Raw genomic sequence first — 144,179 nt, forward strand, 5'->3', positions numbered from 1 at the left:
AACAAAATAGACATGCTCACAGATACTGTATAGTAAAGCTAGAGAATCTGCAAAATTTTGTAGGCTTACAAGAGATAATGCTCAGCTTTCTGCAGTTCGTGGAAGAATTTGACATGGACCCTGCGGACCCTTGGTTTCACAGTTAAAGTGGGGGCTGGGGGGGTTCTTATTTACTTCAAGTGACTTAAGCAGATGACAATTGTGTCACAGTACTATTTTTTCACAAATTTAATTTACTGAACAGTTGCAGTAGTGATCCTGTTTTGGCAAACAGGATATCCCATAATACAATCTAATTGACCCAGCCACTCAAAAATATAAATAGGTCTCAGTTCCATGATAATATCGCACTATAGATGAATCCAGGGATTTAGGGGCTTTGCCAGATTAAAAGGGAAAAACAAGTACTTATTTTCCCTAACTTTTCTATCAACTGACAGCCAAAGGGTAGGATTATAGTCTTTATATTGTCACAGAGAGGGGTATAGCCCCCCCCCCAAAAAAAACAGCCCATTTTGTGGTGGATACTATGCTACAGTAAAAGTGTGGTTGAGTAGCGATGTTTTTCTAATAAAGATGTAATTACGCTGAATTTTTCCCACGTATGCTTTCTGCAATGATGCAAAATACGTACTGTAAACTATTTACAGTACGACTGAGTTACAGTGTGGTTCTTTGTGGTTTCTATTAGGCTTCCCCCCCTAAATGTGCTTAGCATCTTTGTCATGTGTTTTACTACACATGTACAATAAGACTCGTTGTATCCATGCATCCACAGTCTTGCCATGCCATATACTGGGGTAAGACCAGTGAAGAGGGTTCCAGAGTAAAAAGTTGCTGATAAATTGGTGTGACTGGCTTCGCAGAGAAAGAAGAGTCTTTTGGAGGCTTCGGTAAGTGTGAATGTAGCCTGATACTGTACAAACATTAAAAGTGCATTTGAATGTGCAAAGGGATCTTCTTCAACATTTGCCCCCCGCACCCCACTCAAAGCCAGCACTGGATGGTTTGGCAATGGCTAGTTTTAGGTCAACAGAGGAGATGATTAGTAGGGTCAGTTTCTCCCTTTGAAAGTACCTTTTCAATGTTACTACAAATCCTGCTCACACATACTGTAGATATTCCCACATTGCAATATTCAGTGTTTTGGTATTTCATATGACTTGGCAGAAGTGAACCTTGCATTTGTGGGTGCCAGAGCAGGAATGTGTTTGTCAGAGTCTTGGCAGATTTTTCAAGGCATGTCTTGCCAAAATATCCACTGGGAAATGTGGTTTTAACGCCCCCTCTCATACCTTCTCTTGTTTCCTTTCATTTTCTTCTATCACAATTACATTGCTTACGTGTCTCATTGCCTTGCTCTCCCTTCTTTGGGAAATGCTCACAGTTTCTTGCCTTTTGTTCACATAAAACCAGTCTCTGCTTTAGTTTTACTGCATATTCACTATGCCTATACATAAACATCCTTACATTTTCATTTACAGCAAGACACAGTGATTATGTAATCCTGGCCAAACACAATGAATGCTGATACAGAAACCTGATAGCATAGGGGTCAGACGAGATACAGAAGCTACTTGGTATTCCAACATCTCCAAACCATGACACACGGGAGAGAGAGCTCTTGGAAAATATGCAAATGACGACATACCTCATATTTCATGACCTTCTGAAATTCATCAGCTATTGCAATGATGAACAGATTGCGATGTGTCAGACAAGGGATAACATACTTTAAATGCACATATTTTGCATTCTTGTCCATGTGAATGGAATATACGGAACATCTACACACGGAATATGTGCACTGAAAAGCCATAAACCACTCAAGCCTACACAATATAGTTTTACCACAAAACGGCATATTCACTAAAGTTAATCAGAGTCACATCCCCTTGCAAGGTCTGTCTTGAGGAAATAACCGCCTCCGCACTGAGTCAAGAGTCTGTTGCTCTGTCGATGATAACTTTCCTCTTTCTCAACTTTTGGTCTCATGCTGCCTTTTCTCCTGCTTTTTGGCAGCGACCTCTTAAATGGGATGTCACTGAGAATGGTCTGTGCATGAGTATGGCCGTGAGCAGTGAGCACTCACTATGTGGCTGCACATGAGTATCGCGTGAACCAGTGTTCAGCATTGTTGATGAGGTAGGTGCCTATCCCAGCTGACCTTGAGTGAGAGTTGGATAAACTCTGAACTGGTCATTTAACAATTAAGGGCAAATAGCAACTAGCTTTTCACAATTTGAAGATGAGAAAGCAGGATGATACACAAACAAATGCAACTAAATGAAAATAAAATTATTGTCACTGTCTAAATGTTGCAGTTCGGTATATATTAAAATTACAGCAAATTTGACTGACTGTTATTTTTTTTCCAAGTCTCAAATTTCTCTTTTCTTGTGATGTTTCACTTGACTCTCTGTTCTTTACTTTTTTTTCTTCTTCTAAGTTTCACATTTCTCTTTTCCTGTGACGTTTCACTTACCACATCCTGGCTGTGGCTTCAAACGGTATACTGGCAAATGCAGGTTTTTCTTCCCTTCAAACAAGCAAAGAAACACACACACACATATACTGTGTATACAGTACTCTTGGCAGAGCATATTATTGTCCTCTCATCGCACCAGCCAAATACACGAGACAATCAATAATTACAAGTGGTCATGGTAGGTTACTGTCCAATCTGTGGGAAGCCTGTCTATTTTGGTGAGTTTATGACCTCTGTTTCTATGGCAGGCATGTGTCCTCTGACATTTTCTCTTCAAGTCTGTTTAGTCTTTTGGCTCACAGAAACAAAACAAGCTGAAGCAGTATTGTACTCTATCAACAAGTGAAAAAATACATTCGTTCTTATCATTGATGGTTTGTTATGGAAAAGTAGAATTTAACAATAAGATTTTAAATCTGCTAAACTTTATGTTCTGCTGCAACCTGTCTTTTATTATTGGCCTACACCAGAGGTGTCCAAACTTTTTGCAAAGGGGTCCAGATTTGGCGTGGTAAAAATGTGGGGGGGCCGACCTTGGCTGACGTTCTTTACGTAGAACAATATATTTAAGCAAATTTTAGCAAGCCATTCCTTGTGTCACATTTGCTTTATTATTTTTTAAAATTAATAATTTCAACAATCTTGCAACTAGCCTTTGTGGCGTTCTCCTTCGACTCTCGGGCTTTTGTGAATACTGCTGCTGTAAAATTAAACTACCTTCAAGTTGCTTCAATTTCTCACTACGTATCTTCCCTGTAATCTCGTTGTACATGTCAGTGTGTCTTGTTTGGTAATATCGCCTCAAATTGAACTCTTTAAAAACAGTGACTGTCTCTTTGCAAATGAGGCAGGCACAGTTGTTGCGCATTTTAGTGAAGAAATAATCCAATTTCCACCTATCCTTGAAGCGTTGGCCGTTGCAGTCAACTTTTTTGTTGTTGATTGTCGCCATTTTAGAAAATTGGGAGTAAAGAGTCACACGGGGTAATGTTGCTTAGAGTGCTGCTGCCTTTTAGTGGGTAAATGAGGAGCAGCATTTAGTGTGTAAGCTACTTCATATGCTGGTAGCAGTACTGCTGACCAATTTATTAAGTCTATGTGCGGGCCAGACGTTATTGATTTTATGACAGAGGCTGGGGGCCGGATGAAATTTGAGCAAGGGCCGCATTTAGCCCCCGGGCCGGACTTTGGACATGTCTGGCCTACACTATGAAGAACGACAAAACGACAAATTAATAGTTTGAAATACACACATTATCTTAAAGCTTCGGTATTTCTTTTAGATGCACTGAAAAGGTTTAAACAGTCTAATTTGTACCATACACATATTCCCTGTCCTTACCATCTCTATATAGAAAAGAGAATTTTTTTAATCCCTTTTATTTATTTTTTATTCTGTTCTTATAAGCATGCAGTATCACATATCAATGATGACAATATATTCCTTTTATTAATTTTTAAAATTCTGTTCTTATAAGCATGCACTATCACATATCCACAACAGGATGTAAATTTATCAAGGTTTTAGCTTAATTTTCTGCATCATATTGCTCCCACTTCATAAAGATAATTTACTGGATTAGGTCACAATTCAAATCCGTACGAATACAAGGATCTGCCTCCTCTTTTTGTCAATCTAAACATGCAGCAAAAAGTTTTAAATTGTCTGACAAAATTGTCATTTGCAATGATAAAAGTGTAATCACACGCACACACATTGGAAACCAAAATTAAAATGCGAGAGTACAGGTTAAAAGAAACCCTGCATCTTGAGTGCGTAAATTACGTTATTGTTTTCTTATGATACAGTACACATCCCACACTTCCTCCTCTCTCAGAGCATAATTTTGATCGTCTGTTGTGTGGTCAGGTGAGAAGAAGAGGTCTTTAGGAAGAGATTATCATCCACTGTGTCTGAAATGTGAAAAATGTAAAAGGCAGCTCACAGCTGGACAACATGCTGAGGTAACCATGTTAGGAATTTATGTTGCATCCCCCCAAAATTCAATAAAGGCAGACAATGAACTAAAAACATTGATTATTGTTTTTCAGTATGATGAGAAACCATATTGTTCATACTGCTACATGAGGATGTTTGGTCCAAGAGGTAGTTTCTAACAACTCACACTCAAACATAAACATAGAATGGACCTATCGCAAAGTCCCAAACTCTTGGAAAACTGACAACTCAAGGCTCTGTCAAATTCTCTTGGAAAACTGACAACTCAAGGCTCTGTCAAATTCTCTTATAGTGTCTGAGTGAATGGACGATTTATGGATGACGACGGGAGTTCAAATTTCTGAATTCGCACTACCACAGCTGGCAATAAAGTAGTCTTTCAGGGTACCTGGTGTCAGAATTACAGGTACCCAACGCATAGCGTTAAACCATTGGGTTTTTACAATTTAAAGTTATAAAAAGAAGTTTTAAGTCATGACCACTCAGTATATTCCTACGCAAGTCTATGGCTGGTGTTAGACTTTTCTGATATGGGAGCGTGGTTTTGCGATGGATCCATTCAGCATTAAATTACTGTACCAAATGCCCCAACACCCCTCCCAACTCCATGTGATTCTATCTCTACAGGTAACAGGTGAGGGGCAGAAACCGTGTGAAACCAGTTGGCCTAACCAGAAGAGAAAATAAGAAGAGTATCAATATATTATTATATTTTTAAGTTTAAAAAAATGTGTGTGATTTATTAATTCAGCACTATGAATCTGTGTTTAAAACGGATTAAAAACAAATCCAGAGGGTTTCATTGTTTATTTAACATAGCAACAACTACCTTAAAATAGAAGTGCATTAATGGAAATGAGTTGAACTGTGGGTTAATTGAGTATTGCTTTCATCAGGTAAGCATAGGTATTGAAAATGAGGGTGAAAATGATGGAGAACAGTGGTAACTGCAAGAGTCTCTCGCAAGAGACTCTATCTATCTATCTATCTATCTATCTATCTATCTATCTATCTATCTATCTATCTATCTATCTATCTATCTATCTATCTATCTATCTATCTATCTATCTATCTATCTATCTATCTATCTATCTATCTATCTATCTATCTATCTATCTATCTATCTATCTATCTATCTATCTATCTATCTATCTATCTATAGATATATATACATATATCTATAGATATATAGATACATATATATAATACTCCTTGATTTTTTTTTCCAGAAAATACAGCATTTTTCACAGAAATTAATGCAATTACAAATATTTTCAGTATGAATGTGTTTATTTCTTGGATGTCTACTGGAAAACACAAAAAAGCTGAAGAGAAAAGCCAAAATGTACACAATTTTACACATAATGCAAAACATTTTTGGCACCCTCAACTCAATGTTTGGTGGCGCATTCTTTAGAACAGTAGTCTCCATACCGGTCCTCAAAGGCCCGCTGTGGGTCGTGGATTTTGTTCCTGCCAATCAAGCACTGAAAGTCAAACCAATGAGGTTTCTACTAAAACAAGCAGCACCTGACTGCAATCAAATGACTGCACTTGTAAAACACCAAATCGGTTAAAAAGTGTTGTCATATGCCTGGTTGGAATGAAATCCTGCACCCACAGCGGGCCTTTGAGGACCAGATTGGAGACCACGGCTTCAAAAGAAATATCAGAAAGCAATCGCTTCCTATAGCCATCAACAAGTTTTGTGCACCTCTCAGATGGAATTTTGGACCAGTGTTCTTTTGCGAACTGTTCCAGGTCTCTGTCTCCATAGTGTTCAATCTGATTCAGATCCGGACTCATCGATGGCCACCTCAGAATTCTGAGTGCCTTGACAGTGAGGAAGGAGTCATGAAATATGGAGGCTATCCAAACGTTTGAGCCGGTCATGGGTGTTCCAACAGGACAGTGACCCAAAACATACCTCAAATAGCACTATGAAATGGATGGAGACCTGTGCTCAGTGCCAGAAAAAGAATGAGGCCTACAGAGAAAAGAACACAGTGCCTATAGTCAAACATGGTGGAGGTCCAATGATGTTTTGGTGTTGTTTTGCTGCCTCTGACACTGGGTGCCTTGACAGTGTGCAAGGAGTCATGAAATATGGAGACTATCAAAATGTTTTGGGCTGGAATGTAGGGTGTAGTGTCTGAAAACTGGGTTTGCGTCAGAGGTTATGGGTGTTCCAACAGGACAATCACTCAAAACATACCTCAAATAGTACCAAGAAATAGTTCGAGCCAAAGCGCTGGAGAATTCTGAGGTGGCCAACGATGAGTCTGGATCTAAGTCATATTGAAAACAATGGAGAGATCTCAAAATTGCTGTTGCAAGAAGGCACCCTTCAAATCTTAGAGACCTGGAACAGTTCGCAAAACAAGAGTGGTCCAAAATTCCATCTGAGAGGTGCACAAAACTTGTTTATGGTTGTAGAAAGCGAGTGCTTTCTGTTATTTCTTCTAAAGGATGTGCAACTAAATATTGAGTTGAGGGTGCCAACATTTTGTCCATCCCACTTTTTTGGTAAAACATTTTTTTTTTGTAAAATTGTGTACATTTTGGCTTTTCTCTTCAATGTTTTTTGTGTTTTCCCAATGCACATCCCAGAAATAAACACATTCATACTGAGAACATTTGTAATTGCATTACTTTCTGTGAGAAATGCTGTATTTTCTGGAAAAAATCCAGGGTGCCAATAATTTTGTCCATGACTGTAAATACAAACAGCTTATTGTATCTAAGGATAAGCCTCTACTGAACAAAGTGAGTGTGGAATGGAAGTTGACAGACATCAGAATGCTTTTGAATATGACCATCTTCATCTAATCTCCCAAAATCACTCTTCCTTCCTTTACACTCTTCCTTCCTTTACTCAATCCAAATCACTCATTTTTGTCTGCTCAACTCCCTCCTCTCCTCTCACTGTGTCTCCGTCACCCCATAACCCTACCTTTACAGATCACACGACTGATGTGAAACCAGCTGGTTGACTGCTCATTTGCATGTGTTTCAAATACATAGCTACATTGTAAGATGGTGATGAAGGGCTAGAAAATAGAGCCATAGGCAAGTAAGTGTAGTTAGTATAGGTTCCTGATTGTGGCCCAAATACAGTTAGATTTGAAAGGCAGGAATAGACCCTTTGAATGTGAAGTGGCAGCAACTGTGGCAGAGAAAGTAAAAAAGGGTAATGAAAAATAGTCTATTGTTGAAATGTCATGTGGCTACTTATATGCCAGTAAAATGATGATTTCATATCCAAGTAGTGAAATACAGTTGTGGTCAAAAGTTTACATACACTTGTGAAGAACATAATGTCATGGCTCTCTGGAGTTTCCAGTTATTTCTACAACTCTGATTTTTCTCTGATAGAGTGATTGGAACAGATACTTCTTTGTCACAAAAAACATTCATGAAGTTTGGTTCTTTTATGACTTTATTATGGGTGAACAGAAAAAAGTGATCAAATCTGCTGGGTCAAAAATACACATACAGCAGCGCTAATATTTGGTAACATGTCCCACAAGCTTCTGGCAAGCTTCTGGTCGAATCTTTGACCACTCTTCTTGACAGAATTGGTACACTTCAGTTAAATTTGATGGCTTTCTGAGATGGACTTGTTTCTTTAGCATTGTCCACGTTTTCTATGGGGTTTAAGTCAGGACTTTGGGAAGGCCATTCGAAAACCTTAATTCTAGCCTGATTTAGCCATTCCATTACCACTTTTGACGTGTGTTTGGGGTCATTGTCCTGTTGGAACACCCAACTGCGCCCAGACCCAATCTTCGGGCTGATGACGTTAGTTTATCTTGAAAAATTTGAAGGTAATCCTCCTTTTTCATTATCCCATTTACTCTCTGTAAAGCACCAGTTCCATTGGCAGGAAAACAGCCCCACAGCATAATACTACCACCACCGTGCTTGACGGTAGGCATGGTACTTGTGGTTAAAGGCCTCACCTTTTCTCCTCCAAACATATTGCTGGGCATTGTGGCCAAACAGCTCGATTTTTGTTTCGTCTGACTACAGAACTTTCCTCCAGAAGGTCTTATCTTTGTCCATGTGATCAGCAGCAAACTTCAGTCGAGCCTTAAGGTGCCGCTTTTGGAGCAAAGGCTTCCTTCTTGCACGGCAGCCTCTCAGTCCATGGAGATGCAAAACACACTTGACTGTGGACACTGACACCTGTGTTCCAGCAGCTTCTAATTCTTGGCAGATCTGCTTTTTGGTGATTCTCGGTTGAATCTTCACCCTCCTGACCAATTTTCTCTCAGCAGCAGGTGATAGCTTGCGTTTTCTTCCTGATCGTGGCAGTGACAAAACAGTGCCATGCACTTTATACTTACAAACAATTGTTTGCACTGTTGCTCTTGGGACCTGCAGCTGCTTTGAAATGGCTCCAAGTGACTTTCCTGACTTGTTCAAGTCAATGATTCGCTTTTTCAGATCCACGTATGTATATTTTTGACCCAGCAGATTTGATCACTTTTTCTGTTAACCCATAATAAAGTCATAAAAGAACCAAACTTCATGAATATTTTTTTGTGACAAAGAAGTATCTGTTCCAATCACTCTATCGGAGAAAAATCAGAGATGTAGAAATAACTGGAAACTCAAGAGAGCCATGACATTATGTTCTTCACAAGTGTATGTAAACTTTTGACCACAACTGTATGTGGAATGCATGAGAAAACGTTTTTCCCCTGTCTTTATGTATGTTTCAGTATTGACATGACATCTAGTGGTGACCTGGAGATAAACAAAAACATTATTTGAATTGATGAATATTGAATTCATATTAAGAGCGCATAACTTAAATCATAGGATATTGGTATTGACGAACAGCTTTCTTTTCTTTCTTCTCTCGCTGGCCATTTCTCTCCCTTTGTTTTCGTTCCCACAAATATCATCAGACATCTAGAATCTATATCTGCATTCATGTATGTATGTATACATACACATACATACATATGTCAACATCACTACAGCAACATTTCTACGAGAGCTATTTTAACAAATTGTAGTAATGAGATTTAATCATACGATTTGTTTCCCGAGCACATGAAGGCAACTATGTCAAACGCTCTGGTACGCATGCGCAGTGAGTGAATCAGGAAGTTCAGCAGTTGGCGACTCAGTCAAGTACAGTAGGCAAAAATATTGAACTGTCATGGAATAAGGTATTTGGCGTCTCTCTGCCGCTGTATTTACAATATTTTATTGAGGATGGATTCTTGACAACTACAAAAACTGTACGGCAACATTCTATTGGGGTAAAAAAAAAAAATCAAAGATAAGACCCGACAATGATGATGCCAGAATGCGACCCGACAGAGACATTCGAACGCGCGTTGGACTCAGAGACAACTGCGGTTTCTCCACTGGAGTCAAATTTCTCCACTGTACATCGTCCGAGTGTGTTATTTGAAAAGAACACCGCGAGCTTGGGATTCCAGGCTAACCCGGGCGTTGCCGTTCGAATTTCGGACTCGTGTGAAAGCGTCTTGACCGAGCTTGAGGTGGACGGCTCCGGCGAAGACGCGTTGCTGTTGCCTTGCTTTGTTGGAAGCTCGTCCCCGTCGAGAAGTTCCCGAGACAAGAACAGACGGAACAGACACAGCTCATCGTCGGATAAAGACACGTTAGCCTCACCGGGTAAGCAGTAAATGTGATTATAACAAGTGTTGTTGGATATTGACGTAAATGGGGCAGGTTTGTATAACCGTGTTCTCATAAATTCGGTGTCCAAGCCGACAAGAGTTTTGGACATAGCCTGTTTTTCTATACTCATTATTAGTGATCAAAAACTTGAAAACAGTTGCAGAAATACTATAAGATCGCACTAAAATGACTTAAGTGTTGAATTATCATTGAAACACCAAAACCACAAGAAAGGTACTCCGTTAACATCGGTTAAATGTTTATTCGATTATATATTCTATACCATTGAGATCTATTTTAGGTTGAGGTTCTATGTGCTACTAATCCCTTTGTCCTAATTTGTAAGACAATTGAGTGAACTAGTAATGGTTGAACAGTTAGTTAGTTAGTTAGTTAGTTGAAGAGTAAAACACTAGTAACGTTGTTTCCATCACTGCCTTCTACAACTGTATGGCACTTCTGCGCAAAAGTATAAAAGTGCAGTAAGTAAGTCTTAGTGAAATTGAATTGTCATTCAGTACAATATCATCATTTCTTTCTTGGTACTAGTGACATGAAGTTATCAACCAATGAAGTTTTGACCTTACTAGTAACATTGTTTTCATCCATTCATCCATCTAGGCATGTGCCGATTACAGGTTTCAAGGTATACCATTGTATGAAAACATCATGGTTTTAAAACCACAAACATTTTCTGTCATACCGTCCCTGAGGTATTAGCTATATTTTTAATGTTCCAAATGCAGGGAGAAATCCCTCCCTTGCAGTTGCAAGGCTCAACCCTCCTGCACCAGTTGTTGCTCAGTGTCAGTGAGTCAGCTGTGCTACACAATGGCGGAGGAGGTGAAACTCCTGAACTATTTCCGCCATCGAAGAAAACAAAATCGCTGTTATGGGAATACTTTGGCTACGGAAAAGTTACAGACGGCCGTTTCTTAGAGGAGGCGGGCCAACCGACATGTAATACATGTTTGCGGAGGGTGGCAGCCGAGGAGGCAATACCTCCATTATGCGTTCGCATTTATACATGATTAAAGGTTAGGTTTCCCACCATCTACGAGAGTTAACGCCAGCGTCTTTAGTGTGTCTAGCGGTGGTAAAACATGTGTTTTTTCTCTCTGGAAACTGTCTGTGTTGAGAAAGACAGTATAATGTAAACATGATGCGAGTCATACACACGTTCTTTCTATGGAATGTAATTATTTTTGTTCTGATGGTAATAATGTTGAGTTGTGGGCTGTGGGTTTAGTCTCCCCTAAAGGACTGCTTTTATTCTAATTTTATCTAGAATGTTTTGTTATTTTTATGGAATTTATTTTTACCTTAACTTTATACTTGTGTTTCAGTGTGCTAATATGTTGTGAAAAATAAAACTCCTGTTCAGTGGAAAAATGTTATTCACTATTTTAATCCAGATATCTCAAAGTAACACATTTTACAGCTCTAAGTGCAATACCGTGATATTTTGTCTTAAGGTTTTCATGCCGTCAGAATCCCAGGAAAAATGTTGCAAAAAGACATTCTTCTATTGTACTGAATTGTCTTATGAGTAGGAACAAAGATTGTAAACTTGGACATGGACCTTTTTCTGATATCACATAAATGCGTAAGTGGTTTTCCATGGGGGTGAAATTGTTCAGCAGATTCAGTCAGATTAACAGCAAAGTGGAGCACTGTTTGCTTGTCTCCTTTGCTCTGACCTGTGGTTCTATGAAGTGTTAGCAACGCAAAATAGAGCCAAAATAGATTTTTTGACTCAAGGAATTAAAAATGTTTTAACTTTCTGTGTTGAGTTTGCATGTTATCCCCTGCAAGCATAGGTTTTCTCCAGGTGCTCCAGTTTCACCCCCACATCCCAAAAACATGCATGGTAGGCTGATCGAATACCTAAATTGTCCCTAGGTATGAGTGTGTGTGCGTATGGTTGTTCGTCTCCTTGTGCCCTGCAATTGGCTGGCAACCGATTCAGGGTGTACCCTGCCTACTGCCCATAGTTAGCTGGGATTGGCTCCAGCACCCCCGTTACCCTTGTGTGGATAAGTGGCTCGGAAAATGAATGAATGAATGAATGCCTGGAAATGTGTATCGTTAAAAAAAAATGCTATTAGGTTTTTGTCTAAAGCAGTTGAACCGGTGTTCCAAAAGCAGGAAATGTATAGATATCTTCTTAGCTTCATGTTGTCACAAGTCCTACATTTAAAACCTGACAACACACTAAGAGTAAAATTGCGCACTGCTTACGTGTTTGCCAGAGTACAATGTGTACTCAGGCCTGTCTGCTCACATGCTCTGACGCAACGTTCATGTTACTTCTTTACTTCAATACTTTATAGCTGTTCATCTTGAGAGAAGACCACGTGTTTTTTTTGTCTGTATTGATTCCTGTTCAGATTTATAGTGCAGCACCAATTCTGAGGAGGCCACTTACCTAATATTTCATGTGACACAGTATACACTGTTCTATTTCTCTTTTATTGTTCTGTGTCTCAGTGTGCTAAGATGTTATTCAAGCACAGTCTATTAGGGCTATAAATCTAGGCCATTGGTGAATGTGCTTATCTACTAGAGCTAGGTATTAACTCTCTTGTCTTTTGTACAGCTTTGTTCAAGACTATGTTTGATATAATCCTCAATTCATGTTTAATTTGTATTCACCTTTCACTCTTTATACTTTTTTTCTTCACCTGTACCCTTCCCTTCAAAGGTAATAGGATACTGTGCCAAATGTCTTTATTTTTAACGATGGATACGATGGATTTTGGTACAATATCAGTGATTGGTGATGCTGATTCGAAAGTTTTACCAGATTTTGGGATGCAGAAATATTTAATCAAATAATCAAAACATTGTTGTGATTATACAGTATATACATAGGTAAGAAATATGTTGCAGTGTCATCATACAGACGAACAAAGTACTGTATGACACTGATATTAAAGTGAATACAAATTATATTTCCATTTATTCTTTTAGGTATCAACAATGGGGACTTCAACCATTTCCCCGATGATCCTGAGTTTGCAGATATTATTCAAAGGGCAGAACAGGCTATTGAGGGTGGCGCCTTTCCAGAGAGGATTTCCCAGGGCTCCAGTGGGAGTTACTTTGTCAAAGACCCAAAAGGGGTAAGAAATTATTGCATATGTTTTTGGGCTAATTAATGTTGAAAAACATTGTTGCATCTATAAGCGATAGTGCTGCTGCATTTCCATTTTAATGTACTTAACAGCACACAACATAATGTATGTATAGTATACCACTCTTGCTTGCAGTATCTGTGGAGCTTAGTAGTCATGCAAGTTCATTCTGACCTTTTTATGCAGCAAACTGAGATTCAATTGCTTGTGGTATTCATTTGTCTTTCGTAACGTATCAATTAGAAGTCAACTTTAATCATTCTGGCTTCAACAGAAAGTCATCGGTGTTTTCAAACCAAAGTCAGAGGAACCCTACGGTCATCTAAATCCCAAATGGACCAAATATTTTCACAAGGTATTCATGTTGCAGGATGTTTTGTCTTCCTATATAATCACTTTAAGAATATGGGCTCAAAGTGCATCACAAAGTTTGTATGTCTTTGTTTAGCTTTGCTGTCCGTGTTGTTTTGGGCGAGGTTGCTTGTTGCCAAATCAGGGTTACCTCTCAGAAGCTGCTGCTTCGCTAGTGGATAGCAAACTGGGCCTTGGTGTGGTGCCAAAAACAAAGGTTATTCTCAATCATCGATCAATTTTTTTTCTGTTGGCTGCAGAAAGTGTACTGAATGCTTTGCTTCTTCTATCAGGTGGTGTATTTGGCCAGTGAGACCTTTCATTACAGTGCCATAGACAGAGCCAAATCCAGAGGGAAGAAGTACGCTTTAGAGAAAGTACCCAAGGTGGGACGACGCTTTCACAGAGTGGGCTTGCCACCAAAGGTAACACCATGTCCTCATTTTATTGCATTTTTTGTCGCCTAAGCTTTCTAAACTTTGATTTACTGTAAATAAAGGTTACAGGACTTCATACTGTACATCTGTGCACATGAACAAATGTTTGAGTACAGTCCTTCACCACGACCAAATTATTATCCATGCTAAAGTCAAAAGAAAAGTTGTCTTTTTGCATGCGTGACATTGATCTCATGGAGGCTAAAAATAGCAGAGGAAAAAACTTTAAACAAAATTGTAATTGTTTTTTTAAATTATCTGCAATAAAAGCTTTAAATTAATTTATCAAATCAATTCCTCATGCATTATAAAACCTCAGGAAGAAACTTTCTATATTGAAAAGGGTGGTGACCATTGATTTTAACCCCCTCATTGTTGTTAATACTCAAAGTTTAAATTACAGACTCAAAAAATGTCAGTTTTCTTTTGTACATATAACTTTTGGATGCATCTTTTTATATTATGTAACATTTGGTGTGGAAACAATGCTATCAGGAAGTAAATCAATGTCATTAAGTGACATTTTTTCCATTTGATGTCATAATTGCACATCGTTATGCAAATGCCAAAGGATGATGAGGTAATGCTTAATGTTTTTGCATGTTTGGCTAGGTGGGCTCATTTCAGCTGTTCGTAGAGGGTTATCGCGAGGCAGACTATTGGCTGAGGCACTTTGAGGCAGAACCTCTGCCAGAGAACATCAGAAAGCAGCTACAGTCACAGTTTGAGCGGCTGGTCATACTGGATTATGTAATCCGAAACACAGGTGTTTAGAGTTTTCCATTCTCACGCACTCTCTCTCACGCACTCTTGCTTTCACACTCTTGTTTTATGTGTTGTTTGTGTCTTTGTGTGGAGGCTTTCTGAACTCTAAACTGATGTAGCGATAATCGATGTCAACTTTTATTTATTTTTTTAATTTTAAAATTTCTCTCTGTCATTGGCGTTGTTATTCTATGCTTTTTATATACTGCATATACAGTGGGGCAAATAAGTATTTAGTCAACCATTAATTGTGCAAGTTCTCCTACTTGAAAATATTAGAGAGGCCTGTAATTGTCAACATGGGTAAACATCAACCATGAGAGACAGAATGTGAAAAAAACCCTGAAAAATCACCCTGTTTTATTTTTTAAAGAATTTATTTGAAAATCATGGTGGAAAATAAGTATTTGGTCCATACCAAAAGTTCATCTCAATACTTTGTTATGTACCCTTTGTTGGCAATAACGGAGGCCAAATGTTTTCTGTAACTCTTCACAAGCTTTTCACACACTGTTGCTGTTGCTATTTTGGCCCATTCCTCCATGCAGATCTCCTCTAGAGCAGTGATGTTTTGGGGCTGTCGTTGGGCAACACGGACTTTCAACTCCCTCCACAGATTTTCTATGGGGTTGAGATCTGGAGACTGGCTAGGCCACTCCAGGACCTTGAAATGCTTCTTACGAAGCCACTCCTTTGTTGCCCTGGCTGTGTGTTTGGGATCATTGTCATGCTGATAGACCCACCCACATCTCATCTTCAATGCCCTTGATGATGGAAGGAGATTTTAACTCAAAATTTCTCGATACATGGCCCCATTCATTCTTTCCTTTACACAGATCAGTCGTCCTGGTCCCTTTGCAGAAAAACAGCCCCAAAGCATGATGTTTACACCCCCATGCTTAACAGTGGGTATGGTGTTCTTCGGATGCAATTCAGTATTCTTTCAACTCCAAACACGAGAACCTGCGTTTCTACCAAAAAGTTCTATTTTGGTTTTATCTGACCATAACACATTCTCCCAGTCCTCTTCTGGATCATCCAAATGCTCTCTAGCGAACTGCAGACGGGCCTGGACGTGTACATTCTTCAGCAGTCAACACGTCTGGCAGTGCAGCATTTGAGTCCCTGGCCGTGCATTGTGTTACTGATAGTAGCCTTTCTTACTGTAGTACCAGCTCTCTGTGGGTCATTCACTAGGTCCTCCTTGTTATCATTTTGACGCCACGGAGTGAGATCTTGCATGGAGCCCCAGATCGAGGGAGAACTTCAGTAGTCTTGTTTGTCTTACATTTTCTAATAATTGCTCCCACAGTGGATATCTTTACACCAAGCGTTTTACCTATTGCAGATTAAGTCTTCCCAGCCTGGTGCAAGTCTACAATTTTGTCTCTCGTGTCCTTCGACAGCTCTTTGGTCTTTGCGAGAGTGGAGTTTGGAGTGTGACTGGCTGAGGTTGTGGACAGGTGTCTTTTATACAGATAATGAGTTAAAACAGGTGCCATTAAAACAGGTAACGAGTGGAGCCTCGTTAGACCTCGTTAGAAGAAGTTAGGCTTCTTTGACAGCCAGAAATCTTGCTTGTTTGTAGGTGACCAAATACTTATTTTCCACCATGATTTTCAAATAAATTCTTTAAAAATCAAACAATGTGATTCTCTGTTTTTTTTCTCCCCACATTCTGTCTCTAATGGTTGAGGGTTACCCATGTTGACAATCACAGGCCTCTCCAATCTTTTCAAGTAGGAGAACTTGCGCAATTGATGGTTGACTAAATACTTATTTGCCCCACTGTATTACTTAAGTTGGTACATCTGGACTAAAACACTCCTTGCCCCCTTTGTTAGATCGAGGAAACGACAACTGGCTGATCAAGTATGAGAAGCCAGGAGAGTGCGACGGACCAAAGGTGAGTTTAATGATAAAACATAATGCTGTTTTTATCTTGTTCATGCTCGGAATTTTGATGGAATTACAATAGACTGTTTCTATAAACCCCTTCGCAATATCCATTTAGTTTGATTTTTAGTTCGACTTTTTTTCCTACCATGAGCAAACTATTCTTTCTCTGCTCGCTGATGAGAAATATTATAATTCTTTGTGCAGCCAACTACAAAATAATGAAGAAGAAAAAATATCAATTTGACTTAGAAGCGGGATAGACTCTTGACAGGTCACTTGCCAATTGCAGGACATCTATAGAGAAACAACTATTCACATTCTGTCATATCTGCTGATTATTTAGAATTTCCTATTTACATTACTTACATGTTACAGGAATGTGGGGGAAATTTTACATGATGATTGCACTTAATGATCATAATTTAACATAGTGACTTGTACTGTATGCCTGAAATGTCTATCACTTTTTCAAATGACACTAATACAGTCAAAGACTTGGATTACACAAGAGCCTGTGGATACCAGTACCATCTGTCTACCTGTCATCAATCATTATTATCCGCCTATCGATTAACAAGCACAGGGCTGTCGTCTGTCTGACCATTTAATCAGACCTTTGGACAGAGATCAATAAGTGATGGTGGCATCAGTCATTAATCAGTAGTCTCCCCCCTTTTCCAGGATACAGAGTGGCCAGAAAACATTTCCAAGCCTTGCATCAAGATTGCAGCCATTGACAATGGCCTGGCCTTTCCCTTCAAACACCCTGATGAATGGAGAGCTTGTAAGTTGAGGCCTTTTAATGTAGTTGTTGATGATGAATTTTCTGTCATTCATCCTCCACGATTAAATTATTATGTGAAGTTGAAGAAAGATCAACAGTAATTGCATTACAACTTGGTTTTGAATTTAACTTTTGATATCTGTGCAATAATTGTTTTAAAAAAAAATATCCAGCGAGGCGCCACTGTCATGGGTTCAATCCCGTCCTGCGGCCTTCCTCCTGCTTACGGTGGTTTACTCCGGTTTCCTCCCACATCCCCAATACTTGCATGTTGGGCATGTTGAATGCTCCAAAATTGTCCCAATGAACAGTGAAGATAGTAATTCAATACCCTGCTATTTTGCAAGTTCTCCCACTTGGAAATCATGGAGGGGTCTGGAATTTTCATTGTAGGTGCATGTCCACTAGGGATGCAATGATAACGTAAGTCACGGTTCGGTACGATTTTCGATACAAGGGACACGGTTTTCGATTCGATTCAATAGATTTAATGCTCTGAAACAAAAAATACAAGTGTTTTTTTGTTTTAATGTGCTAACAAGCAAAAATAACAATGCCATCATATAAACATGCATTATAGTGCATAGTATTTATGTGCTTACTTCTTACTGATCTGAGAACAATCTTTACTTTTTGTAAAGTGAGGCGGGGCACACTGTTGATTGCTATTACTCTCTTAGCAGGAATGTTTACCACATGAGAAAAACATCCTTTTTGTGGTCCGAGTCCATCTGTGTGACGTACTGAATTAACAGTATTTACAATATTATCTATAGTCACTGGTATGGATTGATTTGGCTTGCTTAACTTCCATTCAGTCATGGCGGTTTTTAATTCATCCATGTAGTATATGGACTACGCGTCCCATGATCACTCTGGGCTCACACAGCCAATGGCATGGGACTTGGGGGGAGCTAACGTAGCACATCTAGGTTGCTATTTGATGATATCTAGTGTGTGCGCGCGAGTGTTGTCGGGCATTAAAAAAAGTTAACAAACGCCACAGAAGTCACGTCTGCTCATTACTGCACAACACCAGCATTTGACAATAGACTTTCATAAACAGGACGGGTTTGAAGTACAGTGCTCTTCATTTGCCACTCATTGTTCATAATGTAACCGTGAGTTACCTCTCTGTGACCCACAGTCTTAACCTGTCTGTTGTCTAAGCGAGGTTATCCGTAGCAGTCAAGTCGGCAACATTATATAGGCGGACTTTCTTGTCCTTATCCGTAAAGGCAGTCTTTGACAAATAAGTACGAGTAAGGATAGCATGTCGGCTCATCCAAAATGCTGCCAATCAACGGATCTGTATGAAATTGAAGTGGCAAGCCGCCTTCTTAGATTTCTGTCATACGGGCAATGATCCACGTGCGCCACAGCTCCGACCGTTCATGCAGTGTGGGAGGAGTAGGAGGGCGGCTGCTAGCGGCAGAGTTTGTTTTATCCAGGCAAAGCTTGCCGGACATTTTTAGCAAGAGAGACGACAAAAATAAATTCGGAAAATACATTTTGGGAACTTTCGGTTTTGATCGAATGCTTTTTCGTATTGAATCGAAGAGGGAAGGTATCGATCGGTTCAGTATAAAACCGAGTATTGTTGCATCCTTAATGTCCACTGTGGGAGGTATAATCTAAAAAGAAAAATCCAGAAATCAAAGTGTATGATTTTTTTTTCACTGATTTATTTGTGTGATACAGCTGCAAATAAGTATTTGAACACCTGAGAAAAGGGATGTTGATATTTGGTACAGTAGCCTTTGTTTGAAATTACAGAGGTCAAACGTTTCCTGTAGTTTTTCACCAGGTTTGCACACACTGCAGGAGGGATCTTGGCCCACTCCTCCACACAGATCTTCTTTAGATCAGTGAAGTTTCTGGGATGTCACTGAGAAACACAGAGTTTAAGCTCCCTCCACAGGTTTTCTATTGGGTTTAGGTCTGAAGACTGGCTAGGCCATGCTAGAACCTTGAGATGCTTCCTATGGAGCCCCTCCTTGGTTTTCTTGGCTGTATGCTTCGGGTCATTGTCATGTTGGAAAACCCAGCCACAACCCATCTTCAATGCTCTGACTGAAGGAAGGAGGTTGTTTGCCAACATTTCACAATACAGGGCTCCAGTCATCCTCTCTTTTATACCGTGCACATGTCTTGTCCCTTGTGTAGAAAAACACCCTCAAAGCTTGATGCTACCACCCCCATACTTAACAGTAGGGATGGTGTTCTTGGGATGGTACTGATCATTCTTCTTTCTTCAAACACGGTTAGTGGAATTATAATTTATGGCCAAAAGGTTCTACTTTACTCTCATCTGACCACATAACTTGCTCCCATGACTCCTCTGCATCATCCAAATGGTCATAGGCAAACTTTGGACGGGCCTTGATATGTGCTGGTTTGAGCAGGGGAACCTTCCGTGCCTTGTATGATTTCAAACCATGACGTCTTAGTGTCTTAGGATCATTGGGACCCCGCGTGGTGATATCTTACATGGGGCTCCACTCCGATTGAAATTGACCATTATGTGTGGCTTCTTCAATTTTCTAATGATTGCTCCAACATTGGACTTTTTGTCACCAAGCTGCTTGGCAATTGCTCTGTAGCCCTTTCCAGCCTTGTGGAGGTATACAAGTTAGTCTCTGGTGTCTTTGGACAGCTCTTTGGTCTTGGCCATGTTACAAGTTGGAGTCCTACCGATTGTATGGGGTGGACAGGTGTCTTAATGCAGCTGTCGAACTCAAACAATTGCATCTGAATCAGGATAATACATGGAGTTGAGGTAGACTTTTAGTAGGCGGACTAACAGGTCTTTCAGTGTCAGAATTCTAGATGATATACAGGCGTTCAAATACTTATTTGCAGCTGTATCACATACATAAGTTGTTAAAGAATAATGCCTTGTGATTTCTGGACTTTTCTTTTTAGATCATCTCTCTCACAGTGGACATGCACCTACGATGAAAATTTCAGACTCCTCCATGATTTCTAAGTGGGGAAAACTTGCAAAATAGCAGGGTGTTCAATTACTTATTTTCTTCACCGTATGAGAGTGAGCTCCAATGCTTGTTTGTCTCATTCGGTCCTGACAACCAGTTCAGGGTATACCCTGCTGCCTGCCCATACTTAGCTGAGATAGGCCCGAGCACCCTCTTTACGATAAGCGATACAGAGGAGGGCTGGATGGATAGAATATGACTAGATTATTTATGACTGCGGCTGTTTCTTCAGACCCCTTTCACTGGGCGTGGCTGCCCCAGGCTAAGGTTGCTTTCTCCCAGGAGACCAGAGAGCTGGTGCTGGCCCGTCTCTCGGACATGAACTTTGTGCAGGACCTTAGTGAGGACCTCTATGAGATGTTCATGGTATGGAGCAGTAGTTATGATAATAATTCTTTTTAATAATCAAATTTAACAGAAAGAAATACTTTACTATTGTTTGTTTATGTTAATGTAAGGTAGTAGCTAAAGTCTTGATCTCTTCATTATCAGAGAGACAAAGGCTTTGACAAGACCATGTTTGAGAAACAGATGTCGGTGATGAGGGGGCAGGTGAGTTTCCTGTTGTCTCTCTTTTTGTTTAGAGTTCTGTTGTTTTTATTAAAAAATGTACTGCATCCAACTTGGGACGTGTTGTCTATTGATGTCAATTTTTGCTGAATGTAATTGATGTGAATATTTTTGTGACAGGTGTTGAATCTCACCCAGGCTCTTAAGGATGGCAAGAGCCCGCTACAACTAGTGCAGATGCCCCGTGTGGTGGTGGAGCGCAGCCGGTCAGGTGGCCAGGGCCGCGTTGTCACTCTGGGCAATGCCTTCACCCAGACCTTCCACTGCAAGCGACCCTTTTTCTCCTCTTGGTAGAGAAGGAACAGCAACTGCTGGTGGTATTTTTCTGAAGGCAAGAAGTGGGAAAGGACTAAACCTTCTTATAAACTGTTGGTATATATTCTAACAAAGTGAGGGAATATTTTGAAGTAAGAGAAGTGAGATGGTGAATGTTTTTCCCTTATAGTTTGTTCCTAGCTTTAGTGATGGCAATGTATGATCAAAATATGACAGCTGGAAAGTATGAATTTCAAATGTTTCATCGAGAATTTAAGGCTTAATAGGATAATCAGTGTGAACAGGCTTTGCTTTTTGTTTTGACACAAAGTGTCAACACAGTTACATACTATTCTGCCAGTGGATTGAGATGACTATAACGATGAGATGCAACACCTCTGTGGTTTACCAGTGTTTTACATTCTGATTCCTATTCCTTAAAAAGTGCATTCTAGAAGATAGTCCAAAAATATTCACTCTGCCTTGTAGCATACATACAGAAATGTTAGTGGATATCATTTTCCCCCACTAAAGTTGATGAATCCAGCGTTCTTTGCTAAGTGTTGAACAAACACAAAGCCAAAGTCTTCAACCATTACAGTAATACTGCCAAACTGTTTGTAGATGGACTGTTGAAAACCCCCAAGAAAAAAATATATTCTTGTTCAAACTTGAATTTGTACCTCGACGGAGGAAGCGAAGGACTTGGAATAACCATTATGCTTGAATGTAATGTTTACTATTTATACTATTGTCCCTATACATTTCACTGGGGGCGAATACTGTCAGATCAATCTTACACTGAATGTATCTGTTCTTTGGCGTGTATTTACATCACGGCATGGAGAATGGCACCCTGATAATCCCGTGTTGTAATTTATTTAACTAGAAAAGTCAGTGCCATGAATTTTGTCTTATGCATCTTGACATTTTTATTACATGATTGTATGGGCAGAGTTGTATATTTAACACAATAACATTTGGGAGCATTTAATCTGTGTTTTGTGGGATTTTGTGTCTGTTTTTATGTTTTGCTCATTTTGGCCGTAACGAAAGACATGAAGTCTTCTTCACTATCTTACAAGGGAAATTCAATTTTTAATTATATTTATTGATAAAGGAAAATATTAAGTTGTCTCTGATGACCCAGCTTTATTTTCTCATCAGCTACTCGATATACACTGAACGAAAATATAAATACAACAGTTTCATTCATGGTCCAATTTTTCGTGAGATGAAATCAAAGATGTAACACATTGCTTTCATACACATTAGGCCATTTTTCTCAAATATTGTTCACAAATCAATGTACATCTGATTTAATAAGCATTTGTCCTTTGTAAAAGATGATCCATACCATCTCAGAGTTGTGGCATACACGGTTATACATTACCGGTTCAATGCAACACATCTTCACTTCGAGTTGATCAAGTTGTTGATTTGGAATGTTAGTCTCCTCTACAATAGCTGTCAAGTTGCTGGATATTGGAAGAAAGTGAAGTACTTTGCCGGAATACGCTGATCCAGCAAAACCCAAATATGCTCAGTGTGTGATGTGTCCAGTGAGTACTATATCCATGTGAAAACTGGGATGTTTTCACCTTCCCAAATTTTTGTACAGATCCTTCCAGTATGGAGCTGTGCATTATCATGATCATAGATGAATTGCAGCAATGTGTTTCCCATAACATATGCCTGCCTAGACCATAACCCCACTGCCACCATGGGCTACTCGATCCACAATGCTGATATCAGCGAACCACTCACCCACCCCTTGGTACACGCGTTCTGAGCATTTTCAGCACATTGGCTTGCAAACGATTTAAAATGACATCAAAGGTTATGAAAAATAATGTAACGTGGTCTAATGGATTACTTTAGTACTCCAATTAATAATTAAGATTAGGGAGAAAATGGTGACCCCCTCATCAGCAACTAATGATTTCACTTGGTCAATCCATTTTTCCAGGACATTGGTTATGCAGTTCCAATAATAGGCAGGATTGTCCAAAGATTTTACATTTAATGTTCACACCCCCACAATGGTAACATTGAACTTACAAGTGCAAAAGAACTATGACCGCCCAGCACGCACCCTAAACATCTCAACTCAGAGAGATGATAAACACACCCGAAGTGCGTGCATGCCCTCAACTGACTAACTAGGAATATAAAGGCAACAATAAGTCACTAATTAATAAATCTAATTAATCAGCTCTGAGGGAGGAAAAGGTTGCAGAGGAGGAAAAAAGGTTTCAGAGGATCAATACATATACATCCCTACTATTTAACTTACAAATTTCATTCTGATGACACAAATAAAGGAGGATAGGCATTTTAGTCAGTGTTCTCACCGAGAAGACATGCAAGATGAAGCGAGTCAGACATTAAGCCATTTTAAAAATATTAATAATTAATAATAATAGGGTGACTCAACCCAACACATAACTCTTGTAACAATGAATTAATGTCCATTTATCAGCATCGGTTGCTGCATTATTGTTTACACACTGCAAAAACACCTCCTTAAAAGTAGTTAAATTCCATTGTTTTCTGTGTAAAACTACTAGAAGTGAAATTATCTGCCAGTGTGTCAAGTAAATTCTAACTTAAATTTGAAAAAAAAAAAAAAAAGCTGAAAATAAAGGAAGCAGACTCATTTTAAGCAAAAAATATATGTAGTTAATGTTTAAAAAAGCTTGTTTGTCAGAAATGTTCCTAACTCAAGAATACATATTGTGCAAAACATTATTTGAAAGCATTTTTATTTAGGTTAAAAATTACCAAAATTCATATATATATATATATATATATATATATATATATATATATATATATATATATATATATATATATATATATATATATATATATATATAGCCTAATAACAACTAACAGTAATATTTAAAGTAAGTGGAATAATCTGATGCATAAATTTGTTAATTATAGAAAGTGTTTAAGACTAGTCGTTAACACTCAAAACAAGATGGAGAAAATTATTTGACTTGACTCAAGAAAAAAAATCTGATAAAGGCGTAACAAATTTGCAGTGCAGGACAGGCCCCCTCATAACGCCCCTGGTGCAAACACTAGAATCTTTTTTTACTGGCTAACCCCAAGGCGTGGTCTCCGTCGGCGTCGCAATACACTCCCTTCAACAACGCCCATAGTTGAAGGTTCCCAATTTTTTGCAGGAATGATTTCGAGTCTGCACTTTTTTGGGGGGGTAGGGATAAAGAACTTGAAATATTTGTTTATGTATTTTTTATGTATTTTTTTTTTATTACTGTACAGTCTCACAGTATCTTCAACATTACCATGCAGCTGCTTTTATTTACAGCAGCCTTTTTCTATGCTCTCAATATTACCGGAGCCATGGACCGTGACAGCTACCCGTTTCGGTGCGACCCGAGCTCCTGCCCGAGCCCCAGATGTGCTACTGGATACGTCCTGGACAAATGCAACTGCTGCACGGTATGTGCATCTGGAGTGGGCGAGGGCGACACCTGCAGCTACGATCCACCTATACCTTGTAAGGGCGACATGATCTGCGCGCTGCCAGGCTCCAAAGGGACCTGTCGCTGTAAAGCGGCACATTTTGTTTGTGGAAGTGATGGGAAACGTATAGGAATGTTTGCAATATGAGAGCAGCCAACAACAAGATGAAGGGGAAACCTGCAATCCAACAAGTGCATAAAGGACCGTGTGGTCCTTTTAGTACAGGTACAATAGTAAGACTTTTGACCATACTGCTTGAATTTTATCTACTGTTGCTTTAGTTAGTCCATGTAAATACAAGCTGCCTTAACCCATCTAACTGGTAAGACATTCAGCCCATTTTAATAATAAAAAGGGTGCGCTATATATTAGGCCAACATTCATTATTCCGCAAATAGCAATCATGATTATTTATCATGTGATTGGAAAAATAGTATTTTTACTATGATACTTACCCAGCAGACTGACGTTGAAAAGATGTTGAATCAACATTCCGCTGCTATGTTATATCGCTGAATCAATGTTGGCACCTGTTAATTAGGGGTGTGACAAAATATCGAAATGGTGATAAATCGTGATACTTTGTATCCCAAAAGGTTATCGATATGCTCCTGTCAAGAATCGAGATATCGTTTTTAAAAGGTGTCAGTTAAAAAAAAAAAATCTGCCACTGACGGTGCTCGACGCCCAATCTATTTAGACTGGGAACGTTTGTTCATTCAAAACCAGAGAATTCACAGTCATTCGGTCCGATTTTCGGGGCATTTACAGGTCACTTGCTTTTCATTTTAGGGCATTTACAGGTCATTTCCTGTTGAGTTCGAGTCACTGCCTATTCATTTGGATGATTTCCAGGTCACGTCCTGTTCTGTAATGCAAAATAAACATCAAGTGACCCATAAAATATCCCAAAATCAACAGGAAGTAACTGAAAATCAACAGGTAAATGACCTTAAATGGCCCAAAACTACTCATTGCCTGGCATTAGCTGCCACTGACGGCCATAGACATTCAATCCGTTTGAAGTGGGAGGGATGGCAGCGAATGAACGTTCATTTGCTGCCATCCTCCCAGTTCAAATGGATTGGACATCTACTAGTGATAAACTCATTCCAATTCACAGCAGAAGCTTGTTTTTCTGTTAGTTTTTTGTAGAATATCCTAGAATGATTTCCTGACCAATGTATCAAAAATGGTTGTATCGCTATATCGTCAGATCATCGTTATCGTGAGCTTTGTATCGCAAATCGTATCATATCATGAGGTACCAAGAGGTTCCCACTCCTACTCTTAATATTGTTCGACTTAGAATTCCTTACAACATCCGTACATTATTTCGATTATTATTATTAGTGCTGGAACAACGCTGAATTAATGTTACAGTATTTAAAGACAAACATATTTAAACACATATTTAAACACAAAAATAAGAAACAGTTGAGCTGACTAATAAAACTTGTCTAGATTTCAAATTATTTTAAAATAAATAACGACAACGGAAAACTTCATTAAAGTTCAGTTAATTTATTTAAAACGTATATGTTGTGCTCCCACTTCAGTCTGACAAACTTCTGTGTGAGCCTTGCCACCAACGGGGGTCTGCGGCATATCAATCATTGAAGCCTGCATAGGAAAGAAGCTAACTGAAACTGGAAGTTCCATTGTGCAAGCATTTTTATTTTGGGGAAAGAATGATGGATAAAATTTGTATCAGACCATTTGTATATGCATTTAATGATTACATTTTGACCAATTTATGTCAATATAAGTCCCAGAAGCCCTCATTGCTGATGTTGTAGCACAAATAGCACCAGCTGTTGTCCATATCGAGTTGTTCCTAAGGTGTGTGCATACACTGTACATTGTAAGTATCTATTAACATTACTTATTTCAATCACAAATATTTTATACATTACATGGGTAGGGAACATATAGTGAGACTACAATTCACAATCACTGAAAGGGACCTAAACCCCGGCTACCTCCTAGGAAATTAGTAATAAGAATTATTACGCCATTAGTGGCTAATCAGAAAATTGTGTAATTAAAATACCAGTAATTGTGTCATCTTTGTTAACTTTACTCAAATGTTTTAAGCAGCATTTTGAAGTTCTTTTATTGTCATTAAAATGGGTGTATATGTAGTTTGTATAAGCTACTGTATTTGCGTCACACAAATGTTAAATCATTCCAAATCATATGAATTTAGTGCCATATTGGAATTGAGATTTTGCACAACTGGTAGAAAGAACTAACTCAACAAACCTTCCCAACACCATTCTATCTTCTATGACAATGATTTGTAACCACTGTGTCGGGGCACATTCATTTAGTTTAAAATTATAAATATTTACCCAAAAAAGGGCTTTCACAAATGGGGTTTCTACCTTCAAAACTCTCAAAGTGCTTTGACACTATTTTCTCATTTACCGACTGATGACACAGTCTGAGGGGCCACGTGGGGTTGAGTATCTTAAAATAAAAATGTACAGGTATCTAGTATGTTCAGCTGTCGACTATGTCAGCTTGTCGAGGGCAGAATATAAAATTAACTTGTTTATTGTTTACCAGGATTCTTATTAGTATTCAACTTAGAGAAAACCACTCTTCCTGTGCTCCAAATCAGAAATGTATAGTAAGTTCAACCCACCATTTCAACATTGACCAATAAATTAATTCTGGACTACTCACTGATTGTGAGCACTCCTCTCATTTGCTTGATGGCTGTGTATTTATATTTGAAATTCAATGTCAGAATTTGAATCTGAGTCTGCGTAAGAATGGCTGTTTGCGCCCCTTTCATCTCTTCATTCTTTCTCCAGACATTCTCTATTTGGTCACCACATTCAAATTTCCAGTGGCTCTGGTTTCATTGTAACCCCATCCGGCCTGATTATAACCAACGCTCATGTAATAACCACCAGTACCATGGTGATAGGTCGGCTCCATTTGCATGTTCAGCTCCATGATGGTGGCGTGTATGAGGCTGTGGTCAAAGAAGTTGACAGGAAGGCTGACATTGCCACCATTAAGGTCAAAACTCAGGTAAAAAGAAAAAAAAAACAAGCATACATAACAAATGTACTATGTTCTGCAAGAGTTTTGCGAGACCTTCAGAAAGCTAACAGTAAAATCTTCAGAAACGTCCGAACTGTGCTGCTGATGTGTGCATTCTCACACTTATCCTTCACATACTTCGTTGCTAGACGTGTCTATCACAAAATCTTTGCCATTCATCGTCCGTCATTATTTCGCTTTGCCTTTCAATATTTGCCCAAAGTGTGGCTTTATGTGTGTGCAGAAGAAGCTCCCGGTACTGCCTCTGGGCCGTTCAACTGATCTAAGACCAGGCGAGTTTGTGGTGGCCATTGGTAGCCCCTTTGCCCTGCAGAACACAGTCACCACTGGCATCGTCAGCACAGCACAGCGGGGTGGCAAGGAGCTTGGCATTCATGACTCTGATATGGACTATATCCAGACTGATGCTATCATTAATGTTAGTTTGCTCACATGTGCTAACACTCACTCATACAGTCATGTGAACATTTTTTGCTTGCACACAAGCCTGAATAATCACTGTCATTATTTCTCCCTTTTATCAATTTATGTGACAAGTATGGGAATTCTGGAGGGCCCCTTGTTAATTTGGTGAGTATTATATGAACGATTTGACAAATCAGCAAACACTAATTATTCTTATAACATATAAGTAAAAAAACAACCATCATCTACAAGATATTATACTATGTATTTGTACATTGTAGTATTTTTACAGATTTTTTTGTGTATGAGGGCCATACTCATCTAGTCCTGCAGTGATCGATGATTAAAACAATCAATCAATGGCAAGGCTAGGCAAATTTATCTGCTTTGCACTATTCAAGGTTTAAGAGCTTTACATCACGTAAAAATCCAAAAACACAGAAAAAAAGATACATAAAAAACACATTACATCATCAAGACAGGTAAAACAAAAACAAGTAACACATGAAATAGAAATAAAACCCAGAAATTGAATGAAAAACAAGTCATATAACTTGAAACTTGAAGTATTTGGGCAGAATATGCTGTGGTAAACAGTAGTGTATTTAGCTCTGATTTAAAGGAGCTAACAGTTTGACCACACTTCAGAGCTTTAGGTAGTATAGGAACTGCATGCTGCTTCACCCTGCTTGGTTCTTGTTCTTGGAACACACAGCAGACTGGTCCCAGATGACCTTAGGGGTCTAGATCCTTCGTAGGGGTCAAACAAATCAAACATGTATTTTGGTCCAAAGCCCTTTAGCAGCAGTATTTTATAGTCTATCCTGACTCACAAGTACCCACTGTAAAGATTTCATGAAAAATGGTCCAGTTACCTTGCACTAGTATTTGTAAGCACTCTGGCAGCAGCATTCTGCATTAGTTGCAGCTTCCTGATGGATTTTCCGTTAGACCTGTTAATACATCATTACAATAGTCCAATCTATGAAAAAATGAATGCATGGATAAGTTTTACCATGTTTTGTTTGGACAAAAGCCCCTTAATTCTGGTTGGTCCAATCTTAGGTAGTAATAGGCAGATTTAATGAATGAATCAATGTTTGATCAACCATTGTTCAAAGCTGAAATTAAAAAAAAAAAAAAAAAAAAAACCCTCAGAGATTTGCAGTACTGTGAAGTAAATTTATAATCAGCCAATCACATGGCAGAAACTCAGGATATTTAGTTATGTAGACATGGTCAAGATGGTCTGCTGGTGTTTAAACTGATCATCAGAATGGGGTAGAAAAGCAATTTAAGTGACTTTGAATGTAGCATGGTTGTTGGTTCCAGACAGGCTGGTCTGAGTATTTCAGAAACTGTTGATCAACTGGGATTCTCACGCACACCCATCAATATTTTCAAGTGTCATTATTTTGGACACGATTTCCTTTGCATGTGATCATACTATACAAAGTTTGCATTTGTTTCAGGATGGCAAGGTGATAGGCATCAACACTTTGAAAGTGACAGCAGGCATCTCTTTTGCCATACCCTCGGACCGAATACGACGTTTTTTTGCAGAGTCACTGACTAAATTTTCAAATGAATTAGAGCCCAATGCTGAAGAGCGTGAAGGTAAAAAAACCCCAACAACCTAAAGTTATCCAAGAGAAGTTTGATTATTTAGTAATGAAGAAGTCAATACATTGATTAGTTTCATCTCCTTTGTGACAGATATTACTTCTCTCAATGAGTTAACAGAGATTGCTGTGTCAGAAGCAGGTGAGATCCACCAGCCTTAAATTCTGTGTGTGAGTGTGTCTAGGTCTGGTGCATTTACTAATCATTGTATTGTGTTCTCAAAGGGGTCCTTTGAAAATTGAGATGTTTCTTGGGCATTAAGTGAGAAGATACCCATATGCCAATGCCATACTGGACTATTTGCTGTTTTGTTTTGTTTGTTTCTTTTTATTCTTTACCTTTCTTGGCAGGCTAACCTTGAAATAAAAATGTATGTAATGTGAATTTCTACCAATGGACTTTGCAACATTATCCGTAGAGTATGCTTGTTTGTCTCAGTCTAGCAACAACATGGAAATATTGTATGCCAGATTTTTCTGACGACAGCAGATGTATTTTGGTGGTGTTCGCACACACATGCAGAAACCAAAGCAAAGCTGCACACAGACACAGAGTGGAATAAAACCTGCTGAATAAGAACATGATTACAAATGTAGCTTAAACTAATTTGGCCCCTCCCATTGTTTTGATGCTGTTGATGGCCCGAGGGACCACCCTGGATCCCTGGGGGATGACGATGGTCCCTTTACTGGGTTGCCACCCTCCCCCATTTGGCTGGGGAAGAGCCATGGCCCTGGAGCGGCATCTCCACTCGTCTGTGGGACTATCACATGTCAGATGGGATGCCAACATACATTCACAAGAGATTCACACAAATACTGGGTTCTAGACCACATGGCTGATTTGTGTACACTCCACCCCTGCCAATAACTTATCTCTCAGATACCCCCCCTTTACCTTTATTATCAGGCCCCCCACATGGTGTCAACCGGAAATACAAATAGCTAACGATAGCACCAACATATTCATAGTTAGTGTAGCCGTTTCAGGAATTTCTTGCTCTTGTTTGTGCTTCTTCTGTATCTCTCTACTTCTGTTCTTCTTTCCCCCCATAACCCCTTCCTGCTCGCTGCTTTCTCCTAAAAAACGAGGTACGTTGAATGATCACAGTGAAAGTATGTCATACTCCTATTTGATACATTAACTTTTCAGACCAATCGGACACTCAGATCTCCATTCTCCGAGTCAAACAGCTGAATAGGACAGGTTAAAAAAAAAAAAAAAAAAAAACAAACAAAAAAAAAAACAAAGATGTTTGTGTTAGCATGTTTTTAGTATAATGGAAATATTCACAAGATGGGTAAATGCCTGAGCATAGACAGGGTTGCCCTTCAAGTGACAAAGCATTATGTTGTTGAGCACATTGATTGATTGACTGATTGATTGATTGATTCATTCATTCATCCTCTGCATTCCCACGAGGGTTGTGGGGGTGCTGGAGCCTACCCAACACACCCTGAATTGGCTTCAAGCCAGTCACAGATGTTAATGAGCTACACATTAAAATATTTTTGCCATTTAACGTCATAGACGATTTTTTAATTCCTCACAAGACAAAATATTCAAGAGTTTATACTGTATCTATTGTTGTGGGCAGACTAGTTCAGGGTAGTGTATGTGGGACTAAAGTCCATCAAATTCGCCTCTCGACTCAGAACCATGAATAGGTCGCCCCCTCGTGACCAAATTGAGAACTGTGAAGTCTCAAATTCAGTTTAAATTCTGTACAGTACAATTTATCATTCCCAGACTAGCCAATAGATGGCATATTGGCCCTGCGAATCGCCTTTAAACGTGGACATAACCTAGGAGGTCAAAATAGAGCCCCCCGCCCCCCCCTTTTTCCCCCCCTTCATAGCCCTGCTTCCAGGAAAGGATCCCATTCACTAGAATTGTGTCTTCATAAATCTGTACAATTCCTGAAAGGAAAGAGTTCTTAATCCATTATAATCCGAATATTTGATCCTCATCAAATTTCGTACATTTTCAGACAAACATGAAACTCATGCGACTCCTTTTTGTCAATGGTAAATAGGCTACCTTCAGTGCACTTGAAACAGGGCTCTTAAGGTTTTAAACCTGCTTAAGAATTGTATTACAGCCTGCACCATTACGGGCCTGCAAAAGTCCATTCACCTTGGCTATGAGTCAAATAATTATTCTTATTTACACCTTAAATGGACTTCTTCTTTGTCTCTTTTTACCAACTATTTTAAAAACAATTATTTGAATTTGGGGTTTTCATTCTCCAACAGAAACTTTGAATTTACCTATCAATCAATGTTTGTATTCTTTTCTTGACCACAAGGCTCTTGAAGACATTAATTCTTTCCACCAGTATTACATCACTATTACTGTAATTCTCATCTGAAAAGGCCTGTGTAGTTGGTAAAAAAAAAAAAAAAGAACAAAAATGGACATGGACAGCCGTGGCTAATAATTAAGGGTGTAGTTTACTGTACAAGGGGTTTATTGTAAAAATACTATTGAGCCCTTGAAACTTACGTCAATAGTAGTACATACTATTTTCGCTTTGAAACCTTAAAAGTTAAAGCTAAAAGTCTTTAATCACATCTTATGTTTTTTCCCTTTCAAATTCATTGTGGTGTGCCATGGGGACTTGTTACTGCATTAAAGTCACTGTCCATATACTGAAGCTCATAACTGCAGTTTCCATCCCACACATGACTGACACCAATTCTTAGGCTCTCATTCAAAGGGATGTATTTAAAGGCAAGCGAAAATGAATGAAAATGCTTTATTATTTCCATAACAACCTTCAACTCTGCTCAAGCCCTCCTGTGTGGAGTTTATAAAGTGTGTTCTCCCCATACTTGCATTTTCTCCAGCTTCCTCCCACATTCCAGAAATATGCATGCGAGGTTAATTGAAGACGGTTAACTGTGCATATGGTGTTAATGTGATTGCTGAGCAGTCCAAGGTATATCATGCTTCTCACCTAAACTCCGTTCATGGATCCACCTCTTGATGTTAGGTCAACTTGTATAGAAATTAGGGTTGTTCCGATCATGTTTTTCTGCTCCCGATCCGATCATTTTAGTTTGAGTATCTGCCGATCCCGATATTTCCCGATCCGATTGCTTTTTTTTTTGCTCCCGATTCAATTCCAATCATTCTCGATAATTTTTCCCGATCATATACATTTGGCTATGCATTAAGAAAAAAATGAATAAAACTCGGACGAATATATACATTCAACATAGAGTACATAAGTACTGTATTTGTTTATTATGACAATAAATCCTCAAGATGGCATTTACATTATTAACATTCTTTCTGTGAGAGGGATCCACGGATAGAAAGACTTGTAATTCTTAAAGGATAATGTGACTTTGTATATCGTGACTAAATATTGCCATCTAGTGTATTTGTTGAGCTTTCAGTAAATTATACTGTAGCCATTTAACTGTTGTTCCAAAATGCATGATGGGAAGTGCACCCATGACTGTGCGTAGTGGCACCAATTGATATATCTCCTCTGCGTTGGGAAGTAACATAGGGTGTTAAGAAAAAGATCAATTACTACCTTTCTTCCCCACATTGCTTCTCACGATATTTCTAATCGTAGGGAGAGGGATTGTAAGGCTTCAGCCAATTAAAAAAATGCTCCAAAGGCTGCCAAATTTCACTCTACTCATTTTACGCTGCCTTTTTAGCTCTATATATAGATAAAACGGCGCCATTACAGATTGAACGCGACAATGTGTGAGTGGGTCAGGCAGCGCATGCGTTAAATATTTTAACTTGATAAATTATAAAAAAAAAAAATTATTACCGCCGTTAATGGGATAAATTTGATAACCCTACCTTAAGCCTAAACTAAAGACTCTGGATGAGTGTAACATATTATGTCTGTCACGTTAAATACAATTAGAAAACGATTTAATAAAAAATATATATATACAGTGGGGAGAACAAGTATTTGATACACTGCCAATGGGAAAACCCAGTGGCAGTGTATCAAATACTTGTTCTGCCCACTGTATATTAAAAAAAGGCATGTCTGATATTTTTTTGCCGATTCTGATACTTTGAAAATGACGTGATCGGACCCCATCCCGATCGGGACATCTCTAATAGAAATTGAATGGGTGGTTTGGTTTCTTATTGAGTGCAGTGTAACATAACAATTTCTATAATAATATAAAATTCTATGCATTAAATATATTGCAGAGCCCCCCAATCTGCCTGCATTACCTTAACCTCTGCTAGGATTCTATAGGTAGAAGACACATGGCAATCTGCAGTAACCGTAACAGTGTGGAAGCATTTTATTCTGGGGGACAATAATGAGATGAACCATCTGGTGGTGTCTACAGACTAAACGATCTGACCAGACTGAATTGAAACAGTTATGCTGCAGTACAGTACTGGCCATAACTACTTCCATCTGCCTGAGTGGGTAAGTCATGCACACACACACATGTGCACACTGAACACACTATTGCTTATAGCTCAGAGTGTAACGCAGACAAAGCTACCATCTCTTTAAAGTGTGGTTCCGTGACTCAATTAGTGTTGTAAAAGACTAAATGAGTCCATATGTTGAGTTTTCTCTAATCTGTTCATTCACTCCATACTTCTGGAAGCACGACTGATGTATTTAATGCACATTCACTGTCAAACTGTATTTCAGGATGTTACATGTGAAGTTCCATGTCAAGTGACGCTGATGCAGCATAATTAAATGCTTTTTTTTTCGGACAGTGTTAGTTTGAGGTTAAAGTGTAAAGATAATGGATTGAAAGAAAAACTGAACAGATTTTGCGGTTGGCTGATTGGTATTTTAATTTTCTTTATGATCTACTGGACTAATAAATTGAATTTCTGACTTTTTAACAGCACACCCACTCACTTTCGACAGCGACTTTTCTCATTCGAATCTCGAAGATAGAACCTATCCCACATTTGCCTGAGAAATGTGGTAAAGAAGTGGAGTACTGAAAACCAGCCATTCACACTCACAACTCAAACCTCAGAACTGTGAGACAGAACAGTAGCCCCCTGTGTACCCCTGTCAAAAGAATAACAAAAATATAACAAAAATTCTCAGTGTTGTGCACCGAAATTACAGAAGTATTTGATGTCAAAGTATTCATTTTGCTTTTAGCTAAACCTTTTACAGATAGACAAGTTAATGCTATACTTTGGGTTTCAACAAATTCCTCAAAGCTGGATGGCCTCAGAATGACATGCTCGCACAAACATGCACACAGAGGAAAGTGAGTCCAGAAATCATTTTGTCAGAGCTCCAGAGATGACTAAATCCTTCTAGGCCTTTCTCGGTTTCTCAACTCCTTTTTTATGCCAGAGTGCTGACTCATGCTTGCTATTTGTCTATCTCTTTATCTCCCCCTACTGCTATGCCTCTCTTCCAATCAGGTCTCCCCTTAACTCCTACTTCTAGCATTTTGTAATATTTTAAATAATTCACTGAGAGTTTCATCATGTGATCTCTACGTGGGCTGTGTGCATGCATTTGCATAAACCATATGGTTGTTAAGTGTTGGTCAAGTTAATTAAATGTGTGTGGGGGTGGTGCAATGTTACACGTCTCTGCTGCCTGGTGACTATTGCCTGTATAGTGAAGTTGGTGTTTAAAAAAAAAAAACACAATAATTCATCGGTTTGACTCCAAAATGATTAATTTCGTCTTCTCTGCTCATTTTAAAAATCAATTCAAAAATAAATCTTTTAAAATAGTTTGTACATTTGTACATTTTTGTTTTTTTTCATAGTAACATACCTTCTTGGATGACCTGCCAGAACTAAAGACAAGAAACAGATGACAAGGGAACATATTTAGCAAACAAACTCGCCAAAAAATGTGTTTATCTTAACTCAAGTAGGGCTGTCAAATGCTGGAGAAACAAAACACACTGAACTGAACTCCAGTCTTTGTGATTAAAGTGCATGTGACACGAAAAAGCATATTTATTTCATAATACACGCGGTAATTTATGCTCCTGAATGATATGGACCGCTTGGAATTGTGTGAAGCGATCGCTATATTTATTTAATTTTTTTAATCCCGCGCCATGAAAATGAGTGACTTCCGGCTTCGGTCTTGCATTGAGGAGGAGGGCGTTGTGACGTGTACGGGTGAAGGCGTCCTCTTCACTAAACAGCCGTACTGTTGTGTATGAGGACTAAGGATTCAGCTGATTTTGCGGATTAATAGGTTTATTTTTCACATCACGCCAGCCAAACGGCTGCAGAAAAATCTTGCTTTATGAGGGAGAGGCGTGTGCGCCTTTTTGGAGTTTCAAAAGGTTCCCATTCACCATGGATATAGGCCAAAACAAGCCCTACTACTGTGGGACCATTGGACTTACGAGGAAGTGAGTAAACATCTTGTTTTGTCAAAACAAAACAAGATGTCAACTACGAATACAGCGATTACAAAATAAACACTACAAACTTTCTTTAAATAAAGGATTACTTACGTTTGATCATTGATAGGCAAATAAAAAGCTCTCCTCATGCACATTAGCTGCACGTTAGCTGCACAACAACTGCAGCCGCCCTCCTCTGGGGAACGAATCGTAAATTGCTCTCCGCCGGGTGGTTTGCCGATCCGTGAAGACAATCGACAACCCAGTCGTCATGTCAAATAATCCGGGCTTGTTATGTGTGATTTTCTGCTTCGAAGACTTTCAAACATCACTCGGTTCGGGTTAGCATGTCGGCTAGCTGTCACGCCTCTTGGTTTTTTTACATTCTCTGAAGCCGGGGAAGGGAAATGACATATGTCCGATTTAGGTGTCATAAATATCGTTCGGGAGGTGTGACAGTAAAGGTGAAGTCGACAGTTCTGACCATTATGGAGTAATTTTGCCATGTCGACCTGAATAAGTGCATTTTTATTATTTCATATTCCATTTAGCACAAGACTGTTATTTGTCATGACCATGCAATTTATTTAGCAATTGGGGAATATACAGTGCCTTGCAAAAGTATTCGGCCCCCTTGAACCTTCCAACCTTTCGCCACATTTCAGGCTTCAAACATAAAGATATAAAATTTTAATTTTTTGTCAAGAATCAACAACAAGTGGGACACAATTGTGAAGTGGAACAAAATTTATTGGATAATTTAAACTTTTTTAACAAATAAAAAACTGAAAAGTGGGGCGTGCAATATTATTCGGCCCCCTTGCGTTAATACTTTGTAGCGCCACCTTTTGCTCCAATTACAGCTGCAAGTCGCTTGGGGTATGTTTCTATCAGTTTTGCACATCGAGAGACTGATATTCTTGCCCATTCTTCCTTGCAAAACAGCTCGAGCTCTGTGAGGTTGGATGGAGAGTGTTTGTGAACAGCAGTCTTCAGCTCTTTCCACAGATTCTCGATTGGATTCAGGTCTGGACTTTGACTTGGCCATTCTAACACCTGGATACGTTTATTTTTTAACTATTCCATTGTAGATTTGGCTTTATGTTTTGGATCATTGTCCTGTTGGAAGATAAATCTCCGTTCCAGTCTCAGGTCTTGTGCAGATACCAACAGGTTTTCTTCCAGAATGTTCCTGTATTTGGCTGCATCCATCTTCCCGTCAATTTTAATCATCTTCCCTGTCCCTGCTGAAGAAAAGCAGGCCCAAACAATGATGCTGCCACCACCATGTTTGACAGTGGGGATGGTGTGTTCAGGGTGATGAGCTGTGTTGCTTTTACGGCAAACATATCGTTTTGCATTGTGGCCAAAAAGTTCAATTTTGGTTTCATCTGACCAGAGCACCTTCTTCCACATGTTTGGTGTGTCTCCCAGATGGCTTGTGGCAAACTTTAAACGAGACTTTTTATGGATATCTTTGAGAAATGGCTTTCTTCTTGCCACTCTTCCATAAAGGCCAGATTTGTGCAGTGTACGACTGATTGTTGTCCTATGGACAGACTCTCCCACCTCAGCTGTAGATCTCTGCAGTTCATCCAGAGTGATCATGGGCCTCTTGGCTGCATCTGTGATCAGTTTTCTCCTTGTTTGAGAAGAAAGTTTGGAAGGACGGCCGGGTCTTGGTAGATTTGCAGTGGTCTGATGCTCCTTCCATTTCAATATGATGGCTTGCACAGTGCTCCTTGAGATGTTTAAAGCTTGGGAAATCTTTTTGTATCCAAATCCGGCTTTAAACTTCTCCACAACAGTATCTCGGACCTGCCTGGTGTGTTCCTTGATTTTCATAATGCTCTCTGCACTTTAAACAGAACCCTGAGACTATCACAGAGCAGGTGCATTTATACGGAGACTTGATTACACACAGGTGGATTCTATTTATCATCATCGGTCATTTAGGACAACATTGGATCATTCAGAGATCCTCACTGAGCTTCTGGAGTGAGTTTGCTGCACTGAAAGTAAAGGGGCCGAATAATATTGCACGCCCCACTTTTCAGTTTTTTATTTGTTAAAAAAGTTTAAATTATCCAATAAATGTTGTTCCACTTCACGATTGTGTCCCACTTGTTGTTGATTCTTGACAAAAAAATTTCATATCTTTATGTTTGAAGCCTGAAATGTGGCGAAAGGTTGCAAGATTCAAGGGTGCCGAATACTTTTGCAAGGCACTGTACTTGGATAAAAAGAATATCCTGTAAAAATATTGAAGTAAAGAGACAGAAACAATGACATTTTGCAGCTCTCTTCGTCGCGTTTTCCTCGTTGTGAATAGTTCCCCCTCGACGGGCTGACTGGTCCTTCTCAAGCCATTTATTTAGCTATTGGGGAAAAACACTTGGATAAAAAGAATATCCTGTAAAAATATTGGATTAGAGAGACTGAAACAATGACATTTTGCGGCTCTCTTCATCGCGTTTTCCTCGTTCTGAATAATTCCCCCTCAATGGGCTGAATAGTAAAACCGATGAGCCCAGTCACCCGCTGACGTCATCCTCCTGTTGGGGACGCTAGAGCCCTATAATGGTAGGCGTGGCTAACCGGCAGATTAAAAGACTAATTTCTCGTCATCTGCGCTTTGCTAAATTGTTGTATAAAGTCGAATCGTCTCAAAATATGATTCTAATTCACATAATAATGCTATTCAAGACTTTTTTTTCTCCTGTCGTATGCTCTTTAAGCCATGTTGTAGAATGTTTTGATGTTTATTGTATTGCGTTGACAAGTTTATTTAAGACATTTGTTGTTTGATTGGTAAGATAAATAGTTTGTAATCAGCCAACCACCCAACAGTACATCTGACAATTACATTTCTTTGGTGCTTATATTCATTAAGGTCATAGGATTGCCTATCCCAGCTGACTTTGGGTGAGAGTTACACCCCGGATTGGTTGCCAGCTGAGCTGTTTTTTCTTGAAAAGTTATAAGAGGAAAGTGCATTAAAATTAATTTATATTTTGTTGTAAATTATGACGATGAGGCACACCAATGAATTAATTTTAATTTTCACTGTCAAGGTCCGCTTGTGTAAGGGCTTCAGCAAATAAAAAGGCTGTTTCGTGGCACTTAACACCACTATTGTACTGTAAGTCAACCATGATGACGGCTAAATCTGTCAACAGTTGCAAAGTACGCATTTCTTCCACCTAAAAGACTGGCTTGATATAGGTGTTGTTTAGAGAGAGAATTAATAACAAAATTTATTAGGGCGGGGCACTTTGCCATTGTTTAACATCATTCTTGCTGCATTAATAAAATCGATACTTAAAGCATTTAAAAAACAAAACAATACATTACTTTATATAATATCATTCAACTAGTTTTGGATTATTATTATTTTTTTTAGAATTAAACTAATCAGATTGGTCAGACTCATTCTTGTCACAGGCCACGTCGTAGTTTCGGGTTCCTTTGGAGGGCCATCATGACTGCGACCCCATATGACTGTTTGATCACCTCATAATATTATATATAAAGTGCACGACAAATTGAATGACTGCTGGTTTTAAAATCAAAAGCAAAGAAAAAGTTTTTGTTTACCTATTCAATTCCGTTCTGAAAGAGAGTTTGGGCACAAAAAAAATACTGCATTTTGCAATTATGGTATTTGCAACTATGATAATTCAGATACGCATGAATTGCTTTTTCGGGCCACATATGATATAGCAGGCCGGAACTGGACTGCCATATCACGTTATATTTAGGTAACCCTACTTTTCAAACTTCATCCCCCAAAAATAAAGCCCCCCCCACACACACCGCTTTTTAGCATTGCAGGCCAAGTTAAATGTTATATTTAGTGTATTCAGGCCACAAGAAAAATGCCTATAAATGGCCCACAGACCAAACTTTGGACACACAGTCTGCTATATATAGATACTGCTGTTAGAGTAGTACTAAAAGGGTCCGCTTGTCAATAGTAGCAGCAAACATAGAGCATGGACATGTTATTGTTATTTTCATCTTAAATAAGCATCACAAAGTCACTCCACAGCTAGACTCCTCCACTATCAGCACGTGACTGGGAGGGATGTAGTGAGGGAGAGGGGGGCAGGGCGTGCGAGCGAGAATGACAGCAAGCGTGGCTAAAAACGAGTGCGTCTGTGTATGTCTGCACATGTGCGTGTCTCTGTGAGTTGGGGTTCATGCGCAGAGCGTTTGCTCAGCTGAGACCTGCTTACACACCCAACACTCATCTAAGGCTATTAGTGTCAATCAGCTCACCCCTTGCTTCTCCTTGACAATCAAATTTTTACAACACCTTATTCTTGGCTCTGATTCAGCACTAAACAAACACATCAGGGTGCTCCTCAACCATGACTCTCAGGCACAAAACTCACCTGTGATGAAAAAGCTGCTTGAGCTGAGGATAAACATTACCTGCAGGTGTGCTGGGATTGACTTGCGTGTATGGTGGGTGGACATCAAGAAATCCCTCGCAGAAATTGGACTAAAGTGATGCACGAGTTCCATATTGTGGTGGCAAGCGTGGGAATTGGGATGTTATGTAATGGCCAAGCATACTCAGCATATGCGTAGAGTCATACAGCCATGGGCAGTTTGTTGGGAGAACTCCTTGCTGTCCAAACAGAGCTCCTTAAGTGCTTGTGCCATTAGCATTGGAATACATTGTGTTGCTTGTATAACTACATCCTCAATTCTGAGAACCCAGAGAAAGCATGCGACCGTGGACAGGGGTCCTTCGTGGCGAGGGGAGGGGGAAGGTCTTCCTTGTCATTTCCTCATTTTTTTCTTCTTCACAACAAAAGGATTTTTTCCTACAATTACGTTGACATGCACAAGGACAATAGCTCCACTGAGAATAGTATAATAGCAGTCTGTTAATGATTGACTATAAATGGCAGTTTTTGGGACCACAATTTGGGGAGATTCGTGGTAAAGCGCTTCGTGCTCACGAACAAACATATATCATGGGTGTAAAAATCACGGTAAAACATTATACGGTAGTCTACTTATGCGCAAGTTGACAACTAATCAATTACATTAGCTGACATTTTTTTCCCCATTATCTGGTGCATGGTGCAAATTTTTATTTGCTTTTTTAACATTTATGCAATTTTTTTCTTGCTGATTTCAAATTTGACATCAGTATTTTTCCATATTGCCATACACTTCATAACCTATTGACCTGACACTTTGTCATTCTTTGCGTCACGCTTTATCATAGGGGGCCGTGCTTCATTTAGTAATAGTCAGACAAAGATGGCACACGCTCATGTCTAAGCCGGATTCAAGCTTGGATTTTTGAAGAACTACGAAAGCTGTACCGTATACAAACAGGAAGGATCTTCTCAGGAGTGATTTGTTTGAGGATTCAAGATAAATATTATATTTTTCGTACCATGCATGCATTTTGAAACGTTTAAAAAAAAAAAAAAAAAACAATGGGAGAATGAGAACCGCTACGACGTTGGCGTCGTTCTTTTAACAAAGAATCGAGACAGTTTTACGTCCTTATCTATAAAGAAATCAGTGATTGAAGCATTTATTCGCAAAAATTTTCTTCTTTGTTTTTTCTACATAGAGGCGGCTATTTTTCGTAACTGACTAGGCTCATTGTTCACAATATTTACACAAAATAAATGCTACCTGCACGTTTTTTTTTTTACCAAGATTCGAGACTGTTTTCTGTCCATATCTAGAAAGAATTCAGTGATTTAAGCATTTATTCGCAAGAATTTCAACGTAAAAACCTCTTTGCTGTGGATTTGTGGTAAAGCAGCGCCACAGTGAACTTAAAGATGAGACTCACATTCGCCATATTTACGTAAAATACATGCTACCAGCACGGTTTCTTTTGCTTTCAACCAAGAATCGAGACTGTTTTCTGTCCATATCTATAAAGAATTCAGGGATTTAAGCATTTATTCACAAGAATTTCAACGTAAAAACCTTGATGTTTTTCTATGGTGGCCATGTTATTTTAGACATTTCTGCGTCCATATTAAAAAACAATCAGCTTTTACGTGTTTTATTTTGTGAAATATTAAAATCTAATAACTTTCAGTGAAACACCACGGTCCTACACCAACCCCTACGCCGACGGCAACAAGCAGATCTTCGTCTACTTTGACCCGGTGCACCTTTGGAAGATTATCTACAGCAGCTTCCACAACAACGGCTGTATGGTGCTGCCCAGGTGTCCTGGGGCTGAAGTAAGTGGCTGATGGGGGAAAATATTACATTATGCCTTTGTGATGTATGATTGCTTCTGTGACATAGATTGTAACAACTTCTATTGATGTATGATTGCTTCTGTGAACAACATCTATTGTTTTTCAACTTGTTCCCATAGTTAGGAGACGCGCTTGAGTAGGGAATCCCACGAGATAACTTTTTTTGCACCCATAATATTTAATATTTGTTGCATCTGTTGCAGCACAGCTCATTTGTCCCATGTGAAAAGCCCTTTTTCAAGGGGGCTGAACCAAAAGTAGCTTTAATGTTTGTCACTGGGCAGGGCCGCGCCGCTCGGGGACGGAGGTTGGCCTCTCCACCTCCGCGGGGCGCGTTCCTACAAAAACCTGACATTTCTGGGTGACCCGTGAAGTCCACCAGCGGGTTACGTACGGATTGCCTGGCTTTGTTCCTTCGCCACCTTACTGGAGTGTGTTGGCTCCCCGCTCATTTGTCACGGTAAGCGATTTTCATTTCTAAGGGACATTTTGTTTTGCTGTAGCGGTAACGCAGGGATTCTGGGATTGACAAACTCAAATCTAGCGTCATCGTTGCCATTTGTTCTTGTTTTCGATGTGTGTTTGCTTGCTCTTGTGGGATTGTAATCAATAAATCTCATTTATTCTGCATTTTCTAATCAATAAACATTGTCTATTGAGCAAAAGTGTGCCTGTTACTGATTCACCACGAACCTGAAAATTTCAGAAAACAGTGGCCAGCATTATTCACTTTATAAAAAAGATGAATCAAAACACCTATCTTTCTGAAACAAACATGTTTTTTAGGAGCCCGAGAGGATGAGGACGACCTGATTCTCGAGCCGGAAGGTGCTGGCCAGGTGGGAGAACTACAAGTCTGTCAAGGCCGGCTACAAGTTGACCCAGAAGGTGCTGGCGCGCTTTTCGATCGAGTAGCAGAGCGTCGGGCTCATCATGGCGGTCGTCAACCCCAACACGGTCGCACGGGCAAGGAGGAACACATGGACAGACAGGGCCGACATCCTGGAGGTGTTCCAGAGGACAAGGGAGACCTGGAGACGGGCTGGGTGGTCCTCAAGTGGGCATCTCTCCCCATGGCCCACATGGCGTCCTTCGGAATGGCGCTGTGGGACTCCGTGATGTGCAAGAAGCACAAGAGCACCGGCTGGTGTTCCTGGCGGTCCCTCTTCAACTGTTTTGGTGCGAGTTTATCCAAGGATGTGACTTCAGAAGCGAGGAAGAACCAGACCTTGGAGTGGCCGGCCGGCAGGAAAAGGAACAGATTCGAGGAGGGCAGTAAGGAGACGGCGAGGAAAAGGGACTTTTACAAGTTGAGGTGACCAGAAAATGCAAGGCATAGAAAAAGGCTATGTGATTGTTGAAAGACGAGGCTCACATCCTGGTAACACCACATCGATTATTTGCACTGCCTGAATTATAGGACTATCTCATGCGCATTTTATATTTATGTTTATTTAGATTTCATACTTGCACGTCACCTTTGAGATTTTAACTTATCATGCACTGTAAAGGGATGCTCCACAATTTCATTGTATAACTGTATAATAATAAAGGACTATGCTATTCTATAATAAGTTGTGATTGTATATAGAATTTATTAATAATCTATTAACGTGTTATTTCATTGATTTTGCATGTTTTACTCAAGTATTAAGTTTCTGATGTTAAATTGAGTGATTTATTAGCTGTTGAAAACTTGCAGTTAAAAAAAAAAAAAAAAAACTTACATGATATGTCAAATATTGCTATTGATCCTGAAAATATAGGTGATTATCTCTGTATTTCGTGATTTTTGTACACCTAGTGGAAAATATGAGAATTTTATAGCCATTTTAAGTTTTGTTATAGTTATATAAAAAAATAATTAATCGGGATTTTATAAGGGAACAACTTTTTTGATGCCGCAGCTCACGGAGACTCATATGGCTAAGGTAGATGCCTGTTTTGGTTTTAAGTCGATAGCAGCTTTGGTTTTGAAAATATTTTAATTTGGTTTTTTGAAAATAGGCCTCCTACGGATTGGTCCCGTTTCCTGTGTCATGTCAATAGGTTACGAAGTCTATGGTATTTCTTAGTTTCATATAATCGGCATTTTTTAAAATTCTTATAGACAAGTTTCCTAAGTGAAACATGGGCGGCGCCATCTTTGACAATTTCTGTTCTGAGCTTCCGGTTTAGACAGAACAACATGAAGTGCGGTTGAAGTAAGCAGTGTGTTACAAAGTTAAAACTGCGAAATCAAACCAGGGGAACCCACGGAATCTCCAAAAATGAATTCAGCACAACCAAGATGAGACTCAGAGACACTCTGTGCTGTGCGTGAACTCCTGGAAGTGCCTATATATATGATGAAGTGGAATGTTTTGATGAGCGACCAGCTAGTAGCTACAATGCGCCAGTGTGGATCTACCTCGCCATACGCCTTAAATCGAAACCAACAACAGACAATAAGTTAAGGATGTGATTTAAACCTAAGGATCCACCTAAGAGATTGTATGTTTCTTCTTACAGTGTATCACAAAAGTGGGTACACCCCTCCCATTTCTGCAGATATTTAGAGTGCATGTGACACGAAAAAGCATGTTTATTTCATAATACACGCAGTATTTTATGCTCCTGAATGTTATGGACCGCTTGGATGTGTGTGGAAGCGATCGCTATATTTATTTAGTTTTTTTAATCCCGCGCCATGAAAATGAGTGACTTCCGGCTTCGGTCTTGCATTGAGGAGGAGGGCGCTGTGACGTGTACGGGTGAAGGCGTCCTCTTCACTATACAGCGTACTGTTGTGTATGAGGACGAAGGATTCAGCTGATTTTGCGGATTAATAGGTTTATTTTTCGCATCACGCCAGCCAAACGGCTGCAGAAAAATCTTTCTGTATGAGGGAGAGGCGTATGCGCCTTTTTGGAGTTTAAAAAGGTTCCCATTCACCGTGGATATTGGCCAAAACAAGCCCGACTACTGTGGGACCATTGGACTTACGAGGAAGTGCGTAAACATCTTGTTTTGTATTATGTCAAATACGAATACAGTGATTACAAAGTAAACACCACAAACTTTCTTTAAATAAAGGACTACTTACGTTTGATCATTGACAGGCATGTAAAAAGCTCTCCTCATGCACATTAGCTGCACGTTAGCTTCACAACAACTGCAGCCGCCCTCCTCCGGGGAACGAACTGTAAATTGCTCTCCGCTGGGCGGTTTGCCAATCCGCGAAGACAATCGACAACGCAGTCGTCATGTCAAATAATCCGGGCTAGTTATGTGTGATTTTCCGCTTCGAAGACTTTGAAACATCACTCGGTTCGGGTTAGCATGTCGGCTAGCTGTCACGCCTCTTGGTTTGTTTACATTCTCCGAAGCCGGGGAAGGGAAATGACATATGTCCGATTTAGGCGTCATAAAATATCGTTCGGGAGGTGTGACAGTAAAGGTGAAGTCGACAGTTTTGACCATTATGGAGTAATTTTGCCATGTCTTGAATAAGTGCATTTTTATTATTTCATATTCCATTTAACACAAGACTGTTATTTGTCATGACCATGTCATTTATTTAGCAATTGGGGAAAATACTTGGATAAAAAGAATATACTGTAAAAATATTGAAGTAAAGAGACAGAAACAATGACATTTTGCAGCTCTCTTCGTCGCGTTTTCCTCGTTGTGAATAGTTCCCCCTCGATGGGCTGACTGGTCCTTCTCAAGCCATTTATATAGCTACTGGGGAAAAATACTTGGATAAAAAGAATATCCTGTAAAAATATTGGAGTAGAGAGACTGAAGCAATGACATTTTGCGGCTCTCTTCGTCGCGTTTTCCTCGCTCTGAATAATTCCCCCTCCATGGGCTGAATAGTAAAACCGATGAGCCCAGTCTCTCGCTGATGTCATCCACCTGTTGGGGACACTAAAGCCCTATAATGGTAGGCGTGGCTAACAGGCAGATTAAAAGACTAATTTCTTGTCATCTGCGCTTTGCTAAATTGTTGTATATAGTCGAATCGTCTCAAAATATGATTCTAATTCACATAATAATGCCATTTAAGACTTTTTTTCTCCTGTCGTATTCTCTTTAAGTAGATCTTTTCATGGGACAACACTTACAAAATGACACTTTGACACAATGAAAAGTCGTCTGTGTGCAGCTTATATAATAGAGTTGATTTATTTTCCCCTCAAAATAACTCAAAATATAGCAATTAATATCTAAACTCCTGGCAACAAAAGTGAGTATACCCCTTAGAAAACTTATATGTCCAAATTGAGTACTGCTTCTCTATTTCCCTCCAAAATGTCACGAGACTCGTTACAGGAGTGCTGTCATCAATGCTGCAGAGATTGAAGAGGTGGGAGGTCAGCCTGTTAGTGCTCAGACCATACGCCGCACTCTACATCAAATTGGTGTGCATGGCTGTCACCCCAGGAGGAAGCCACTTCTGAAGACTGTATTCAAGAATGCCTGCAAACAGTTTGCTGAAGACATGTCAACAAAGCACATGAATTACTGGAACCATGTCCTATGGTCTGATGAGACGGGGGGGCATTGTTGTATACAGTCTTCAGAAGAGGTGCTTTTCCCACATATAGTGAGTCTCCGGTGAACTAAAAACAGACATTGAGATGTTCATCGTTTTATTTTCATCCAAACATGCTCAAAAATGACCATGGCAGGTTTACACTCTGCACGCCACCTCAACGTGCCCCACATTGGTCATTAAAATCCAAAATGAAGTTTCCTCTGAAAAGCAGTATATCTTTCTAGCCCAACTCTGACAGCCAATAAGATGCATGCATTTTCTTGAAGTCAAAAGTACAGGGTGTGGGCAGGACAATAATTGATCGTGCGTTAAAAAAATTGACAATGTCAAAGGAAATTTGCGTTAACGTCATTATTAACGTGTTTACTGACAGCACTAATATATATATATATATATGTACAGAAAAAAGTGATCAAATCTGCTGGATCAAAAATATACATACAGCAGCGCTAATATTTGGTAACATGTCCCTTGGCCATTTTCACTTCAATTAGGCGCTTTTGGTAGCCATCCACAAGCTTCTGGCTAGCTTCTGGTTGAATCTTTGACCACTCCTCTTGACAGAATTGGTGCAGTTCAGTTAAATTTGATGGCTTTCTGACATGGACTTGTTTCTTCAGCATTGTCCACAAGTTCTCAATGGGGTTTAAGTCAGGACTTTGGGAAGGCCATTCGAAAACCTTAATTCTAGCCTGATTTAGCCATTCCATTACCACTTTTGATGTGTGTTTGGGGTCATTGTCCTGTTGGAACACCCAACTGCGCCCAAGACCCAATCTTCGGGCTGATGACGTTAGGTTATCTTGAAGAATTTGAAGGTAATCCTCCTTTTTCATTATCCCATTTACTCTCTGTAAAGCACCAGTTCCATTGGTAGCAAAACAGCCCCACAGCATAATACTACCACCACCGTGCTTGACGGTAGGCATGGTGTACTGGGGGTTAAAGGCCTCACCTTTTCTCCTCCAAACATATTGCTGGGCATTGTGGCCAAACAGCTCGATTTTTGTTTCGTCTGACCACAGAACTTTCCTCCAGAAGGTCTTATCTTTGTCCATGTGATCAGCAGCAAACTTCAGTCGAGCCTTAAGGTGCCACTTTTGGAGCAAGGCTTCCTTCTTGCACGGTAGCCTCTCAGTCCATGGAGATGCAAAACACGCTTGACTGTGGTCACTGACACCTGTGTTCCAGCAGCTTCTAATTCTTGGCAGATCTGCTTTTTGGTGATTCTCGGTTGAATCTTCACCCTCCTGACCAATTTTCTCTCAGCAGCAGGTGATAGCTTGCGTTTTCTTCCTGATCGTGGCAGTGACAAAACAGTGCCATGTACTTTATACTTACAAACAATTGTTTGCACTGTTGCTCTTGGGACCTGCAGCTGCTTTGAAATGGCTCCAAGTGACTTTCCTGACTTGTTCAAGTCAATGATTGTTCAAGTCAATTATCACTCACAAGAAATTGCTAATTCGTGTTGCTGTATGTATATTTTTGACCCAGCAGACTTGATCACTTTTTCTGTTAACCCATAATAAAGTCATAAAAGAACCAAACTTCATGAATGTTTTTTGTGACAAAAAGTATCTGTTCCAATCACTATATCGGAGAAAAATAAGAGTTTTAGAAATAACTGGAAACTCAAGAGAGCCATGACATTATGTTCTTCACAAGTGTATGTAAACTTTTGACCACTACTGTATATATATACACACACACATACAGTCCCTTGACGTACGATCGCTTCGACACACAATCTTTTTGACATCCGACATAAAATTTGACTCACTATTTGTTCAACATCCAAAGACATGCTTTAAATACGACAATGTATGACAACACCGCGGTTTCTATGTTTTATCGCAAGACAGAAGACAAATTTTCTTGTGAGAGAAATCAACATGGATTCCAACAATGTTAGTGCAGGTGGTGAAAAAAAGGAAAAAGGTGATGCACATAAAGATGGAAATGTTGGAAAAATATGAGCGTAGGGTGCGCATCCGTGATATGGCTCAACAATATGACTGTAGACGGTCTAGGACCTGGGTGGTCCTCCTCCGTTCGACAGTCGTTGTAAGTTAAGGTAACAATTATTATTGTGGTAACATCGCCAAAGAATTCGCCAGCTTCCTCAGGTTTCTAATCATTTATTCCATCAACTTGTGCAACACAAAACGCCTAGTCTCCCCCGCAGCAAGTAGACAAAGTGAAAGTAAAAAGCTCACTCTGTCAAGTCAGCCACGTGATGCGTTCAGGTACACCACTCAAACACATTCAACACATTAGAACCCGATTCGTTACATTATTACAGGTATTATTATTACTATTATTATATTATTATAATTATTATAATTATTCCAATTTTCATTCATAATTTATTTATTTTGCTCTGTGCAATTACTATTTGCAATCGTACCAGCGGTATTTATTAAGGATTTAGTGTAGGTTTTTGGGCTGTGGAACGAATTAATGGAATTATAATGTATTATTACGGGAAAATCCTGCTCGACCTACTACCATTTCGACTTACAAACAAGGTCCTGGAACGAATTAACTTAGTATGTAGAGGTACCACTTTATTTGCATTTCTTAAATAAAAAAAGAGGAAAACAGTTGACAAGGATTCAAGAAGGTTTATTTATTAGTCCATAGGAGTTCAAAAAAAGACAACGAAAAATCACAGCACCAGCTGGACACCAAAAAACCGAGCAGTCAACAAAGTAACAAAAAGGCATTTGATCCAAACATAAACGTTAGTCAAGAAAAGGCCTATATGAGCTGGTAACATAGAACGTGGCAGGATACAAGACGAACCAACACAGGGCAAGGTTACATGTGGGTTATACATACAAAGGATCACAGTTGGATACGATCAGCCTGATTGGGAAGAGCTGGAAATAAAGTTGGAACAAGACAGAACACCACTACCAAAATAAAAGCAGGAAATCCTGCACCAACAAAAACAAAACATTAACATGAATTGAGAGACATGACAACAGTAATTATTCTACTAAATAAACTTCAACAAAAAATAGGGAAAGAATTTATTTATTAAAAAATTATTATTTGATAAAAAGAAAAAAAGAAAAAAACAAATATTCTTGTTTTATTTTGTTTTTAAAAAATGTGTTTAATTATTTAATTATTTTTAAATAGGGGAAAAAGGAAAAACATTGTCTCATTAAAACATATGTTATATTTAATCATGTCAGTGCACATGATCTACTTTTGCGGGCCACACGAAATGACATGGAGGGCCGGATCTGGGCCCCAGGCCTTGAGTTTAACACAGATGCTACACTTAATGGCCACTTTATTATGTACACCTGTCCAACTGCTCGTTATCACTTAATTTCTAATCAGCCAATCCCGTGGCGGCAACTCAGTGCATTTAGGCATGTAGACATGGTTTAAGACAATCTCCTGCAGTTCAAACCGAGCATCAGTATGGGGAAAAAAGGTGATTTGAGTGACTTTGAACGTGGCATGGTTGTTGGTGCCAGAAGGGCTGGTCTGAGTATTTCAGAAACTGCTGTTCTACTGGGATTTTCACGCACAACCATCTCTAAGGTTTACAGAGAATGGTCCGAAAACGAAAAAATATCCAGTGAGCGGCAGTTCTGTGGGCGGAAATGCCTTGTTGATGCCAGAGGTCAGAGGAGAATGGCCAGACTGGTTCGAGCTGATAGAAAGGCAACAGTGACTCAAATAACCACCCGTTACAACCAAGGTAGGGAGAAGAGCATCTCTAAATGCACAGTACGTCAAACTTTGAGGCAGATGGGCTACAGCAGCAGAAGACCACGCCGGGTGCCACTCCTTTCAGCTAAGAACAGGAAACTGAGGCTACAATTTGCACAAGCTCATCGAAATTGGACAATAGAAGATTGGAAAAACGTTGCCTGGTCTGATGAGTCCCAATTTCTGCTGCGACATTCAGATGGTAGGGTCAGAATTTGGCGTCAACAACATGAAAGCATGTATCCATCCTGCCTTGTATCAACGGTTCAGGCTGGTGGTGGTGGTGTAATGGTGTGGGGAATATTTTCTTGGCACTCTTTGGGCCCCTTGGTACCAATTGAGCATCGTTGGAACGCCACAGCCTCCCTGAGTATTGTTGCTGACCATGTCCATCCCTTTATGACCACAATGTACCCAACTTCTGATGGCTACTTTCAGCAGGATAATGCGCCATGTCATCAAGCTGGAATCATCTCAGACTGGTTTCTTGAACATGACAATGATTTCACGGTCCTGAAATGGCCTCCACAGTCACCAGATCTCAATCCAATAGAGCATCTTTGGGATGTGGTGGAACGGGAGATTCGCATCATGGATGTGCAGCCGACAAATCTGCACCAACTGCGTGATGCCATCATGTCAATATGGACCAAACTCTCTGAGGAATGCTTCCAGCACCTTGTTGAATCTATGCAACGAAGAATTGAGGCAGTTCTGAAGGCAAAAGGGAGTCCAACCCGTTACTAGCATGGTGTACCTAATAAAGTGGCCGGTGAGTGTATATAGGAATAACCGTCACATGCACAAACACGCTCCCACTTGCATGTTTGAAGTGAGGCACATGAGCTCAAACGTACAGCCCACTTCTTTGCCAGACCAAACAGTCTTGAATACCTAAAGAAAGAGTGTATTCTGATGTGTCATGTAGATATTCGGGATATACTGTATGAACACACACTCTCCCTAAAGGGGATGGAGTTCAAAGAGTTGGGAGCCCACCAGAGATTTTGTGTTGCCATGGAGACGAGCAAGTCACTTGATTTCACTTGCTGTTTCCTGAACTCGATCTGTCATCGTTTCACTTAAATTGTGGCTGTGTTCTCATGATGTGTCAAATTAAAGGTAGTCATCGTATTCACTGCTATTGACAGTGATAGGCGTCCAATCCACTTGAACTGGGAGGGCAGGCAGTGAATGATCATGTTCCAGTGCCATTGACAGCTATAGACGTCCAATTCATTTAGACTACCAGTTAAAATAGATTAACCATTTATCTCCGTCAATAGCAGACAAGAAGTTAATTTATGAAATGACATTAAATTCAGAACAATAGGAAGGTTATTGATTTGTTTGCTTATTTTCAGTGCATATTAGTAAGAATAACACTCTACTGTTAGTCATAGGATTATTACCTTCATAAAGGCAGATGAGATCTTTTCATATGCATACATTGTGTCTCTATACATTACAACATTCCTTGGGGAGTCCACTAATTTCTGGGTAGAAAACAGCCCTTGATGAGTGTGCAAACACCCTGACAAGCCCGTATTAAGTGCTGCTTGCATGAATATTGTTCAAGCATCACATGAGCCAGCAAGCGGCTGCACGTGCAGGGAGCACGGCATCTTCAGCGTGAGAGGAGGCGCTGGCTAGTGCGCATGTTTGAGAGCCACGAGATAGAAAGGGAGAGAGCGCAAGCAAGCATCCACACACTTTTTCTGTGGTCTTTCCTGCAGTTGGTCCACAATAGGTGAAAACAATCCCGGGAAGTAGCTGAGGCAGCTCATGCCAGAAGGAATCGGTTTTGGTGTTTCAGCACTGGACAGCTCTCACTTTGTGAAGCAATTTGTCTCAGCTGATGGGAAACTTGAAAATGTAGGGCTTTGCTCAACAGCATCTCTTGCCACAAGTGCTACCAACATGGAACCTCTAATGATGACCATCCCCGAGTTCCTGTTGGAAGTGTCCATAGTAGTGATGGGTGTTGTCTCCTTGGTGACCAACATGTCAGTGCTGCTGTGCTTCACCCAGAGCTCAGAGTTGAGGTCCCATGTTCCAGGAATCTTTGTCCTTAACTTGTCATTCTCCAATATCCTCCTGGCTTTCATCAATATGCCGGCCACCTTTTTCGGGGTGGCCAAAAGCGGAGACCCCTTCGGGAACTTGTTTTGCCAAATGGTCAGCTTTGCGGAGACTTTCCTCACCACAAACAGCATGTTGAGCATGGCAGCTCTGAGCCTGGACAGGTGGATCGCCGTCATGTTTCCTCTGAGCTATTCCAGTAAGATGCGCTACCGGGATGCTGTCTTGATGGTGGTCTACTCCTGGATGCAGTCCCTCGCTTTCTCTTTGACACAGCTGCTCATGAACTGGGGGGGCTACAACCACACGTATGCCTCGTGCACCGTTAGCCTGGCAGCAGAGGGAAGGTCGCAGCTGGCCGCCTACGCCACCTTCACTGTGCTGCTCCATTGCAGCAGCTTTACTGTCAGCCTGGCCGTGCTGTGCTTCTCCTACCTCAAAGTTCTGAGTGTGGCCAAGTCCCACTGCAAGAGGATTGACGTAATCACAGTGCAAACTCTGCTCTTGTTGGTTGACATTCACCCCAGGTGCGGAAAGAGCATGTACTTCGGGGCATGTTGAAATTTAATTGTTGTGTCAATCAAGTTCAGACTAAATTATGTGAATATTTCATAGATGTAACATCAGATGTTAATAAATCTATCTTTGTCTTGTCAGTGTGAAAGAAAGGTGTTTGTCAGAACAGAAGAAGAGGAGACAGCGTGCCACAAAAAAAATTTGCATCTTCATCGGCTCTTTCATTTTCTGCTTTTCACCCTATGTCATAACAAGGTAAGTCCCAGCTTTTTATTAGTCCACCAACTCTTACAAATGCAGGCCTAATGAAAAGTTTTTAGTAAATGAATGGATACTATACAGCTCTATACAAATGTAATAGGCTATACTATTTTCTCATTTTTGTACTTTTAATTTTATCACAACAGGTAGTTTGATATATTAAAACAGGGAAAAATAAATTGAAAATATAGTCTTATCAATGACATTAAACTACGTTCCATTCCTTTTAATTTTGTATTTCTTGCGCAATTCAGATTTGAGTTTCCGGAATACTGTGCAATAATGTAGAATGCACAGTCTCAGGAATGATTGTGAGATACAGTTCACTCCAGACAACACAATTGGGTTGAAAGGGTATAATCTGGTTGAAAATCGCATTTAAAAAAAAAAAAAAAAAAAACAGTTAAAGTTTGGATTTTTTTTTTTTTGTTAAGTAATTTTGCTACGAAAGGTTCCTTATTATATGCCCATAGTAATTCTTGCTCTTTCTCAATATTGTCACACCAAAGATGATAAAGTGCAATTGATCTTTTCAAATGCTGCAATACTGCTGTATGAAAATGCACAAGAAACATTTTTTTCATGTTTTGTGTCCTTTCCACTCCAAACGTACTTAAATTAGGTTATGCCATAAAGTGTATGGTTCTTTATGGAACATGACAAAAATAATTTTTGTGTGAAAGGTAGGCCAAATTGTTTTTTAAATAGAGAAAAAAAAAAAAAATCAATAATGCAGATCATCTTGCCACAGCATTAGTTAGTTATACAACACCTGTGCATTTTGAACTCAACAAAAAAATACAGCAATATCTGTCAATAACCAAATTCATAATGTGCAGTATCCCTCACCTTATAAACTTTTTATACAATAATACATGTATCTACGGTCCTGAAAGGCCTCTCAAATATTTTTATCATCTATCATAGAGCTTATAATGTAATTGACGGGACACGGGGCGCGGGGCCGAAAAATAGGGGGCCTGCATTGGTGGCGAGGGTGTCAAAGCTGACCGAGTGGAATCATAGACAAAGAGCTTTTTACGATGAAATTCTTGTGACTAAATGCTTAAATCCCTGAATTTATCGATATGGACGTAAAAACAGTCTCGATTCTTGGTTAAAAGCAAAAGAAACCATGCAGATAGCATTTATTTTACGTAAATATGTTGAATGTGCGGCTCATCTTTAAGTTCACTGTCGCACTGCCTTACCATAAATCCACAACAAAGAGCTTTTCACGATGAAATTCTTGTGAATGAATGCTTAAAGCAGTAATGTGAAGTAAGGTTGGCCAACCATGTTTTTGAATAATATCAATGGCTAAACAGTTATAAGCATATTTTCGTTATTTTTTTTAACGCAACCTTCCAGATTCTTTGTTTAACCCATAGCAACGCCCTTGACAACAAAAATGCTTCGGAAATCTTCGGAAATTACGTCACACCGGGAAGTGCGAGGGAAGTCCGCCATAGAACAGTATTGTTTGTTGCGTTGCTTCTCGGTAAGATGCTACGGCAGTGTGTGGCGATGTTTTGTTCTTACTCAAACGAAAAGTTGTATGAGTGGCCAAAGGATAGCAGGGCACCTAAATGGACATCTTTCGTTCGCACGAAGCGAATGAATTTCACGCCATCATCGAGCAGTGTTCTCTGCTGCAAACACTTCGAAGATGCCTGCTTCCTTAACCGGTCTGCTTATGATCAAGGATTTGTCAAAAAGTAAGGATGATTTTTGGATAGATGACTGATGACTTTGTCAAAGCAGAGCTGCCAACTGTTGTGGAATGAACAGTATAAGCTAGCGACGCTAGCCGAAAGTAAACTCCCAGGCAATCCCTGATCATAGTTGTTGTTGCGTTCGCTAGGTTAAGCATGTTTAAATTGTGCGTCATATACGATCTTGTCCGAAAGGGTTAATCCACTGTCAATCGGGAAAGCGGTGTGGATGTGCATACAAGCGGGTCGGCGTCGCGGTAATTCACGGTCACGTTGCAGTAAGAGACACACACCGTCGGTGAGTTTGTGCACATTTATTTGGATTTGTATTATGTATTTCCACCTTCATGCTTCAAGCATTGCATTGCATTTGTACGGTTCGGCGTTTCTTTCACGGTGATCGCTTGATAGCCTTCTAGTTTGTGTTTTACTGTACGAGAGCCACTGACAGGTGACCCCAACAAACGTGTTGCATTTAATGTCTGGCAGCGAATCAGCGAGCGTGCAGGTCATGCAGTGAATCATGGGAAATGTAGTCTCGGGACAACACTGAAGTGATGCTTTGTAATCTGTTCGCTTGTGTGAAAAAACTACTTTTCCTCACGCCATAAAACGCCACTTCCTCCCGAGAACCCCGAGCCGTGTTGTACTGTTAGCTCCATGTGTTAATAAAGAAACAAAGTTTGATACATTTGTAAACAAAAAGCTGATAACAAGATACCATGCACGATCCGTTTAAGAGACACAGGAGTAGTAGGAGGCGTGGAGGAGATCAGCGAGAAGCAAAACTTCGCGGTCGAATGTGGCGGCAGTCCGCGATTATTTTGTTTTCTTATTGTTGCCACAATAAAGTGGAGAAAGCCATCAACGACTCATCTCCTTCTTTCCCCCCAATGTTTTTATATAATTATTTTATATGCACGAGAGCTGCCGGATCTGTCAAAATGAACATGAAGTCTTATTATTATTATTTTTTAACAATGTCATCAGATAGACATAAACATAAAATTATGTGCAAATGCCTGCATCTTCAAATCATAAAAATAATAACAGCCTATATTTTACCAATCTTGTAATCTCGATGGGTCTTGTATCCATTCCATGTCAGGTAGTCTAGGCACATTGTTTGCATCCTGATTAGCGTCTGACTAATACATGTTAGGTCCAACATAAAATTCCAACCTCCTCTTCTTCCTCCAACTCTTCAAAAACTTGGATCTCCTCCCTTGCGCTCGATCTATCGCTTATATCGCTGTTTGAATCATTGTCTGAAGGGCTTTGTATGGCGGCCGTATGTATGGAGCTGCCATCGCTGTTCCCGGTGTGATGTATCACTTCCGGGTTCGTCCCCTTTCAGGCTCGAACTTTGGAAACGCGATTATTTTGTCAAATATACAACGTATAAATGATTTTTTCATGCTTTATTTGTTGGACAATGTTTAATTACTTTAATTATGATCCTATTTGGCATGTTATGAAATTACTTCACATTACTGCTTTAAATCCCTGAATTCTTTATAGATATGGACGTAAAACAGTCTTGATTCTTGGTTAAAAGCGAAAAAACAGCGCAGGTAGCATCTATGTCGAATGTGCGGCTCGTTTTTAAGTTCACTGTGGCGCCGCCTTAACACAAGTCCACAACAAAGAGCTTTTTACGATGAAATTCTTATGAATCTATGCTTAAATCCCTGAATTTTTCTTCATAGATATGGACGTAAAACAGTCTTGATTCTTGGTTAAGAGCAAAAGAAACCGTGCAGGTAGCATTTATTTTACGTAAATTTGACGAATGTGCGGCTCGTCTTTAAGTTCACTGTGGCATTGCCTTACCACAACAAAGAGCTTTTTACGTTGAAAATCTTGTGAGTAAATGCTTACATCCCTGAATTCTTTATAGATAGGGATGTAAAACAGTCTCGATTCTTTGTTAAAAGCAAAATAAAAAACGTGCAGGTAGCATTTATTTTATGTAAATATTGCAAAGTATGATGCCAATGCCTTAGCGGCTAATTCCTCAATTTTTTCACAACGTTTGTTGTGTGTGCGCGTGTTTGTGAATAGTTCCTCTTGATGTGGACACCCTGCTTGAAGGAGTTGCACAGTGCATGGCCGAACTGACCCGTCAATAATGATGATATCTGTGCATCTATTTTAGCAACATGTGCAAAACATTAGATTCAACCAAAGGAAAATTCTACACCAGTACAAGTGACAAAACAATACCCGCCTCTTTTTTTATTGCAGATTAGTCGAGCTGTTGCCCTCCGTGCACATCCCGCAGTACTGGGGCATCACCACCAAATGTCTTTGCTATGCCAAGGCTTCAAGTGATCCGTTTGTCTACTGTCTACTACGCCATCAGTACAGAAAGGTTCTGGTTCGTGTCATCGGACGCTTTGTGAGAAAGGATCATTACTTATTGTCTGCTAGCACCTGGAGCAGCACATTTGACACAACAGAAGACAATTGGGCAGCGAGAACAACATGAACTCAGTGTGCAGCTCTTTCTAATGAGGCGGCAACTGCAAACCTTCTGCTCAATGTTTGGAAGGAATAGGCTCAAGGGCAAATGGATGAGAACCTGTTCTCTGCTCTAGGGCACTTGAGGGCTGGATCACATGCTTCCTGAACACATGCTGTGGGCAATTTATTTATTAAGGACATGTAACAATGTATCCTGAATGCAGGCTTGCATTGTTGTGATGTGTGCCAAAGATCCTCTTAAACTCTACGACTGTTAATTTCAATAGGGCTGATCGGTTTGCCTGCAGAGTCGCTGCCAAGGGTTTCTTTAAACCGGCAAGTGTACCCCGCTTTATACAGTATTTAATTTCCAACCTTAATGTTAATGTACTGTACACTCTTAGTAATGTTGAATTTGTAAAGCAAATGTCATCTATGTACATAAAATCACATTATGTGGACTCTGACAACAATTGATTTGACATAAAATGTTATGTCCAGTGCCACGTGTTTGCAATTGTGTGACTGTACCACATGACTATAAAAATACATATTTGAAGAATAAACTGTTACATATAAATTATTACAAACATAAGAGACTTCAAATTCAACCCGAGGAGCAGTGTGCACTCTGAAAAAACCCCAACAAAAACAAAAAAACAAAAGTTCACTATAGACTATGGACGCCCGGCTCGTTCCCTAAACATCTCATCAGTCCAGATACATTAAAACCCATTTTAACCTGCCGGTTACAATAGTGATCAGAAAATAATAAGGGCAACCTGGTTTTGAAGTTTAAATGTCTGGGGAAAATTTGGGAATAAATGGGTTAAAAGCACAACCGAACAGTGTGTATGCTCTCATTCATTCATTCATTAGTGCTCCAGCTAAGGTCAGGGCGTCCCGTCCCTGTGCGTCAAGCTGACCAAATGAACCAGGTTTTTCCAATGCTGGTAATCTTGCGCCAGCTGCTCTGCATCCCCCACCGTAACTCCATGTTGTTGGAGGTTGCCCTCGACGACGTTGAGCCATTGGGTGCGGGGTTTCCCTCGTGGTCGTCTCCAACCTGCGGCCCTCAGGTCAAACTGGAGGATGGCTCGTGTCGGATGGTCAGGAGGTAGATGAAGGGCATGACCGAACCAGCGTGTGCGGCGTTTTGCAACCAAGGAAGATGCTCGGGGACAGTGCTGGGGCCACCTGATGTTCTCGAGGGTTCTGAGGGCTCTTCTATCAAAGCCATCAATTCTTGCAGCGGGAGTGTGGTTCAGGAGCCATGTTTCTGAGCTATAGAGCAGGATGGAGAGTACAGCGGAGTTGTAAATCCGGAGCTTCGTCTTGAGTGAAATAGTCTGGTGCCGGCAGAGTTGTTTCCAGAGAGACTGCAGGACGGTTGCTGCCAGGGCTCATCTGCGAATAATATCTGGTTTTAGGTCCCCGTTATTTGTCACCATGCACCCCAGATACACAAAGTCCTTGACCAGCTCTACAATGTTGCTCCCGACACGAATAGGAGGTGGATCTGGTCCATCATCGATGTACATGAACTTTCTTTAAGTCCAGCTCTCTTGGACGCCGAGCTGTGCTGCCTCCTCACTATAAATTCCCAGAGCGTCTCTCAGCTGACTGTAGGTTGTATTGAGCAGGATGGTGTCATTGGAGTACTACAGGTAAGTCAGGTGGTAGTTGCTGAAGGACACTCCAGGGACGTGCTCGCAGATCCTGGACATCAGATGGTCGATGATGCAGTTAAAAAGGTCAAGAGCAGCCACGCAGCGCTGGCGAACGCCAGTAGAGATTTTAATCCAGTTAATACGGACACAGATCTCTGAGTTGCTGTAGAATAGCTTAAACAGGGAAATGATCTTTGATGGCGAACCAAGGGCTTGGAGGATGTTCCACAGTGACGAGTGCCATACGGTTTCAAAGGCGGCCTTTAGATTGATGAATCCGATATACAGATTGCGTTTTTTTTACAGAATTTGTGGGCCTCCTTTATCAGCAGACGGATGACAGAGATGTGGTCAATTGTGAAGCGATTGGGCATAAAGCCAGCCTGCTGGGACGGCGGTGACTCCTGATTGCTGGAAGGACACAACTAAGCAAGATCCTGGTGGAAACCTTGCCAGGGATGGAGAGCGAGGTTATGCCTCTGTGGTTCCTGACAACGGTGAATCGTCAAAAATAGTGTAAAATGATATGAGCGGCATGGATTTGGACAGCATGAATTTTTGACAATCTCTCTTTCTCTCTCTCTGAAAGAAAATAAGAATGAAACGTAACACCATTTACTTTTCCAAATAACTAATTACTCTTACATTCAGGTAACTGAGTTGCTAACTCAAGAAGTAATTTGTAACTGTAATTAATTTCTTTTTTAAAGTTTGTAACTGTAATTAATTTATTTTTTAAAGTAAGTCTCTCTCTCTCTCTCTCTCTCTCTCTCTCTCTCTCTCTCTCTCTCTCTCTCTCTCTCTCTCTCTCTCTCTCTCTCTCTCTCTCTCTCTCTCTCTCTCACTCTCTGTCGCACACACAGCAAGGGGTGTAGTGAAATATGATCAGTGCAGTAAAGGCACGCTTGGCGAGGCTCACCTCTTTTGGGTCAGGGATGCTCTGCACAAACAAAGGAAAGAGGTTTCCATGCAGCGGGTTGTAATTATCACTCACTCCGCTTTCGAGAAGTAGTGGCTTGCGACAGACAGCTGCCACATCATACATTGTTGTCAAGAAGTCTACCAGAGGAAGAAACATGCTTTTTGGACTTTTGGGGCTGTTCCTGGCTTTGACGCAGAGTTGTAGGTGCGCTCCACAACAGACCTGTTATCCAGGAGACGAACTTTTGGGTGAGTTGAGTGTTTAAATGCTTTTAACTGCTCTTTGGAACAAAAGGCGAGTCACTAAGTGATCTGCTCTTCTAACGTGCATACCTAATGGCTTCTCAGCAATGTTTTTTTCTGCGTTGTATCCACCATTAGCTTATTTACCCATGATTTAAGATTTTCTTCAGTTAAATATAATCTAATCGTATTGCGTTGAAATTTCTACCTGAAATTTCAAGTAAAAAGTTTTGCTCTGCTTTGTGTTGCTTAATAGCGTCCTCTAGTGTTTATTTTACGTCACTTGTTTTTATCCAGCTTCATGTGTGGTATTTTTTTTTCTTCCCATCCACAGGAAGATGCAGCAACAATGTGTCCGAAGCAAAACGTAAGTCATTCAGCGTCACTCATCTATTAATAATTTTTCAACAAATCATTAACATTATCCAGAGGTCAAACCCAAGCATCTAAAACGATCAGAAGTCAGAAAATCAGTATAAAAATATATTAAACTTTCTGTGATATTTCTACGTACTCCACACAAAAAACATGTTAAGTTAAATGAATAGTCTGAACTGCCTACAGATGCAATGTGAAACTACAATGCTGGTATAAAAGGCCTGTGATTAGCAGGACTGGGCTTTTCACTTGAAGTCAGCTAGAGCAAGCTTTGATTGGGTGCCAATTTCCACAACACCAAAAAGGAGGATGAATTTGTGGCCTTTAGTGAGCAAAGAAAAATCGCAACATCGAACTGAAGTGTACTCCCCACAAAAATATAATTTTCTAATTAACGTTCTGGAACACTCATCCTCAAAAGAGTTGCGGGGGTGCTGGAGACTACTACTACTACTACTACACTCTGAATTGGTCGCCAGATAAGCAAATACATGATAACAGTAGTATAATGATGCTGTACTACTAATCATACTAATAATGATAAAATGCAATGATATGTATGTAATGATAAAGCAATTCCAAGCCATTTTGTTCATCATCACACAATTTATCTATGATATACTGTATCATGGAGAGAGAGGGGCTGACAAAAATTCGCTGACATCAGGCGAAAGGCGTACTACACCATGAACTGGTCGTCAGATAGCCAAATAGATGATAACAATAATATTATATTATATTGCAAAGCCATGCCATTCATCATTTATCACACAATTTATCTATCATATGCCGTATCATGATTTAGATCAATGCGTAACAGAATAAAAACATACGAATATGGAGAAGTCAGATTTTATTTGTTAACAATATTTATTAAATTTTTTTTTTTTGCCAATGCACCTCTTTTTTAAAGTGCCGTGCCACAATGCAAACCATTTATCACTTAAAATGTGCAAATAAAATTAGCAGAAACTTAAATAAATGCTAAATTAAATAGTCCCTCTTCTTAATACAACTTTTGTGTAAACAGTTAGACTGGCAGTTATGAAAAACACCATGTAACGTATACATATATAAAAGAGAAATTGCTTAAAACATGACTAACATGAAACTGATGAGACACAATTTTTTCACATTTAAAAAAAAAAATATGAGCAGCAAAATCTTTCAAGGCAGGTTATAGTATGGATTCATACACTACAGTTTATATTGGCTAGCATTTGTTGTTTCGTTGTTGCTTTCTCCCCAGTTCTGCTCACGTTTAATGTTGAGTGAGTGCTACTTTTTCCGAGTCCTTGAATGCATCACTCAGCTCATACAGGTTTAGCCAGAGCGGTACAGTCTAAAATGATTAAAATGTCTTTATGAGAAAAAAAAACAAATCAGAGGACAAATGCCTTTACACCAGTGGTGTCCAAACTATTCCACATAGGGCCGCAGTGGGTGCTGGATTTCATTCCAACAAAACAAGATGACATCTTTTCACCAATCTGGTGTCTCACAAGTGTAATCAGTTGATTGCAGTCAGGTGCTGCTTGTTTTAGCAAAAACTTCACTGGTTAAACTGTCTGTGCTCGATTGGTAGGAACAAAACCCAGGACCCACAGCGGCCCTTGCGGACAGGTTTGGACACCCATGCTTCACACCATAACACTAGCAGACTTATCACAATCTGTTCCCTGCTCAAGCTTACTATTTGGAAATGCAGCTTCCTCACACAGTATGACCATTTTTTTGTGGCTCCATAATTTTGTCAATCACCCTGAAAAAACAGACATGCAATTTGTATTACATTTCTGTTTCCCACAGCTACCTGCACAGAGATGCATCTGAGCTACTGTAATGATGTAGGATACACTAGGTGGGTTCTAGAGGTTGGTATGACTTGATCAAAGATCACGCCCAGCTTTCTTTGTACAGCAATTGTGTTGCTTGGTTATTCTACTCAGTAGCTGAAATGAATGGCTTCTTTTTCTATAGCCTCGAAAGTAATTTGGACACAAGTCATTAAGCGTCTTCGTCTATCACTATTTTTATGTTAATGTATCCTCGTACAGTAGTATGAAAAAGAACCTTTTGGAATTTCTCACATTTCTGCATAAAACCACCATCAAATGTGATCTGATCTTTGTCAAAACCACACAGATGAAAAAACATTGTCTGCTTTAACTAAAACCGCCCAAACATTTATAGGTTTTAATATTTTAATGAGGATAGTAAGCAAACAATGACAGAAGGGAGGAAAAAAAGTAAGTGAAACATCACATGTATTATTTTGTGGCCCCCCCTTTGGCTGCAATAACTTCAACCACACGCTTCCAGTAGCTGCAGATCAGTCTGGCACATTGATCAGAACTAATCTTGGCCCATTCTTCTCTACAAAACTGCTGTAGTTCAGTCAGATTCCTTGGATGTCTGGCATGAATCGCTGTCTTTAGGTCATGCCACAGCTCTCAATGGTGTCTGGACTTTGACTTGGCCACTCCAGAACGTGTATTTTGTTCTTCTGAAACCATTCTGAAGTTGATTTACTTCTGTGTTTTGGATCATTGTCTTATTGCAGCATCCATCCTCTTTTTAGCTTCGACTGTCTGACAGACGGCCTCAGGTTTTTCTGCAAAACATCGTGATAAATGAATTCATTTTTCCATTAACGATAGCAAGTTGTCTAGCCCCTAAGGTAGCAAAACAGCCCCAAATCATGATGCTCCCTCCACTTTACTTCACGGTGGGGATGAGGTATAGATGTTGGTGAGCTGTTCCATTTTTCCTTCCCAAATGACGTTGTGTGTTACTCCCAAACATTTCAACTTTGGTTTCATCAGTCCACAAAATATTTTGCCAAAACCTCTGTGGAGTGTTCAAGTGCCTTTTTGCGAACATTAAACGAGCAACAATTTTTTTTTTAGATAGCCGTGGAGTCCTTCCATGAACACCATTCTTGGCCATAGTTTTACATATAGTTGATGTCTGCACAGAGATATTGGACTATGCCAGTGATTTCTGTATGTCTTTAGCAGACACACTTGGGTTCTTTTTTACCTCTCTGAGTATTCTGCGCTGAACGCTTGGCGTCATCTTTGGTGGACGGCCACTCCTTGGGAGAGAAGCAACAGTGCCAAACTCCCTGTAGACAAGTTGTCTGACTGTCGATTTATGAACATCCAGACTTTTAGAGTTTTGTATCCTTTCCCAGCTTGATAAAAATCAACAATCCTTGATCGCAGGTTATCAGACAGCTCTTTTGACCGAGCCATGATGCACATCAGACAATGCTTCTCATCAAGACATTTCTTACCAGGTGTGTGTTTCATAGTGGGCAGGGCAGCTTTAAACCACTCATCAGTGATTGGGCACATACCAGACTAATATTGTTTGTTAAAAATTGGTTTCAATTGCTCTTTAAGTCTCCTTAGGCAGAGGGTTCACTTACTAATTTTTCCCCCTTCTGTCATTGTTTGCATGCTATCCTCATTAAAATAGGAAAACCTATAAATGTTTGGGCGGTTTTAGTTAAAGCAGACACTGTTTTTTTCATCTGTGTGACTTTGACAAAGATCAGATCACGTTTGATGGTGATTTTTTGCAGAAATATGAGAAATTCCACTCAATACCACTGTACTATATTGGCTGGATTAAACCGCAAAACAGACCCCTACTAAGTTTTAACATATTATTCATTACAGTACCATACCCCAAAAATACTATTCCAATTCAATGTGCTCTTAATTCAATATGCACCATTTGTCCCCAATAGGTAACACCCCTCCACCAAGTTTAATTTGAAAAAAAAAATCTCAACATTGACTTTCCACACAAGGTTGTGGTAACAATGTGCAGCTCCTATAAATGTGTATGTTTTCTTTTGAAACACAATTATGTAATCTTGTAGAGCCATAAATTAAAATTTCAATGGTTTTACAGTACTATATTTCCAAACATCCTTGGCCACCGGACCCGTATGGATGCCGAATCGGGGGCAGAGTACCTTCTTCTTAGTGTCATCCATGGCCTCCTAAATGGCGAGTGCTCCCCTGACATTCGTCTCGTGGGCTGCTCGGTACTCGCATCACCCTGCCGGGATGACAAGATAGTTAAGCCTTGTCGCAGTACATGTGAGGCCCTGAAGAAGGACTGTTTCCATACCTTCGAGGCTATAGACATGGCCTGGCCATACTTCCTGGACTGTGACCGCTTCTTTGCAAGTGACAGAGAAGGCTGCTTTGACCCACTAGCGGCGCTCAAAGGTGAATACACATGGGCTTAAAGTTTTGCTACCCCTATGTTCATGAAAGAAGCACCCACATTGGTTGCAGATACAACAAAAAATAATGAATAATAATTGGACTATTCCAACAGAATTCTAACCTTTATCCTCTGATTTTAATCCTACCCCCTTCAGCAAGACAGGCTCAAGCGAGGTCCAGTCTCACACCAGAAGAACCCAGCACCATCATCCAGTTTACACATACGACTAACAGCCAGATGTACAATTTACTCAAGAGAACAGCAGCCAAGTGTTCCCACATCTCTCAGGTTTACAGCATTGGCCGCAGCACCGAGGGTCGAGATTTACTCGTCATTGAATTTAGCAACAATCCTGGACAGCATGAACTGTGTAAGTAACTAAACAAGAAAATTTCCTTGATGAACTAACTTAGACAATTTAAAGACTTAATAGTGTCTGTCTGAGGATATTTTGAGTGCTTAGTTAAATGCCATTACTAGGCATTCTAAAAAAAATAGCATAAAGTTCATTATTTTCTTTAATGTACTGATAAACATTAGACTTTCATATATTTTAGATTCATTACACACAACTAAAGTAGTTCAAGCCTTTTATTGTTTTAGTATTGATGATTTTGGCAAAACAAATCCCTATCTAAAAAAATTAGCATATTTCATCCGACCAATACAAAAAAGTGTTTTTTAATACAAAAAAATGTCAACCTTCAGTTAATTATATCGGTAAATAATAATAATAATAACTAACTATTATTATAATAATAATAATAACTATCCATTTGACTAGTTAATAGATCATTAGTAAACTGTTGATAAATGATTTATTGTTGATTTGTGAAGTATTTGTTAACAGTTTGTTAAGCATTTACAGGGTGTTCCAATATGGTTGACCCCATTCTAAATGCCCATGCTAGTTGATGGATCTTAATAAAACTAGATACACTTTATGTTGAAGGTCATAAGTTTTATTGGTTAAATATACAAAGAAAAGTACAAATATTTGTTGGTTCTATGGCAGATTTTCATAAATGTGCAACATGAGCGCTGCCTTCAAAATGCCTTATCAAAATGCCTTTTCTTTTGAAGTGAACGGCATTTCTTAACTTGAAAAGATAGAAATGCCAAACATTACACATAAAAACCTGAAACGTTTCTACACAAACTGTGTTTCAGGTTAAGAACACCCTGTAAATGCTTAACAAACTGTTAACAAATACTTCACAAATCAATAATAAATCATTTATCAACTGTTTACTAATGATCTATTAACTAGTAAAACATAGTAATTATAAAGTGTTACCATTATATCAGATATGCACTCAATACTCGGTCGGGAATCCTTTTGCAGAAATGACTGCTTCAATGCGGCGTGGCATTGAGACAATCAGCCTGTGGCACTGCTGAGGTGTTACAGAGGCCCAGGATGCTTCAATAGCGGCCTTAAGCTCATCCACAATGTTTGGTCTGGTGTCTCTCAACCTCCTCTTCACAATATCCCACAGATTCTCTATGGGATTCAGGTCAGGAGAGTTGGCAGGCCAATTGATCACAGTAATTCCATGGTCAGTAAACCATTTACCAGTGGTTTTGGCACTGTGAGCAGGTGCCAGGTCGTGCTGAAAAATTAAATCTTCATCTCCATAAAGCTTTTCAGCAGATGAAAGCATGAAGTGCTCCAAAATCTCCTGATAGCTAGCTGCATTGACTCTACCCTTGATAAAACACAGTAGACCAACACCAGTAGCTGACATGGCACCCCAGACCATCACTGACCGTGGGTACTTGAAACTGGACTTCAGGCATTTTGGCATTTCCTTCTCCCCAGCCTTCCTCCTAACTCTGGCACATTGATTTCCGAATGACATGCAAAATTTGCTTTCATCTGAAAAAAGATCTTTGGACCACTGAGCAACAGTCCAGTGCTGCTTCTCTTTCTAGCCCAGGTTAGGCGCTTCTGCCATTTCCAGCACACGCCTGTGCACAGCGGCTCTGGATGTTTCTACTCCAGCCTCAGTACACTGTTTCTGCAGGTCCCCCAAGGTCTGGAATCGGCCCTTCTCCACAATCTTTCTCTCCCCCTTTTCTGATTGTGCAGCATTTCCTGCCACACTTTTTCCTTCCCAAAGACTTCCCACTGAGGTGCATTGATACAGCACTCTGGGAACAGCCAATTCGCTCAGAAATTTCTTTCTGTGTCTGAGCCTCTTGCTTGAGGGTGTCAGTGATGGCCTTCTGGACAGCAGTCAGGTCGGCACTCGGTAGTCTTGTCCATGATTGCGGTTTCGAGTAATGAACCAGGCTGGGAGTTTTTAAAAGCCCCAGGAATCTTTCGCAGGGGTTTTGAGTTAAGATGATTTGCTCAATAGCTTCTTTAGAATACCTTTTCAGGATATGCTAATTTTTTGAGATAGGGATTTTTGGTTTTCTTGACTTTTTTGCAAAAATCCTCAATATTAAAACAATGATTTAAATTTCATTAAATTTCATTAAATATAAGGATTGAGTGCAATGAATCTAAAATAAATAAAAGTCTAATGTTTATCAGTACATTACAGAAAATAATGAACTTTATCACAATATGCTTATTTTTTGAGAAGGACTAGTATTGAGTAGAATTGTGCCATCTGGGGGACTAGTCATATAGTGGATGTACAGTGGATCACCCTTTCATAGCTAATGTAAATTTGTTCTTTATTCTATTGATTAGGTAGGACTGAGCACTGGTTGAGGATAAATATTATTTTCCATTCGACAATGCCTTCAACTTAAATTTACATGACCAAGTCATCAATCTGGTCAGTACAACAGACATGGGAGATGTTTTTCGGGACATTTATGTCTGAAAGCCATGTGCCACATTCTGTGTTTTTTTTTTTTTTTCATGTTGACGGTGTACAGGCAAACAATAGTCCTGGAAAAAAGGCAGCATTAATTTGCCACTTGAGGAATAGTCTGAGAGATATATGTTTTTTTTACCTCTGTGACCTTTGACCCTTTATCTTGTAATCATATCACCAACGCTCCAAATTTGAGTAAAAAACTGATCTGTCTTCAAGTTATCGAAAAATTAATTTTTTGATCCCTGTGACCTTTGTGCTTTGACCTCATTACCCCCAAATTTAACCACCTCTTCCATTTATGTTACAAATAATATCCTGCAAGTTTGATTATAATCCCTGTATTTGCTTTGACTTATCTTGAAGACAAACATACAAACAGAAAGACGGGACAAAAAGAAATACAGTAATTTTCGGACTATAAGGCGCAGGTGACTATAAGCCGCCACCCACCAAATTTGGCATGAAAACGGCATTTGTTCATAGATAAGCTGCACTGGACTATAAGCCGCAGCTGTCCTCACTGTATTATGGGATATTTACACCAAAAGATAATAATCGGTAACACTTTATATGACAGCAGCATCATAAGACCATATGAACCACCATGAAGCTTTGAACCAATTGGCTCTAAAGCTTCATTGCTTCAAGAAGCTTTGTTTGGCCATCTCTGCTGCCTTGGGGGAGACAGTCAACCTCTGCTGCCACCTGCTGTTAACACTGTTGCTGTCCAACATGCTTCCTAGCATGCATTGCTGCGCTAGAGATGTAAATATCAATCAAAATTCATGTTCTGAGCTAATTATTTCTTCAGTTACTGTTCCAGTTGTTTAATTAATTGGTAGTTATTTGTAGGTATTTGGTAACACTTTACTTGATAGTGGCACCATAAAAAGGTAATTAAACAATCATAATTATGACATGACACTGTCATGAGCATTAATGAATGCTTATAACAGATGTCATTTAGTGTTATCCGGCAAATTATCTCACTTTTGAATGGATGTAAAAGATGTGAGTTGGACATAAATGAGGTTAGTGACACACATAATTCGCCCAATGATAATCATAAAAATTCTTTAATGCCCGTGATAGTGTCATGTCATAATTATGACTGTTTTATGGCAGTATTAAGAGGCTGCTGTCAAATAAAGTGTTACCTATTAACTCAATTAAAAAAAAAAAAAAAAAGCCGCACTGGACTATAAGCTGCAGGATTCAAAATGAAGGAATAAAGTAGCATCTTATAGTCCGAAAATTATTGTACATAACCACCACCTTCTGTAACTTTCACCGACTGTTGGCGGAAAAAAATTATAACCATGATAATGGATAGCAGGGTAAAAAAATGCTAAAATAACAAAGTCTACAAGATAGATTCAAAGTATTCAAATTTAGTATTTGACAGTGAACTGAGGAGTCGATACTAAATACAAATGTATGCACAAGGCAACGGCGAGAAAGTGGGCTAGACACATGACATATGGCTGAAGGAAACTGACTGGTGGACACAAGTGCACGGATCATGGTAACAGGTAGCGACAAATACACAATGACCTGACAAGACAAACAAGACAGTAGGAAACAAAATTACAGTCTCTAGAGCAGGGGTCGGGAACCTTTTTGGCAGCGAGAGCCATGAAAAAATTTTTTTTTTAATGTAATTCCTTGAGAGCCATACTCGGAATTTAAAAGTAAAAATACTTTTGCCTTTCATAGGCGAAACAGCAACACTTTCCCCTGTCACCGACAACATACCCTGCAATCACACTGGACTGGGATAAACTGCTTACGTCCGTTGACTCATCTAAAACGGTGCCACATTTATGTCCTTCACTTGCATTGCCTCAGTGTGATTTCACATGATAATCTGATTGTGACCAGTTTTTGCTGACAGAAGCAAGTCTTTTATCCGTTTTATTATTTTGTCTCTATCCGAAAAGACGTCATAAAGTTCATGAACAACGATCCAACATAAATGTTTTGGCATAGTCCCCATCTGTGAATGGGTCTCGGTGTCTAACAATTACTAAAGCGCCAGCATAGCTAGCCGAAATCCAGTCACCTTGTTGGATCCGAAAACATGGAGTTGCTGCTGACTGGCTTGCACTCTTGACAGTAGTTCTTGACATGCTTTCTTCCTCCTACTGTCCATACTCTGCGTCCTTTTTCTTTTAGCCATCTTTTCAAAACTGTTTCAAAAATTGGTTGACTGATAACGTGGGTTGTTTATTTACAAATCGTACGGCAAACCAATGGGCGGACCCTTGATATGCACACATCGCATCTGCCGCTATTTGTACCCTGTAATAGTAGTTACATAAACAAATAGACACAATGACATGTATGCATGCCACCGTCCCACTTAAATTACTACAAACCGGCTTTCTAGTCACCGGTGACAGTCGCCAGTTCGCTCATGCGTGAAGAAGTCTGACGAAACTTTTTTTTTTTTTTTTTAATGATTAAAGATTTGTCTGCGAGCCAGATACAGCCATCAAAAGACCCCTATCTGGCTCGTGAGCTATAGGTTCCTGACCCCTGATGAGATCGAACCAGTTCAGATCGAAACAATGCCAAGAAAATCCAAAAGGGCTGCAAACAGTAAAATATCTAACACTCTAAACAATATTTTGCCACATTTTGTGATAGGTTAAAAAAAATTACATGGTGAATCGACCATTCCAAGTTTAAATATTCACGTTTTCCATCACTTCTTAAGGTCATACAATGGTAATGTTTACAGATCGTGCTTGTTTTATCCAATATATGTTTCTTATCTAAATACTTTAGTGAAGCCAGAGGTCAAGCTGATAGGCAACATGCATGGCAATGAGGTGCTGGGTCGCCAACTGCTCATCTACCTGGCTCAGTACTTGTGCTCAGAGTATAACTTTGGAAACCAGCGGGTTCAAGCACTCATCAACACCACACGCATCCACATCTTGGCCTCCATGAATCCCGATGGCTACGAGCTTGCCGCCGCAGAGGTAGAGGAAAGCAATGACCCGGAGCGCATCAACCAGGAAGTAAATATTGTTAACAGTAGAAAAAAAGACAAACTGCCATTATCCATTGTCAGTCCACTCTGCTTTGTCTTTCTGGAGGAGGGCTGAAGGCAACAAGTATTGATCAATGAGCTGACTTTTTGGAAATCAATTTTTAAAAAAGCAATAACAAAAAAATTTAAGGTCTAGTGGTTAGGAATAATAAACAATAATTTAATTCATACTACGATTTGTGGTTGCCGACAGGATTTAAGGCAGGTAATAATCGCTACTCCGGATTGATGTTATGAGAGGTAATTGCCACATGATGTGAGCATGACATCCAAATTGTTAATCTCTACCCATTTAGCTTGAAGTGAGCGACAGCCACACATCATTCTTAATACTTGCACAATGCAGAAATAACCATTTCTGTGCACTCCAGCTGACGTTAGCTGATACTGATTGCCAACCCCATTCTACATTGTATGATGATGCATTATTTCAATGACATCATAGGCTTCTCAAATGATTAGTACAAAAAGAAAATACTCAAAAATGAGGCCTCTACTGGACTGTCTCAGAAAATTAGAATACACAATATTCTAATTTTTTGAGACAGTCCTGTGTATATATACAGGACTGTCTCAGGAAATTAGAATACACAATATTCTAATTTCCTGACTGTCTCAGGAAATTAGAATATTGTGTATTCTAATTTCCTGACTGTCTCAGGAAATTAGAATATTGTGTATTCTAATCCTGAGACAGTCCTGTATATATACACAGGACTGTCTCAAAAAATTAGAATATTGTGTATTCTAATTTCCTGAGACAGTCCAGTATATCAAGTAATGTGCTTGACTCAAATGTCATTTTGTATTTCAGATACTTTCTGTTGATTACCTTTTGGAAAATAATTTATTTGCTTTTATTTGTAGCTTTAATAGAGGCTGTTTAAAATGGAGCCACATTGAGGCTGTGGACTTCATTATAACTGGTCCATACATTTCATGAAACAAACCATGTATTACTTATTATACATTATTACACAACATCGGACGGGCTAAGCTGCCTTACCCGTAGCTCAAATGAGGGCAAGTAATTAATGAATTATATGGATTTTTAAAAATAGTATTCATTTTTTTTTTTTACTATTAGTATGTAATTACAAAGTCACAACCCTCTGGGTACACTTTCTGCACAATGGAAGACAAGACTTCCATTTGGAAGCTCAAATAGCACATTATAGGTTGGAGATTGAACAAAAGCATTAAAAAAATTGATGTCACATGCAGAAGATTAATGTACATACAGTACAACATCTGCAATACATTTTAAAGCTGGAAATGCAAACCAAAGTTGTTGTGCACCAGATTGTGCTGTTATAAAATGTACCACCATTATACGGTGGTATGAAAAAGTATCTCAACCTTTTGGAATTTCTCACATTTCTGCATAAAAGCACCATCAAATGATATCTGATCTTTGTCAAAATCACACAGATGAAAATACAGTGTCTGCTTTAACTAAAACCCCCCAAACATTTATAGGTTTTCATATTTTAATGAGGATAGTATGCAAACAATGACAGAAGGGGGGAAAATAAGTAAGTGAACCCTCTGCCTACTAGTGTTGTAACGGTCGCGAACGATTCGTTCTTTTTGAACGAATTGTTTGGTTGAACGAGACCGAACTAATCACCATCTGCACTGATTCGTTCTATGAAGTTGGGGCTTGTTCACTGCGTGGGAGGGCGTTGAGCAAGCGGCAGCGTCTTCTGACATCGCACACGACCAATCAGACGCCAGCCTCATCGCGGGCAGGGGAGGGAGCGGAAACAGAATCAGGGTGTCTGTCACTCACTTCCACGTGTAGCCAATAAGCAGCCAGCGTGGAGGCAGGGGGGCAAGACTGAGTTATGTCACTTCCCGTTCAGTGACTCGGTTCTCCGGTTCCTGACCTAGCTTGCTGCTAACTTGACTTTCCAGTAATGCGGTGAACGAGTCAAAAAAAATGAAAGAAAATGACTTTGTCACATATTTGTTAATGTGGAGCCTATCAAATGCTGCTCAAACAGACAAAAACACCACACAAATCTAGCTAGCATGGTTTAGTGTACTACTTTTCTCAACAGACTCGGGACTACCTACAGTATGACGACATTACTACCAAATTTACAGTAGTTTAAAACACGGGTAGCTACGAGGCAAGCAAAAGTGAGCTGCGGTCGCGTGACGGCAGTGAAGGGGGCAGAGAACTGTCACTATATGGAGGCTTCATGGCAGCGATATTTACCTCATATGTGCACAGAAAAAAAGAACATTTAGTTTGATCACCAAAATACTGATTTGCAATGAAACTGTATATACATGTAAATTTTTTCCGACTGTTTTATTTTATTTTTTCGTGTCAGAGCGTGTCGGGTGTTGGTTGGTTTGACAAATTATGCCCATCCGTCCATCATGTGCTACTCAAGCGCCCAAAAACAACGCACGCGGACACGGGAGATGTCGCAATATGTCTACATTTTTCTTAACAGACTAATGGGAGTAGAAAGGCAACATTGTAAAGAGCAACCAATTATTTCTCGTCAGCATTTGACGATCTGAGATGAGGGGACGACAGGGGAGCTGACCGGATTATTTTATTTGTTAATACCAGTGCAAAAATTCAATACGATCATCTTAATACTGATTTGCAATTAAACTGTCAAATATCAAAATGCAGTATTGTTTTTATTTCAGAGCAGCACATTTGACAACTAGCTATTTACACTTCAGTTTTAACAATAGTGACCAAAAATAATAGTGATGAGAATAAAAACTAAAATACAACAGAGCGAGAGGTAAATATGATGTGTTGGTCGTTCCATATTTAGAAATTAAACTTTCGATTTATTTTTATTTTCGTGACAGCAAGCATGCCGCATTGGCTGGTAGCAGCAGCATTGTATATGTGATCAAGATCATGCTAAAGAAAGTCCATGCGCCCCCGACCCCAAACCCCCACTCCCCCCACAAAAGGAAAATGTTTAACCATGTCCTAAATCGAAATGCAAGCACGAGCCATGACTTTGATCCCATTGAACTAAGACAGACGACGCGGAAGTTCTCCCTCGCTTTTGCAGCAGCGGGAGGGAGACGAGGCTGTCTGTGAAAGCAGAATGATATCGCCTGTCACTCATTTCTGAAACTACGACGAGTGGTCAATGAGGAGCCTGTGTGCAAGAGAGGGAGGGATCAAGCAATGTCACTTCCCGTTCAGTTATACTGCGAAGCGGTCTTTGGTGATTCGTTCGGCAACGTCACTTCCCGTTCACTAACCGAACGATTCATTTGGGCGGGGAGGGAGATGAGGGGGGGCGAACGATTCGTTGAACGATTTGTTTGAACGAATCTTTTTACTGAACGAACCGGAATGGATACGTTTACTCAAGTGAACGACAGATCCCGTCACTACTGCCTACGGAGACTTAAAGAGCAATTTAAATATTAAACAAAATATATTAAATGTGATGGTTCACTTACTTATTATTCCCACTAATGTTATTATTTGCATACTATCCTCATTAAATATGAAAACCTACAAATGTTTGGGTGGTTTAAGTTAAAGCACACACTGTTTTTTCATCTGTGTGATTTTGACAAAGATTAGATCACATTTGATGGTGATTTTATGCAGAAATGTGACAAATTCCAAAAGGTTGAGATTATTTTTCATACCACTGTAAGTATGACCACAGTAAAGGCATTTGACCAGAAGAAATAAGCTACTTAGACCAGTACTCATGCCTTCCCCCTTCCATCTTTTCTTTTGTCTATCTACATAGGTCCTCCCACAACCAGAATGAGTCATCATTTATAATATTAAATAAATTTAACGCAGGCAAAATTAACACTTTACTCCAGATACTGCATGGTAGTGGGAGAACTCGAAACACTTCATCGTTTTTTTTTTTTTTTACTAACCATCAGTAAGCAACTCACCATTTAATGCATTCTTTAGTCATCATCCTGAACTTGTTTCCTATGTGATGCATTTGTAAACTCGCAACCATCAAACACATTAACCGTCAGAAATGTTCAGAAAAATGTTAACATGTTACATACCACCACTAGCAAATGGTCACAAATTGATAAATTGAAGAGCTAATAGAGGGGCTTGCTCTTTTGTGTTTCTAATCTGCCTATTTTGAATGCAATGGACTGATCACATGCTCAAATGTCATTAAATACCATTTGACATAAGACTTCTCTTGTCGGATATATGGTCTTGTCTTCATGTTAACAATGGAATTAACAGAGATGGCCTAAAATTTTCTTGACTAATATTCCAAATAGTTTTCTCACCACTTGCTTCCATGATGCTTACTCCCTCTAACATTTACATATCAACATCATCAATATGATTTATACCCTGTTTGAACACTTTTGTACATGTTTTAACTCTCTCAGTTGTTTGAAAACAAATATTTCAGGGCCACTTAATGAACGGTTGGACAAATGGCCGTGCAAACGCCCAGAACCTCGACCTAAACCGCAACTTTCCTGACCTCACAACTGTCCTCTACCGGAACCGTCGCAGTGTACACTACCGCACTGACCACATCCCGATTCCTGATGGCTATTGGTTTGGAAAGGTAAGATGAAATTACATCAGGTTTATTGATCATTCAAATCAATGCAACAGCTTTTCTGTTTTGTGTAAATGTCTACGTGTGTGGTGTGGGGGTCTGTGGATGTGAAGCTTTACAATCACATTGTCCTATCAAACAACTACAGTTGTATGAAAAAGTATCTGAACCTTTTGAAATTTCTCACATTTCTGCAAAAAATCAACATGAAATGTGATCAGATTTTTTTCAAAATCACACGGATGAAAAAAACAGTGTCTGCTTTAACTAAAACTACCCAAACATTTATAGATTTTCATATTTTAATGAGGATAGCATGCAAACAATGACACAAGGAGGGAAATAAGTAAGTGAACCCTCTGCCTAAGGAGACTTAAAGAGCAACTGAAACCAATTTTTATCAAACTATTTAAGTCAGATGAGTGCCCAATCACTGATGAGTGATTTAAAGCTGCCCTGTCCACTATAAAACACATACCTGGTAAGAATTGTCTTGATGAGAAGCATTGTCTGATGTGCATCATGCCTCAATCAAAAGAGCTGTCTGATAACCTGCGATCAAGGATTGTTGATTTGTATCAAGCTGGGAAAGGATACAAAACCATATGTAAAAGTCTGGATGTTCATCAATGGACAGTCAGATAAGTTGTCTACAAATAGAGAGTTTGGCACTGTTGCTTCTCTCCCCAGGAGTGGCTGTCCACCAAAGATGACGCCAAGAGTTCAGCGCAGAATACACAGAGAAGTATAAAACACCCTAGCATGTCTGCTAAAGACTTACAGAAATCGCTGGCACAGTCCAATATCTCTGCACACATCAACTATATATAAAACTGGCCAAGAATGGTGTTCATGGGAGGACTCAACGGAGGAAGCCACTGCTGTCTAAAAAAAACATTGTTGCTCGTTTATTGTTCGCAAAAAGGCACTTGGACACTCCGCAGAAGTTTTGGCAAAATATTTTGTGGACTGATGAAACCAAAGTTGAATTTTTTGGGAGTAATCCACAACGTCATGTGTGGAGGAAAAACGAACAGCTCACCAACATCAACACCTCATCCCCAGCGTAGAGCATGATGGAGGGAGCATCATGATTTTGGGGCTGTTTTGCGACCTCAGGGCCTGGACAACCTGCAATCATTAATGGAAGGATGAATTAAAAAAATTATCAGAATGTTTTGCAGGAAAACCTGAGGCTGTCTGTCAGGCAGTTGAAGCTAAAAAGAGGATGGATGCTGCAAAAAGACAAGGATCCGAAAATCAGAAGTAAATCAACTGCAGAATGGTTTCAGAAGAACAAAATACACGTTCCGGAGTGACCAAGTCAAAGTCCAGACTTGAACCCCATTGAAATGCTATGGCATGACATAAAGACAGCGAATTATGCCAGACATCCCAGGAATATGACTGAACTACAGCAGTTTTGTAGAGAAGAATGAATTTAGATTAGTCCTAATCGATGTGCCAGACTGATCTGCAGCTACAGGAAATGTCTGGTTGAAGTTATTGCTGCCAAAGGGCGGGCCAAAAAATATTGAATGTGATGGTTCACTTACTTATTTTTCCCCCTTCTGTCATTGTTTGCATACTATCCTCATTAAAATATTAAAACCTATAAATGTTTGGGTGGTTTTAGTTGAAGCAGAAACTTGTTTTTTCATCTGTGTGATTTTGACAAAGATCATATCACATTTGATCATAAGCAGATTTTATAGTGTCCGAAAGTGTTATTACATGTAATTGAGTTTCCTATACACTCACCGGCCACTTTATTAGGTACACCTGTCCAACTCCTCGTTAACACTTAATTTCTAATCAGCCAATCACATGGCGGCAACTCAGTGCAATTAGGCATGTAGACATGGTTTAAGACAATCTCCTGCAATTAAAACCGAGCATCAGTTTGGGGAAGAAAGGTGATTTGAGTGACTTTGAACGTGGCATGGTTGTTGGTGCCAGAAGGGCTGGTCTGAGTATTTCAAAAACTGCTGATCTACTGGGATTTTCACGCACAACCATCTCTAGGGTTTACAGAGAATGGTCCAAAAAAGAAAAAATATTCAGTGAGCGGCAGTTCTGTGGGTGGAAATGCCTTGTTGATGCCAGAGGTCTTCGGAGAATGGCCAGACTGGATCGAGCTGATAGAAAGGCAACAGTGAATCAAAAAACCACCCGTTACAACCAGGGTAGGCAGAAGAGCATCTCTGAATGCACCGTACGTCAAAATTTGAGGCAGATGGGCTACAGCAGCAGAAGACCACGCCGGGTGCCACTCCTTTCAGCTAAGAACAGGAAACTGAGGCTACAATTTGCTTTGCTTGTTTGGAAAAATGTCGCCTGGTCTGATGAGTCTCGATTTCTGCTGCGACATTCGGATGGTAGGGTCAGAATTTGGCGTCAACAACATGAAAGCATGGATCCATCCTGCCTTGTATCAACGGTTCAGGTTGGTGGTGGTGGTGTAATAGTGTGGGGAATATTTTCTTGGCACTCTTTGGGCCCCTTGGTACCAATTGAATGTCGTTGGAACGCCACAGCCTACCTGAGTATTGTTGCTGACCATGTCCATCCCTTTATGACCACAATGTACCCAACTTCTGAAGGCTACTTTCAGCAGCATAATGCCCCATGTCATAAAGCTGGAATCCTCTCAGACTGTTTTCTTGAACATGGCAATGAGTTCATATACTCAAATGGCCTCCACAGTCACCAGATCTCAATCCAATAGAGCATCTTTGGGATGTGGTGGAACGGGAGATTCGCATCATGGATGTGCAGCCGACAAATCTGCACCAACTGTGTGATGCCATCATGTCAATATGGACCAAACTCTCTGAGGAATGCTTCCAGCACCTTGTTGAATCTATGCCAAGAAAAATTGAGGCAGTTCTGAAGGCAAAAGGGGGTCCAACCCGTTACTAGCATGGTGTACCTAATAAAGTAGCCGGTGAGTGTATATGTAAAAGTTGAAAAGCAATAAAACTGCAACATAAATTAATGAAATGAACAAAAAAATTTTTTTTTATAATGGTTCAAAATTATTTTTCGAGCACCTTAGACGCTCATTTGCTGTGCATATAATTTAAAAAATAATAATAATTAAAAAAAATATATTTTTTAAAATGATTTTTTTCTTTGACCTAAAACATCTTTTTTTATGGATTTAATGATTTAGACACAAATGTCCTAATCATAATATGGCCCAAACACAAAAAGGATTGCTTCAATCAAAGAAAACTTTTTCAATGAAAAATTAAGTGTTCAAATGCAAATTTTTCAATCTCAAATATTTTTTTGCATTCAAAAACATTTCTTATGATTGAAATTCTTTTTTTGATCGAAGTGATTTTCTTTTCTAAAATCTATTTTTTTGAAGCAACTTATTTTTTGACTGAATAATAAAAACAAGAATGTCCTAGCCAAAATGGGGCCCAAAAGCAAATGAACATTACTTCAATCAAAAAAGTTGCTTCAATAAAATAAATAAATAAATTAAATAAAATACATTTAAAAAATCAAAGAAAAATAGCTTTCACATGCATTTTTTGGGAGTGTCTTGAGTTTCAAATTTATTTTTGCATTCAAACACATTGAGTTTAAATTTATTTTTGCATTCGAACACCTTTTTCTTTAAAAATTGAAGCAACATTTTTTTTTGTTGAATAATAAAGACACAAATCTACCTCCATATTGGCTCTGCCCAGGGGATCCAATTTTTGACTGGGGTAACTACATTGGCACGACACCGGCGGGCGTACCATATTCAATGGATGACAATCTTGGCGAAAAGTATTGCCTAAGCAGCCTGATTTAAAATTCCCCTCAAGAATGATGGGAAACAAAAAACGCTCATTGTCAACTTATTATTAGAAATATTCTTGTCAGTTAATTTTATTGCTGACACTGCGTTTCGGGGTCATCAACATGTTGTGCTCCCCTGCCCCAAAAGTCAAACTCCGCCTATGCATTTGATGGTGATTTTATGCAGAAATGTGATTCCATTCGGTTCAGATACTTACTACTAACACTCAGAACAGTACATATAATGGACTGTAGGTGGCGCCAGAGACCTTTGCAGTAATGAAATGGAGCAGGTCAATTCCCTTTGTCCAGTCTGCCAGCCTCCATGGAGGTGAGCTAGTAGTCTCCTATCCTTTTGACTTCTCCAGACACCCACATGAGGAGAAGATGTTCTCACCTACCCCGGATGAACGGGTAATACATTAATAGAAGGATGCCGCAGATATTAATAGTTGTTGATGTTGCTCTCATTAACATTTCCACATGCAGATGTTTAAGCAACTGGCTCGTACCTATGCAGATGCTCATGCCACAATGTCAAACAATGACACAGACAGGTGTGGAGCAAACTTTTACCGAACTAAGGGTATCATCAATGGCGCACTGTGGTACAGTTTTCCTGGAGGTGAGAAAAATATTTTCATTTTTTTCATGCTAAAAATTTAGTTTGTGTGTTCCAGGGTAGTGTACAGTACTAGCATTGAGCAAAAACCACCACACATTTGGTTTAAGTTTTGTATTATTAATGTACATTTTGTATTATTAATACATCTTTTTTTTTTTTTTTAACTTCAGTTTACCGTTAAAAAGGCAAACAATTTTGCCATATATGTTAAAATGGTTTATAATACCTGACACTAGCATTTAATTAAAACATATATTAAGGGAAATAAATCCTTGTCTAATTCCTCAAATTTTATTAATAATTATTTGTTAAAACTGACAATCGTTGCCAGAGGAACTAGCCAAAAATGGTCCATAGTGACAGAATGAGTGACTGAATAGTGTGTCAATCAATTGGCGTCCAAGATTAACAGAATCTGTAAGGACAGAAGGCACGAATTAGGGTGGTTGTCAAATTTTTGTTGTGCATGCATTTTGTGAGGACACAGTGAGTCGCTTCTTTTTACGAAATCGAAATGGTAACGTTTGCTGTTTGGATTACTTGGTTTTTTACATTGCTATTGGTGGCTTTCGTAAGTACTTCATGCAGTATTTCTGTTTTGCAGGCATGTCAGACTTCAACTACCTTCACACAAATTGTTTGGAGATCACGGTAGAGCTGGGCTGTGACAAATTCCCCCCAGAGGTTGAGCTTTATCCAGAATGGAAGAGGAACAAGGAAGCATTGCTCAGTTTTGTTGAGTCGGTTAGTACGTATACAGTACATTGAAGGTTTTCTTAACTTAGCAAAAATGATTCCATAATTTATGTGAACTGCTCCAGAAATTGACTGTATGAAAAATAGATTAAGATATACCTAAAGAAGGGCCATTAGTCGTAGTTCAGCTATAATGTTCATGAAAAAGCCAAGTCAGCTGGGATAGAACCTATTACCTGTGCATGTAATGGGAAATGGAAGTTTCATTTTCCCACCACACTGCTCATACAGGTCCATCGGGGGATTAAAGGTGTTGTCAAGGATGTTGATGGCAATGGGATCAAAGATGCCACCATCTCTGTCAGGGGGATTCGGAAAGATGTCACTACAGGCAAAATAAATCTAAAACATCACCTTGTTACTCTTGATTTTCACTGCCTATCTGACATCAACACTCTTGCACCTTTCCCTTTCAGCTGAGGGTGGAGACTACTGGCGTCTGCTGACCTCTGGTACTCACATCGTGACAGCCACTGCCAAGGGTTACTCCAGGGTCAGCAAGCGAGTCCATCTGCCTCACAACCTCAACAAGGCTGGACGAGTGGACTTCATCTTGAAGAAGGTCCGTCAACTGATCTGCTACATAAAGGGTTGATCACAAGTGTCACTCTCCTTTCCATCTTGTACGCAGGTTCCCCTGAAGCCTGAAATTGATGACCACTTCTTCCCCACAATAGACACATGGGATCGATTTGACCCTTACAATCAGTTTGAACGCTACAGCGAGCCAGATGTTGTTGAGGAAGGAATCGAACGACAGGAAAAACCTTGGTGGTGGTCCTACTTCTCCCAATCTGGCATCACGCCTCCAAACTGGCTGCTGCGAAATGTATAAATTCACGCGAAGACAAATCAGATCTTATTACACCACTGTAAAATGCTCTTTTGATGTATTTTTTGGAGCAGCTAAGATGTATTATCATTTTACCCAGCACCACACACACACACGTTTAAAGCTTGAAGGGACTTGACAAACTATTTTCTACCACATGTAATTCTACCGAGCATTTGAAGGTGATGACGTCCAAAAATAACGGCATGCACTATTGTGATGACAGACAGCTTCCAATTCACAAGTAAAGGCAGCTGCATAAAACGTGTTCATTTTGTTATTATGATCTAATGTTCATTTCTTATGCTTTGTATTCTACACCAGTCAAGTCACAAAAGCCTGAAAGTGTAACAGCTTTCTTCCCCCTTAATGATGAGCACAACCTTGCCACTTGGATTAGTGTTTATGTTCAGTCACTAAAAGAGAAGCTTTGCTTTGTTTTATAATAAAAATAAAGACATAAAACGTACCCTTATTTTTTTTAAAAATCACAATGTGATAAAAGAACGGCGAAATGCAACTTATAGAAATACAATTTATAATAATATCGTGTTAAAGTAATATTAAAACTGACGCATCACATGAGCAATTCTTTCATATTAGTATTAAATTTGACCAACAGAGGGCGCCAGTGTACACGTAAAAGAAGACTCGATTCTATCAAACCAATACTTTCTCTGAATATACAATACTGTGGTGAGCATGTCCACACCTGTACTTACCTTGACTTTTCAAATTTTTCATTCAATCATTTTTTTGTACCACTTATCTTCACGACGGCCGTGAGGGTGCTGGAGCCTATCCCAGCTTAATATGGGCAGGAGTCAAAGTACACACTCTGAACTTGTTGCCAGGCAATTGGTGGGCACATGGAGACAAATAACCTTTCACACCCACAATGACACGTATGGAGAATTTAGAGTGTCCAATCAGCCTGCCATGGAGGTTTTTGGGATGTGGGAGGAAACAGGAGTACCCGGAGAAAACTCACGCAGACATGGGAAGAACATGCTATCTCCACAAAGGAAGGCCGGATTGAACCGTTGATCTCTGAACAGTTTGGTTGATGTGCTAACCATTCAGCAGCAGTCAACGGCATAGGTTTTCATGGGGACGGTAGGGACAAAACAACTTTTCAGGATGCTCAAAGTGTCCACACCAACTTTTAAGCAACCGTATTTGCATTATATAATGAGGTCAGTTATACAGGAAATTTAGATTGTCTTCCCATTTTTTGTAAAGATATAATTGGCCCTACCCTTTTCACTTGCTGAATGTGCCGGTCCATTTTTTCCCTTCAAACGTATGTTTGATTGGCTAATGACTTGCATTTATTCAAAATTAGTTTTTTTTTTATTTTTTTTAATTTTTTTATTTTTTTACATCATTTATTCAAAAACATTTTTATTTGCAGCCTATGCAATTTTTTTTTCAAATAATCATACATTAATCATAATATATGTAAAAGGTTTTCTTTTTTTGTTGTTTTACTGTGCTTGTGGACAAAAGCAGTAGTGTTTTACCTGAAGGAAGGGTCAATTTTTATTTATTTTTGTTATACCATGACTAAGAAGTTTTTTTCAGTTACAATTAACTTTATTTAGACAGACAATGTTGAGTGCTCTTAAGACAGTTAAGTTCAGCTTTTGCATTCCTGGTAAATTAGAGTTTATTAACAAGTTTGTATTTATTGTGTATTTTAATATAATTTAAGCCATATTGCAATTTAAATTTGCTAATAAAATCCAGACATTTATTCTGGAAATTTTCCCAATGTTTCTTTAGTAGTTTTTGAAAACAAAGGTTTGACTGGAATGATGTATCACCTGAACCAATACACGTGAAAGTTAGTTTAATTCGATACATTTTTATTTTGCATTGATCATTTGGCTTATAAATTAATTTGGTTCATACTCATGAGAAATGTAGCCCTAACCCCAGTTCACCCAATCTGTTTGGTCTGATTAATGTCCCGTCCCAGCAAAAAGCGTACATGCAGGTTATGCTATTATATCGTCCCTACCAATGTTGAGACCAAACCTCCGCTCTTGGCTTTAGTAGTTTTCATTATCATACATACACCTTATAATAAGTGAACTGCATGGGCGCAGATATAAAACACACTGAAATTTGAAGTAAAAACCAAGTGAATTGTTAAAAAAGAAAAAAAAAAAGGCAACCCCCCTAAAATTAGGCTATTATTTCAATTATTGCTTTGTATTCAATGAGTACGCAATGCATAGGCAGACAGTCGCATATCCTTAAACTTCCAGGAATTTTTAGTGGGGCGACACGAGTTTTGCTAATCAATTTAGCAAAATAAAATACAGTCAAAACCCCATAGCAATGAATAGTATGAAATAGCATTTAGACAGCAAGCAAAACATTTCAAATCTTGATGGAAAAGTAAATGACACTTCAGTAGTTACTCAAGCATACTTGTTGACTTGTTTGCATTTGGGTTGGTGAACCTATATTGGCTAGCCTTTTCCACTAGTTAGATTAGCTACATTTGAATAAAATGTTTAATTCATGCACAAGAAAAAATAAATGATAAACCGTATTACCATTCAACAACCGGTGACCTTAATGAATTGGCTGCTATCAGCAAGCTACTTAACAAAAAGTAACATAATATTTCTCATAGTAATGATTTTCAAATGCACAGATTGACCAAAATTTAAATTATAAAAAGTTGCTGCATTAAGTTGAATTATTTAGCCAGTAATATGTTACCTATTCTGATGTCATTTGAAGAGCATCTGATTTATTTCAACAGCATGCAGATTGTGTGTGTGCTTGGCAGAAGTTTTAATCAGTTTCACAGTTGAGTAATGATCGGCTAACATATTAGCCTACTCATAATACAGGTATTGGATGCATTATTAAAACATGAAAGGATCTCCGTGAGAAGGAAATGGTGTCGGAAAAGTTCCAACGGGCTTTTAGCACATTGCGCCATGACGTCACATACACCCGAGATCCAGCTCTTTACCCTTTTCTGGCCAAGCATAATCTGACAGCTGTGTGTTAACTTTCAAATTACCAGCAGAGTTTGAGCCTTATAAAAGATGTATTTTATTGTTCTAAAAGTAAGACAAAAAATGCCATGTAAACAGATGTGTTACAGTGTCCACACTGTCATCCAACATTCAAAAAATTTCAACCAGACACAGATTTCCCAGCGATGTTGAACTCACTCATTCAAGATTATGCATGTATCACTTTGTCAAAAAATTTACTTTGCTGGAAACTGCAGTGCATAATTACAGTACATGAGAATGAGAAATTGACTCGGTAAAGAGAGAGATCCCAGAACTAAAAATGAACTTCATATTTGTCAGTTCCGATGGGGTTAACCTTCAAATAAAATGTGGACAAATTTAAAGTAACGTGATGTTAAGCAGCCCTAAATTTTTGCACTGTGAGGTATCTTTCGTAATTCCTTATGGACACCAGGCATATAGCCTGTATACATCCCATGTGTTTCTGACTTTGACGCAGATTTTGAATACATGTTGCAACACAATGGTAAATGTAAAAAAACTGGAAATGCTCATAGTGATGCTATTACAAAATGCTCCGCAAATAAGCTACGCTATATTGATATCTAGTAGATATCCGATCACGTCATTTTCAAAGTATCGGAATCGGCAAAAAAATATCGGCCATGCCTTTTTTTAAATATATATACATTTTTTAAATTAAATCGTTTTCTAATTGTATTTAACGTTACAGACATAATATGTTACACTCATCCAGAGTCTTTAGTTTAGGCTTAAGGTAGGGTTATCAAATTTATCCCGATAACGGCGGTAATAGGTTTTTTTTTAAAAAAAAATGTATCACGTTAAAATATTTAATGCAATTAATGCATGCGTTGCACGACCCACGCACGCATTGTCGCACTCAATCTGTAAAGGCACCATTTTACCTGTATAGAGAGAAAAAAGGCAGCGTAAAATGAGTAAAATGAATTTTGGCAGCCTTTGGAGGCTTATTTTGATCGGCTAAAGCCTTACGATCCCTCTCCCTACGATTAGAAAAATCATGGGAAGCAATGGGGGGAAACAAGGTAGCAAATGGTCTTTTCCTTAACACCTTATTTTGTTTCCCAACGCAGAGAAGATATATCAATTGGTAGCACTACGCACAGTCATGGTTCCACTTCCCATCATGCATTGGGGCATGGCTACAGTATCTTTTACTGAAAGCTCAACAAATACACTAGATGGCAACATTTAGTCACAATATACAAAGTCACAAGTCTTTCTATCCGTGGATCCCTCTCACAGAAAGAATGTTAATAATGTAAATGCCATCTTGAGGATTTATTGTCATAATAAACAAATACAGTACTTATGTACTGTATGTTGAATGTATATATCCGTCCGAGTTTTATTCATTTTTTTCTTAATGCATTGCCAAAATCTATATGATCGGGAAAAAATATCGGGAATGATTGGAATTGAATCGGGAGCAAAAAAAAGCAATCGGATTGGGAAATATCGGGATCGGCAGATACTCAAACTAAAACGATCGGGATCGGTTCGGGAGCAAAAAAACATGATCGGAACAACCCTAATATCTACAATATATATCAAATTCAGTCATTTTTAAACATCAAAATAAGTTTTGCATAAAGAAGTCTAGTTGCTGTCTATGAATGTCAATTGAACTGCAGTATAAACGCTAAGCCAAAGGCTCTGCTGTAAAGAATAATTAGGGGGGAAAAAATGTTGATTGTAATACATCACAGAACAATGGGTATGTTTAAATGTCTGCTCCCACCTCCACACATTAACATTTAAGTAAAAGTTGCAATGTGGAACAAATCTGAGGTCTTCCAGGAGCAAGGCTTTGAAAAGTCAATGTGTTGACAGTGTTCCAGTAGAAAAGATCTTTGTTCTGTGTGTATATGTAACCCTGATAGAAAGTAAAAACACACCTTATTACTGCCAAGTCTAAAATCTTTTAATCTTTTGTCAGGGTTTCGGAAGTCCTTCAGTGAAAACCACAATAATGGATGAGCAGAACAAGTTAGTGCAAGCACACGGTACATGGGTTATCATAACACATGCTCATCAGTATTTACATAGATGTTGGATTAATACTTACCTGCAGTGGTAATTGGATCCCCAACTCTAAAAGCTACATTATACAGCCTTTCCCCCACCCCTTTTTACAATAAAAAAGGAACTTGATGACAACTGTGCGCCCCAGGTCAATATTTGAACCTAACTCTGAAATGAGGTCAACCCAAATTTTGTGGAAATACATGCCATTTATATCATAATACTGTATATGGTGCAAGTATATCACGTGAGTTGTCATCACCACATGCAGCATGTAATTTCAGCCAGCATCAAAGGAGTAACTTTGCATAGTGGTTTGAATAAGAATGTAAATATGTAATTTTGTTTTTAGTTTACCATACAAAACCTACAACAATTAAAAAAAAAAAAAAGTTTTATCTCTAACATTCAGAGCAAGACCGAAGCATAGGGGAAAGATATAGAAAGCCCCAAATATCTTGAGCATTTTTTAACATATAAAACACAAACATGGTGGACGGGAAGGCTGTAACCTGGCTAGCTAGTGCCCATAGTTAGCTGGGATAAGGGTCTGCCCCTCAAAGAATTCACTGAGGATAAGCGGCATGGGGGAAAAATGAAGAAAAACCTCGTACAGGCTTGAAATTGCACCGGGTTGGGGGGGGGGGGGGTATGAATTGGGAAAAACAAACAAATTAACAGGCATGACATAAACTAATTATAATACACAACAGTAATGCTACCCATTTTTGTTCTCTGCTCAAAATTGTACTGCTCTCAATGTAAGCAATTTAATCACGTTATTATTTAGCTTCTGAAAAGTCTTGTTTACGCCACTATCTTGGCAGAAGAAGAGGCAGCCATAATGAATCACATGAAAGTAAACTTCTAACATTTAGAATTGACTATGCGTTTCTGTGCACTGAATGATCAGACCGTAGCTTTCATTTAATCATTGCTAGACACTCGTAGATGGTTGCAATCACTATTTGAAGACAGTGTAATACTAAAAATGTAAAATAACTTGACTTTGTCAAACAGTGCTGATTTCTCACTGTTGAGCTCTTTTAAATTGTTCAGTTATATTGGAAGTATTCTGCTTGCAAGAACGTGTTTGATGTGTTCTCAAGCTGAATAGGTGACACAATATGACAATACATGTCAGCAAAAATACATATAACCTCAATGGCGTACCGCAAGCAACATGTCCCTTTTGCTCATTAATATTCATGACGTTAGCAATTGCTGCTAGGTGGGCCAACCTCCCGTTTGTCCCTAATAGTAAATAAATGGAAATAGTGTACAAACGAGATGTTTACTGAGCTAAACCTACCAATTCTGTACGAAAATGATGTCCCTGGTGCCAAATTCACTGCTAAAGATGTGGAAAAACATACAAATGTTCAGTCAAAGAGATGGCTTGAGTGTCGAGGGCTGAAAAAGACGGGAAAAAGAGCTGACCTGATCCAGAGTTAGCTCTTTTATTGACACCTTTTTCTTGTGTGCATTGCCTTACACCACTGACAATGACATTCTCCTGTTTCAACAATCTATCCTTTACCACCATATGCCCTGTCTTTCATATATATTATACCCTCTGGTTGTCTTACGTCTCTGACCGTCCTTGGGACAATTTACATAGCTATTTTTTGTGTAGTGATCCAAATGCTACTCATTGACAGCCAACGAATATTTTTAATTTTTTCATTAATAACAAATTATAATTCTATAATTTATTTACACTTCCCCTTTTTTACAGCAGAAAAGGTAACAGTGGCAGTCAGATAGCATTTTAATTTTTTTCAGGTCATTCATTGTCAGACAGAAGCAGCACGGCAAAACCCCACGCTAAAAAATAAGTAAAAATATCAAAATGGTTTACCTCTTCATCCTCTGTTTGACCATGGCCCCCAATAAAATGCTTACTGCATATGAAATGTGAAGGGCTTTACCTTGCTGGCGTTAAACTGGTCTTTTGGACGTCCGTGCAAGTTGATCCATTTTTAACATTTTTTTTCCTCCGAGTTTTTGGTTTTGGGAAACATAAAGAAAATATCCTTCATATGTCGTAATGTCTAGAGTCGTTGCTACAAGTTCCATAGCAGCAGTGTTTGATCGGCATGTTCCTTTTTGAAAGATTACCGGAGAAAACAAGCAGTAATAACATGGTTTGTATGCGAGAGCGTGTCTATAATGTCCCACTTCCGTGTTACGATGGCGACGTCACGGACTAAAAATAGCATTCGAGCGGTACGCTATTGGAAATTATGTCTATCTTCATTGTCACTAATAGACCTGTTTCAATGCACATTTTGGCCATCAGATAGCACCCAATTTGTGGTGAGCTACTACATTTTGGGGATTCCATGTATCATAGTGGAATTACCAACTTGTGCACTTACATGTACATGAGTAATGCATGCAAGACAATTAAAAATAGCAACACATACTGTATAATCCACCCAGAACACAGACAACACAATTCGCTTCGATATCAATACTAATGGTGTTATGCTTGTATAGCGCTTTTCCACCTTTCAAGGTGCTCAAAGCACTTTACACTACATTGCCATTTACCTACTGGTGACGCAGCACCAGGAGCAATGTGGAGTTCAGTATCTTGCTCAAGGATACTTAGGCGAGTTCATCAGGGCAGAGAATCAAACCCACCACCTCTGGGTTGGAGGACAACTACTCTCCCACTGAGCCATGAAATCGAGCCGATCGCGACATTTTTCAGAGGATCGGAATCGGATGAAAAGGAGAAGAAACCTTTCACGATTGGAGAGTAACTCTTTATGCTTGCGACTGCGGATATTTGCCGACAAGTTTTAGGAGCGGCTGCTTTTAAAAAAAGGTTGATTCTCGCGTTCTTGCTTTTAACTGTGACCGCGGGGTAGGGTGATGACTTACCAGTATGACAAAATTCTGAGCTTTCACTAAAAACCGTGGCAAAACCTTCAAACCGGTAGCCTACCACTACATGCCTACAGATAATATTCTCTGTGCCTAGAAGGATGAGTCAGAATGCTTGAAATCGACTGGCACTGTGGGGTTGTCTTTTGTGAAAATGCTTGACTTGCCAAATGAAGAGTTACGAGATTTTTTTGTTCTTCTCTACTGCCTGTAATGTTCGAGCGAGAACCAGAAGTGATGCGGCATTGGCGTGTTTGAAAAGGCCACTTTTGAATTGTGCTATAATTATCTCCTTTCCAAGGCAGTGCGTTCCCAGATGTCTCCTCCTTATGCTCTCGGAGTGACTTTCCATCGGGTAGACTCCTACTGACGTTCTCTCTTTCCTTGGCCTCCCCAATGCACCATGTAGTCACTTTCAATCTGACTGCATCACTTTCTGTAACTTAACACTTTTTAACACTCAGCATATATAATGCAAATGCCAAACCACTTTGCTCTGAACTCCGTCCATCGCTCTCTTTTTCTCTCACTTGCTCTCTGTCTTTCATTCCTGTAGCTATCTAGCTGTTATGCCCCAGGAGTAGAGGCCTGCTCAATGTGGCAGAGATGATTTGTTTGCTTTGCAATTATTTTCCGTCAGTGGAGACAAATGGATTCATACTGCATAGAAAAACCCACACAGACGGGGCTGGAGCAGTGAATGCAGTGGAACAGACTAATGTGCACTGCCAACAGATAAAGACAAAGATGGGGAACATAGTGCAACTCGGGTGAGGAACAGATAGCTTTAAAAGACAAAACTATAAGACGACTATTTAGCCTCCCTTTGTAAATATATAAATAGTGTTGTATGAGATGGGTGAAAGTCAATAGAGGGAGATGCTTATTTGCCCACCTTCAGCAGTGTATCATTAAAAGCCAGTGTTAAATGTCATCATTATTGACTATATACCACTTTGATTGAAATAAATAATTTATGTCGAAATTGAAGGCCTAATAAGCTTCATAAGCATTCAAGGATATTATTGTTTATTAGACCCCCCTCTGTTTTCTCTACTGACAAATGCTTATATAGCTGTGTTTCACAAAATCATACTGTCAGCAGAGCTTGCATTATCTTTTAGCATATAGCTGGGCTCTTAACGTCTTGATACTAAGGCCTACCTGTCAACCCGAGGCCGTTGGCAATCTTACAAATAGTGACGTATGCCCTTACAAATTGGTGACTAATCTTACAACATTGTATATAGTGTGCAACGTGAAACAAAATAAAACTCAATTTTTAAAATAATATGAATTTATTGGTAATATTGTAACACCATATAACCTGGTGCAATCAAAGAACAATCAATATCTTCAGCTACATTATGATGACTAAAATTTAACAGTGACTTTTGTTATAATTGTATGTCGCACTTTTGGCAATTTCTATCATGTTTTGATGGCTGCACTTCATAACACTTCAGCTCGCAATTCAGTTTGACTTGAAGGTAGTACGTTAACCAAGTACAAATTAAAAAGGTCAATTGATAAAATTAACTTACCGATGCAATCTTTGAGTCAGGGAACATTTCTTTTGCTAATTCTGAGAAGTCATCACCAACAGCTGCAGGCAAATTCTGTTCGGTAACAAATTGGTAGAATGAAATCTCCGCTTTCGTCACTTTTCATTCTGCAGGCTTCATCTTTATGATCAGTGTTGTTAATCTTACTTTAAAAAAGTAATTCATTAGTTACAAATTACTTATTCCAAAAAGTAATTAAGTTAGTAATTCAGTTATCTGAAGGTAAGAGTAATTAGTTACTTGGCAAAGTAACTGGTATTACCTTTCATGTTTTTTTTTCATTTAAAAAAATAAACAAATAAATAAAACATAGTAACCTTTGCTATGTTTGGAAATCGTTTAATGTTGTGAATCAACTGCTAAAGTTGTTAAAATTGCTACCGTTTTTGCATTAGTTCCCTTCTGTCTACTTTTGACATGTAAAGTTTTAAAAACTGTTTCATCATTTAAAGATAGATTGAAGTCAAGATTTTGCCGATTTAGTAGTATTTTAGATAAAAAAGTTACTTACCGTATTTTTCGGACTATAAGTCGTGTTGTTTTTCATATTTTGGCTGGGGGTGCGACTTATACCCAGGAGCAACATATGTGTGAAATTATTAACACATTATGATATAATTTTACATGTTATTTTGGTGTTTTGGAGTGACACTGATGGTTTGGTAAACTTGTTAGCATGTTCTTTATGCTATAGTTATCTGAATAACTCTTAATAGCTATGGCCACGTTCGCGTTCTGCCTTTGGCAATGTGTGTTAAATTGTATTATTGACTTTTCATATTGAAATGCATGCTTTTAGTTTGTGGCACTTGTTTACGTGAAGAAGAGCTCTCACACGGCAGAAGAAGACGGACAGCTACTTAACTCTGAGTGAGAGGGCGCGTTAGTGAGAGAGAAACACGGCTGCGAACCTACGTTCATTGTTTACAGTTTTTGGAGTATTTCCTTACCGACATGGAGGGTCTAAGGATGGGGGATGCCCAGGACTTGAACTTTATTTATTTCATCTTTATTTATTTCATCTGCTGTTTCTGACTGTGTATCATATTGCCTCTGCAAAGCCCTTTGAGACAACCTTGTTGTGATATGGCTATACAAATAAAATTGAATTAAATTGAATTTATGCTTTTAAAATATCTCTACAGAGGCAACGCCTGTGTGTATCATCTTTTCTGCTGTTGTTGTGTGTTTTCCACCCGCGATCGGACACTTAGAGCCAGTTGTGTGGTTGTTTGAACTGTGCGCTAATGCTAGCAAACGCATGCTAACCGTTTATGTCATTGCTGTAATACCACCCAATTATCATTTATTTACGTTGATGAGAACCTGTTTGGTATCGAAAACCAAATTGATTCAGCAAATTATACGGACATCCAGCATTGTCATTTGGGAGTTCACTGTATAGCCAGGACCGAGCCGTAACGTCCTGGTGAGGACAGTATATTCGCATTTCGTTGTTCATGCACTGTGTACATTGTACATTTATTCAGCATGTTGTTCTGTATTCTATTTTTATATTAAATTGCCTTTCAAGATGACATATCTTTTCTATGTGTTGGATTTTATCAAGTAAATTTCCCCCAAAAATGCGACTAATACTCCGGTGCGACTTATGGTTTTTTTCTCTTCGTTGGGCATTTTATGGCTGGTGCGACTTATACTCAGGTGCGACTTGTAGTCCGTAAAATACAGTAAATTCGCTAGGAAGGTTCACTACAACAGAGCCTTTCTGAGAAGTCTACTGCTTCAAAATGGTGGCTGTTTATTAACGCTGCCATCTGTCATATCGCTAGGCATTTGATATCTAGGCGTAGATTGTAGGCTGTTGGCTACAGTCAGGAAATATTGAAGCCACCTAGCCTAGCTAGAGGTTAGATTTTGTGCCCGAACCCGAACCCGACCCGACCCGACATTCGGGTCGGGTCGGGCCCACATTTTAAGCATTCACGTTCGGGTCAGTTCGGGTCGGGCCGCCATGCCGGACTAATAAATTATTTAAAAAAAAAAAAATAAAAAAAATTGGAGAGCAGGCTCTCTGTATTGCGCTTCTGCTTGTGCGTGTGCACGAACGCCGTGGCGCCGGCCGCTTTTTCATTTCCTTGTCAGAGAGGCGCGTCCATGTGAGAACAATATCCCACACACTCAGAAATATGTTTAACAAACTTTCCCAGCGTTATTTCGTTGTGTGAATGCTTTGATAATTCTCAAAAAAGTATGTAGATTATTTAAACATTAAGAAAACTTGCGTTTTTTTCTGCCAACTCGAAGAAATGAAAATAAATTGCTGCTGCTGCGTTTTTTTTCCGCGTCACTCCAAAAAAAATAAATAAATGGAGAGCAGGCTCTCTGTATTGCGCTTTTGCTTGTGCGTGTGCACGAACGCCGTGGCGCCGGCCGCTTTTTCATTTCCTTGTCAGAGAGGCGCGTCCATGTGAGAACAATATCCCACACACTCAGAAATATGTTTAACAAACTTTCCCAGCGTTATTTCGTTGTGTGAATGCTTTGATAATTCTCAAAAAAATATGTAGATTATTTAAACATTAAGAAAACTTGCGTTTTTTTCTGCCAACTCGAAGAAATGAAAATAAATTGCTGCTGCTGCGTTTTTTCCGCGTCACTCAAAAAAAAAAAAAAAATCGGGTTTTTCGGGCTCGGGCCTGCAAATCTAGTTAAGTGATCGAGCTCGGGCCGGGTCGGGCCTCAATACCAGCGGGCCGTGTCGGGTCGGGCTGGATTTTTTAGGCCCGAACTAGGCTCTAAGCCTAGCATCGCGTATGCTACAGCGTCAAAACACTCTTCCCTCTCAGTGTCTCTGACTTTCTCGCGTCATTCAACCAACGTAGAAACGCATCGTAACGCACATTGTGTCCTTGCCGAAACGGTGACAAAATCCGACCTGAGAAAAAAATACCGTAATGCACGAAAAACGTACAGACTTTGAACGCACGACGTACACATTTAAAAATCACTGCTCACTTGTACAAATTACGCCGAAACCGTACAACTTGACAGGTATGCTGTAGAAATCACGGTATGGCCCCAATGACATGATCATTATAATTCAGCGGTGTTCTGTGCATTTGATATATTGGCTTTCAGCAGTGACTTTCCCTGCCTAATCCACTTCCTATACTGTCTCTCTTCTGTTTAAATTAAAAATCAATTACTACTACACAGAGTGCAATATGCTGTATACTGTAATTACGACTATAGACAAGTTTCCGAGGTACTTCCGCTTTACCTCCGCATTTCTGCAAGTGACTTTCATTTTAATTTTTTTTAGTATTGACTTCAATGGTACTGGAGTGGCATCACTCACTAAAAACTGAAAAACACGATTTGGAAATACTGCATCCTTCTGCCATCTGGACATGGGAAGATAACGTTAAGAAATTGCCAAGGGTGACCACAAGTAAAATATTATCATATTTTATTGACTGTGGCAGTGGATAGAAATGCCATCAGGAACCTGAAAAACTCCGAGGCATTCCAGTACCTGCACTTGTGTCCGGTGCTGAAAAATACTAAAGCTAAAATCTAGAGCATGAAACGACTTGTTGCCTTTGATATTGTTATTATGATAATGATTGTAATAATGATGATCTTCAATATTTTTTACTAAAACTACTATATCTGCTGCTAGCCTGTTGCTAATCAGTACATGTAGATAGCACAATTATGTCAACACATAAATGGGAGTGTTACAAGTTTTTTTGTTCGTTTGTTTATAGGAGAAAAACGTTGCTAGGCAAGGAAAGATAAGTTGATGTGTGTCACAGCAACACTTAAAGTGCGTTGATGGACATATATCGAGACTACGTCGTTCTACCCGGGGATGAGGCCAACTACGAGCTTTTTAACTGCAGCAACTTTAAGATACACTATTGGAGCTGGAGTTTTTCAAACTTTACATAAAACAAGAAATGGAATCATGTTGTCCGAATATTTTATTGCAATCAATATCTGCAATAAAAAAGAATGACATACTGTTTATGTTTATTTGTACATACGTTGTAGTATTTCATTGTAACAACAAAATCCGTGTCAGCTCTTCTGCATTTGGCAAATGTAATACAATTTGTAATTTAACCTCATTTTGGTCACTATCAATTTATACTTAACGTCAACATAGGCTGACAGGTTGTTATGATTTTGTCCATGAATGATCAACGACATGATAAGAACAATCATTCAGTCTCATCTACGTCGTGCTGAATCCATTTTTGGAGATTCTGTGGGTTCCTCTGGCTTGATTTTGTAGTTTTAACTTTGTAAACACACTGCTTACTACATGCTAACTCATGAGGTTTTTTTCTAAACCGGAATAGAAACCGAAACCTAAACAGAAACAGAAATTTTTCAAGATGGCGCCGCCCATGTTTTTTGAAACTTGTCCATGAAACTTGTCTATGAGGTGCACTTCAAATCCTTTATCTTTCCCCAAAATTGACGGTGAGCCTATTGTATGAACTGTGATTGTGCATAATGATCTGGTACCTACTTTGCTGGAGCATAACTATATTATACCCTGCTTACAGTAATGTGCCCAAGGCACACATTCATCATTCATCAAACTCATGAATAAAACCACAAAACATATAATACATACATAAAAAAAAAAAAAAAAGATAATAATTGCAATATTAAAACATAAATGACAAATGATGCACTAATGCGCTTAATAATTTGTTGAGTCCTATGCCTTGAAATAAACTCGTTCAATGATGGAGCGCTTTATAATTTGGTGTGCTTTATAGTCTGACAAATGTAGTAATAGCACACAACTATCAAATATACGTAATAATGAAATATACCTAATATTCTACGAAACATTTAAATAATAGTTGTATAGAGTTCATTTTGCCTACACTTACAAATTCGTCAAACCCTTTCTTTTAATTTAAATGATATATGGTAATTTTTGGACTATAAGCTTCACCCACCAAATTGCACAAGAAAACTGTATTTGTTCATTTAGAAGATGCTCCCCAGGGGTCCATATTGCACAAGTTTCATGGGATATTTACAACAAAAGACATGCGGACATTAGCCTGTAAAAATCCACAAATCCACAGCGGAGGATTATAAAGTGCAGGTTTCAATGTGGGGGGAGGTAGCGGCTTATAGTGCAAATAATACGTGCATTTTTTTTTCACTATCTCTCATAGATGAATGTTATTAAATGTGTTATTTGTGCAGATTGCTTCAGAAGGGGTTTGCTAGCTTAGCTTTTCAAAATTAATGGAGCTGTTACCAACCAAGAGTATAGAAAAAAAATACCGAAGTTGTTGAGGGATTATAAGACTGACATCAAATCCATTTTGACCAGGAGGGCAGTGAATGAACACTTTTGAAACGGATTTGAAGTACGGCGATCGATTAGACTGAATGGGTGAAGACACCAACTACCACTCCTGATAATTTTGAAAGGGATGGGATATAAAAGCAAATAGATAATTCTAGCTCCAATAATCATATACAGTACATATATAGATGTTAGAGTTGCGAATTGCATATGGAACGTGTACCTTTTTCCGTAAAACCACTACAATTAATACTGTATTGCATTCTATTTTTTAGAGTGAGTGATTATTTACATATTTTCAAATATGGAGAGTGAGGACAGACATGAGTTGAAGATTCCCCCCTATTGCCCCTAAAGTGTGATGAACACAACTGGAAGCACAGACTTTCTCTGTCTCCATTGAACTTTTAGAGTATCCACACTAAAGAGATTAACCTTTTCTTCCCAGCTTGTGTCTCCTCAATTTCTCTCTTTCTCCAGCCTTCTGTCTCCCCCTTTCCTCTTTTGCGACCCTGTTTCCCCTTTTTCAGTGTCTCGGTTGACTATTTCTTGTCCCGTGTTCCCCTCCTCCCCTGTGTCACCCTTCCTTCCCTCCTTTTATACGAAGGGCAGGTTCAGGGGTCACCAATTACCCGAAGAGGGCTGAGAAAGTTGTATGGGCTCTTGCCTTGAAGCTGCCATATTGCATTACTATCATGTTAGATTTCAGGTACGCAACAGCCACTGGCTGCCAGTATAGCAGCACCAACCTCAGTTCCAGTACCACACTGAACAGACAAGGTTTCAAGTCCTCATGCCTCAATGGAAGCTCACCCCTCTCTTGCTGACCTATTAGGCAGAAATAATGTGTAAGTCTAGACTTCATGCAAACTCCTCTACCTCCTAGATCGAGGTAGTCAGTCAGGGCTAAAAGGGAAACTCAGACTTAAAGACTTGTAGGCTATAATAAGCCACAATTGTTCTCTTTTACTAAAATATGGTCTTAGAAACATATAAAATATTGCCATCGATTTAAAAATATCTAATATTTAATTCATGTTTTGACCTACAGAGGACGCCTTTTTTTAAGCGCGCAACGGACGCTCGGGGTGATGACGTAGATTGTCACTGTCACTCGACGAATACTACTGGATTACTGCAATTCCTTCTACGCGGCGAGACATCCAACACATTCGCTCATCGGTTAAAAGCGGCTTACTATTTGTGTTTCTACTGAGTCTTTTATTATTACTTTTTCATTGCCTCAAAATACTTTTTGCATGTGTTTCCCTCTCATACTTTTAAGCTTTGTGTTTTCTTGTGGAAGCTTTAAAGCAGATTGTTGATCTGTTGACCACATTAGTCACGTAGCATATTTAAACCACCCTGATGTGATATTACTAAGTTAAAGTATTTTCTTAAGGCATCTTTAGTATGTTCTGTCTGTATGCATCCGAACAAAACAAGCTGAAAGCGCACGGTCGTACTTTGAGTGTCAAATTCGCCTCTTGTAGGACGTTTCGTTGGAGTAGCCCATTTTTAACATTTTTTTTAACTACTCTTGTCTGGTCTCATCCTGTCTTTCCTGTTAATTTTGCTTTTGCTGCTCTTTTTGAGAAATATCGACAGTGCTGTCATGCTCATTAATGTTCTTCTCAGGTTCAAATTGAGTGGGTTGAACAGATGACATGTTTTTGTCGCTAGACAAATCGTAAAATTAGTTTAACTAGTAGGTCGGCATGGTTGTTGACGTCACCACCCTGCGACGTCAACAACAATGGGGACCTTCTAGTTAAACTAATTTTGCGATAAAAACTAAAACATCAACAGGGGTTTCCATATCAAATTATTTTAACTTATAATAATGTTTATCTCTTGAATAACTACAAGTCTTCCTATCCATGGATCCCTTTAAAGGTTGTGCTACAGTAGCCCTAAATCACCAGTATGCACATGGTAAAGGTGCTGTCTGTCCCTTTAATTACAATGAGAAATTACAGTTATTTCCAGTAAAAGAAAATTCAGTAGTTGATCATTATGCTTAATTTCTGATAAGTGAGCTTGCTAAAATTTGAGCATAAAAAAGTTCATTTAATTTGAAAATTGAAATTATTCCTGTTCTTAATGGCTAAACACGCATAGGTCATTTACTCCATTACATTTATTTGAGTAACTTTTTGAGGAAAATGTACTTCTCAGAGTAGTTTTACCACGCCATACTTTTTTACTTTTACTTGAATAGATGTGTGAAGAAGAAATGCTACTCCTACTCTGCTACTTTGGGCTTACACTAAAGTCGGACAATTTTTTTCTCCTTTTCCTACATATTAGATTTTACATAATTTTTACAAGGGCTGCCCTTAATGGCTCAAACAGTTTTATCAACCAGACGTTGCAACAATAATGACACGACTCCATTATACCAATCAGACGTAAAAAATACAGTCACATGCCGACACACAAGCTTGCAGTCGGAAGTTCAATGATCACGCCGGCCTGTTCAGTTACGTGGTGTCTTTAAAGTAACGTAAAAAATCAACTATTTCAACATTGCTTGAAAGCGCAGCTTTTAACCTCTCTCACAGATTTGGCACTGACAAACAATGGAAAACCAGAGACATGATAATTTTGATTTCATGGTAAGAAATATTTTTTCTCGACTAAAGGGAACTCATGCTCTTTGGACGGGTGCTGTTTCATTTCTGTAGATTTTTCTAGTCGGAATTTGATGATTGTAGTGTATATTTGTTTGCCTTGTATCGTCATTTTATAAGTTATAATACTGTATAATAATAACAGTTCATATAGATGATGATGATGTGCTAAGAAAAAATATGTACCATTGTTTTGACAAAAAAAATTGACATTGTAAGCTGTTAGTCATTACTTGCATATTCTTTTCACTGAATACTTTTTTACATGTATTTGAGTAATTTTTTGAATGACGACTTTTACTTCTACTTGAGTAATATTAATTTGAAGTAACACTACTCTTACTTGAGTAAATTTTTTGTCTACTCTATACCCACCTCTGTGTATATATGAATTTTACTCAAGTTTCCCAGATGGTGGTTTGTTCCAGAGAAAGACAGACTTTACTTTCTCCAAGATAAAATATTGACTTTTTGAAAAGCAAAGGCCCTCACTTACCCTCACCTAACACCATCAAGCAGATTTTTTCAGGCTCCAGGCACAGCCCGGCACTGTTAAGGACGGGGCCAACAGAAGCTGTGCAGCCAGATGGAGTTGAAACAGCTCCTGAATAGAGAATCTCAGAATCTGATTCACTGTGCTCAGCCAAACCCACGGTAATTACAAAAACAGCGCTTGGTTCACTAATAATGGGTGCGTGTCATCTCCAATCCCCAGACCGCCTGTCTGTCCATGCCACAGAGGCAGCAATTACAGGCTTGGACCTTCTACTGGACGTGCACACAGTAAGTGTGCAGGGGAACAGTGGACTGTGTGTGTGGGCGGCAAGTTAAGGAATGAACAAGTAACTGAATGAGATGTGTGTGAGAACGTTGTTGGGAAGGGAAAATACGGGTATGCCGCCTATGTTGTTATGAGTGTTATTTTCCAGTGAATCTTAGTTATCCTGAACAGTTAAGACCATAATCTGCTTGAGTAAGGTCACAGCGATCAGCTTCACAGTAACCTTTTGTTAAGTACTGGTCAAGACATCATTATTATGCACTACAACCTTCTTGCCACTTTCTTTTTTTGTCATTTCGGTGTAATTCCACATTGCCCAGTACTCATGGTTGAAAAGCCAAGTTGTATGATGCACAACTACAATATCTTATCAATATTCATGTATTGCTTTACCTCTTTTACCCCCAGAAGTGGGGGTGTGAGCAGCGAGCAAACTCTGTGACTCACTTCCCTTAGTAAACACTTTCATGGTTACCCATCCATGATCCTAACAATGACCATCATGAGGATTTACTAAAGCACTGACTGATCTTTCCTGTTATGCTACTATTGTTTTTATTTGATTTTCTCTAAAGAAGCATGACAGACTGGTGTCATGGCAGACAATAGAACTTTGTCGGGGTCTGACCCCACGACTAATTTGCCAGCTCAAGGTCTTTAAACAAGTGACAGCTTCACCACTAGTGAGGTTGTTTGCACCTTGTTCTTTCTTTTTTTCATGTTCCTTTAGTTTTTGAGGCTAATGAAAGGAAAACGTTTTTTTTTTTTTTAAATGGCAACTTTTGCAATTCATTTGTTGGCATTCCGATATCTTCTGAATACATGTTTGACTCTCAACATATTTTTTCAACTTACTCCCGTGATTTTCTTGTAAATATATCTTACAAGGACTCATGAATATGAATTTCAGTACTCAATATGTGTTAAAAGACAGTACCTGCTTTTGATTTACTTTGAATGTTTTGGCCATTGATGTACCGCTATATCTAGTTTCTGGTTGCGGAACGGTCAGAGGTTAGGGCAGTGTTGCCGTAAGCACGAGAAATACGTGTGAAATTGGACACAGTCATGCTGCATTTGTGTGTGGTTAGGCTGACTCTTGACAGCAAACAGAAGGACAACCAAATGTATAAGTCTCTGGCAAGTTTACACATTATATACACACAGATTGTCTGCTTCTTCTTTTTTTCCCTAATTGTTGTTTGAAAATTGAGCATGCTGTTACACTGACACCAATTGAATTGTATTCATGCCATATATTCTGATCACTGTATTACAGTTAAAAAGGAAATGTAAAGGTAATTACTACAAATTTAGGATATAATAATATATAGTTAGATATATAGTAGATATAATAATGTTTTCCAACCAAAGCACTTCCAGCTGAGATTTCAAAATCATCAACCAATTCCATCATTCAATTGGATCGTGCGACTTTGGCTGAATTTCTATTTAAGGCCTGACTTCCTTCTGGCTTTGTGTTCATTGACTGTTTGTGGGATTATTTTGCAAAATCGGCACCAATGGTTGTATCTAGTCATGTGCTGGTATGATATTCTGACGGTATGATAACCTCAGGCCAAAATATCACGGTTTCACGGTACCACGGTATTGCATTTACAGCTCTAAAATGTGTTACTTTGAGATATCTGGTTTAAAAAAAAAAAAAAAAAAAAAGTTTCATCCATTGAACAGGATTGTTATTTTTCAAAACATATGAGCAAATTGGAACATATTTATAATGTTAAGTTAAAAAAAAAAAAAAAAAAAAAAAAAAAATATATATATATATATATATATATATATATACTATATATTCAAAATATAATTAAATAAAAATAAATGCAGTCCTTTAGGTGAGCCCAACCCCACTGCCACAGCTCAACATTATTACCATAAAAAATTGAAAAAAAAAAAAAAAAAAAGTTATTTTCTATAAAAAGCATTTGTGTATGACTCGTATCATGTTTACATTATGCACACATTCTGTTTCTCAACACAGACGGTTGCCAGAGAGAAAAAAACATAAATTTAAAAAAAAAAATTTTTTTTTTACTTCCGCTAGACACACTAAACACACTGGAGTTAACTCTCTTACAGTAGCTGGTGGTAAACGTTCATGACAATGTCTACTAACCTTCAGTTTTGTATAAATGCAAAATCATATTGGAGGTATTGCCTCCTCGGCAGTACCCTCCGCAAAAATGTTTTACATGTTGGTTGGCCCTCCTCCTCTAAGCCGTGGCCGTCTGTAACATTTTTGTAGCTGAAGTATTCCCATACCAGCAATTTGGTTTTCATCGATGGGAGGAAAAAGTTCAGGATTTGCACCTCCACAAGCTATCGTGTAGCACAGCTGACTCACTCACACTGAGCAACAACTGTTGGGGGAGTGTTGATGCTTACAGCTGCAAGTGAGGGATATCTCCCAGTATTTTTGGGACATAAAAAATAGCTAATACCTTAGGGACGGTATGACGGAAAATTTTTGCGGTTTTGAAAACCTTGATGTTTTCATACCACGGTATACCTTATAATTGGCACATGCCTAGCTGTATATCAGAATGATTGATCTGTAATGATGTAACTTGTGTGTACATTAGGATACAAGAGTTAGCATAACTTCAGTTTTTATTTTTCAACCTGTTATTTTCTTTTGACATGCCTGCTCAAAATTACACATATGGCTCAAAAAAAATTTCAGAGAGAGAAGCAATGGCAAGGCAGACGGAAAGTGATATTTTGAAATCCTTATAAACAACCATTTATTTTAACCTATACAAAACAAAAAATCAAATGTTGTTGATATTATCAATTATATATATGGCGGAAAACACAGACAAGACTGAAAAAGCAGTTTTTGCTCTTGCACTCATCTTTAAAAGAAACTGCTATATTTTAAGCCAAAACAACTGTTGTGTTTGATAGAACAATATGTCTATATGCTGCCATGGCAGATTCATGGCTCATTAAGCCCCCGAAATATTTTGAATTTGGAAACCCCTGTTTATAGACGTCGCGCAACCGCTTTTGTTTCAACCCAGCCATAAAACGAAGGTAACTGATTATATTTATTATTCAAAATGTCTCTCATTTGTAGCCTAGAATCATTAATTGATGTCCAATATTTCGTTAAAAAAAAAAAAACAACTTAAAAAAATTATTCACTCGCATATTTTAAACTTTTAAACAAATTACATCACAATAAAAAAAATAAAATAAAAAAAAAGGCATCTGTAAAAAAGTCACGGATATCTACTTTATAACAACAACTGTATTTTTTTTTTGTTACTGTCGCATTTTCTCCGATATGTTAGATGATAAATAATTGATCCAAACAAAGAAAATTCGGAAAAAAAAAAGTTTAAAAGGGTAAATATATGAAAAAGAAAATCTTGACCACTCCTTGATGCCTGCGATTTCTGCATCGCGACCCTTGTTATATTACCATGTTTCACCCAAAAAATCCAGCTGTGGCCATTCACAGCTGTGTCTTGACACTCAGTGATACATGCTACATGGAGTTTTTGGATCAAAACAAGGTAAGTAAGTGATAATATCTCGTTAAAATCATGGCTTCAATTCTGCTCTCACGTGCTCTTACCTCCAGTTAGGGTTTTGCTGTTTCAAATTTTTTTTTTTAATGCCCTCCTGTTCAAAAATTTTCTTCCCCCAGAAAATTGAGATTTTAAGCTTTCCAATGATGTATCACACATGCATATAGGACAATTTTGAAATTTGGGGGGTCTCAAATGGGGGGTCTCAGAGCGAAACTTCAAGTCGCTTGAATGTTTTCTGCCATATATATATATATATATGTATATATATATGTATATGTGTATGTATACATCAGGCGTCGCGTTAACCGAATATTTTCCGTCGTTGACCGGTTTTTTAAAACGGTGACGGAAAAAACTGAAGTCCGTCCGTCATTTTGACAGGTTGCAATTCACACCCCAGACCACAGGGTGGCGAGTGAGCATATTAATTAGCTATTGTCTCTCTTAATGCATGACGTCGTTGGCTATTCTGTCAGAATATTGTAGCGTCACCGGGGTCTCGCGGCGGCACCGTGATTGACACATCAACGCGAGGTTCTTATTGGTGCACCCGGTGTGCCAGTGCGTCATCCAATTGGTGGACTAGATTGCCGCCTGTGTATAGACCCCAATCACATGACGTCACAACTCCGCCTCCCTGACTGGAGCCGCCATATTGTGTGTCAGCTCGTCGTGTTTACACATTACCGCTACGTACATGCCTCCTATTACGGCGTGTTTTTCTGCTCGTTAACATTAATAATCAAAATGGTGAAGTCGTGTGTGGCGGTCGGTTGCAAAAACAGAGAAGATAGACGGAGAGACTTGAAGTTTTACCGTATTCCGAGAGACCCGGAGAGGAGAGCGAGATTGACTGCTGCAATTCGACGAGAAAACTGAGCTCCAAACGACTACCACAGATTATGTAGTAGTCATTTTATATCTGGGAAGATGCATGTAATATATATTTAGAGGGTTTTGGGCTGACAACCACAATTAAGATCATTGCTAGGCTAATCGCCGACAACATACACTCAGACGTTGTGAATGAACTACCTGAAAATATATAATTATAAGGGGATAATAAGACAGTTGTCATACAATTAATTTACAATTTCACTATTGAGGTCAAAAGCCAAAAAATAAATTCAACTAGGGACAATCTGGAGTAGTGCCTCCTCGGCACTTCATATTTATTACATATTATATATGTATGTAGTGAGAGTGCTATCGCTAAACCATATAAACATTAAAAGCCCTAGCTCCATTGACAAATGACATGAAATACATTAGACTTGACAGTGGATGTTAGCAAGAACAAAAGATTTTGAATTGAAAATTTCGTAACTCACCTTCCCGAGCACAAGATAGATTCCTGCCGAATTTTCGTGTACGAGGACCTGTTTCACCCAACCAACAACGTAGCATTTATAAGCCTCCAAGCGCTTAAAGTTTTTCAAACTTTCGTGAGAATAGGCTGATTTTGTGTGGACAAGATAGTTGTAAATATCAGGGTCAGGCAAAGACGGCGAAGACAGCGGGTTGAAAAACATCGATTTAGGCATCAAATATGGATCTGGCGAATGGATAAACTGAAGCTTTTCCACATAACGCCTTTTATGCAACGCATCCAATGAGGTTACGGCGTCAGATAACACCGGGGCTTCCATGAAATGCTCTATAACTTGCACGACTAATTGAAAACAATGAGAATAGGTCCAATAAATACGGACAATATGGCGGCTGGATACAGTGACACGTCATTTTGTGACGTAGGTGAGTAGGGTCTATATAGTTGCCTCTTTTTCTTTGGGGGCGGAGTTGTTGTTTTGTTGGTGTTGTTGGCGGTAAGCAGAGTAAAAAGAGGGAGAAAAATACCACGACTTCCGTGTCTAATTTTTCGCCACCAAGCAAGCGTTACATTATTAATTAAAAATGTATGAAAAGTAAATACTATTGAATATGTCATCATTGTCATTTAAAAAATTTAAGTGACGGGTAAAAATAGATTATGACCGGATTTTTATGACCCTGTCAGTCAAAATGATAGACAACGAAAATGTCTAGCGCAACCTCTGGTATATGTATATATATATATATATATATATATATATATATATATATATATATATATATATATATATATATATCAGATATAGATGCACATGAAAAAATATAAAAAAATTATAACAAATTTACTTATGGCATTGAAATTGATTCATTTTCATTACTGCTAATCCTGATCATGATGTGTTGTACAGTATCTAGGGATGGCAGTACTTGATAAAACATCTTAATTATTATATAAAAACAGGTCGGTTGTCAACATAAAGACATAAAAGAACCATATACATTAAATTTAATTGCAATTGCCACGAAGCCAATACTCAAACAGATAATTCCCATTTTAAACAAAAGGAATACTATTTCAAGATACAGTGAGGAGCAGAAGTATTTGCACCCCTTGTGATTTTGCAAGTTCACTCACTTAGAAAATAGGTAGAGAAACACGAAGTTTCAGCTCCATCCAAAGATTTCCTATTGGGTGGAGGTCTGGAGACTGGCCTGGCCACTACAGAACCTTAATATGCTTTTTACGCAGCCACTCCTTGGTCAGCTTGGCTGTGTGCTTCGGATCACTATCATGTTGGAAGACGACTGATCTTCAGTCTCTGACTGAGGAAAGGAGGTCGTGGCTTAAAATCGGATGATACAATACATTTCATAATTCATCCTCTGCTTCATACAGTACAGTCGTCCAGTCACCTTTGCCTAAAAGCAGCCCCAAAGCATGAGGTTTCCAAACCCATACTTCACAGTGGGGACGGTGGATGGTGTTCTTGGGATTGTACTCATCCTTCTTTTTCCTCCACACACGACGAGTAAAGTTTGCACCAAATAGTTGTACTTTGGTCTCCTCTGACCACATGACTTTCTCCCATGACCCCTCTGCATCATTCAGATGGTCCCCGGCAAACTTCAGACTTGCTTTCACATGTACTGGCTTCAACAAGGGAACATTCAGAGCAATGCATGATTTTAAACAATTGCACTGTAATGTTCTACTGACAGTAGCCTTAGAAAGTGTGCATCCAGCTCTCTATAGGTCATAGACCAGCTCCTGCCGTGTAGTGCTAGGCTGAGCCCTCACTTTTCTCATCATGAGTAATGCCACACAAGGAGAGATTTTACGTTGAGCCCCAGTCCGAGGTAGACTATCGGTCATGTTTAGCCTTTTCTATTTTCTAACAATTGCTGCAACTGTTGATTTATTCTGACCAAGTTGCTTTCCAATTGTCCTATATCCTTTTTCAGCTTAGTGGTGCTCAACAATTTTTTCTCTGGTGTCTTTCGAAAGTTCTCTGGTCTTGCCAATGGTACCAGTTGGATTATGACTGACTGTGGGGTGCACAGGTGAAAATATAGAGCTCAAACAGGTGGTGGTTGTGGTGTTACTCATGGGGTAAATGTAGACTTTTTTTAAGACAACTCTTTGAGTGTCATAATTATTGCTGATTCTCAGGGGTACAAATACTTATGAACCCCAGTCAATTACAAGTAAAAAAAAAAATTTTTTTAATCATGTAATGTGATTTATAGATTTTTTAATATGATATCTCTAAGAGTGGAAATGCATCTATGATTGAAATTTCCGACCTCTTCCCATTTTCTAAGTGAGTGACCTTGCAAAATCACATGAGGTGCAAAAACTTCTGCTCCTCACTGTACATTGGCCATAACTTTTTAACAGTTGTTGAAGGCTGAAATCAGAGATCGCTGCACTTCCTCAATAATTCCCTATTTGCCTTCTGCAGCAGGAAAGAAACGTTGCTTGTGTTTTTAAATGTGAGGGGACCTTTTTATTTTTTAGCTAATATGTGACTTACATGAAAGTTGAATACGCAGGGCTGAACATCTGCTCTGACTGCATCTGAGAGGGAGCGTGAGTCTCCAAAAGTACCAGAAAAGCTATTGGCTTTTTAGGAAGAAACAAAAAGATAAATATATGGATATTTTAATTAGTATTGATTGATTGATTAATTTTTTTTCTTAGATCCTTACAAGGCACTCATTTAACTCATTGGATGCCATTGCTAACGTTTGTTCATTTACCCGTCCCAGTCAAAATAGATTGGACGTCTAGCGCTGTCAATGGCACTGAAAAATAAGCATTAAGCACAGACAACCTTTTTAGTTTAAATGTGTTGGGCATGTATCACAATCGAATGTTGTTCCCAGACTAAATCCTTTCCCTTCCCCAACTGTGCTTTATGAAACATTTAGAATTCATGATGTGGGTCAAAGATATACTCAAATCGTTCAATTCAAATCCATTGCAATGCTATGTAAATGCAAAATATGTCTTTTTGCTCAGAGTATGGTCCGCAATTATTTTTACACATACAGCATATAGAATACTTTAATTCTTACGTCTCATTCCTTCCAAGCCATTTTACTTTTGCGCAATGTGAGCATTAAAATGGAATTCAGCCCGGTTCTTGGTACCCTGAGGCCTGCTCTGCCTCCTGTTCCTCATGTAACCGTGAGAAGTAGACCATGCAAAATTACATGTAGCAGCCAAACAGTTGGCCAAAGTGGACTTTTAGAAGATCAGATTAATGTTCTAATTAAAATTGTGAAGATTGTACTGACAATATACTAGGCCCAGTCAAATTTAACCATATGAAACAAAAACGTATGACAGTTAAACATGCTAAAAAGAGCAATGTGTTTATGTGAAGTCTTCTAAGCAGCAACCGTTTCTTTACTGGCTTACATTATAAACCAGTTAACAGTCATAACTTTTGTGGCAAGCTTTGGTCGAAATACCCCAACAAGGAGGAAATTCAGTCTTTAAAGCATATTTGTTGCTATGTCTCTTGCTTTAGGGGTAGGGTTAGTGCTTTAATGTTTGTCAGATTGACAGCCAGCAGGCTGTATCCGTTCATTCCCGCTCCTCTCCAAACTAGCCTCTTTCCAAGTGTTTAAATGAATTCAGTGTAACTGCTGAAAAACTACCGGTTAACATTTTGCACATAACTTGCAGTTCATCAGTAAGCCACTGAAATACACCTGCGAAACACAGTTGCGCGTAGGGTTGTTCCGATCATGTTTTTTGCTCCCGATCCGATACCGATTGTTTTAGTTTGAGTATCTGCCGATCCCGATATTTCCCAATCCGATTGCTTTTTTTTGCCCCCGATTCAATTCCAATCATTCCCGATAATTTTTCCCGATCATATACATTTTGGCAATGCATTAAGAAAAAAAATGAATAAAACTCGGACGAATATATACATTCAACATACAGTACATAAGTACTGTATTTGTTTATTATGACAATAAATCCTCAAGATGGCATTTACATTATTAGCATTCTTTCTGTGAGAGGGATCCACGGATAGAAAGACTTGTGACTTTGTAAATTGTGACTAAATATTGCCATCTAGTGTATTTGTTGAGCTTTCAGTAAATGATACTGTAGCCAGGCCTAAATGCATGATGGGAAGTGGAACCATGACTGTGCGTTGTGCTACCAATTGATATATCTTCTCTGCGTTGGGAAATAACATAAGGTGTTAAGAAAAAGATCAATTGCTACCTTACTTCCCCACATTGCTTCCCATAATATTTCTAATCATAGGGAGAGGGATTGTAAGGCTTTAGCCAATTAAAAAAAAGATCCAAAGGCTGCCAAAATTTACTCTACTCATTTTGTGCTTCCTTTTGTCTCTCTATATAGGTAAAATGGCGCCATTACAGATTGAGCGCGACAATGTGTGAGTCTATGAGGGGCCGTACAAGACATTTTTTATTCTGGCCCTCTCACACACATACATTCTCCCTTCACATACATATATATTCACTCTCACACACATACATTCTCCTCTCACATGCCTACATTCTCCTTTCACATCCATACATATTTACTTTCACATCCATACATATTTACTTTCACATTCATACATTTTTACTTTCACATTCATACATTTTCACTCTCACATTCATACATTTTTACTTTCACATTTATACATTTTTACTTTCACAATCATACATTTTCACTCTCACATTCATACATTTTTACTTTCACATTCATACATTTTCACTCTCACATTCATACATTTTCACTCTCACATTCATACATTTTTACTTTCACATTTATACATTTTTACTTTTACATTTATACATTTTTACTTTCACGTTTATACATTTTCTCTCTCACGGTCATACATTTTCACTCTTATGTTCATACATGTTTACTCTCAGATTCACACATTTTTAGTCTGTGTATATGTATGTTTGTATAAATAAAATATGTGTGTGTATAAGAGTGAATATATATGTATGTGAGGAAAGTATGTATGAACGTGAGAGGAGAATGTATGTATGAGTGAAAGTCTAGTTGAAACGGAAGCCAGCTCTGATTGGCTAGCTCTGACTGGTAAGCTCTGATTGGCTGAGAACCTGGCGTGGGTTACTGTTCATAAAATAACAACTAAGGGTCAGCATGGAAGAGGACGCACAATCACTTCGGCAAGCAGTTGGACTTTTGCAAAACATTTTGTCAACCCCAGAAACTGTAACTTCTTTGGCTTCCTGTCTCGAGCGGCGGCAAAGGACACAATCAGCTGCACCCAACAGTGCTAATTATGACGCAGTTGAAAGTGAAATGAGAGACATTTTTAGATCGAGCAACTCTCGAACCTCTTCAACTGTCCAAGCGGGAGCTAATATGACCCGCTCCCAAACTACTGCGGTCAAGCCACCCTCCACTCGTAAAAACGAAGTCAAGCTAGCCGCCCCTCATTTGGATCATTGTTTGCATTGTGTGCATTACGGTAATGCAATGCGCTGGCTTCATAATGGAACGCGGTGGCTTCACAGCGCAAGTCCCCCGGTGGCTTCACAGCGCGAGTCCCTTTATTGAAAAAAATAAATATGAATAAATAAAAAACGGGAAGCCATCCAAGAACGGGTCCACTTCAGAGAGGCACTCGAGCACCCTGAGACCCAAACTAAAGTATTATGATACAAAAAATAATTTAGGAATTCCGAGAAATACTACTTAGAAAATTGCTAGTTATTTCTGTCATTTACCCTTATTTCAAATATTAATTTAAAAATATCTGGCTGATATCCCGGGACGGGTCCACTTCTGAGGTATACTAGACGACCCCAAGACTCGAACTAAAGTACTCTGATAAAATTCTGATGTATCATTTAAAAATAAAAGTACTTTGAAAATTGCCCATTTTTGCTGTCACTTCCCCTGATTTCAAAAATTGATAAAAAAAAAAATCTGGTTGATATCCTGGGACGGTTCCACTTCTGAGGTACACTAGACGACCACAAGACTCGAACTAAAGTACTCTAATAAAATTCTGATGTATCATTTCGAAATAAAAGTACTTTGAAAATTGGCCATTTTTGCTGTCATTTCACTCATACATACATACATTCTCCTCTCACGTTCATACATACTTTCCTCACATACATATATATTCACTTTTATACACATATATTTTATTTATACAAACATACATTTCACAGACTAAAAATGTGTGAATGTGAGAGTAAACATGTATGAATATGAGTGAAAATGTATGAACGTGAGAGAGAAAATGTATAAACGTGAAAGTAAAAATGTATAAATGTGAAAGTAAAAATGTATGAATGTGAGAGTGAAAATGTATAAATGTGAAAGTAAAAATGTATAAACGTGAAAGTAAAAATATATGAATATAAGAGTGAAAATGTATGATCGTGACCGAGAAAATTTATGAACGTGAAAGTAAAAATGTATAAATGTGAAAGTAAAAATGTATGAATGTGAAAGTAAAAATGTATGAATGTGAAAGTAAAAATGTATGAATGTGAGAGTGAAAATGTCCATCCATCCATCCATCCATCCATCCATCCATCCATCCATCCATCCATCCATCCATCCATCCATCCATCCATCCATCCATCCATCCATCCATCCATCCATCCATCCATCCATCCATCCATTATCTTCCGCTTAGTCCGGGGTCGGGTCGCGGGGGCAGCAGCTTTAGCAGGGAAGCCCAGACTTCCCTCTCCCCAGCCACTTCAGCCAGCTCCTCCGGCGGGATTCCAAGGCGTTCCCAGGCCCGCCGAGTGACATAGTGTCTCCAGCGTGTCCTGGGTCGACCCGGGGGCCTCCTGCCGGTGGGACATGCCCGGAACACCTCTCCAGGGAGGCGTCCAGGAGGCATCCGAACCAGATGCCCGAGCCACCTCAACTGGCTCCTCTCAACGCGGAGGAGTAGCGGCTCGACACCAAGCCCCTCCCGGATGACCGAGCTTCTCACCCTATCTATAAGGGAGAGCCCGGACACCCTGCGGAGGAAACTCATTTCGGCCGCTTGTATCCGGGATCTTTTTCTTTCGGTCACGACCCACAGCTCGTGACCATAGGTGAGGGTAGGAACGTAGATCGACTGGTAAATCGAGAGCTTCACCTTTTGGCTCAGCTCCTTCTTCACCACAACGGACCGGTGCAGAGTCCGCATCACTGAAGACGCTGCACCGATCCGCCTGTCAATCTCCCGCTCCTTCCCACCCTCACTCAACAACAAGACCCCAAGATACTTGAACTCCTCTACTTTGGGCAGGATCTCATCCCCGACCCGGAGAGGGCATGCCACCCTTTTCCGGCTGAGGACCATGGTCTCGGATTTGGAGGTGCTGATCTTCATCCCAACCGCTTCACACTCAGCTGCGAACCTTCCCAGTCAGAGTTGGAGGTCATGGCTTGATGAAGCCAACAGCACCACATCATCTGCAAAAAGCAGAGATGCAATGCTGAGGCCACCAAACCGGAAACCCTCAACGCTTCGGCTGCGCCTAGAAATTCTGTCCATAAAAATTATGAACAGAATCGGTGACAAAGGGCAGCCTTGGCGGAGTCCAATCCTCACTGGGAACGAATTCGACTTACTGCTGGCAATGCGGACCAGACTCTGACACCGGTCGTACAAGGACCGAACAGCCCTTACCAAGGGCTCGGTACCCCGTACTCTCGGAGCACCCTCCACAGGATTCCCCTAGGCACACGGTCGAACGCCTTTTCCAAATCCACAAAACACATGTAGACTGGTTGGGCGAACTCCCATGCACCCTCGAGGACCCTGCTAAGGGTGTAGAGCTGGTCCACTGTTCCACGGCCGGGACGAAAACCACACTGCTCCTCCTGAATCCGAGATTCAACTTCCCGACGGACCCTCCTCTCCAGCACCCCTGAATAGACTTTACCGGGGAGGCTGAGAAGTGTGATTCTTCTATAATTGGAACACACCCTCCGGTCCCCCTTTTTAAAAAGGGGGACCACCACCCCGGTCTGCCAATCCAGAGGCACTGTCCCCGATGTCCACGCGATGTTGTAGAGGCGTGTCAGCCATGAGAGCCCTACAACATCCAGAGCCTTTAGGAACTCCGGGCGGATCTCATCCGCCCCCGGGGCCTTGCCACCGAGGAGCTTACCAACCGCCTCAGTGACTTCAACCCCAGAGATCGAAGAGCCCACCTCAGAGTCCCCAGACTCTGCTTCCTCAAAGGAAGGCGTGTCGGTGGAATTGAGGAGGGCTTCGAATTATTCTCTCCACCGACTCACGACGTCCCGAGTCGAGGTCAGCAGTACACCATATTCACTATACACAGTGTTAATAGTGCACTGCTTTCCTCTCCTCAGACGCCGGATGGTGGACCAGAATTTCCTCGAAGCCGTCCGGAAGTCGTTTTCCATGGCCTCACCGAACTCCTCCCATGTCCGAGTTTTTGCCTCGGCGACCGCCGAAGCCGCAGTGCACTTGGCCAGCCGGTACCTGTCAGCTGCCTCCGGAGTCCCACAGGCCAAAAAGGCCCGATAGGCCTCCTTCTTCAGCTTGACGGCATCCCTTACCGCTGGTGTCCACCAGCGGGTTCGGGGATTGCCGCCACGACAGGCACCAACCACCTTACGGCCACAGCTCCGATCGGCCGCCTCAACAATGGAGGTGCGGAACATGGCCCACTCGGACTCAATGTCCCCCACCGCCCCCGGGACAAGGGAGAAGTTCTGCCGGAGGTGGGTGTTGAAACTCTTTCTGACAGGGGATTCTGCCAGACGTTCCCAGCAGACCCTCACAATACGTTTGGGCCTGCCAGGTCTGGCCAGCAACTTCCCCCGCCATCGGAGCCAACACACCACCAGGTGGTGATCAGTTGACAGCTCCGCCCCTCTCTTCACTCGAGTGTCCAAAACATGTGGCCGCAAGTCCGATGACACGATTACAAAGTCGATCATTGAACTGCGGCCTAGGGTGTCCTGGTGCCAAGTGCACATATGGACATCCCTATGTTTGAACATGGTGTTCGTTATGGACAAACCGTGACGAGCACAGAAGTCCAATAACAGAACACCACTCGGGTTCTGATCGGGGGGGCCGTTCCTCCCAATCACACCCCTCCAGGTCTCACTGTCGTTGCCCATGTGAGCGTTGAAGTCCCCCAGTAGAACGAGGGAGTCCCCAGAGGGGGCGCTTTCCAGCACACCCTCCAAGGACTCCAAAAAGGGTGGGTATTCTGAACTGTTGTTTAGTGCATAAGCGCAAACAACAGTCAGAACCCGTCCCCCCACCCGAAGGCGGAGGGAGGCTACCCTCTCGTCTACCGGGGTAAACCCCAGCGTACAGGCACCAAGCCGGGGGGCAATAAGTATGCCCACACCTGCTCGGCGTCTCTCACCGTGGGCAACTCCAGAGTGGAAGAGAGTCCAACCCCTCTCGAGAGGATTGGTACCAGAACCCAAGCTGTTTGTGGAGGAGAGTCCGACTATATCTAGTCGGAACTTCTCTGCCTCACACACCAGCTCAGGCTCCTTCCCTGCCAGAGAGGTGACATTCCATGTCCCAATAGTTAGCTTCTGCAGCTGGGGGTTGGACCGCCAAGGCCCCCGCCTTTGGCTGCTGCCCAACTCTCTGCGCACCCGACCCCTTTGGCCCCTCCCACAGGTGGTGAGCCCATGGGAAGGGGAACCCCTGTTGCCTTTTCGGGCTGTGCCCGGCCGGGCCCCATGGGGACAGGCCCGGCCACCAGACGCTTGCTTTCGAGCCCGACCTCCAGGGGGTGAAAATGTATAAATGTGAAAGTAAAAATGTATGAATGTGAGAGTGAAAATGTATGAATGTGAGAGTAAAAATGTATGAATGTGAGAGTAAAAATGTATGAATGTGAGAGTGAAAATGTATGAATGTGAAAGTAAAAATGTATGAATGTGAAAGGGGAATGTATGCATGTGAGAGGAGAATGTATGTGTGTGAGAGTGAATATATATGTATGTGAAAGGAGAATGTATGTGTGTGAGAGGGCCAGAATGAAAAATGTCTTGTACGGCCCCTCATATGAGTGGGTCGTGCAACGCATGCATTAATTGCGTTAAATATTTTAACGTGATACATTTTTAAAAAAATTAATTACCGCCGTTATCGGGATAAATTTGATAACCCTTCCTTTAGCCTAAACTAAAGACTCTGGATGAGTGTAACATATTATGTCTGTAACATTAAATCCAATTAGAAAACGAATTAATAAAAAAAAAAAAAAAATATATATATATATATATATATATATATATATATATTAAAAAAAGGCATGGCCGATATTTTTTGCCGATTCCGATACTTTGAAAATGACGTGATCGGACCCGATCGATCGGCTCTAGTTGTGCGGTGTTGCATAGCTTTGCCATCTTCCATGTACTTTACAGAAGCTAATGTTGGTAAAACTGTCAGTGAATGCTAATTTCTGCCGACCATGTAATGTCTTTTGGATTAGACATGTTTGTGCTTTGTACAAGTGTTTCTTCTGTTCTGTCTAATTTATACAGCCCAACAATAAAGTCATTGGCTGAGAAACTTGGGTGTGTGGATATTCACGTAACAGTGAAGTGAAAGTTCTAGTTCTTTTAGATTTATCTGCAGCATTTGATACTTTAGACCAGGGGTCGGCAACCTATGACACGCGTGTCAGCACTGGCATGCGAAGGGTTAACCAGTGACACGCGAGCGCATGGCAAAAAAACAAGAAAAAAGCGCCTTTTTACCTGAAATTCAGACATTTTCTGTTGCGCGCCCTGTTATTTAAGCCACACACACATCCAAGGGAATTCCTGTGTAAAGAGACATGGGATTTACTCACGTCATTCTTTCACGTATAAAAAGATGTCCCGAGAATGGAGCGGGTTGGACGCTTTCACAGACTTGTCCCGTATTGCTCACTGGCGCTCTCTGTGCGGGAAGGGCCGCTGGCGCGATTTTATAACCTCTGACATCACGTCGTTTTTGGTAGGCATCGGCTGTCACAATGTTGGTCAAATCGTGTTTTATTCCAGAGTCAGCGTTCCCAACGTCGTAACTGCAGCCAATTCAATCTCATCAAGACTGTATTTAAGAGTGTTATTCCCCCACCAAGATCTGCACCCGCGGCTCCACCCGGGCTGGTATGGGGCTAGATCAGTCTTCTAGCCCCACACGCCCGCGCCTTCCGTGGGCACCACGAGAGCGAGCCTCTCTCTCCCCGGGGAAAGGCTCGCTCCACCCGGGCCCGCGCCCGAGGCTTCCATGCGCACCACGAGAGCCAGCCTCCTCGGGGAGAGGCGGCTCCACTCGGGTTCTCGCCCGAGGCTTCCGTGCGCACCGCGATAGGGAGGCTTTCTCTCCCCGGGGAAAGGCTCGCTCCTCGCGGCTCCACCCGGGCCTGCGCCCGAGCCTTTCGTGCGCACCGCAAGAGGTAGCCTCCTGGGGGCCGCGGCGGCTCCACCCATTACGAGACAAAACATGAAAATTCATTCAAGGATGAGTCTGACAAGGCAGAGACATTAAAACGTGCTGTGTCCAGGTACAGTAAACAAACACACCCTGAAAACCTTTGTCACTGCTAAAAACACCGCCACCGAAGCAAGCTATCACTGCTCACTGCATTGCAAAGCAAGGAAAACCATTTACTGATGGCGAATATATCAAAGAGGCGATCTTGTCAAGCTCAGAGGTTTTGGTTGATGGCTTGACTAACAAAGAGACACTCAAAAAAAAAAAAAAAAAGGATAAGCAGCTTAAAGTCACAAAGTACAACCCCGAAATCAGAGCTGAGCCAAGGAAAACAGGGCCAGGGATCACATTAAGGTAGGCATCTTTTATCTTTGTAATATAAAAGAATATCTAAAATGCTGCATATAATTTACTGTTTAAGTTGATAGTGAACAACTAGCTAGTGAACTTTTGCACTTATTTTCAAGTTTTGACATTTTCTACAATATGCATTTATTTTTTAGTTAATTGAAAAAGAATGGTAGTTATACGATTTCAGGATATGTTCATGTTGTTTTCTTTGGGGTAAAATTACAGCTCTGTTGGATATAAAAAATTGGATGTGCGTCATTAATCTCGGTGTGGCACACTGATTGACAAGAAAATTTGAAAGTGGCACTCCACACCAAAAAGGTTGCTGACCCCTGCTTTAGACCATGAGATTTTAATTTTTCATCTTGAGCACAGTGTGGGCATTCAAGGTGTTGCTCTTGAATGGTTCAAGTCGTACCTAAATGAACGAAGTTTTTGTGTAAAAATGGGCAATTTCATGTCCAAAAAGGCATCGCTTCCACACGGGGTTCCCCAGGGATCTGTTCTCGGCCCTCCTTTATTTTCTCTTTATTTATTGCCTCTTGGTTCTGTTTTTAGGAAACATGGTGTTTTATTTCATTTGTATGCTGATGACTGTTAGATTTATTTTCCAATGGCGCAAAATGGCATTTTCTGTCAACTCATTGAATGCCTCAACGATATAAAGTCGTGGCTTTCACTTCATTTTCTAAGATTGAATGAAAACAAGATTGAAGTCATGGTGTTCGGACCAAGTAGCCAGGCCTCCCTGAATGTTGACCTCGGTTCATTGTCTCCGTTTCTTAAGAAGTATGTCAAAAATCTGGGGGTCAAATTTGATTGATTTTAAATTTGAGAAGCAGATTTCTTGTGTTGTACGGGACTGTTTTTATCAGCTTCGCCAGATTGCTAAAGTGATATCTATTGTTTCACGCTCTGATTTGGAGAAATTGATTCATGCTTTTGTCATAACCCGGCTGGATTATGGTAATTCTTTGTATGCAGGCGTCAGTCAGGCTGCACTGGTCTGTCTGCAACTTGTACAAAACTCTGCTGCTCGACTCCTAACTAGAACCCGCGGACGTGAATATACCACCCCGATTTAAGCATCTCTTCACTGGCTCCCAGTACATCACCGGATACATTTTAAGATATTATTATCTGTTTTTAAATGTTTGAATAATCTTGCGCCGCCATATCTGTTAGAACTGCTTCAGCCTTACAGTCCAACCAGAAGCCTCAGATCAGCTGACCACCTGCTTCTAGAAGTCCCAAGATCAAGGTTGAAGCTTAGAGGTGACCGTGCATTTGCGGTGATGGTGCCCAGGCTGTGGAACCAGTTACCACTTACTATTAGACTGGCCCCTTCACTTACGCATTTCAAATCAGGCCTTAAAACGTTTTATTTTTCATCAGCTTTTAATGTGCAATTACTGTGTATGACCTCGTCTTTTATTTATTTTATTTTGTATGTGTTTCTTTTATCTTTGAATGATAACTTATTTTGCTGTTTTATGGTATGTAAAGCACTTTGGACTCCTTTGCGGATTTTTTAAATGTGCCATACAAATAAAATTGATTGGTTGATTGATTGATTGATTGAAAGTATAGAACCCTCAGAAAATCTATCAGAATTGACTTGGTTGGTTAATAGTCCACGTTATCGGTGGGCAATTCGTAATACAAACAGAACTAGGCCTGCAAGCAGGACTGAACGGGCCCTCGCAATCTAGCGCAACTCGGACGTCACGCAACTCGGACTGTGTGCAGGTCAGGGTGGTGGCAGATCCTCCTCTCTAATCATCTCATTAGAACCTAACATGCTCGAAAGTCGCCTATTTACATTCCCACACCCAAGAGATAAAAACCCCTATTGGAGAGAGTACTACAAAAAAGGAGCCACTACTGAGCTGTGCAGCCAAGCCCTTATTCAAAACCAAAATTAATCTTCTAACTGGGCCAATTCGACCAAGTGTGCCAACTATTGTGGCTCTATAAGCTCCCTGAGTCTCTGAAAAAAAATATTTCCTTTAAATGGCGAACAAAGGGTCGTCACGGCAACAGACAGAGACACGTGGACATGGGCCGTAAAAAAGTATTTTAATAGGTCTTGAAACTACAATGACCAACATGAAAAGAACTGGACATGTTTTGGAAAAACGAGTGACTTTCTATCGCCACTAGTTGGCGCTGTAGGGTTGATGCAAATGACCCCTACAAGGCCCTTCAGGGTATGACTCTCAACAAGCACGGGAAGTTTGGCGCAGATATCTTGTATATCTGCCGAGTTATGACTGTTCAAAGTTTTTGGAGAGAAAAATTGTTGACAGTCATTTTCACTTTCCTGTTTGGACCCCTCCGCTTCAACGAAACTTCAATATTTTTCATCAGGCACCTGAAGACAGGTCTTAAGGTTTCCCTTATACAGGTTTGAGGTAGATTGATTTTTTCCCTTTAGAGGAGGAGTGTGTCCCGTAAAAAAGGGCATTTCCTGTTCCCACTAGGAGGCGCCAGGCACAAATGGTAAATTTTCAATCCAGTCCTGCTCAGGCTGGTATACCTCACACACATGCCAGATTTAAAATAGATTGAACGTTGTATGAGGGAGTTATCAGTCATTTTCCGAATTCGGTGTTTTGGCGAAAAAATGGAAGAATTTGGCGCCCCGCCCAGGTCAGGCCCGTGAATGAAAACACACCATTTTTATAACTTAAGATTTCATATGCCTCATGAACAGTCTCACCAATTTTGAGAATGATCAAACTAATTCCCTAGGTGCCAAGGTGTAAAATGTGCACACTGTAAATCGATAAAAAGTTCACATTCAATCCAAAATACCCGATTTCCTGTAGGATTTGGAATGTGTGTGCAAGAGACTTTTTGGAGCAGTTTTGCACAAAGTTTTGACTCTCCAAATTTCATCACTCTATGTTAGAAAAACCTAAATGGAGAGGCCTTTTTGAAAATTTCAAGGGGGCGCCACTGAGCCATTTTGTTAAATTGTTTCGTAACGTTGCAAGATTATCGAACGTTATCCAAAGCCGCATGTATGTGCAAATTTTGGTGAGTTTTTATGCATATTCAAGCCTCCAAATGTAAACTCTTACTGTGAACCCACGAAAATTTCACATTCGATCCAAAATACCCGATTTCCTGTTGGATTTGGAATATGGGTGCAAGAGACTTTTTGGAGCAGTTTTGCATAAGGTATCTACTCCCCAAATTTCCTTGCTCTATGTTGAAAAAACCCAATAGGAAAGGCCTTTTTTAAAACTTCTTTCTGTCGCCACTAGTTGGCACTGTAGAGTTGATGCAAATGACCCCTACAAGAACCTTCAGGGTATGACTCTCAACAAACACGGAAAGTTTGGCGCAGATATGTTGCATATCTGCCGAGTTACGACTGTTCAAAATTTTTGGCGAGACAAATTGTTGACGGTCATTTTCACTTCCAGTTTGGACCTCTTTGCTTCAACGAAACCTCAATATTTTTCATCAGGGACCTGAACACATGTCTTGAGGCTCCCCTGAAACAGGTTTGAGGTCAATAGATTTTTTTCCCTTGGAGGAGGAGCCTGTCTCGTAAAGAAGGCCATTTCCTGTTCCCACTAGGGGGCGCCAGGCCTAATGGGTAATATTTCAATGCAGTCGTGTTCAGGCTGGGATATCTCATATACATGCTAGAAATGAAAAAGATTGAACGTTGTATCACGGAGTTTTTAATCATTTTCTGAATTTGGTATTTTGCCCAAAAATGGCCGACTTTGGGACCACGCCCAGGTCAGACCCTTGAGTGAAAACTCACCATTTTGAAAACTTAAGATCTCATATGTCTCCTGAATAGTCTGACCAATTTTGAAGACGATCCAACTATTTTCTTCAGCGACAAGGTCTCAAATGTAAATCGATAAAATTTCACATTTGATCCAAAATTTCCGGCTTCCTGTTGGGTTTGGAATATGGGTGCAAGAGACTTTTTGGAGCAGTTTTGCACAATGTATCGACTCGCCAAATTTCATTGTTCTACGTTGAAAAAACCTAATAGGAAAGGCCTTTTTGAAAATTTCAAGGGGGCGCCACTGAGCCATTTTGTTAAATTTTTTTGTAGATTATCAAAATTTACGCAAAGTTGCATGTATGTGCAAATTTTGGTGAGTTTTCGTGCATGTTCAGGCCTCCAAATGTAAACTCCAACTGTGAACAGATAAAAATTTCACATTTGATCCAAAATATCCGATTTCCTGTTGGATTTGGAATATGGGTGCAAGAGGCTTTTTTGAACAGTTAGGCATAATGTATCTACTCCCCAAATTTCATTGCTCTACGTTGAAAACCTGAGAGGAGAGGCCTTTTTGAAAATTTTAAGGGTCAAGGGGGCGCCACTGAGCCATTTTTTGACATTTTTTCAAAATGACACAAGATTATCGAATTTTACGCAAAGCCGCACGTATGTGCAAATTTTGGTGACTTTTCGTGCATGTTCAGGCCTCCAAATTGGCCATTTTCATTTGCCCTGAAAAAAGAATAATAATAATAATAATAATAATAATAACTAGGCCTGCAAGCAGGACTGAACGGGCCCTCGCAATCTAGCGCAACTCGGACGTCACGCAACTCGGACTGTGTGCAGGTCAGGGTGGTGGCAGATCCTCCTCTCTAATCATCTCATTAGAACCTAACAAGCTCGAAAGTCGCCTCTTTACATTAACACACCTAACAGATAAAAAAAAACCTATTGGAGAGAGTACTACAAAAAAGGAGGTACTACTGAGCTGTGCAGCCAAGCCCTTATTCAAAACCAAAATTAATATTCTCACTGGGCCAATTCGACCAAGTGTGCCAAATATTGTGGCTCTATAAGCTGACTGAGTCTCTGAAAAAAAATATTTCCTTTAAATGGCGAATAAAGGGTCGTCACGGCAACAGACAGAGACACGTGGACATGGGCCGTAAATAAGTATTTTAATAGGTCTTGAAACTACAATGACCAACCTGAAAAGAACTGGACATGTATTGGAAAAACGAGTGACTTTCTATTGCCACTAGTTGGCGCTGTAGGGTTGATGCAAATGACCCCTACAAGGCCCTTCAGGGTATGACTCTCAACAAGCACGGGAAGTTTGGCGCAGATATCTTGTATATCTGCCGAGTTATGACTGTTCAAAGTTTTTGGAGAGAAAAATTGTTGACAGTCATTTTCACTTTCCTGTTTGGACCCCTCCGCTTCAACGAAACTTCAATATTTTTCATCAGGCACCTGAAGACAGGTCTTAAGGCTTCCCTTATGCAGCTCTGAGGTAGATTGATTTTTTCCCTTTAGAGGAGGAGTGTGTCCCGTAAAAAAAGGGCATTTCCTGTTCCCACTAGGAGGCGCCAAGCACAAATGGTAAATTTTCAATCCAGTCCTGCTCAGGCTGGTATACCTCACACACATGCCAGATTAAAAATAGATTGAACGTTGTATGAGGGAGTTATCAGTCATTTTCCGAATTCGGTGTTTTGGCGAAAAAATAGCCGACTTTGGCACCCCGCCCAGGTCAGGCCCGTGAATGAAAACACACCATTTTGATAACTTAAGATTTCATATGCCTCATGAACAGTCTCGCCAATTTTGAGAATGATCAAACTAATTCCCTAGGTGCCAAGGTGTAAAATGTGCACACTGTAAATCGATAAAACTTTCACATTCAATCCAAAATACCCGATTTCCTGTTGGGTTTGGAATATGCATGCAAGAGACTTTTTGGAGCAGTTTTGTACAAGGTATCGACTCTCCGAATTTCATCCCTCTACGTTGAAAAAACCTAAATGGAGAGGCCTTTTTGAAAATTTCAAGGGGGCGCCACTGAGCCATTTTGTTACATGTTTTTGTAACGTTGCAAGATTATTGAACGTTATGCAAAGCCACATGTATGTCCAAATTTTTGTGAGTTTTCGTGCATGTTCAAGCCTCCAAATGTAAACTCCTACTGTGAACCGATAAAAATTTCACATTCGATCCAAAATACCCGATTTCCTGTTGGATTTGGAATACGGGTGCAAGAGACTTTTTGGAGCAGTTTTGCACAAGGTATCGACTCCCTAAATTTCATCACTCTCTGTTAAAAAAACCTAATAGGAAACGCATTTTTGAAAAATTCAAGGGGGCGCCACTGAGGCATTTTGCTACATTTTTTCGTAACATTGCAAGATTATCGAACGTTATCTAAAGCCGCATGTATGTGCAAATTTTTACGAGTTTTTGTGCATATTCAAGCCTCCAAATGTAAACTCCTACTGTGAACCCATGAAAATTTCACATTCGATCCAAAATACCCGATTTCCTGTTGGATTTGGAATATGGGTGCAAGAGACTTTTTGGAGCAGTTTTGCATAAGGTATCTACTCCCCAAATTTCCTTGCTCTATGTTGAAAAAACCCAATAGGAAAGGCCTTTTTTAAAACTTCTTTCTGTCGCCACTAGTTGGCACTGTAGAGTTGATGCAAATGACCCCTACAAGAACCTTCAGGGTATGACTCTCAACAAACACGGGAAGTTTGGCGCAGATATGTTGCATATCTGCCGAGTTATGACTGTTCAAAGCTTTTTGCGTGACAAATTGTTTACGTTCATTTTCACTTTCCTGTTTGGACCCCTCCGCCTCAACGAAACCTCAATATTTTTCATCAGGCACCTGAACACAGGTCTTAAGGCTCCCCTGATGCAGGTTTGAGGTCAACAGATTTTTTTCCCTTGGAGGAGGAACCTGTCTCGTAAAAAAAGGCATTTCCTGTTCTCACTAGGGGGCGCTAGACCTAATGGGTAATATTTCAATGCACTCGTGTTAAGGGTGGGATACCACACATACATGCCAAATATGAAAAAGATTGAACGTTGTGTCAAGGAACTATTAGTCATTTACTGAATTTGTCATTTTGCCGAAAAAATGGCCGACTTTGGCACCACGCCCAGGTCAGACCCGTGAATGAAAACGCACCATTTTCAAAACTTAAGATTTCATATGTCTCCTGAATAGTCTCACCAATTTTCAAGATGATCCAACCAACTCCCTCGGCGAAAAGGTCTCAAATGTGCACCCTGTAAATCGACAAAAATTTCATATTTGACCCAAAATAACCGATTTCCTGTTGGGTTTGGAATATGGGTGTAAATGCTTTTTTGGAGCGGTTTTGGACAAGGTATAGACCCCCCAAATTTCATTGCTCTACGCTGAAAGACCCTAATGTTATAGGCCAATTTTAAAATTTCAAGGGGGCGCCACTGAGCCATTTTGTTATATTTTTTTGCAACGTTGCAAAATTATCGAAATTTACAATTTTCCGGACGTATGTGCAAATTTTGGTGACTTTTCGTGCATGTTCAGGCCTCCAAATTGGCCGTTTTCATTTGCCCTGAAAAAAAATAATAAAAAAAAACTAGGCCTGCAAGCAGGACTAAACGGGCCCTCGCAATCTAGCGCAACTCGGACGTCACGCAACTCGGACTGTGTGCAGGTCAGGCTGGTGGCAGATCCTCCTCTCTAATTATCTCATTAGAACCTAACATGCTCGAAAGTCGCCTATTTACATTCCCACACCCAAGAGATAAAAACCCCTATTGGAGAGAGTACTACAAAAAAGGAGCCACTACTGAGCTGTGCAGCCAAGCCCTTATTCAAAACCCAAAATTAATCTTCTAACTCGGCCAATTCGACCAAGTGTGCCAAATACTGTGGCTCTATAAGCTGCCTGAGTCTCTGAAAAAAAATATTTCCTTTAAATGGCGAACAAAGGGTCGTCACGGCAACAGACAGAGACACGTGGACATGGGCCGTGAATAAGTATTTTAATAGGTCTTGAAACTACAATGACCAACCTGAAAAGAACTGAACATGTATTGGAAAAACGAGTGACTTTCTATTGCCACTAGTTGGCGCTGTAGGTTTGATGCAAATGACCCCTACAAGGCCCTTCAGGGTATGACTCTCAACAAGCACGGGAAGTTTGCCGCAGATATGTTGTATATCTGCCGAGTTATGACTGTTCAAAATTTTTGGAGAGAAAAATTATTGACAGTCATTTTCACTTTCCTGTTTGGACCCCTCCGCTTCAACGAAACTTCAATATTTTTCATCAGGCACCTGAAGACAGGTCTTAAGGCTTCCCTTATGCAGGTTTGAGGTCGATTAATTTTTTCCCTTGGAGGAGGAGTGTGTCACCGTAAAAAAAGGGCTTTTCCTGTTCCCACTAGGAGGCGCCAGGCACAAATGGTAAATTTTCAATCCAGTCGTGCTCAGGCTGGTATACCTCACACACATGGCAGATTTAAAATAGATTGAACGTTGTATGAGGGAGTTATCAGTCATTTTCCGAATTCGGTGTTTTGGCGAAAAAATGGCCGACTTTGGCACCCCGCCCAGGTCAGGCCCGTGAATGAAAACACACCATTTTGATAACTTAAGATTTCATATGCCTCATGAACAGTCTCGCCAATTTTGAGAATGATCAAACTAATTCCCTAGGTGCCAAGGTGTAAAATGTGCACACTGTAAATCGATAAAAAATTCACATTCAATCAAAAACACCCGATTTCCTGTTGGGTTTGGAATACGCATGCAAGAGACTTTTTGGAGCAGTTTTGTACAAGGTATTGACTCTCCGAATTTCATCCATCTACGTTGAAAAAACCTAAATGGAGAGGCCTTTTTGAAAATTTCAAGGGGGCGCCACTGAGCCATTTTGTTACATTTTTTCGTAACGTTGCAAGATTATTGAACGTTATGCAAAGCCGCATGTATGTCGAAATTTTTGTGAGTTTTCGTGCATGTTCAAGCCTCCAAATGTAAACTCCTACTGTTAACCGATAAAAATTTCACATTTGATCCAAAATACCCGATTTCCTGTTGGATTTGGAAAATGGGTGCAAGAGACTTTTTGGAGCAGTTTTGCACAAGGTATCAACTCCCCAAATTTCCTCACTCTATGTTGGAAAAACCCAATAGGAAAGGCCTTTTTTAAAACTTCTTTCTGTCGCCACTAGTTGGCACTGTAGAGTTGATGCAAATGACCCCTACACGAACCTTCAGGGTATGACTCTCAACAAACACGGGAAGTTTGGCGCAGATATGTTGTATATCTGCCGAGTTATGACTGTTCAAAGTTTTTGGCGAGACAAATTGTTGACGGTCATTTTCACTTCCAGTTTGTACCTCTCCGCTTCTACAAAACCTCAATATTTTTCATTAGGCACCTGAACACATGTCTTGAGGCTCCCCTGAAACAGGTTTGAGGTCAATAGATTTTTTTCCCTTGGAGGAGGAGCCTGTCTCGTAAAGAAGGCCATTTCCTGTTCCCACTAGGGGGCGCCAAGCCTAATGGGTAAAATTTAAATGCAGTCGTGTTCAGGCTGGGATATCTCATATACTTGCTAGAAATGAAAAAGATTGAACGTTGTATCACGGAGTTTTTAATCATTTTCTGAATTTGGTGTTTTGCCCAAAAATGGCCAACTTTGGGACTACGCCCAGGCCAGACCCTTGGATGAAAACTCACCATTTTGAAAACTTAAGATCTCATATGTCTCCTGTATAGTCTGACCAATTTTGAAGACGATCCAACTATTTTCTTCAGCGACAAGGTCTCAAATGTAAATCGATAAAATTTCGCATTTGATCCAAAATTTCCGACTTCCTGTTGGATTTGGAATATAGGTGCAAGAGACTTTTTGGAGCAGTTTTACGCAATGTATCGACTCACCAAATTTCATCATTCTACGTTGAAAAAACCTAATAGGAAAGGCCTTTTTGAAAATTTCAAGGGGGCGCCACTGAGCGATTTTGTTAAATTTTTTTGTAGATTATCAAAATTTACGCAAAGTTGCATGTATGTGCAAATTTTGGTGAGTTTTCGTGCATGTTCAGGCCTCCAAACGTAAACTCCAACTGTGAACCGAAAAAATTTCACATTTGATCCAAAATATCCGATTTCCTGTCGGATTTGGAATATGGGTGCAAGAGGCTTTTTTGAACAGTTAGGCATAAGGTATCTACTCCCCAAATTTCATCGCTCTACGTTGAAAACCTGAGAGGAGAGGCCTTTTTGAAAATTTTAAGGGTCAAGGGGGCGCCACTGAGCCATTTTTAAAAATTTTTTCAAAACGACGCAAGATTATCAAATTTTACGCGAATCTGCACGTATGTGCAAATTTTGGTGACTTTTCGTGCATGTTCAGGCCTCCAAATTGGCCATTTTCATTTGCCATGAAGAAAGAAGAATAATAATAATAATAACTAGGCCTGCAAGCAGGACTGAACGGGCCCTCGCAATCTAGCGCAACTCGGACGTCATGCAACTCGGACTGTGTGCAGGTCAGGGTGGTGGCAGATCCTCCTCTCTAATCATCTCATTAGAACCTAACAAGCTCGAAAGTCGCCTCTTTACATTCCCACACCCAAGAGATAAAAACCCCTATTGGAGAGAGTACTACAAAAAAGGAGCCACTACTGAGCTGTGCAGCCAAGCCCTTATTCAAAACCAAATTAATCTTCTAACTGGGCCAACTCGACCAAGTGTGCCAACTATTGTGGCTCTATAAGCTCCCTGAGTCTCTGAAAAAAAAATATTTCCTTTAAATGGCGAACAAAGGGTCGTCACGGCAACAGACAGAGACACGTGGACATGGGCCGTAAAAAAGTATTTTAATAGGTCTTGAAACTACAATGACCAACATGAAAAGAACTGGACATGTTTTGGAAAAACGAGTGACTTTCTATCGCCACTAGTTGGCGCTGTAGGGTTGATGCAAATGACCCCTACAAGGCCCTTCAGGGTATGACTCTCAACAAGCACGGGAAGTTTGGCGCAGATATCTTGTATATCTGCCGAGTTATGACTGTTCAAAGTTTTTGGAGAGAAAAATTGTTGACAGTCATTTTCACTTTCCTGTTTGGACCCCTCCGCTTCAACGAAACTTCAATATTTTTCATCAGGCACCTGAAGACAGGTCTTAAGGTTTCCCTTATGCAGGTTTGAGGTAGATTGATTTTTTCCCTTTAGAGGAGGAGTGTGTCCCGTAAAAAAGGGCATTTCCTGTTCCCACTAGGAGGCGCCAGGCACAAATGGTAAATTTTCAATCCAGTCCTGCTCAGGCTGGTATACCTCACACACATGCCAGATTTAAAATAGATTGAACGTTGTATGAGGGAGTTATCAGTCATTTTCCGAATTCGGTGTTTTGGCGAAAAAATGGAAGAATTTGGCGCCCCGCCCAGGTCAGGCCCGTGAATGAAAACACACCATTTTTATAACTTAAGATTTCATATGCCTCATGAACAGTCTCGCCAATTTTGAGAATGATCAAACTAATTCCCTAGGTGCCAAGGTGTAAAATGTGCACACTGTAAATCGATAAAAAGTTCACATTCAATCCAAAATACCCGATTTCCTGTAGGATTTGGAATGTGTGTGCAAGAGACTTTTTGGAGCAGTTTTGCACAAAGTTTTGACTCTCCAAATTTCATCACTCTATGTTAGAAAAACCTAAATGGAGAGGCCTTTTTGAAAATTTCAAGGGGGCGCCACTGAGCCATTTTGTTAAATTGTTTCGTAACGTTGCAAGATTATCGAACGTTATCCAAAGCCGCATGTATGTGCAAATTTTGGTGAGTTTTTATGCATATTCAAGCCTCCAAATGTAAACTCTTACTGTGAACCCATGAAAATTTCACATTCGATCCAAAATACCCGATTTCCTGTTGGATTTGGAATATGGGTGCAAGAGACTTTTTGGAGCAGTTTTGCATAATGTATCTACTCCCCAAATTTCCTTGCTCTATGTTGAAAAAACCCAATAGGAAAGGCCTTTTTTAAAACTTCTTTCTGTCGCCACTAGTTGGCACTGTAGAGTTGATGCAAATGACCCCTACAAGAACCTTCAGGGTATGACTCTCAACAAACACGGAAAGTTTGGCGCAGATATGTTGCATATCTGCCGAGTTATGACTGTTCAAAATTTTTGGCGAGACAAATTGTTGACGGTCATTTTCACTTCCAGTTTGGACCTCTCCGCTTCAACGAAACCTCAATATTTTTCATCAGGGACCTGAACACATGTCTTGAGGCTCCCCTGAAACAGGTTTGAGGTCAATAGATTTTTTTCCCTTGGAGGAGGAGCCTGTCTCGTAAAGAAGGCCATTTCCTGTTCCCACTAGGGGGCGCCAGGCCTAATGGGTAATATTTCAATGCAGTCGTGTTCAGGCTGGGATATCTCATATACATGCTAGAAATGAAAAAGATTGAACGTTGTATCACGGAGTTTTTAATCATTTTCTGAATTTGGTATTTTGCCCAAAAATGGCCGACTTTGGGACCACGCCCAGGTCAGACCCTTGAGTGAAAACTCACCATTTTCAAAACTTAAGATCTCATATGTCTCCTGAATAGTCTGACCAATTTTGAAGACGATCCAACTATTTTCTTCAGCGACAAGGTCTCAAATGTAAATCGATAAAATTTCACATTTGATCCAAAATTTCCGGCTTCCTGTTGGGTTTGGAATATGGGTGCAAGAGACTTTTTGGAGCAGTTTTGCACAATGTATCGACTCGCCAAATTTCATCGTTCTACGTTGAAAAAACCTAATAGGAAAGGCCTTTTTGAAAATTTCAAGGGGGCGCCACTGAGCCATTTTGTTAAATTTTTTTGTAGATTATCAAAATTTACGTAAAGTTGCATGTATGTGCAAATTTTGGTGAGTTTTCGTGCATGTTCAGGCCTCCAAATGTAAACTCCAACTGTGAACCGATAAAAATTTCACATTTGATCCAAAATATCCGATTTCCTGTTGGATTTGGAATATGGGTGCAAGAGGCTTTTTTGAACAGTTAGGCATAAGGTATCTACTCCCCAAATTTCATTGCTCTACGTTGAAAACCTGAGAGGAGAGGCCTTTTTGAAAATTTTAAGGGTAAAGGGGGCGCCACTGAGCCATTTTTTGACATTTTTTCAAAACGACACAATATTATCGAAATTTACGCAAAGCCGCACGTATGTGCAAATTTTGGTGACTTTTCGTGCATGTTCAGGCCTCCAAATTGGCCATTTTCATTTGCCCTGAAAAAAGAATAATAATAATAATAATAATAATAATAATAATAATAATAATAATAATCCTTTGCAAAACAATAGGGCCTTCGCACGCTGAGTGCTCGGGCCCTAATAATAATAACTAGGCCTGCAAGCAGGACTGAACGGGCCCTCGCAATCTAGCGCAACTCGGACGTCACGCAACTCGGACTGTGTGCAGGTCAGGCTGGTGGCAGATCCTCCTCTCTAATTATCTCATTAGAACCTAACATGCTCGAAAGTCGCCTATTTACATTCCCACACCCAAGAGATAAAAACCCCTATTGGAGAGAGTACTACAAAAAAGGAGCCACTACTGAGCTGTGCAGCCAAGCCCTTATTCAAAACCCAAAATTAATCTTCTAACTCGGCCAATTCGACCAAGTGTGCCAAATACTGTGGCTCTATAAGCTGCCTGAGTCTCTGAAAAAAAATATTTCCTTTAAATGGCGAACAAAGGGTCGTCACGGCAACAGACAGAGACACGTGGACATGGGCCGTAAATAAGTATTTTAATAGGTCTTGAAACTACAATGACCAACCTGAAAAGAACTGAACATGTATTGGAAAAACGAGTGACTTTCTATTGCCACTAGTTGGCGCTGTAGGTTTGATGCAAATGACCCCTACAAGGCCCTTCAGGGTATGACTCTCAACAAGCACGGGAAGTTTGCCGCAGATATGTTGTATATCTGCCGAGTTATGACTGTTCAAAATTTTTGGAGAGAAAAATTATTGACAGTCATTTTCACTTTCCTGTTTGGACCCCTCCGCTTCAACGAAACTTCAATATTTTTCATCAGGCACCTGAAGACAGGTCTTAAGGCTTCCCTTATGCAGGTTTGAGGTCGATTAATTTTTTCCCTTGGAGGAGGAGTGTGTCACCGTAAAAAAGGGCATTTCCTGTTCCCACTAGGAGGCGCCAGGCACAAATGGTAAATTTTCAATCCAGTCGTGCTCAGGCTGGTATACCTCACACACATGGCAGATTTAAAATAGATTGAACGTTGTATGAGGGAGTTATCAGTCATTTTCCGAATTCGGTGTTTTGGCGAAAAAATGGCCGACTTTGGCACCCCGCCCAGGTCAGGCCCGTGAATGAAAACACACCATTTTGATAACTTAAGATTTCATATGCCTCATGAACAGTCTCGCCAATTTTGAGAATGATCAAACTAATTCCCTAGGTGCCAAGGTGTAAAATGTGCACACTGTAAATCGATAAAAAATTCACATTCAATCCAAAATACCCGATTTCCTGTTGGGTTTGGAATACGCATGCAAGAGACTTTTTGGAGCAGTTTTGTACAAGGTATTGACTCTCTGAATTTCATCCATCTACGTTGAAAAAACCTAAATGGAGAGGCCTTTTTGAAAATTTCAAGGGGGCGCCACTGAGCCATTTTGTTACATTTTTTCGTAACGTTGCAAGATTATTGAACGTTATGCAAAGCCGCATGTATGTCGAAATTTTTGTGAGTTTTCGTTCATGTTCAAGCCTCCAAATGTAAACTCCTACTGTGAACCGATAAAAATTTCACATTTGATCCAAAATACCCGATTTCCTGTTGGATTTGGAAAATGGGTGCAAGAGACTTTTTGGAGCAGTTTTGCACAAGGTATCAACTCCCCAAATTTCCTCACTCTATGTTGGAAAAACCCAATAGGAAAGGCCTTTTTTAAAACTTCTTTCTGTCGCCACTAGTTGGCACTGTAGAGTTGATGCAAATGACCCCTACACGAACCTTCAGGGTATGACTCTCAACAAACACGGGAAGTTTGGCGCAGATATGTTGTATATCTGCCGAGTTATGACTGTTCAAAGTTTTTGGCGAGACAAATTGTTGACGGTCATTTTCACTTCCAGTTTGTACCTCTCCGCTTCTACAAAACCTCAATATTTTTCATTAGGCACCTGAACACATGTCTTGAGGCTCCCCTGAAACAGGTTTGAGGTCAATAGATTTTTTTCCCTTGGAGGAGGAGCCTGTCTCGTAAAGAAGGCCATTTCCTGTTCCCACTAGGGGGCGCCAAGCCTAATGGGTAAAATTTAAATGCAGTCGTGTTCAGGCTGGGATATCTCATATACTTGCTAGAAATGAAAAAGATTGAACGTTGTATCACAGAGTTTTTAATCATTTTCTGAATTTGGTGTTTTGCCCAAAAATGGCCAACTTTGGGACTACGCCCAGGCCAGACCCTTGGATGAAAACTCACCATTTTGAAAACTTAAGATCTCATATGTCTCCTGTATAGTCTGACCAATTTTGAAGACGATCCAACTATTTTCTTCAGCGACAAGGTCTCAAATGTAAATCGATAAAATTTCGCATTTGATCCAAAATTTCCGACTTCCTGTTGGATTTGGAATATAGGTGCAAGAGACTTTTTGGAGCAGTTTTACGCAATGTATCGACTCACCAAATTTCATCATTCTACGTTGAAAAAACCTAATAGGAAAGGCCTTTTTGAAAATTTCAAGGGGGCGCCACTGAGCGATTTTGTTAAATTTTTTTGTAGATTATCAAAATTTACGCAAAGTTGCATGTATGTGCAAATTTTGGTGAGTTTTCGTGCATGTTCAGGCCTCCAAACGTAAACTCCAACTGTGAACCGAAAAAATTTCACATTTGATCCAAAATATCCGATTTCCTGTCGGATTTGGAATATGGGTGCAAGAGGCTTTTTTGAACAGTTAGGCATAAGGTATCTACTCCCCAAATTTCATCGCTCTACGTTGAAAACCTGAGAGGAGAGGCCTTTTTGAAAATTTTAAGGGTCAAGGGGGCGCCACTGAGCCATTTTTTGAAATTTTTTCAAAACGACGCAAGATTATCAAATTTTACGCGAATCTGCACGTATGTGCAAATTTTGGTGACTTTTCGTGCATGTTCAGGCCTCCAAATTGGCCATTTTCATTTGCCATGAAGAAAGAATAATAATAATAATAATAATAACTAGGCCTGCAAGCAGGACTGAACGGGCCCTCGCGATCTAGCGCAACTCGGACGTCACGCAACTCGGACTGTGTGCAGGTCAGGGCGGTGGCAGATCCTCCTCTCTAATCATCTCATTAGAACCTAACATGCTCGAAAGTCGCCTATTTACATTCCCACACCCAAGAGATAAAAACCCCTATTGGAGAAAGTACTACAAAAAAGGAGCCACTACTGAGCTGTGCAGCCAAGCCCTTATTCAAAACTAAAATTAATCTTCTAACTGGGCCAATTCGACCAAGTGTGCCAACTATTGTGGCTCTATAAGCTGCCTGAGTCTCTGAAAAAAAATATTTCCTTTAAATGGCGAACAAAGGGTCGTCACGGCAACAGACAGAGACACGTGGACATGGGCCGTAAATAAGTATTTTAATAGGTCTTGAAACTACAATGACCAACCTGAAAAGAACTGGACATGTATTGGAAAAACGAGTGACTTTCTATTGCCACTAGTTGGCGCTGTAGGGTTGATGCAAATGACCCCTACAAGGCCCTTCAGGGTATGACTCTCAACAAGCACGGGAAGTTTGGCGCAGATATGTTGTATATCTGCCGAGTTATGACTGTTCAAAGTTTTTGGAGAGAAAAATTGTTGACAGTCATTTTCACTTTCCTGTTTGGACCCCTCCGCTTCAACGAAACTTCAATATTTTTCATCAGGCACCTGAACACAGGTCTTAAGGCTTCCCTTTTGCAGGTTTGAGGTAGATTGATTTTTTCCCTTTAGAGGAGGAGTGTGTCCCGTAAAAAAGGGCATTTCCTGTTCCCACTAGGAGGCGCCAGGCACAAATGGTAAATTTTCAATCCAGTCCTGCTCAGGCTAGTATACCTCACACACATGCCAGATTTAAAATAGATTGAACGTTGTATGAGGGAGTTATCAGTCATTTTCCGAATTCGGTGTTTTGGCGAAAAAATGGCCGACTTTGGCACCCCGCCCAGGTCAGGCCCGTGAATGAAAACACACCATTTTTATAACTTAAGATTTCATATGCCTCATGAACAGGCTCGCCAATTTTGAGAATGATCAAACTAATTCCCTAGGTGCCAAGGTGTAAAATGTGCACACTGTAAATCGATAAAAATTTCACATTCAATCCAAAATACCCGATTTCCTGTAGGATTTGGAATGTGTGTGCAAGAGACTTTTTGGAGCAGTTTTGCACAAAGTTTTGACTCTCCAAATTTCATCACTCTATGTTAGAAAAACCTAAATGGAGAGGCCTTTTTGAAAATTTCAAGGGGGCGCCACTGAGCCATTTTGTTAAATTTTTTCGTAACGTTGCAAGATTATCGAACGTTATCCAAAGCCGCATGTATGTGCAAATTTTGGTGAGTTTTTATGCATATTCAAGCCTCCAAATGTAAACTCTTACTGTGAACCCATGAAAATTTCACATTCGATCCAAAATACCCAATTTCCTGTTGGATTTGGAATATGGGTGCAAGAGACTTTTTGGAGCAGTTTTGCATAAGGTATCTACTCCCCAAATTTCCTTGCTCTATGTTGAAAAAACCCAATAGGAAAGGCCTTTTTTAAAACTTCTTTCTTTCGCCACTAGTTGGCACTGTAGAGTTGATGCAAATGACCCCTACAAGAACCTTCAGGGTATGACTCTCAACAAACACGGAAAGTTTGGCGCAGATATGTTGCATATCTGCCGAGTTATGACTGTTCAAAATTTTTGGCGAGACAAATTGTTGACGGTCATTTTCACTTCCAGTTTGGACCTCTCCGCTTCAACGAAACCTCAATATTTTTTATCAGGGACCTGAACACATGTCTTGAGGCTCCCCTGAAACAGGTTTGAGGTCAATAGATTTTTTTCCCTTGGAGGAGGAGCCTGTCTCGTAAAGAAGGCCATTTCCTGTTCCCACTAGGGGGCGCCAGGCCTAATGGGTAATATTTCAATGCAGTCGTGTTCAGGCTGGGATATCTCATATACATGCTAGAAATGAAAAAGATTGAACGTTGTATCACGGAGTTTTTAATCATTTTCTGAATTTGGTATTTTGCCCAAAAATGGCCGACTTTGGGACCACGCCCAGGCCCGACCCTTGAGTGAAAACACACCATTTTGAAAACTTAAGATCTCATATGTCTCCTGAATACTCTGACCAATTTTGAAGACGATCCAACTATTTTCTTCAGCGACAAGGTCTCAAATGTAAATCGATAAAATTTCACATTTGATCCAAAATTTCCGACTTCCTGTTGGATTTGGAATATGGGTGCAAGAGACTTTTTGGAGCAGTTTTGCACAATGTATCGACTCGCCAAATTTCATCGTTCTACGTTGAAAAAACCTAATAGGAAAGGCCTTTTTGAAAATTTCAAGGGGGCGCCACTGAGCGATTTTGTTAAATTTTTTTGTAGATTATCAAAATTTACGCAAAGTTGCATGTATGTGCAAATTTTGGTGAGTTTTCGTGCATGTTCAGGCCTCCAAATGTAAACCCCAACTGTGAACCGATAAAAATTTCACATTTGATCCAAAATATCCGATTTCCTGTTGGATTTGGAATATGGGTGCAAGAGGCTTTTTTGAACAGTTAGGCATAAGGTATCTACTCCCCAAATTTCATTGCTCTACGTTGAAAACCTGAGAGGAGAGGCCTTTTTGAAAATTTTAAGGGTAAAGGGGGCGCCACTGAGCCATTTTTTGACATTTTTTCAAAACGACACAAGATTATCGAAATTTACGCGAAGCGGCACGTATGTGCAAATTTTGGTGACTTTTCGTGCATGTTCAGGCCTCCAAATTGGCCATTTTCATTTGCCCTGAAAAAAGAAGAATAATAATAATAATACTAGGCCTGCAAGCAGGACTGAACGGGCCCTCGCAATCTAGCGCAACTCGGACGTCACGCAACTCGGACTGTGTGCAGGTCAGGGTGGTGGCAGATCCTCCTCTCTAATCATCTCATTAGAACCTAACATGCTCGAAAGTCGCCTATTTACATTCCCACACCCAAGAGATAAAAACCCCTATTGGAGAGAGTACTACAAAAAAGGAGCCACTACTGAGCTGTGCAGCCAAGCCCTTATTCAAAACCAAAATTAATCTTCTAACTGGGCCAATTCGACCAAGTGTGCCAACTATTGTGGCTCTATAAGCTCCCTGAGTCTCTGAAAAAAAATATTTCCTTTAAATGGCGAACAAAGGGTCGTCACGGCAACAGACAGAGACACGTGGACATGGGCCGTAAAAAAGTATTTTAATAGGTCTTGAAACTACAATGACCAACATGAAAAGAACTGGACATGTTTTGTAAAAACGAGTGACTTTATATCGCCACTAGTTGGCGCTGTAGGGTTGATGCAAATGACCCCTACAAGGCCCTTCAGGGTATGACTCTCAACAAGCACGGGAAGTTTGGCGCAGATATCTTGTATATCTGCCGAGTTATGACTGTTCAAAGTTTTTGGAGAGAAAAATTGTTGACAGTCATTTTCACTTTCCTGTTTGGACCCCTCCGCTTCAACGAAACTTCAATATTTTTCATCAGGCACCTGAAGACAGGTCTTAAGGTTTCCCTTATGCAGGTTTGAAGTAGATTGATTTTTTCCCTTTAGAGGAGGAGTGTGTCCCGTAAAAAAGGGCATTTCCTGTTCCCACTAGGAGGCGCCAGGCACAAATGGTAAATTTTCAATCCAGTCCTGCTCAGGCTGGTATACCTCACACACATGCCAGATTTAAAATAGATTGAACGTTGTATGAGGGAGTTATCAGTCATTTTCCGAATTCGGTGTTTTGGCGAAAAAATGGAAGAATTTGGCGCCCCGCCCAGGTCAGGCCCGTGAATGAAAACACACCATTTTTATAACTTAAGATTTCATATGCCTCATGAACAGTCTCACCAATTTTGAGAATGATCAAACTAATTCCCTAGGTGCCAAGGTGTAAAATGTGCACACTGTAAATCGATAAAAAGTTCACATTCAATCCAAAATACCCGATTTCCTGTAGGATTTGGAATGTGTGTGCAAGAGACTTTTTGGAGCAGTTTTGTACAAAGTTTTGACTCTCCAAATTTCATCACTCTATGTTAGAAAAACCTAAATGGAGAGGCCTTTTTGAAAATTTCAAGGGGGCGCCACTGAGCCATTTTGTTAAATTGTTTCGTAACGTTGCAAGATTATCGAACGTTATCCAAAGCCGCATGTATGTGCAAATTTTGGTGAGTTTTTATGCATATTCAAGCCTCCAAATGTAAACTCTTACTGTGAACCCATGAAAATTTCACATTCGACCCAAAATACCCGATTTCCTGTTGGATTTGGAATATGGGTGCAAGAGACTTTTTGGAGCAGTTTTGCATAAGGTATCTACTCCCCAAATTTCCTTGCTCTATGTTGAAAAAACCCAATAGGAAAGGCCTTTTTTAAAACTTCTTTCTGTCGCCACTAGTTGGCACTGTAGAGTTGATGCAAATGACCCCTACAAGAACCTTCAGGGTATGACTCTCAACAAACACGGAAAGTTTGGCGCAGATATGTTGCATATCTGCCGAGTTATGACTGTTCAAAATTTTTGGCGAGACAAATTGTTGACGGTCATTTTCACTTCCAGTTTGGACCTCTCCGCTTCAACGAAACCTCAATATTTTTCATCAGGGACCTGAACACATGTCTTGAGGCTCCCCTGAAACAGGTTTGAGGTCAATAGATTTTTTTCCCTTGGAGGAGGAGCCTGTCTCGTAAAGAAGGCCATTTCCTGTTCCCACTAGGGGGCGCCAGGCCTAATGGGTAATATTTCAATGCAGTCGTGTTCAGGCTGGGATATCTCATATACATGCTAGAAATGAAAAAGATTGAACGTTGTATCACGGAGTTTTTAATCATTTTCTGAATTTGGTATTTTGCCCAAAAATGGCCGACTTTGGGACCACGCCCAGGTCAGACCCTTGAGTGAAAACTCACCATTTTGAAAACTTAAGATCTCATATGTCTCCTGAATAGTCTGACCAATTTTGAAGACGATCCAACTATTTTCTTCAGCGACAAGGTCTCAAATGTAAATCGATAAAATTTCACATTTGATCCAAAATTTCTGGCTTCCAGTTGGGTTTGGAATATGGGTGCAAGAGACTTTTTGGAGCAGTTTTGCACAATGTATCGACTCGCCAAATTTCATCGTTCTACGTTGAAAAAACCTAATAGGAAAGGCCTTTTTTAAAATTTCAAGGGGGCGCCACTGAGCCATTTTGTTAAATTTTTTTGTAGATTATCAAAATTTATGCAAAGTTGCATGTATGTGCAAATTTTGGTGAGTTTTCGTGCATGTTCAGGCCTCCAAATGTAAACTCAAACTGTGAACCGATAAAAATTTCACATTTGATCCAAAATATCCGATTTCCTGTTGGATTTGGAATATGGGTGCAAGAGGCTTTTTTGAACAGTTAGGCATAAGGTATCTACTCCCCAAATTTCATTGCTCTACGTTGAAAACCTGAGAGGAGAGGCCTTTTTGAAAATTTTAAGGGTCAAGGGGGCGCCACTGAGCCATTTTTTGACATTTTTTCAAAACGACACAAGATTATCGAAATTTACGCAAAGCCGCACGTTTGTGCAAATTTTGGTGACTTTTCGTGCATGTTCAGGCCTCCAAATTGGCCATTTTCATTTGCCCTGAAAAAAGAAGAATAATAATAATAACTAGGCCTGCAAGCAGGACTGAACGGGCCCTCGCAATCTAGCGCAACTCGGACGTCACGCAACTCGGACTGTGTGCAGGTCAGGGTGGTGGCAGATCCTCCTCTCTAATCATCTCATTAGAACCTAACATGCTCGAAAGTCGCCTATTTACATTCCCACACCCAAGAGATAAAAACCCCTATTGGAGAGAGTACTACAAAAAAGGAGCCACTACTGAGCTGTGCAGCCAAGCCCTTATTCAAAACCAAAATTAATCTTCTAACTTGGCCAATTTGACCAAGTGTGCCAACTATTGTGGCTCTATAAGCTCCCTGAGTCTCTGAAAAAAAATATTTCCTTTAAATGGCGAACAAAGGGTCGTCACGGCAACAGACAGAGACACGTGGACATGGGCCGTAAATAAGTATTTTAATAGGTCTTGAAACTACAATGACCAACCTGAAAAGAACTGGACATGTATTGGAAAAACGAGTGACTTTCTATTGCCACTAGTTGGCGCTGTAGGGTTGATGCAAATGACCCCTACAAGGCCCTTCAGGGTATGACTCTCAACAAGCACGGGAAGTTTGTCGCAGATATGTTGTATATCTGCCGAGTTATGACTGTTCAAAGTTTTTAGCGAGACAAATTGTTGACGGTCATTTTCACTTTCCTGTTTGGACCCCTCCGCTTCAACGAAACCTCAATATTTTTCATCAGGCACCTGAAGACAGGTCTTAAGGCTTCCCTTATGCAGGTTTGAGGTAGATTGATTTTTTCCCTTTAGAGGAGGAGTGTGTCCAGTAAAAAAGGGCATTTCCTGTTCCCACTAGGAGGCGCCAGGCACAAATGGTAAATTTTCAATCCAGTCCTGCTCAGGCTGGTATACCTCACACACATGCCAGATTTAAAATAGATTGAAGGTTGTATGAGGGAGTTATCAGTCATTTTCCGAATTCGGTGTTTTGGCGAAAAAATGGCCGACTTTGGCACCCCGCCCAGCTCAGGCCCGTGAATGAAAACACACCATTTTGATAACTTAAGATTTCATATGCCTCATGAACAGTCTCGCCAATTTTGAGAATGATCAAACTAATTCCCTAGGTGCCAAGGTGTCAAATGTGCACACTGTAAATCGATAAAAATTTCACATTCAATCCAAAATACCCGATTTCCTGTTGGGTTTGGAATACGCATGCAAGAGACTTTTTGGAGCAGTTTTGTACAAGGTATCGACTCTCCGAATTTCATCCCTCTACGTTGAAAAAACCTAAATGGAGAGGCCTTTTTGAAAATTTCAAGGGGGCGCCACTGAGCCATTTTGTTACATGTTTTCGTAACGTTGCAAGATTATTGAACGTTATGCAAAGCCACATGTATGTCCAAATTTTTGTGAGTTTTCGTGCATGTTCAAGCCTCCAAATGTAAACTCCAACTGTGAACCGATAAAAATTTCACATTCGATCCAAAATACCCGATTTCCTGTTGGATTTGGAATACGGGTGCAAGAGACTTTTTGGAGCAGTTTTGCATAAGGTATCTACCCCCCAAATTTCCTTGCTCTATGTTGAAAAAACCTAATAGGAAAGGCCTTTTTTAAAACTTCTTTCTGTCGCCACTAGTTGGCACTGTAGAGTTGATGCAAATGACCCCTACAAGAACCTTCAGGGTATGACTCTCAACAAACACGGAAAGTTTGGCGCAGATATGTTGCATATCTGCCGAGTTATGATTGTTCAAAGTTTTTGGCGAGACAAATTGTTGACGGTCATTTTCACTTCCAGTTTGGACCTCTCCGCTTCAACGAAACCTCAATATTTTTCATCAGGCACCTGAACACATGTCTTGAGGCTCCCCTGAAACAGGTTTGAGGTCAATAGATTTTTTTCCCTTGGAGGAGGAGCCTGTCTCGTAAAGAAGGCCATTTCCTGTTTCCACTAGGGGCGCCAAGCCTAATGGGTAATATTTCAATGCAGTCGTGTTCAGGCTGGGATATCTCATAAACATGCTAGAAATGAAAAAGATTGAACGTTGGATCACGGAATTTTTAATCATTGTCTGAATTTGGTATTTTGCCTAAAAATGGCCGACTTTGGGACCACGCCCAGGCCAGACCCTTGGATGGAAACTCACCATTTTGAAAACTTAAGATCTCATATGTCTCCTGAATAGTCTGACCAATTTTGAAGACGATCCAACTATTTTCTTCAGCGACAAGGTCTCAAATGTAAATCGATAAAATTTCACATTTGATCCAAAATTTCCGGCTTCCTGTTGGGTTTGGAATATTGGTGCAAGAGACTTTTTGGAGCAGTTTTACACAATGTATCGACTCACCAAATTTCATCATTCTACGTTGAAAAAACCTAATAGGACAGGCCTTTTTGAAAATTTCAAGGGGGCGCCACTGAGCGATTTTGTTAAATTTTTTTGTAGATTATCAAAATTTACGCAAAGTTGCATGTATGTGCAAATTTTGGTGAGTTTTCGTGCATGTTCAGGCCTCCAAACGTAAACTCCAACTGTGAACCGAAAAAATTTCACATTTGATCCAAAATATCCGATTTCCTGTCAGATTTGGAATATGAGTGCAAGAGGCTTTTTTGAACAGTTAGGCATAAGGTATCTACTCCCCAAATTTCATCGCTCTACGTTGAAAACCTGAGAGGAAAGGCCTTTTTGAAAATTTTAAGGGTCAAGGGGGCGCCACTGAGCCATTTTTTGAAATTTTTTCAAAACGACGCTAGATTATCAAATTTTACGCGAATCTGCACGTATGTGCAAATTTTGGTGACTTTTCGTGCATGTTCAGGCCTCCAAATTGGCCATTTTCATTTGCCATGAAGAAAGAAGAATAATAATAATAATAATAATAACTAGGCCTGCAAGCAGGACTGAACGGGCCCTCGCAATCTAGCGCAACTCGGACGTCACGCAACTCGGACTGTGTGCAGGTCAGGGTGGTGGCAGATCCTCCTCTCTAATCATCTCATTAGAACCTAACATGCTCGAAAGTCGCCTATTTACATTCCCACACCAAAGAGATAAAAACCCCTATTGGAGAGAGTACTACAAAAAAGGAGCCACTACTGAGCTGTGCAGTCAAGCCCTTATTCAAAACCAAAATTAATCTTCTAACTGGGCCAATTCGACCAAGTGTGCCAACTATTGTGGCTCTATAAGCTCCCTGAGTCTCTGAAAAAAAATATTTCCTTTAAATGGCGAACAAAGGGTCGTCACGGCAACAGACAGAGACACGTGGACATGGGCCGTAAAAAAGTATTTTAATAGGTCTTGAAACTACAATGACCAACATGAAAAGAACTGGACATGTTTTGGAAAAACGAGTGACTTTCTATCGCCACTAGTTGGCGCTGTAGGGTTGATGCAAATGACCCCTACAAGGCCCTTCAGGGTATGACTCTCAACAAGCACGGGAAGTTTGGCGCAGATATCTTGTATATCTGCCGAGTTATGACTGTTCAAAGTTTTTGGAGAGAAAAATTGTTGACAGTCATTTTCACTTTCCTGTTTGGACCCCTCCGCTTCAACGAAACTTCAATATTTTTCATCAGGAACCTGAAGACAGGTCTTAAGGTTTCCCTTATGCAGGTTTGAGGTAGATTGATTTTTTCCCTTTAGAGGAGGAGTGTGTCCCGTAAAAAAGGGCATTTCCTGTTCCCACTAGGAGGCGCCAGGCACAAATGATAAATTTTCAATCCAGTCCTGCTCAGGCTGGTATACCTCACACACATGGCAGATTTAAAATAGATTGAACGTTGTATGAGGGAGCTATCAGTCATTTTCCGAATTCGGTGTTTTGGCGAAACAATGGAAGAATTTGGCGCCCCGCCCAGGTCAGGCCCGTGAATGAAAACACACCATTTTTATAATTTAAGATTTCATATGCCTCATGAACAGTCTCACCAATTTTGAGAATGATCAAACTAATTCCCTAGGTGCCAAGGTGTAAAATGTGCACACTGTAAATCGATAAAAAGTTCACATTCAATCCAAAATACCCGATTTCCTGTAGGATTTGGAATGTGTGTGCAAGAGACTTTTTGGAGCAGTTTTGCACAAAGTTTTGACTCTCCAAATTTCATCACTCTATGTTAGAAAAACCTAAATGGAGAGGCCTTTTTGAAAATTTCAAGGGGGCGCCACTGAGCCATTTTGTTAAATTGTTTCGTAACGTTGCAAGATTATCGAACGTTATCCAAAGCCGCATGTATGTGCAAATTTTGGTGAGTTTTTATGCATATTCAAGCCTCCAAATGTAAACTCTTACTGTGAACCCATGAAAATTTCACATTCGATCCAAAATACCCGATTTCCTGTTGGATTTGGAATATGGGTGCAAGAGACTTTTTGGAGCAGTTTTGCATAAGGTATCTACTCCCCAAATTTCCTTGCTCTATGTTGAAAAAACCCAATAGGAAAGGCCTTTTTTAAAACTTCTTTCTGTCGCCACTAGTTGGCACTGTAGAGTTGATGCAAATGACCCCTACAAGAACCTTCAGGGTATGACTCTCAACAAACACGGAAAGTTTGGCGCAGATATGTTGCATATCTGCCGAGTTATGACTGTTCAAAATTTTTGGCGAGACAAATTGTTGTCGGTCATTTTCACTTCCAGTTTGGACCTCTCCGCTTCAACGAAATCTCAATATTTTTCATCAGGGACCTGAACACATGTCTTGAGGCTCCCCTGAAACAGGTTTGAGGTCAATAGATTTTTTTCCCTTGGAGGAGGAGCCTGTCTTGTAAAGAAGGCCATTTCCTGTTCCCACTAGGGGGCGCCAGGCCTAATGGGTAATATTTCAATGCAGTCGTGTTCAGGCTGGGATATCTCATATACATGCTAGAAATGAAAAAGATTGAACGTTGTATCACGGAGTTTTTAATCATTTTCTGAATTTGGTATTTTGCCCAAAAATGGCCGACTTTGGGACCACGCCCAGGCCAGACCCTTGAATGAAAACACACCATTTTGAAAACTTAAGATCTCATAGGTCTCCTGAATAGTCTGACCAATTTTGAAGACGATCCAACTTTATCCTTCAGCGACAAGGTCTCAAATGTAAATCGATAAAATTTCGCATTTGACCCAAAATTTCCAGCTTCCTGTTGGGTTTGGAATATGGGTGCAAGAGACTTTTTGGAGCAGTTTTGCACAATGTATCGACTCGCCAAATTTCATCGTTCTACGTTGAAAAAACCTAATAGGAAAGGCCTTTTTGAAAATTTCAAGGGGGCGCCACTGAGCCATTTTGTTAAATTTTTTTGTAGATTATCAAAATTTACGCAAAGTTGAATGTATGTGCAAATTTTGGTGAGTTTTCGTGCATGTTCAAGCCTCCAAACGTAAACTCCAACTGTGAACCGAAAAAATTTCACATTCGATCCAAAATACCCGATTTCCTGTTGGATTTGGAATATGGGTGCAAGAGGCTTTTTTGAACAGTTAGGCATAAGGTATCTACTCCCCAAATTTCATTGCTCTACGTTGAAAACCTGAGAGGAGAGGCCTTTTTGAAAATTTTAAGGGTCAAGGGGGCGCCACTGAGCCATTTTTTGACATTTTTTCAAAACGACGCAAGATTATCGAAATTTACGCGAATCTGCACGTATGTGCAAATTTTGGTGACTTTTCGTGCATGTTCAGGCCTCCAAATTGGCCATTTTCATTTGCCATGAAGAAAGAAGAATAATAATAATA

At 39.9% G+C, this 144,179-nt stretch overlaps 5 protein-coding genes across 9 annotated transcripts; all 5 read left to right on the forward strand.

The window, feature by feature from the left end:
- The first annotated feature begins 2,574 nt into the window (after nt 1–2,574).
- Nucleotides 2,575–5,181, forward strand: zgc:195282 (uncharacterized protein LOC100192223 homolog). Its single transcript, XM_057844262.1, has 4 exons — nt 2,575–2,706; nt 4,359–4,453; nt 4,541–4,595; nt 5,076–5,181. Exons 1-4 carry the CDS (start codon nt 2,664–2,666, stop codon nt 5,084–5,086), a joined length of 204 nt encoding a protein of 67 aa, XP_057700245.1. The 5' UTR covers nt 2,575–2,663; the 3' UTR covers nt 5,087–5,181.
- A 4,377-nt stretch (nt 5,182–9,558) lies between these two features.
- Nucleotides 9,559–22,518, forward strand: pi4k2b (phosphatidylinositol 4-kinase type 2 beta). The gene is made up of 11 exons (XM_057844771.1): nt 9,559–10,106; nt 13,086–13,237; nt 13,524–13,604; nt 13,698–13,817; nt 13,894–14,025; nt 14,650–14,803; nt 16,647–16,708; nt 17,383–17,485; nt 20,714–20,847; nt 20,974–21,033; nt 21,172–22,518. The coding sequence occupies exons 1-11, from the start codon at nt 9,758–9,760 to the stop codon at nt 21,343–21,345; spliced, it is 1,521 nt and encodes a 506-aa protein (XP_057700754.1). The 5' UTR covers nt 9,559–9,757; the 3' UTR covers nt 21,346–22,518.
- A 511-nt stretch (nt 22,519–23,029) lies between these two features.
- htra3a (HtrA serine peptidase 3a) lies at nt 23,030–30,258 on the forward strand. Its single transcript, XM_057844727.1, is given in 11 exon segments — nt 23,030–23,083; nt 24,601–24,922; nt 24,925–25,037; nt 26,069–26,078; nt 26,574–26,646; nt 27,627–27,849; nt 28,106–28,300; nt 28,420–28,452; nt 29,760–29,904; nt 30,004–30,051; nt 30,135–30,258. Coding segments are annotated over 11 exon segments (1,227 nt in total). The 3' UTR covers nt 30,146–30,258.
- A 22,266-nt stretch (nt 30,259–52,524) lies between these two features.
- Nucleotides 52,525–58,607, forward strand: gpr78a (G protein-coupled receptor 78a). The gene is made up of 3 exons (XM_057844087.1): nt 52,525–53,407; nt 53,538–53,651; nt 57,620–58,607. The coding sequence occupies exons 1-3, from the start codon at nt 52,584–52,586 to the stop codon at nt 57,861–57,863; spliced, it is 1,182 nt and encodes a 393-aa protein (XP_057700070.1). The 5' UTR covers nt 52,525–52,583; the 3' UTR covers nt 57,864–58,607.
- A 1,783-nt stretch (nt 58,608–60,390) lies between these two features.
- On the forward strand, nt 60,391–83,366 carry cpz (carboxypeptidase Z). 5 transcript variants are annotated; one of them, XM_057842409.1, is made up of 13 exons: nt 60,391–60,678; nt 61,007–61,039; nt 62,860–62,911; nt 64,975–65,297; nt 65,453–65,668; nt 70,926–71,161; nt 75,600–75,761; nt 79,869–79,970; nt 80,046–80,181; nt 80,786–80,925; nt 81,169–81,268; nt 81,354–81,499; nt 81,569–83,366. In XM_057842409.1, exons 1-13 carry the CDS (start codon nt 60,585–60,587, stop codon nt 81,770–81,772), a joined length of 1,944 nt encoding a protein of 647 aa, XP_057698392.1. In that variant the 5' UTR covers nt 60,391–60,584; the 3' UTR covers nt 81,773–83,366. The 5 variants fall into 5 exon arrangements, with proteins under 5 accessions (XP_057698392.1, XP_057698390.1, XP_057698389.1 ...); XM_057842407.1 differs by having other exon boundaries at nt 70,926–71,122; nt 79,812–79,970; nt 81,569–83,364; XM_057842406.1 differs by having other exon boundaries at nt 60,392–60,678; nt 79,812–79,970; nt 81,569–83,361.
- Nucleotides 83,367–144,179: the final 60,813 nt, after the last annotated feature.

The sequence above is a fragment of the Corythoichthys intestinalis genome, chromosome 8 (assembly GCF_030265065.1).
Source record: "Corythoichthys intestinalis isolate RoL2023-P3 chromosome 8, ASM3026506v1, whole genome shotgun sequence".
Lineage (NCBI taxonomy): Eukaryota > Metazoa > Chordata > Actinopteri > Syngnathiformes > Syngnathidae > Corythoichthys > Corythoichthys intestinalis.

Bases quoted from the DNA above. Each gene is read 5' to 3' on its own strand.
- zgc:195282 (XM_057844262.1), top strand. From the start codon at position 2,664: ATGGTAGGTTACTGTCCAATCTGTGGGAAGCCTGTCTATTTTG. The intron at 2,707-4,358 runs GTGAGTTTATGA...TTGTGTGGTCAG, and splicing joins TGGGAAGCCTGTCTATTTTG to GTGAGAAGAAGAGGTCTTTA. The intron at 4,454-4,540 runs GTAACCATGTTA...ATTGTTTTTCAG, and splicing joins CAGCTGGACAACATGCTGAG to TATGATGAGAAACCATATTG.
- cpz (XM_057842406.1), top strand. From the start codon at position 60,585: ATGCTTTTTGGACTTTTGGGGCTGTTCCTGGCTTTGACGCAGAGTTGT. The intron at 62,912-64,974 runs GTGGGTTCTAGA...ATGGTTTTACAG, and splicing joins AATGATGTAGGATACACTAG to TACTATATTTCCAAACATCC. The intron at 75,762-79,811 runs GTAAGATGAAAT...AATGGACTGTAG, and splicing joins ATGGCTATTGGTTTGGAAAG to GTGGCGCCAGAGACCTTTGC.
- pi4k2b (XM_057844771.1), top strand. From the start codon at position 9,758: ATGATGATGCCAGAATGCGACCCGACAGAGACATTCGAACGCGCGTTG. The intron at 16,709-17,382 runs GTGAGTTTAATG...CCCCTTTTCCAG, and splicing joins GAGAGTGCGACGGACCAAAG to GATACAGAGTGGCCAGAAAA. The intron at 20,848-20,973 runs GTATGGAGCAGT...CTTCATTATCAG, and splicing joins ACCTCTATGAGATGTTCATG to AGAGACAAAGGCTTTGACAA.
- gpr78a (XM_057844087.1), top strand. From the start codon at position 52,584: ATGCCAGAAGGAATCGGTTTTGGTGTTTCAGCACTGGACAGCTCTCAC. The intron at 53,408-53,537 runs GTGCGGAAAGAG...TTGTCTTGTCAG, and splicing joins TTGGTTGACATTCACCCCAG to TGTGAAAGAAAGGTGTTTGT. The intron at 53,652-57,619 runs GTAAGTCCCAGC...TTTTTATTGCAG, and splicing joins TCACCCTATGTCATAACAAG to ATTAGTCGAGCTGTTGCCCT.